Source organism: Maylandia zebra, linkage group LG11 (assembly GCF_041146795.1).
Source record: "Maylandia zebra isolate NMK-2024a linkage group LG11, Mzebra_GT3a, whole genome shotgun sequence".
Classification (NCBI taxonomy): Eukaryota; Metazoa; Chordata; class Actinopteri; order Cichliformes; family Cichlidae; genus Maylandia; species Maylandia zebra.
In genome coordinates this window covers 28,488,627-28,610,522 of record NC_135177.1, presented here as the reverse complement: position 1 = coordinate 28,610,522, position 121,896 = coordinate 28,488,627, and the positions used below count along the sequence as shown (strand labels likewise).

Below are 121,896 nucleotides of genomic sequence, written 5' to 3'. Positions count from 1 at the left end.
GTGATAGCAGCTCCGTTACCATAGCTGCGCAGAGGCATCAGGAAGGCTTGTCAATAATCCTTCCTGTTTACAGTGTTTTTCAGGCACTCACTTTTATCCTCATGAAATTCTCAGCCTGTTAGTGGGAACAGCATTTCAGAGCAAAGTTTATAAGTTTTGCTGTGCAGTGAAAGTGAAATTATCTTTATATACCCAGTAGGAACGCTGGTGCTTTTGCAGAGATGTAGCAATTTTACTTATTTTCATTTTGTGTTGGAATTCCTGTCATTGTTTACCAGTGTGTAGTTTTTCATTCCAGGGCAGATTGTTCATTTGGTATTAAATACAAAACCCTGACTGCTGCCCTTCTGCTAAAATACTGAAAATTTATGAGAAAAGGCAAAGAATTTGGCTTTTGTCAACACATTTAAAAAATTAACATATTTGGGGGGAAAGTTTTTTTAAAAATTCAATAAAAAGTTATTTTGGTCTGGAGACTGTGGCACTGACAGAGAAGAAAAACAAACTGGAGTGGCAGAGTTGGGGGTGCTATGAATTTCAATCATAGTGACCAGAATAGAAAAGATTAGAAATGAATAAAACAGCTCAGTAGACAAAGTTGGACAGGCAAGGTTGAGATGGTCTGAACATGTGCAGAGGAGGGATAGAGACTGTATCAGACAAAGGATTTTGAAGATGGTGCTGCAGATCAGGAGGAAACGAGGAAGACTATAGAGAAGATTCATGGATGTAGTGAAGGACTGGTGTGACAGGAGGAGGCTGTAAGGGGCACGGGGAGATGGAGGCAGATGATCTGCTGTAGCGACCACTAAAGGGAGCAGTGGGGAAAAGGGTGGTGGTGTGGTGTGTTCGTATTGTTACATATTCTACTTTGGTCAAACTAGAAGCAAAGATCTATGAATTTTTCAGTTACTCCACCATCTTATTCCCTCAGATGGTCATGAAAATTTTGTAACCCATATGCTGAGGGGAGGAAAAATGCTGATTCCCCCCCCCCTCAGAGTTTCACATTTTTGAATGGCAAAAAGATTTGCACTCTCATATTGGCCTCAAAGCTCTCCCAGAGGGAGAGGTGTGGTACAGCTGCTGCAGAGCAGGTTCAACCAGTGAAATAAAAAATGAGCTGGTCCCAAGCAAACTTGGCTGAGGGAGGGAGATTATATTCATCCTTCTCTATAAAATATAAAACAATATATAATGTGTAGGCTGTGAGGGACCTACACATTTCGACAGCAGCCCGGTGTTTTCTAAAGCACATGGTGGCAATATGTGATTTTTATTACCCACAGCATTTTCTGCAATTCCACTTATTACACATTTTTAAAAAAAAAAAAGTTTCCCCAGTGAGACGACCAAGATAAAGCAAAGCATTTTTATTGCAAGTATTAGTCAAAGATACACTTCAAACTGAAGCAAAGCAACACTAAAAAGGCCAACAACCTATAAGAGAGAAAGAGTAACAAAAGAAAGACAATTAAAACTGAAAGGAATACAGCTGTTGGTACAACACAGCTTTTTGCAAAAATACAGAGGCTGAGACATGGATGATCTGGTGGTGAAGGTTCAACGTACACGTCAGTTTGCTGGTGCCTCACTCAGAGGTATCAGAGCTCAAGATCTTTAGTTTGAAATAAGACTGACAGAAGAGTGACGATGCATCGGAACAATCAGAGTACCCAAAATGTTTGATATCCTTGGCCACTCTCAAATAATCTGTCTTCAAAACCATTAAGTGTATACAAGGTAAACGGCGTCAGGAGCCTAATCTCTTCAGCAGTTTTTGGTTTGAAGTCATTTTGGAATGCTAATGTAATGAAAACAGGTTCAACATCAGATAGCCATGGGAGTAAACATTACGGTAAACATTGAATAAACCAAAAGCCATTCGGTTTAAAAGGACAGAGGGCTTTTCTTGCTTTGGAAGATTGACAACACTCAAAAGGTCAATGTCTCTGATCCTCCGATGAGGTGAGGGACAACCAACAGATAATTAAAAGGAAAAAAAAAAAAATCATCACAACATCCTTGGTTCATTGTACAGGCACAGGTCTCTGTAATCCGGCACAGTGGGGAACCGCCTGGTTCTCGTGTAAGGCCTGCGTCAAACTGTTCTTTGGATCCTTCTTTGGATTTGCAATCAGCGACAATGAGCTGTGTCAACTGAGCAACGAGCTTACAAAATACAGGCAAGTGCATAAAATCTAACGAGCATACGTACATATCCAAACTGCCCTCGGGCTGTAGGCACTGCTCAACAGGTAACACCAAATACTGAAAAGGGTTTCCAAAGGCAGTTTGACCCAGACCTGGCTCCCGTTCTGACATCAGTACATATTAAACAGAGCAATGTTCATTCATCAGAGCGCTCTACGTTGTGTAGCAATGTTAGTGGTTTACATGCGAGAACAGATGAGTATGCCAGTTGGAGATATCAGGGCAGATCAAGTACGTAGGCTAGTTTTCTTGGTAGGCCACCCGACACAGCACAGGCATTGCAAAAGTCACACGGATTTCTATTACGTAAGGACGCACTTAAGGCTGAGGCATGTGTTTTCCTGTGGAATGAGACCTGGTCCTGCTGTAAAATATTCTGGCACAAGGAAAAACAAAACAAAACAAAATAGGAGACATTTAAAGAGGAAAGAAGCAACGCCTTTGCTAAAACATTTCACTGTAATTCAATGAATTTTGCCTTTCCAACATCCTTCCTTCTTTCCCCCCGTATTTTTCTTTAAACTTATTTTACACTCTACTACTTGCTCTGTACTGGCTCAGGGAATTTACATGGCTAACGTACCAATTTAGCAGCTTGGGATGAAAAGTCAGCTATTCGACACAAGTCAGTGTGGTTCAGAAATGGTTCCCTTCGTCAGAGATGAGCTGCAACATGTAGGGGGCTGGCGTCTGGCCTTCACGGGTGGTAAAAGAAGATGGGAGGGTTAAGAATATTTGGAAAAGGAAGGAGGAGGAAGTCGACCTGGAACAAGTCAAAATCCGCCGCCGCCGCCCTTTCCTCCACCCCGCACCCCCCTCCATATTGTTGTGCTTGCGTGTCTAGGAGAATAAGGCGTCAACATGGAAGGGGAGGGGCTCAAGGCTTCTCCCTCCTGGCTCCACCCCCGCCACGCTGCAAGATTGATGCGGACACTCCAGCCGCTCGAACGGACTCAATAAATACACCATAAAATATTCCGCATATATATATTTCATATATATATATTTAAAGAACAACACATTTAAATAGGACAACAAAATAAAAGTCGGCTCAAGAACAATATTTCAAAATTGGATAAGTGTTAAGACAAAACAGAATATCTTTTACAGTTATACTTATTTCGAATCTAAAATAGTTACCGTATAAGAATATCGCAATCAGGCATTACTCAAGCATTATATATCATAAAAGCAATTTGCAGTTTTCTTTCATGTAGTATAACATATGCAGCATACCAAGGTAAGTGAGGTGCAGTGTTTTTTGAGATTTCTTGTAATAGAAAGATTTCACCCCCTGGACTGAAAAGGTACCCACAGAACTACAGACCATACTCAGTTTTTCAGTCGAATCCCTACCGGCTCAAGACGAGGATACTGCTGGGCACGCATTCCCTCCGACAGGGACAAGACACATGGCAGGGCATTGCTCTAAGATGAAAGAACGCCATGGGGCTGCTACTAGGGCTGGGCATCTTGAGACAAGTCTCAATACTGACACTGGCTCTGTTCATTTCATTTCTGAACCACATGTTTAAAAAAAAAAATAAGACACCTTTCTGCCTCCTCACGCATGTTGCTTTCCCTCAGTGCAAAAAAAAAAGAAAAAAGAAAAAAGAAAAAGAAAGTTCTAGCCTGCTTCGAAACTCCGATTCCAAAAAACCAGGAGGTACTGATGAGTGACGTTTGTGACACCCAGCCCTAGCTGTAACAAAGTGTCAAAAGTGGCAGTCCTGACGAGAACACGCCACCTGAGAGCAGGCAGACTCTACTGAGCCATTAAAGTCACAAGAGCATGAGGCACACTTTTAATGACCGACTGCCTCGTTTGGTAACGCGCATCCCTTCGTCGTCTCCTCGTTTACGCTGAGGTCTGGATCCTCTCCTCCTCCTGGGCGGGAGGAAGAAGGGGACTGGAGGGACAGAGACTGTGGCAGTCTCTAAAGTGCTGTGCTATGTTTGCCATTCGTGGGCTGGGCTGTGTCACTCCCAACCACCTGGCTCCGCCAACCCACCCAAACACACATTCCACTGTACCAACAACACCATTGGTCCAAGACACTAAAAATGCACTAGAAAGCAAGAGCTCAACCACAACCATTTACTTGGCATAATGTCTTTTACTATGTAGGCTTAATCTTTAAATACATGAAAAACAACTCTGCATTGCCATCTCAAAAAAACAAAAAACAAAAACCATTTACTGTGAGTGTGTTTGTGTGTGTGAGAGAGAAATGCAGCAACTCCTGCATTGCAATGTGTGTTTCAAAAGGAGATTCTACGTCTTTGATTTTTACATTTCATCTTTCAATTTACAGCACCATCAAGAGGAAAGGCACTTTCTGTGGACTTTTTCTCGCTACCTTCCACTGCAAATATAGAGCAACCAAAATGAGGAATACCGATTGAAGCCTCGAGACAAAATACACCTTTACTTCGGTTAAAAATTGAGGCACCGGCCTTTTAAAGTTAATTTGTTACATTTTCTTCACCAGGCAGCTAAAGACGCCAATTCACGGCTCTCATAAACAGTCGTCGTAGCGACCCTAAGTGAGAGCTAAAAGGACACAGTCGTGAGATTAGTGTACCTTTAGTTTAAAGTCAAATATAACGAGTCATTTCTAGCAGAACTGGAAGGACAAACGAAACCTTCCCACTTTTGTGTAGCACGGCTGTGTGTTGAAGAAAAATCGGCTGCATGAATAACATCTTTGTATCCCATTAAGCATTCGCTTCCACAGGCCCCTAAAAGGTCTCGCTCATGTTAGGTCATTTCTCTGCTAGCTAATATTTGCAAAGCCGAGCTGATGACATTTCAAATGTAAGCGAGGCAAACACATTTGCTATGTAAACATGTGTTCAACTGCCCTCGAGGGTGTAGTTTATACACCACCTGAACATCTATTACAGACAGCAGAGATATAGTGAGTCAATCAGCCACCAAACACACACACACACGTCCAACTTCCATATAACCTGCCACACCAAGTTCTCACTGATGAGCTTTGATTCCTTCCCACACACACACACACACACACACACACACACACACACTATATCCCTCAGTATTGTCCTTCAGCTTTAACCTTCCTTACACCTTGCTGGGGGATTGGATGAGATTGTACGGCCGTGGAATGTAGACCGAGGGGAGTAAATGTTTGGAACAAAAAAGAAAGAGCGCTAAAATAAGATAACAGGCTTTGCCACGTCGCAGACTTACGTCTTTGTATCTGTGTGCACGTGAAGTGGCTCGAATAAGGAAACCAGTCTGAAGAAAGCAATGGTGGTTGTAATCCAATCTAAATCCCCCCCCAGGGTTCAAACACAAAGGAATGGAGAACTACTAAACCTTGTTTCTCTATTCTTTGATCACACGTGTCTTTGAAATGGATCACCAAGACTTAAAAGAAAACAACAACACATGCCCATTCCTTTTACTCTCCTCTCGATAAGGAGCAGGCATCAGCACCAGTTAAAAGAAACCCGAGAAAATTCAAGAGCAGGAGCTCAACATATCAATCGCCTTTTTTTTTTTCTTCCCCCTCCTAGTCTACTGTTTGTTGTTACAATAGGTTTGTAATTTCTCACAGCTTTTCTGAATTGCTAAGACATTAAATCCCGTTCTCTGAACCAAACGGTCCATGTTTTGCACCCGTTTAGTCACTCGAACGCACCGTGTTAGACGTCAATTTGGAGTTTCAGCTTTAAATAAGCAGGATCTGGGGCACCAGCATAGCTCACCTGGTTAAGCAGGTGACCCGTTTTTTCTGCGTTAAATATCAGCGCACTAAGATTTCTCCTCCCAATGTTTTGCGTCTCGAAAAAAGGAACTCCCAGAAATACACATGCAACAGGTTGAGTTGCAAAAATCTCTTTTTCACTCTGGCGCGACACAGCTGAACAGATCACATGTTCACTTTCAGTTACACTCACGCTGTACTGTTATGTGCTTGTTTCTTAGCCTTTTGACCTACTTTATCCACAGACACTGTGTAATCCTGTACTGCTTGTACTTACAGTGGGTAGTATTTAAACTCTATTCGAGTTATGCTTTTTATATGCATTTATTGGAATTTTTTCCTGGAGCTACACAGCCAGAACGCTGGATTTTTGGATGTAGCGTAATGAATGCTCAGCATTGTTTGACTGAGTCTATGATCTACAAACATTGTTTGGTTTACAGTTTGAGGTTATTGTTTGATACTTCCAGAGGAGTCAGAGGTTTTGTGAATGTTGTTCAGTCACAATATGAGAAAACAGGGGATCCTTTTAAGAAAAGAGTCTTAGCAATTGTGAAAAACTGCGATAACAAAGGCATTCGGGATATAGCATGTTAACACTTTGTCCTCTCTATGAAAAACTTTGTTTGATCATCTACAAAAGAAGAAGGAAAAAAAAAAGAAGCATTCAACATCTTGCAAGTTTTTTTTTTCCAAACATCAAAGCAAGAGGCGGTTAGAGTCCACATCCCTATCAATAACAGTATGACAGTCCAAACACACATAACTAGTTTCAACAACCCCAGCACTGTTCACACATACACTATACGTTATACAGTGACACAAGAACAAGTCAACAGTCTATTGCGATAATAAAACTTTGTTATACTTTCTTTTTTTTTTTAAACCATTACTTGTCATGATACATTTATTACTAAGATTAATAATTAGACTACATTTTTTTCTGTTAGCAAAAATAAGTGGTGTGCATTACATAATTTAAAATCTACAAATATACTTTCGATCTGGCTTTTTAAAAAGGCTTTCAGATACTAGTGAAATCATGAAGGCTCAAACCCACTGGCTTCCACACTGAAAGGCTAGCCTGTGAAAGGCAGTCGAATGCAACAGCAGAGGCAGGACCACACGTCTGCCGTTGTACCGCTTACAAGTTCTCAGAGTAGATCTATCCCGAATAAAATCATAAATCTATAACTCCCCTCAACAACCGCAGCAGTGGAGCCTTCTCGTCCTTCAGTGAGTGAGGTTTACAGTTTTTTTTTCCCCCCCCTCGCCTACATATCCCGCCTGCTCATTTAAAGTCTCGCATTGAGGTTCAGCTTCAAATTCTAATTCAGAGTAGCACCGCGCCTGTGTTCACTCCTGAAACACATGCTTCTGTTAGTGCAGATAACTTTTAAAAACACGTCCCGAGCAAACTTCAGGTCATCAGCATTAGAGCAGCTACGTGGTGACCCGTTACCCAGATACACGCTTCACACTAAAGGTCGTCCACTTGACTCCTCGGCTTTGTTCTGAAGCCAGTCCCAACTTTGGGCCGGTCGCGTGGGCAGGAATTAAACCCGAACTCAGATTTAGGGTTCTAATCAATCTAAAACAAAAAGAAAAACAGTTTGGGAGAAGGCCAACTCTGTGCCCACGAAGCCAGCCCAATCGCCTACAAACACACTGTAGCAGCTGGATCCATGTCTGGTGAATATTAGGCAAAAAGACAACTTGGCCTACTTTGCTTGAATGCTGCTCCAAAGCAAAGCCAACAGCTAACACTGCTGTACAGGCAAATACAATAAATATATTGATCTTAGGTTAATTTGAATGAGATATATAGAAAAGTCAGTAGACGGTTATTGAGAAGAATAAGAGGCATCGGGTGAAACTTTCTTGCTTCACGCTGTCTGGTTGGTGTACGCTCTTTGATCATTGTACCCCACTGAAACAACTCATACAGCTTCTGACGATTACACACTTAACTTCCAACAGGCACTTGAATACTACCTCTTTATGGCCTTTATACTCCACTTTGCTGCTGTCAAGTGAAAAGCTTTGTAATTCTTAGGAATTAAGAAAAATCAATCTCATTAGCAAGCTGACGATCAGGAATTCTAAAATCATGCCCACTGATCCAAAAGTATTCTCAAACCACGGAGACGCACAAAGTCCTTTAGTTCAAGTAAAAACACGAAAAATCACCAAAACTGCACCTTTTTTTTTTTTTCTCCTTTCTTTTTGCCCAACAGCGAGAGCAAACTCATACAACATGCAGGTCATTCAGCTCACAGAGGAGCGACACATGAAAGTGCCTTGCAAGTGGCAAACTTCTCTCCTTTCAAGGACACTCGCTTTCATATGAAATGTGAAAACTGTACTTTTGAGTCACTTAAGTCCCCTAAAAATCCTCTTCCCTTCGTTCGACTGATTATTGCACAAGAGGAAACCATCGACATCATCTGTATTTAGCCACCGTCTTAGGTACAAGGGGGGAAAGGCAAGATAAAGCACTGAGAGAAATGAATGCAGGGCGATTTAAAAACAAAAGCTAACACGATTAAATCTTCTCTTTTCTTTAAGAATTAGATTCTTAAAATGTTTCACATAATGTAGAAGAAATATAGCAACCAGACTCAAATAAACGTGTCAATAATACTTTAAATACAATCCATGGATGGCTGCAACTCAGCAAATTGATATATAATATAAACTGCCCTCCGTTTAAATGTGACAGCTAACCTTCAGGAATAAATCCGAAACTGATCTGAGACCACCAAAACGGCTCCTCTTTGTGACTTTTAAGGGGCAATATCCCTCTTTGCCAATAGGTGGCAGTGTGCTCAAAAGAACATGTAGCTCTGTACAAGCAACTGGTGGTGTCGTGCCCACACTAGTGAAAAGTGACAGAACAAGAAAGGAAACAAGAGGAAAAATAAAAGACCAAACTGGGAGGACCTCTGGTCAATGAATTGATGCTTCAAACTACATCAGACACCTCTTAATAACTCCAGAGTCTGAGTCCTTTTTTTTCTCTCTGCCCCTAAACTTAAGAAAAAGAAATAGGAGAAAAATCAAAGACAAATTACACAAAAACTGACAGAATGTAAAAGTGCTGCTGCTCAAACTGACTTGAGGTACTGAAGAAGGCAAAGAAGCAGATTTATCAAAGACTATGCCAAAGAAAAGGAAAAGAACAGCCACAAACTAGGCCACAAGTAAAGGAGACAAAACAGGGGATGAACACATAGGCGGGGTAGTGAAAACCGGAGGGGAGAGGGGGCCTAATAAGGGTGAAAATAAACTAGTTGGCTGGTTTAATATTGCATAATAGTGCTGAGATTCTCTCTTGTTTGTTTTTTTTTAAAGCAGCTTTTGCATCCTCAGTCCAGTGTGGGGGTGCCTCTTCCCCTCCCTCCTCCCTGCTTTCCTCTGCACAGTGTCAGGTCCGTTTTTGATTAGGCATGTTGGGGGGGGGGGCTGGGACTTGCACCTATGAGGATCCCTTGACTGGCATGCCAGGTGTGCATGGTTGTGTGCGTGTGTGTGTGTGTTAAGAGTGGCAATGGTTGGGGAGAGTTGGTGTAGCTCAGGCGAAGTACATGGTCCTCAGGGTGTCGTGGTGGATCTGAACAGCTTTGGCCAGCGCCTGGGGGTCCCGACCGTTACTCTGACCAGACACATGGCTGCCCTCAGCGCTTCAGAAAGAACAAGAAAGGACCCGTTAAGATGAGTGACAAAAAAAGGGCAATTCATCCAGCACATGTGAACTCTAGCAGCTTCACAGAGCAAGTTTAAATGGGGAGAACGCTCTCCTTACCTGTCATGTTCTTTGTCAACCAAATGATAGCGGGCACGAAAGGCCACCAGGTGGGCATAGTAGGCTGGCGCAGGGATGGAGACTGAGCGGGTACAGCGCACATAGGTGTGGCACAACTGGTAGGTGAGCAGCTGGAACTCGTCAGCGGTAAAACAGTTGTCGTCCCACAGTACATGGTAGTGGGAGGGCCGACTGGTGCCCTGAGAGGGAGGTAAGCATTAAGTAAGATTCAATACGGAACTGGGACACAGCTGACAGGAAATACAGCCCAGAAAACTCAGGAACATCACCTAACTGTGCTTAGCTATATGAGATATGTGTTTAAAAAAATAGATACATAAAACATTAATGCTGCAAGTATAAATCAGCTAACTCAAGCAGCTTCTGCGTCTACAGATCTGTAGTCTAATCTTCACGTTTTGAAATAAGGGACATATGGGATGGTTCCACGCCATCTTAAATATACAGACAGCAAATTTTAGGTACCAAAGCTGTTAATAACACATTTTCCTGGACAAAGCTTCAGCTGCTGCTCTTTTACATGATACTTTAGGTTAAATAATTGCACGATTTGCCATGCAAGGGGGGCTGATAAGCTACTGAGGTACTGGATTAGCAAACCCCTAAACTAAATAGCTCAAATATAGTCAAAACGTTTGAGAAGGAAAGTTTTATTTGCTTTAACTGTGTACTCTTTGTCCACCCATGTGCTTTGCTATGCTGAGGAGCTTCCACTGCACAAACCGCACAGCTATAAGCTTCATGTTAGTTTGTTGAAATTGCATCATAAACTTTAAAACCGCTTGTGTTTGGTTTATTCCTGAATCCTATTTATTACTTATCTACAAAAGTGCAGACGTTTATGTTTTTTTGAAGGAGAAGGAGATGAAATACTGTAGACAAACAGCAACATATGAGATGGAGAAGAGGTTGGACTGACCTGTATTCCAGCGTGACTGCAGAGGTAAAAATCGAACTCGTAGGGATGCGTGATGTCCGTATCCACAGTAGTACCAGCGGGAATGTTTCCACTACGTCCAACCTTGAAAAGCAAAATTAATTTCAGTTACCCTCAATACTAATGCTTTTTGACTTTCAACTTGTTTTCCCCCTTTTTCGCCATTTAAAAAAAAAAGCAGATATAGCAGGGCTTTTAATGCACTAAATGATGTCGGGAACTAAAATTTCTGATGATTGAAAAGAAGAACTAGCTGATGGAGAGACCCAGGCAAAGGTTCGCCAAGTGCTTTCGAAACAACCAATTAAAAGCCTAATGCCCCAGGGAGCCTAATGCTCTGTAAGAAGAGTGCGAGCGCTGAAAATAAGGTTGTTACTGGCTGGGTCTCACTCTCTGGGCCTTGAGTGCCACTCCAGAGCTCTTGGTTTGCACTGGGCCCTAATGCTTTAATCGAATGTAATTACAGCAGTCAGCAGGGTGAACAGCCGAAATGACAACAAAAAGGTAATTAAAGAGGCCCATTTTCAGTAGTTAATGTTCCAACATAGAACATAAAAAAAAATACAGATGAACACATGAACACACCATGTTGACTTTAAGCGGAAACGTCATACTAAAAGAGCAACAGCATGAGCTGGTGTGCGGTGAGGACTCACTCTCTCGTTGCGGTCGGCACAGAAGAGGCGTGTATGGTGGCGTTTTTGCACAACAATGTAGGTGATGCCTGGCTGGTACTCCTTCTCCAGGCTGATACAGGCCTCACGAATGGCCAGCAGCTCATAATACAGCACCTGAAGAAGAGGACAATTACAATAATATGAAAATATCATTTTTGGTTGTGTGTGCTGCCATATGACCCAACTTCAAAAAAAAGTTATACAACTAAGAAATTTGGGAATACTGTTACCGACTTTACTCATTTGTGATTAAAAGTATTTATGGAATACACAAACATGTTCTTTACCAGTATGCCTCAGCTACAAAGATTATAACGTACCCAAATTCAGTAAGAAGCCAATTAACGTCTTGAACAATAAAATGACATACTGCAGAATTCTACCTGGTTTAGTCTTTTTTTCACATCTTTAGTAAAACCCTGAGTTTAAGATTTAAAAAAAAAAAAAAGAAGAAAAAAAAAAAAGTGGGACTATACCTGTCTGAACTGGCCTTCTGAAACTCCATCCCTGTAGAAAATGATCCGTGTGGGCTTGTAGCGGGTTGACTTGTAGAACTGGATCAGCAGTTCCCGCACCATAGAGGCCAGGTCCTGGATGACCTCCTGCCTGGGCCTCTGGACTCGTACGGTGGCACAGTACCTGCTGGGGTGGGCGTCCATACTACCTACCACCTGACAAAGAGTTTGGAGCAGAGGAGCCATTATTAAAGGGGAATGGATTTTATGTGGAAGGGAAAGTGACACATTATTCATAGAAGTGTCAGCATTTCCTCCTCTCTTTGCGTTACTAACCCACTGAATGTTTTTCTGCATGCAGATCAGTACGTTTCAGCCCTGATCCAGGGTCAGTGCTTCCACTAGCCCTTTCTGCCGCCTCCCCAGTCCTGTCCCCTCACTGTACCTGTGCTTGACTTGTCACTTCTCCAATTGCACAAACTATTGTTTTGCACAGCTCAAAAGATCAGTTGAGTTGTAAGTCAGGGTGTCTGAAATTTAACGTCTTCTTATGCGTCTCTGAGTTTCTACAAAAGTGTGACCATTCATTTGCTAAATCTGTAACTTGATTCATGTCTTTATTACTTTTCTGTTTGCACTCAGCGGTGTTTACTATTGTATGTTTAGTTTTCTCTCCCAATAGGATTTCACCCCCAACATCACTCACACTTAGAGAATGTGTCTGCTTATTAACATTTGGGTTTAGGGCTACAGCAAGTCTTCTGTTAAATATTTATTCTGCACAGAGTGGGATCGAAGCCCAAAATAACTCTTAAGTGTTTGGATTTATTGTCTGTGAAGACTTTATTTGACTTTCTGAAAGATTATCACTCTTGCCTTCATCCATTACATCTTCTACTACTACTTTCACGTCGCCCCCTAGTGAGAGCTGGGGTTGTAACACCCATCAGAGAAGAGGAATATTATCAAAACAAAAACTACAATTTATATATTTAACTGCTGGAGTAGGGGGACATAAAGAAACTAACTGCTGCAATAGAAGGCTTCTTCCCATCTCCGGCTGGTGGATGTGTAACATCTGCTCCCAAGAAGATAACTGGCTGTTGAAACACTGATGGTCTGTGGATCGAGAGACAGAAAAAAGGATCAAAAACACTGAGGTAGTTAAATAACAATACACCAAGTGTCATGTCACCCTAACCCTTAACGTGAGACTTTATTTAATAAGACGTCTTAATATAGCATTATAACACTGCCATATAATAAGAGGGAGACCACAGCTCACCGTTGGTGAGGTACCAGGATGTTGTTGATCCCTCCCAGCTTCACATTGATCTTGAGGCAGAGGTTGGACAGAGTCTGTGGTGACGTCTTCACCACGTTCTTAACCTGAACACACTGAGTCGCCATGCCCAACAGAGTGTCTCCCACACGCTTCACCTCCGCTGTGAGTGATGCAAAAAACAGGAAGTCAGAGGCAGACGCACGCACACACCCCACGCAAAGATTTCAAATCTGTATTACAACTGAAAAATTGATAGACAAAGAAGAGGGCTCATAACTCCCACATCCAGTCACAGTATTACTAATATTAAGACCAACAAGTGTGGGTTCAGATCGTAGTTTACTGTTAAAATGTTATCTTGTTTCTTTTGTTGCCATTAAAAAGAAAAAAATTCCAAAGCAACACACTGACATTTTTATGCCTACTAGTATCAAATCGTACGGTTGCATCAGTGTGCACGTGTACCACAGCAAATAAGATTAGAGAGAACAGCCTTCACTTCCCAGAATTATTTGCATTACTTTGAATTTTTAGGGGAAAAGGAAAAAAACATCACAGTGAGATGCAAACTCTATAAACTTCGGTTGATAATAGGTGCCTGCCAAGCACAGCACACAAACGATGGATACACAGCTCTCTGATAGCAAGAGTGATGCTGGAGATAAAGACACGGCAATGGCCAGCCTCTACTTCGGTTAAGCTGTCAATTTCAGGAAGTGAAAGATCTTGTTACTGGAAAAGTAGCGGAGGAGATGAGACTAACGCTACCTCACTATGAAATGAGATAAAAGCAACACAATCAAAAGGTAGCTGGGCAGTAGGCAACACGTGCCCTGATCTATAAAGCTAACATCTGCAAGGAATTTAATTGCAGTGTTTATTTTGGGGAATGCAAAAGTAATCTTTTTATAAGTAGGCAAAACCTGTAACAAATGACTTTGTTTGTCGGTACCCAACACTGCTCTCGACTCAAATATAATGCCTCATTTTAAGCAGTTTTCTAACCGTAGACAGGAGTTTTTCCCGGCAGGATGACGATTATGAGCTGCAGTCCGGCATAGGTGTTCTTCAGGTGTCTGAACATGGGCTCCACGCTGTCTGCTCCCTGGGCGTATTTACAGAAACACGGCTGGCCTTGGATGGGCATCCCAGCATCCTTTGAGATTTTACGCAGCTGGTCTGTGAAACCCCTGACATGAAGAACGGAAGCAAGCAAAGAGTAAACAATGAAGACAACTGTTTTTGTAGAGCTCCAAGAATGTAGCATCTGAAGATGAGCTCAGGGGGAAAAAGAAAATAACAGTGCCAAGTTTTCTCTGCAAAACATGAATATTGTATTGAAGGCAGTTAGCTTAGTCATTATGTCTTAATGCCCAAAATCAAACTAATGTCTATTTATGTTGTTGTTCATCCTAAATTCGTGTCTCAAAACTGCATTTTGAAAGCCTGAACAAATCTGAGTACTTGAAACTCCAGCTGGAATGTTTCCACAAGCACTGTAATTTCTCAAGTAGGTGTTAAAATGCTTTTAGATAATAACAGGAATGGGATTTTAGTGTTGAGAGTTAAACACTGCTTCTGTCTAACAGAACATGCACTGTTCCACTAGTAAAAACAAAGACATCAAAAGGAAACATAAGGCCTCTTCTACAAACAACATGGCCATCCGCGTTCTGCTCAGATGATCTGATTCTTCTAGTTGGGTTTTATTTGAACCAGAAATTATGAATTGATTGTGCTCTGCAGTTTGGGAAGGCACCCGTAAACAAATTGGCTCATTTCTAACATCAAAGCAGCTCAAAGGTACTTTTTGTAATCACCCTCTTAAAATTTTAACTGAATTTTCTTTCACCACCAGGGGGCACTGTTTTGTCAGTTTGTGTGTTAAAAGGTGCTGCCGTTCTTTTAACTTTTGCTAGCTCATACACACATATATATATATATATATACACACACACACACACACACCAACAGAATCAGAAATTAGGGTGTATGTTTTAGTTAATTTTGGAAGATTTAAACCATTTTTCAAAACAAACTTAAGTATTTTAATGAGAAAGGCAAAAAAAGACATGATTTAGAAATGTTTATGATGACATATTATAAATATACTGCACGGTGATGTGATTGAGCGTCACCACCATATTCACAGTGAGACAAAAGAACCTACAAAGGAGACCACTGGGATGAGAAAAAAAAATATTAGCACAGGATCTCACTTGAGGATTTCTTCTCGACACTGCCTCTGTGTGGCGAAGCAGGCAATGGCCCACATCTTGATCTCTACCCCGGTGTGGAACTGCTTTCCCCTCATGTCCCACACGCCATGGCTGGGCGTGGCTACAGTGCGGTTCTGAAACAACACTACAATCTCAGGCGATGTATTTGCGATTATGCAGAAAAACACTCACATTCACGCTCCTCATACAGACTCAACAACCACATACAGGTAAACGCAGTTTCGGAAAATCCACACAGTCCAAACGCACCCATGACCCACACCAAACTTGTACATAAATTCACATTTTGACAAACACAGACTACATAAAAACAAGCTTTTTTGTAAAATGTAACTTTTAAAATCTTAACTTGAAATCTTACTGCAAAGCCATTTGCACTGTGTGCTGCAGACTGTAGCATTTAAGATGTAATTTACTGTGTGCATAACATTTAGTAAAGTGTGTATTTCTGTGTCAAAGGTTTCATTATTACATTACAGTTGGTGCTTTCCTCCAAGATAAACAGAAAGATGTTAATCAACATTGAGGTTCAAGCTCAATAAGCCGCTTCTACACTTTAGCATTAGCAATGTTGTTTGCTCCGTATCCAATGTACTTGAGGAGCGATCCAATCATGAATTGGGTGATCTTTTGGATTCAAAATAATCTTTGTTGCAAATGATTAAAAAGTTAAAATGTCCAATTGACCGCCTCAACATCGTGAACTTATTAAACGTTTCTAAAAATTGAAATAAAAGGCTGCACTACTGAGACTGAACCACAAAGACCAAAAACGGTGACATCATGGAGCACACACAGAAGCCAGTGGGTTAATTCCCCCATAGAGAAAGTGGAGTAAAGGCTGCAGAAGGGGAGAGCGTGTCAGACAAACAGAGAGAATGGGCGTGATTTAAAGGAAGGGTACCATAAAGTGCTCTGTGCTCACCCTGCCGCCGTACTGCAGCATGGGGGCGGGTAGCACTCGCCCCGTCACGTGGGCCATCTCGTCACGCACTTTGAACTGGAACTCCTGCACAAAAGGGTCTGCCTCATAGTTGGCACTGCGCACCTGGAAGCAAAGAGTAGTAAAATTAGGCAGGGTCAGGCTAAGGTAACTTTTGACAGCATGACTAAAAGCCACCGCAGTGCTGTGAGGGTGTGCTATAGAGACAATCATTCTCCCAAAGTTTCTGCTGCTGCTCGCACACTTATGGGGGGTTTTGCAAATTAAAAGTAACCTTTGAAAAATCTGCAATTAAAATGACATATTTTTCTCTCGCCTTTAAATGATTAACACATCACCACCACTCTGCCTGAAGATGACTGAAAACAAAGGGGATACACAGATCTGTGTGAAGTAACAAAATCTGATTGCCTTTAAAGCTCAGTGTTTAAACCTTATACTCAATGTGTTAATATAAAAACAAGTGTTAAACACACTAGGCTATCCACAACCAACCTCGAAGAGCTGGTTGTGAGGAAGAGCCGTAACAAAGTTAGTCTTAAAGTGCTCATATGACGCTGATGCAAAAGGAAAAAAAAGACTAAATGAAAATTACTGACATGCCACAAAATGTCAAATGTCAGCACTTCTGTCCAGAACAGGACCCATGACCACAATAACCAAAAGTATTACAGGATCCATTATGTAGTTCTGACAAACACAGATTATCTGCTTGTTTTGTGCTCCTGCAACATTCAATCTGTTATTCCAACCACCGTGTTCTTTCAGTTACGAGAAATGTTGCGTATAATGAAAATGCCGGCGCAGTGACATCGACAATAATTTCCTGTGGGCAAACGTGGCCATTTTGCTCCACAGTCAACAGATAGCAAGACAGGGTTTAATAAGGTGAGGGCAGGTATTACATGTGTGCTGCTGATCTGACCGTGGCCAGAGGGAGTCACTACATAGTTTGTCATCCTCTCTCTAAACAGCATGCCGCAGACACTATAGTAGCTCCACATTAAAGCTATTAAGATTACAACATTTTGTTGAGCCTGCAGTGACCAGATGTGATATAGAAACGTGTAGACCTGCCTCTGCTCACAATATAAAATGAGAATGTAGTCGAGGAGCTTATAAGACCCGTAATTTAACACAAAAAGTGAACGGTACAGCAACCAAGTATCAACAAGCCTAACAATGCACCCAGTCACCCCTGACCCCCAAAAGAGGCTCTTACTTTTGACCTCTACTCTAAACTCAACCACTGGGAATGCATTCTTGAAGCACTACAGAGGGATGAAATGCTCTGCTGGTTTAATTTTAACAGCAGTAAACATAAATACATCAGCAATACATGCAGCAGTATTACTAATAATATGCTACTGAATGAAATTTCAAGCTACCGTTGCCTGATAAACCGATACAAAATGTGTTAAATTATATCACTAAAATATATTAATATTATTATTTAATAATAATGTAGTGTGTGTTGGGTGGGGGGAGGGGGGGATAAACTGTAAGAATAAAACTAAAAATTCAAAATCTAGAACTTCCTTCACATTTTTCCAAGGTTGTCCAGTGGGCCAGATTGGAGCCTTTGCCAGGCCAATTCTGGCCCGTGGGCCTTATGTTTGACACCCCTCTTCTCTACTGAACAGACAATTCTTAAAACACAGCCCTTTATTGTAATTTCCTATATTCAAACCGTGTGCATGTAGAAGACAGGAGAGCCGTATTCAGAGGGCATTTCCAGAACTCACCAGCCTGCTGATCTCCTCCTGTCTGTCAGGTGCAGAGCGAGCTGTGGCTTTGATCATAGTGGAGGTCTGATTATCTGTCAGCTTCTTGATGCACCGTTGACCAGCTACAATATTACACACCTGCAAGGAAACAAAAGCAAATAAGAGGCTTTCCTTTTTTCTTCCCCCCCGGGCAAACCGGAGCTTTTTCCTTCAGCTGCTCTGGGAGCTGCCCACCAGACCATCATGCTTGATTTAATAGTTACTGTCGGACCCCCCCATAACTGAGTGGAAATGCAGCTTCTTTTCTCTCACCTCTAGGGGCAGGTAGGTGTGCTTTTGCTCCTGGCCCACCTGTAGACAGGGTAAATGTGGATATTTGAGCTGCAGGTTGTACTTCTCCCTGAAGTACTGGGCTACAGTACGCTCTACAGTCTGCCCATTCTCCAGCTGCAGAGGGAACCTGCAGAGAGGAGAGTTTTTGTCAAGAGCAATGCAAATGTTAATTGATGTGAGCTATGTCAAGCGCCCCGCGCATTATTTCGCTATTAATTTGCTTAATGTGCAAGTGACAGACAGAAGGTCATCCCTCTGCAAATGCAAAGCTATTCAACTGCTAAAAGTCTTAACATATTTTTTTTATTTGTTTTTAAATAGATATTTGGTTTATTGTCAGTTTCAGGATGAAAGAAATGGCTTAGGGAAGTAAGCAATAACTACCAAGCTTAGATCCACATGTGTTTTTGTCGGGCTTAAACTGACAAATCACTCTTTCTGAGATAATTTCCCTTTTAAAAAAAATAATCAAACTGTAGTCATGGCACAGAGAGCAGTTCAGTCCCGACACTGCAGCCACACAGCTGCCTCACGAAGGGATGACTAACATCGAGCGCATGGTTGTCGGATGAGTCAGCCATTATCTGGTTTCTTTGGTAGTGATTCGGTGAACACATCCTCTGGTTTCCCCTGCCTTCATCTCACTCGCACACTGTTCGCAGTGGCTCCTATTCCCTTGCCCGCCCCAGAGGCTGACTCACGTTTGATGGCTGGCAGGTCGACGGGTCACGTTGCAGACGCGGTACTTCCTCCGCATGGTTCCACAGTGCGTCACCTCCACCTTTAAACCTGGTGAATAATACAAAGTGTTACCATTAAGTATTTGCTTTTGTATGAAGAGCTGTGATTCGTGGAGTCCCAGTTTAATCCGATTTGAACTCAACTCGTCACCTTTGATTTCTTTGGTGAATTTGACCCTGTGCGAGTCTGTGAGAGGCCGAGGCTGCTCGTCGATGTTGTGAATATCCAGCACTTCACACATGAACTGGATCACTGGCTGGGCTTTGTAGAAGGCTGTGGCAGACACTGCAAAGGCAAAAAAAGCAAAACAACTAGTGTCATTTAGGAACAACAAAAAAAAAGAAAAAAAAAAAAATGAATATGACGCACTGCAAACAATATCTAACTGAAAGAGAGAGAAAGAGAAAAAAGTTATATCCAGTCAAAAATCATGTTTTGTTTATTACTGGACAGGAATCAACATCAGAAAAAATAAAAGGCTGTCCAATCAACAGAAAGAACATTTAGCATTACTTTCTTTTTCTTTGCCAATTTCCCTTTTCAAGTTCGTCTTCTGGTGCACCCATGGAAAACATCCAGTACAGCCACCATTTTTACAGCGATTTCGAAAGTTTCATGACGTCAAGAAAAGCTCATCATCTGCACCGAATTTCCTCTAAGGTGACAAAATGACACCAGCGTTCAAATTCACTTTCAATTTGATGAAGAGAAAGAAGTCACAGGAAACCAAATTTTGTGAGTAGAACAAGTGGTGACACTTCTGCCTTTTCAGTGCACAGTTAGCAGGCAGTGGAGGTATGTGCCAATGGGACACTCGCAGCACTTCCCAAAGAAATTGTTTTCAAGTAGAGATAAGAATAAAAAAATAAATAAAAGCTTAAGTCAAAACCTGACAGTAAAGGACCAAAATCACCATATAAAGACCAGCTGAGCTATAACAGCAAAGACTCCAAAAGGAACAAAGTGTATTCCTGATGTTCATTCAAAATGTGCATGGTAACCACACAGCGCAGGAAGCATGATTCATGCAGAAGGGGATGTGGAGGCTACCTTGCATTAGCACCTTGTGTATAAGCACATAAAAGTAGCTGTGAGATGAGAGAGAGGGGGAAACAAAAAAAGAACAGGTATGACAAAACTAAAAGCCAGATCAAAGGAAACCCAAAAATGGACACGGGGAGATGGAGAAGTGCAGCGGTGAGGATGAGAATCTTGAGAAGTAATCTAGTGATGCGTTGTCATCAACATCGTCTCTGAAAACACTAAAAACGCACATCTATGACGCTTAGCTTACCTTCCCACGCATTCTGTTTTCATTATCTATGCGCAGAAGTGTCTGAGTCACCGAAGTAAAAGAAAACTTTTAAAAAAATCTCACTGCTCTGCAATTAAAATAATTTCATTTACACTCACTGGCTACTTCATTAAATACACTTTGCTTGTATCGGGTTGGACCCTCTTTTTGCCTCAGAACTGACTTAATTCTTCACAGCACTGATTCAACAAGGTGCTGGAAACATTCATCAGTGATTGTGGTCCATTTTTACATGATGGCATCAAACAGTTGCTGCCGAGTCGTTGGTTCCACATCCATGATGCGAATCTCCTACTGCTCTATTGGATTGAGATATACGTGAACTCATCGTCATGTTCAAGAGACCAATTTGAGATGATCTGAGATTTGTGAGATGGCATGCTATTCTGCTGGAAGCAGCCATCAGAAGTATACTGTGGTGATTGACATGGTCAGCATCAATACTCCTGTAGTCCAAGAAAATATCCCCCACACGATTACATCACCTGCAGCAGCCTGAACCAAGGATTTATGGCAGGACAGATCCATTCCTTCATGTTGTTTTCACCAAATTCTGACCCTACCTCCATTCATGGGGTAGGGTCAAAATTCTGCTGCTGTAGCTCATCTACTTTAAGATTCTATGTGTTGTGTCTTCACAGGTGCTCTTCTGCATACAGAGTAGCTATTTGAGTCATTTGATTTGAAGCAGTTTGTAAATGCTCCATTGATGTCAGACTACACTCAAAGTTACTTAAATAACATTTGTTTCTTATTCTAATGCTCATTTTGAACCGCAGCAGGTCGTTCTGACCACGACTAAAGTAGTTGCTGACATGTATTTGGCCAATTAGATTTTTAACATTAAAGACCAATTGAATAGGTGTACTTAATGAAGTAGCTGTTGAGAGTACTTACACGCACAAAATGCAGACTGTGGGAGGTAGTGTTAGTTTCCTTCGTGCTTGGCTATTTAAGGCAGGCTTACTACTTTGCTTTACAAATATACAATGCAGCATGTGAATGGTTTGCAAAGAGTCGGAGTTCTAGTTTGCTGATGAAGAGCAGACAAGACACTTCAGGTGGCCAAGTGTTCTGTACAAGAGGCCAAAGAAGACAAAAAAAAAAAATCAGAGAGCAGCAGAGATGCTCCAAAAGAGACAGCGGCTTCAAGGACTTAGAACTAAACAAAAGCTGTCTCAAGGAAACGCTCCACACAGCTACCCTCCTGACCCCAGAAACACCCACTAGTCTCATATATGTAGGCACAACAGCACAAGCACACACATACATGCTTCTCTCCGTCTCCACAGCAACAAACTAGTCAGTTCCCATCCAGCCAAGAACCCACTTTCCTCCGTGTTCCTTAGGCGCTCTCTCGCTCACACTCACACACTCTCTTATCAGCAGCCCTGCCAGACACAATCTCCACAAGCCTCCTGCGGTGTGCATATGGCAGGACACATTCTCTGCCATCCCCTCTGCCACATATTTTTCCACAAATAACAACAGATTGAAATTGTAGTGCATTGTCTCGTGTTATGTTTCTCTACTGATAGGAAGCTCAAGCTAGAGCCAATTATTGATTTCGATTTTCAACAGTTCTACTCATTTCCAAACAACCCACATTTAGCCAACAGAATTAACTCGACGCTAACAAATCGAATCGGTTTTCCGGTGACTGAACATAAAACAGCAGGAGTTTCGAGGTTGGTTGCGTGACAACACAAGAGCAAAAAGCTCATCTTTAAGGCTATGTTCACACTGCAGGTCTTAATGCTCAAATCCGATGTTTTTGTCTGCTCGTTCACACTACAAATAAAATGTGACAGCAAACGCGCTCTAGTGTGAACCCTCAAAGCGGCCCGCATGCGCAAAAGAAGGCGTCACACACAACGCACTCTGTTTAGACCAGACCAAAAAATATTGTTTGACTGATGGCCCTTAATATAAAGACTTGTTCCTGACTTTACGTTTCCCAATTTTGCTTTAAGTTATAAAGTTATTTTGTTATTTACATATGGCCTAATAATGATCCTTATTGCAGTTTTAGAGAGGAGCGGTGCTTCAAAGGATAGTTGCAGATTTCTGTCAGAATCTGCAGATCATACAGTACAAATAAAATGTTAACGTTTCTCCAATGTTGTCTTCCCAACAGTTTCACTAACATCTACACTGGATGGCCAGGAAACATTCACGATGTCTTCTCCGGCGCTGATAATTGGCGTCTGTCTTGTGTCAGTGACGTAAAAGATGGATTTAATGCGACATGACCATTCAAACAGCAGTCGCTTTCTGAAACATCAGATATGTATCGGATTCAGTACCACATACTAAAGTGACTCAGATGGGATTTTAAAATATCAGATTTGTGCGGTTCACACGGTCATACCATGATCGGATATGGGTCGCATAGGGTCCAAAAAGTCGGATTTGATGCGCTTTCGCCTGCAGTGTGAACGTGGCCTAAGTTTCTCTTTAGACTACAGAAGGTATTCATGAAAACATTAGGCCCTCAGTACAGCATGAAGTGAGCCTGCCAGACCCCATCATTGCTATTGAAACAAATAAAGTTTGACATGCATCTATTAAGAAGCATGTCAAAGTTTTGTCCAATAAAGTCATTACATTTCTTCAAATAAAAAGTGGAAAGATCATGTGCAAAAACTCTATAAAAACTGTAACATGGAGACTTGATATTATAATCCAGCTTCCCCAGCTGCAAAAGTGAAACGGCAAAATTGATTTGTGACTGTAAACAACCAAAAACTGAATTACAAAGAAGAGGCTGTGGGTGTTGGGCATTTTTCAATATTTAGTAATATGAGGAATATGGACTTTACTCTTTTGTTTTTGAGTCAAGAATTAAAAAAAAAAAAAAAAAAAAAATGATGGCAAGGAAAACACTGGGTTTTTGTTCTTACCGTCAATGTTTAGCATCATCTTCCACATGGCAGGGCGCACAGATTGGTGGAAACCAAACCAAACTTCCCTCCCACCTCCCAGAGGATGGTCGTAGCCTTCTGGAGCAGAGAAGAAGGATCGGCCCACTGGAGTGTACCTAGATGCAGAAAACGGGGAATTATAAGTTTGATATTAAAGGGAACCCAATCATACTCATTTCCAGCTCCACAATTTTTTTCTGGGCTCTAGTAGAGTAGCTCTATATATGACTAACAGTATATAAATCTGCAGCTTGATGCAGACTGACCGTGTCTGTAAGGAGGTGTTTTAGCAATTCTCCCTTTAAGCCACCTGTTAATCAAGCCAGCTTTCTTCTGATTGGCTGACAGTTGCAAACAGAAGATTAGAAAAGTAAGTGACTGAGGCCAATGCTGTGTACCTGAGATAGCAATATTAAGATATCCCCTCTCAATTACATCATCAAGAGTCCTAAAGCAGAGCATTTAGAGCAGCCTGAATTTTTGGCTCATATGGATTAGCATACCATGATCTCACGGCTATGCCTGAAAAACAAAAGGTCAAATAGGAGCAAAAGAAATCTGTGTTGAAGATGAAGGAAAAAGTAAAATTAGCTTGAATTGAGAATGTAGGTTAATATGAATTTATGCGGAGTCACATTCAGCTGCTGTTCAATATGGCCTGAAAGTACATCAGCGAGATGAGAGGGTGGTAACATTGCCCGGACCCATTAACCTCCTATTACCCGTCCAAAAAGACTCATTATGTATTGTATATAGGTCTCATTTGTCTTTGCAAATCCTACATTTGCAATGTGTCAAAATGCCAATGTAATACCGGGCTGCCAGAACCTGTGAGCACAGCTAAATGAAAGGTGTCGATATTACCACTTTTTAATAATGCTTTGAAAAAGGTTTTCATTACAGCTCTGGCAATATTGTGTTCAACTGTGCTTTTGCTGAGCCTTAGGGAAGCGATACTGAATGAAAGGTGGTAAGGTGCTTGTGAGCGACCGTGTCAGCCGTGTTTGATTTCCGCTGGGATCGGAGTGCTGATATTAGTGCTACTAGGACAAAATAAATACATTGTATTTGCTATGAGTATCTCAGGGATTGGATTTTACAATGTCTGTGTTTGGTGACTGAAGATGAAGCTAAAGAAAGTACAGAAGGTAAAAGTAAATTAAGGATGAAAACGTTCCTAATTTAAGTTCATTCCATAACTTTATCTGCCAGTTATCTTACATGGTATTATAAGGAAATCATTCAAGAAAAAAACAAAAAACAAAACATGACAGCAATAAGCAGCTCACTTCATGGAGGGCAAGTTTCGCAGTACTACGTCCACTGCGTGTACAGGGTTGGTGCTGATAGGCTTGTCCAGCTCAAGGGGTTCAGGCATGCTGCGGCCAGTCAGCACCTCGTGGAGCATGTGCCAGCTGACGAGAGACACGAACTTAATGGAAACTTTGAAGGGCCGATCTTTCCCTCCCTCTCCTGGGAGAGTGACATCCAGGTCCACCTGTGGGCCAAAACAAAAGGAGTGCAGACAGATTGATGCTCTGAACATCGTCTACGTTCTTTAACAACCGCAGGGATGCATCGTTTCTCACTTAAGGTGATAATGAGCAGCTGAGATTGTGTGTCTGAGTACATTCAGTTTGCACTGAAGAAAAAGGAGCGTTTGTCTCCTTTGTGTCTGTGTCTTTTCTGCAGCTCACCCCCGTGGGTGCCACAGGCAGTGGGTTGGCTGTGTACAAACTCCTCTTTCCATCGTAGACTGGCCTGCGATCCCCAAAGATTGTCACCTTGAAGTGCTGCACCATAGAGTCAACCACCTCCCTGCACAAGATGAACACAAAGGATTTGCAGTTGTTCTGTCTCTTGTAAAAAGTGCATGCCGACAGAAGTAACAGGCACAACTTTACACTGTGTGCTGTGAGCTCTCCACTGGACAGAAGCGGCAGTTGGCAGCTATAAGCCAGGCTAAAAAAGCTAGCATTAGATTTTGCTTTCATCCCGTGCCCCTCCTGTACAACACAAACAATATCTTCTGTGTACAACAACTTCAGGTACGCTCTGGCAAGTGCTAGGTCACTTCAAGCTGCTCAATATTTCATGATGGATTAGAACGAGAAATGTAGCTAATGTAAATATTGCATGTGAGAGGTTTTCCAGAAAGCAGCCAGTGAATCAATCTTACCTGTTGACTCGCCGTGGGCACTTGTCAGGCTTGATGTCCACCTCGTAGAGGTAGACATCCATCTTGGGGATCTCCACCTGGAAGCAGTTGGCCAGCAGCTTGATTGGCTTCCCCATGGTGCCATAGCCAGGCCGCCGAGGCATGGAGAACAGGGACTGGGCCCCAACGGCTCCTGAGGGGGGGTAAATTAAAAGATGATGTGAGGTTGATACACATCCTGGAACTTTTAGCATTTTCAGACCTTTAGTTTATCTTCAGTAAAGTCTAAAAGGTGATTAGATTTAGCAATATACTCCTTAGAAGATATTACATTATTTGCTTGGAGTTTCATTTTTGACACAAGCAATTATTTATTCATTTAAAAAAGAAAGAAAGAAAGAAGATGCACGATGAATTAAAAGGTACTTTTATGTTTTTTAATAAACAAACATGCTACACTCAGTGAAACCACATCTAACACTTAGAACTTAATCCTGCATACAGAGGAAAGTCTAGAGATGATGCAGATACGCAGGGAAACATCTAGTAAAGAAATAGTAATGACTGTGTACTGAATACTGTCATACTTTAAAAAAAAAAAAAAGAGTGAGAAAAACCCACAGACATGTAAGCTCTTTGACATGTGCTTCATGACACATCGACTCACAATGAAACATGTGTCCGCCTCATTTTAACTATATACAGAATCTGAATGAGGAGGTGCATGAGTCACCAGATGAAATACTCTTGATGACCAACATATTCAATGATGCAAGACAACAGCTTCTATCATAAGAAATCTCTCATCCAAATAACAACAAACAACAGAAAGACCGCGAAGAAAAAGAAAATAAACAAACTCAATGTTGTGACTTCACATCCCTCCGACATGACTGTCGTCACATTTCAGATGACTTTTAACAGGATCTGCCAACTCAAGGAGGAGCAGGAAAAAACAATGATTCAACTTTCTCCTGGAACTACAACAGCACCGCGCAATATTAATGAAGGCTAGTTGTGTAGCACTAAGAGAACGAAAAACACGTGTCGGGCAGTTGACCTGTGTGCGACACAGATCACACATTTGGTCTTAAGAGAACATGCGCACACCAACACCAAGACCATGAGATGTCTTTGACATGAGTCACTTTGATCCAGAAACGGAGCGTTCTGTTCAACTTAATGCACCACGCTCATGTCAGGGCTATTTCTGGCTCTGCTGAGGCTTGCCTTCACACGGCCCAAACGATTATGCTGATGTGCCAATGCACTGTTTGGATTCAACTTATAATGCCACAGTTCACTAGGATATTGTTATACAAGAGACACTTTTACACAAAAACTCCAGAGAGACTCGCTTTATGCATGCCTCTTCACAACCACTTTTTTCAGTTTTCAATGCCTGGGGCTCTGCCCCCAATGTGTCACTGAAACATGAGTCATATTACGTTTGTGATTCATTGCACATTTCTGACATCTGTGGGTGATACTGGGGTTGAGGGCCCAGCTGAAGGGAAGTTCATAAAAACCTCTCCACAACAGAAACAGAAACCTTCTGTGACGAATCAGCAGACAACGTGAGCTTGTTTATTTACAGTCGGGCTTTGGAAGCTGGTGCTCTCTGCCCTGCTCAATTTTTCAGTTGCTCCCCTGGTGGGCTCTGGAGTGAAGGCTAACAGGGTTGATGGAGGGTAAAGGCCACTTGTTTGAAATCGCTGCTGGGGTAAAATGCTGAAAAAGAGAAGTCTGGAATTCCTGTCGTGGTCGTCTCTCCCACACAAAACTATGTGCACACGTACTTTGTAATGGTAATTCCCTTGGGCCCCTTAGTGAAACTTGTGAGGTAAGCCTGATTTGAGACACACAGGCGAAACAGAAAAGAGGAGGAAGACATGCTGATCAGTCTGAATGAAAGCAAGAAAAGGTGTGTGCCAATTCCACAAATTCCAGTCCTTGATACAAACTTCCAGAAGCTCTTCATTAATAAGAACGCTTCTTTTTTGTTACGGTCCCAGTGAGGTTGGGAAGTATTAGAGGGGTGGGCAGGGAGTGGTAGGATTATAGTAGGCAGAGTTGGCTTTTTCTAGCTTTCATCTACCTCTGACTTCCATTCAGTGTGAGTCACAGAGCCACCACAGGCACAGAAACACATACTTGAGCATCCTGTTCCTGGATTATGCAGTGAGTGAATTACAGGAGCAATGATGGGGTCTTGCAGTGAATAAAAGAAAAAAGAAAGAAAAAAGAAACGAAGAAACAAAAACAAAAAAAGGCATACCACAGAGCAACAAGCTGTGGCATTGCACACACAGACACACACCCCTACCACTTACTTTTGTTTCGATATGAAAACCACACACGGATGTACAGTAATTTGTAGCTGTGGTTTTGCACCGGCATGCTGAAAGAAGGGCCTTATATTTCCCACGTTACACAATTAGTTACCATTTCTGGCATTTCGCACAAATGTCACATCTTCCTGAAACAAACGTTTAGTTCTTTGAAGCTAAACGTCCCATCAACCTGCCTCCTGCAGTCATGCCGTCGTGGCATCGAAACAAGTTGTGCCGCTGTAATCAAAACACCGGTCCCATCACTGTGGTATTTGGCTAGACGGCCTCTGCATTCTTTAGCTTCCTGTGAATCGCGATTATGGGCGAGTCTGTCACTTTTGCAAATGTTTTGAGATCATGTAATGGTGCATGCAAAGTGAAAATCTCCACAGAAACAATTCAAAAAACTTAAGTTTCCTTAAGCCCCAAACTTCTTGTGCACAGCAAAAAGAAACCAAAAGATTTTTTCCTTTTATATAATCTACTTAGATTTCTGCAGATGAATAAAACCTGCCAAAGTATGCATTTGCAGCGATTACTGCTTGCTGTGAACATAGATGGGACCTCACAACATTACGCGCATGGCAGGCACCATGCTGTGATGCTGAAAATTTACCAAGCATGGCACACAGATGTGTTTTTACAGCATTTTCCAAATAGCCACCCTGACCCCGATCATTCAGCAACAGGCCAAGTATCTCTCCCTGCATCTTTCTCTCCTGAAAGCTGCATCTCAGTTCCCTCCACAGACAGACATAACAAACGGAGTTATCGACAAAAGCAGGAACAAGAAGGCCTGAGAGGAAAGTTTAACTGAAGATGGTGGTGGAGTGACCGTGAGAGCAGTACAAATCTCACGCTTTGTTATAAAAAAAAAATTTAAAAACCACAGTACCAGTATAAAAGATTTAGAGGTAACTCTCAGCAAGACGTTCATGACAACTAAGTACTGATATTTTTATACGATGACTCAGACCTTGACAATCAAACCTTGGGGACACTTGGGGCTTGCTAGGTGTGTGGGAAGCTGTACAACCCACAACACGCAAGCGTGATACACTAATTTACAGTAACATCTATAGAGGAAAAAAACACGAAATGATAATCAAAATATGCAGAGGGCATTAAAGTCTTCGACTGCTGGCGGAGCGCCTGTTACAGTTTGCCTTTACAAACAGTGAAATCTGAACCACAGACGTGTACATCAAAACGGTTACCAAGTCTTTGTAGACTCAGCATCTGTAAGCGTTCGAGGAAACCTCCGCAAGTTGAAAAATACCACGCTGCATGTGTATTTGTGCACTTTTAGGTAATTACAGGAAGGACGTCTTAAACAGAAGAGAGTAGATGTAATCTATAAGTATGTTTTCCCCCAGGCTGTAATGTGCAAAGTAAAAGAGGGCAAAAAGTCAAAAAGTCAAAAAAATAATAATAATAATCTACGTTCATTCGTGTATTTAATTTTTTTGGTTGAGAAAAAAAAAAAAAAAAAAGGAAAAAAAAAAAAAAAAGGTTTTTAAGCCCTGGGATCAGTTATTTGTTTTAATTTTAGGGCAGTTATTTAAGACAATGAGTGTGCTAAAGACTGGATTTATTTGTATTTTTTCTCGCTAACATGGCTTCGTCTGGGTAACAAACCTGGATTCAAATCAACTGGAGCCTTTGTGTGCAGAGTTTCGCCGTGCTTCTGCGAGGGTTCTCTGTGGGTACTATGGCTTCCTCCCACAGTCATGCATGTCAGGTTATTCTTAGCAACACTAAATTGGCTCTAGGTGTGAATGTGAGAGTGACAGATTATAACCTGGACAGGTCACCAATCTACCTCTTGCCCTATGACAGGCATAGGCTCCGGCCCAACTGCAACCCTGAATTAGACAAACAGAAGAAAATGGATGGACTGCCATTTAAGAGGTTCTAAAATGTTGCCAAATCTTACAAAGCTCCATAATACAATTTTATTTATGTAGCGGCAAATCACAATCGTTGCCTCAAGGCACTTATATCGTAAGGTAAAGACGTTACAATGATAAAGTGAAAACCCCAAGATGACCCCCTATGAGCAAGCACTTGGCGACAGTGGCAAGAAAAAAAAAAACAACAACTGCCTTTTAGCAGAGAGAAACCTCTGGCTGAACCAGGCTCACGGAGTAGCAGCCATTCGCTGCGACCTATTTGGGATGAGGGGCCAGAGACAGGGCTGAGATGTTAGGCATCTCCACATTTAAGAGAAATACTAGTGGCCACCAGTGCTACCTCTCAACATCCTAATAGATATACCCATAGTATCAATTTGAAACTGCCGCATCACCTTGTTCAAGTTATCACAGTCACAAACTTCAGTGGCTACGTCGCTTGCCCACCCAGCACAGTGACGCCAATACCCCATCAGCCTGCAACGGCTGGGAGAGTAAAAAGTAATACAAGGCTTTTCAAAGTGAAAACCAAACACCTAACAAATGACAGTCCGTCCCACATCGAAGTAGCATTTTCTGTTAGCAACAGGCTCAATGACAAATGACCATTTCCATTTTTTCTGTGCTTGAAAAATTCAGAACCTGAATTAATCTACCGTAATTTCACTGATAGCAGATTTCTTCAATGACATAAGTTTTTAAATATTGTTTTGAAAGATTAACATTAACAAATGTGTCATCCACAATTTACACCATGTTTAAATATAATAAGTTCCAAAGACAGCTGTGAATCTTGACAGTTTAAGCTTTCAGAGAACATTTGCTTTATTTTTCATTTCTTTGCACACCAGACATTCTGCAACACAATTCATCTCTTGCATGTAAAGCACGCTGCATTCAGACGTCTTTATCGTTTATCATTATCATGTTTTAAATAGTTTTAACAGTTTCTCATTCATACTTCTTTAACATCTTCACTTTAGCACTATGTGGCACTTGTAATGTGTAGTCACGTCGAACACTGAATCTTGGTCACAGTGACAATTTCCATGTTTGTTTTACATGAGAGTGAAGAAAACAGGACGATTGCTTAAACCGATTCTGCCAACATTATGTGGGGTTCATGTGTAAAATTGGCTTATGTGAAATGTTGCTACAACTTAAGCTAATCTTCCAATTAACACAGATCGACTAATCAAGATTAAACCTGGTTTTTTTGGTTCCATTTCCTCTGAATTTAGACCTATTTAAGAGCTTATTAAAGATTACAGTGAGCATTTCTCTGAACGTGTTTAATTTGTTCCCAACTCAGCTCACGCAAAAGCACTTCTGCCTCCTTTTACATCGTCACATCATGATGAAATAAATAAGAATCCACACGCAGTCATTGATATTAAATTAGATGCCTTAGTGGCTTCTTTGTATTACTAGAAAACCTTTGGCAAAGACAAGTGAAGATATTTGGTTTTATTAATTGTAAACAACCCTACTGAGCCATCAGTGCCACACTGCTCTGCAGTGGTGCACATGGAATAAGATACAAGTAAACATTATATCACAAACCAATAATTGAGATGCCTTTCTTAGAGTATGAATATTTTCAAGAAACATCTCAGCAATGTGAACTCATTTCACTCCGCTGCTTTGCAACACCACACAGTCACACTGTACACAGTGGGCTCAGAGCCAGAATAACTAGCTGGTGAGAAGCTCGGCTGACATCCAGTCCTTGCTAACTCCCTCAGCCACATCCCCCAGTACACAAACGTCCACGCTACTAACGAGTGCACATGTCCACACACCAACACACACACACACACACACACACACACACACACACACACACACACACACAATACAGCTGTTGTGTTTCTAATCCGGAGAGGCCAGCGCTGTGGGAACAGGGAGAGTGCTCCGTGGCCAGGCACAATGGCGTCAGTCCCAACACCCAGATCCTAGAAACACACACACACACACACACAAACACACACACTCAGACATACGCAGAAAGACTGACAGCAAGGATTGATGCACACCATTCACAGCCAGACTCCTCCCTTCTTCTTCCACCCTCATCAATCTCAAGAGTGTTGCATTTGGCACCCAAGGGAGTCGCTGCCACTCTCTACCACGGATAGACACCAACAAGATGCCACATACTGACAGGCTGACGAGTCCCTGATCAGACACGAGAACAAACTGAAGCAGAACGTGAGCTAAAGAGTGGATGTTAAAGTAATTTATTAATTAAAGTAATTATTACAAGAATGCAATGGATTTCAATCATTACTACCAACTTTTTTTTTTTTTTTTTTTTTTTTTTTAAAAATCACTCAATCCATCCATCTTCTTCTGCTTATCCAATTCAGGATCATTGGAGTGCTGGAGCCTATTCAAGCTGTCACAGGTGAAAGGCAAGGTACACCCTCGCATTCACAAATGCAGATTAAAATTCAAACTTGCAAAGAACAAACCATACACAAATATACTCCAGACACATCACTTCCTCTGCAAACAGTCAGTAATAAAATCTGAGGGTTTTTTTCTGGAAATCACGGACGCAAAATCTTCCAGGTAAAAGAGGAATGAGACCATCCAGTTCATTATCAGCGCACAGTTTACGAGCCTGACTGTGTGGAGGAATAAAATGAAGCGACTGGAGTTTATCCAGAGCTTTTCTAATCTGACCACTCAAAGCAGGTTACACTACAAGCCACATTTTGCCTTTTCGCAGAGATTCACACTGCACTTAAGTGCTCAATCCACCTTGCATTCAAGCTGACAACTAATTTAGAATAAGCTACCATGCATGTTTTGGAAGTCAGAGTAAAAGGCTAAATAGACCAGCACTTACATAGCACTTTTCTACTCCAAGCATTAAAGCCAATACATGTTATGTTCATCAATTCACACATAAATACAGTGCTCTTAAAAAATAAATAAATAAAAATAAAATGTAACCATCAAGAACGTGCTCACACTTCAGTGGATGCACTGGGCATTGCGTATCTTACCCAAGAACACTTTGAATTGCAAACTAGAAGGGCAAGTAAGCCAGGGATTGAACCACCAACTGCCTGATCAGTGAATGACCTGCTCTACCAGATCTCCAGGCATTTCTTTGTGGAGCCTGAATTTTCTCCCTGTGCCTGAAAGCTCAACAAAGAAAGACAAGGAGATCAGGAGGTTCACGTGGATAACTGTGAATTCACAATTAACGCTGAACAATGTACACCAACCAACCGCGTTTAAGCCACTTCCCTAACATAGTAACGGTTCCTCTTGTATCTTCAAAACAGCTTTGACCTCAAGAGATACTGTATTCTGTGGTGGCTGGGACATTGTTGGTGGATGTAGCTCAAGTTTGTTCAAGCTAAACTCAGGGAAACTCAATTAAATTGGGATCTCGAGAATTTGAAGGGAGAGTGGGTGCCAATGCCTTGTTGGTAAGAGTGTGCAACAGTGTTTAGTTGGGTGTTATGTGCCAAAGTAACGTCCACGTGAATGCCAAGACTGAAGGTTTCCCTCCAGAATATCAAGATGTACAGGTTTTAGGGTAACATATGCTGCCATCTACGTGACGCATTTTTTCCAAGAAAAATCAGCAAGAAAATACCAAACTACATAATTTGCATACCAAGTATGTGCAGAGAAAGAGTTTCCGTGCCAAACTGGCCTGGCTGGTGTTCAGAAAGGTCACAGACTGATAACATTCACCAACTATGAAACTGAAAGAGAGGGGGAAAACTAAAAAAAAATCAATACATAAACACGAAGGCCCAAAATTATTAAGCAACAATTAAAAATTTACCTTCAAAACTGTAACAACTGGTTTTGTTCCAAGAAGAGGTCAGGGTAAAGTACCCCTCACCCCTCAGGAATCATTTATTATGAGAAAATTCTTCTGACTCACTGGCATTAGGCCGTCTTACTGACTCAGCTTACGCATATTTTATACATACATTTATTCATATGTAGATAGATGTGTGTACTTACACACAAAAAGTCCTAGCTGTGTTAAAATGACCGGGAGAATTTATTCAGGCAGGCTAAATGGGGCTTTCCGTTTTACTAGTCCAGGCTGAGTGGAAAAGTGGATGGAGCAATCTAATAGCTTAACTACAACCGAAACAGAGCAACACTTGATGTTGTGTTAAAGTGTTAATAAGAACCGGCTTACATTAAAAGTTTGTTTTAAAACTGGACTTTAATAAATAATAGTTAATATAATTAGAGCTAAAGGTTTTGAATTATTTACACAGTTAACACCTTGATACAACCGAGACAAATGAAATAAGCATCAACGTATCGTTTAGCCTCTGGCCATGTACGCTTTTCCTTTAGTCTAATTTCCCACATTTATACAAAGAGAGTTCAAAATGGCTGTTTAAAGTCTTCAGCTTAACGTTTTAGATCTACTAAATACATGTCTGAGGCCAAAGGCCAACAATCAGAAATGACTGACTTCTGATCGTACTGAAAAATTGATGTAGTCCTCTAACATATCAGCAGAAGGTAGAAATGAAGGGAATCACTGGCCTCTTAAATGACTCCCTCTGGTTCTGCTGAATTATTCTGTCATTACATCACCTGAGAAGCATTTAAATCAACCTCCTCTTTTCCAAACAAATGCACCTCTACCTTATGTGACTGCCTATTGACAGCTCTCTTGTCAATGCCGAATGGAATAATAATGAAGATAGTCTGCTGGAACTGATTAACCAATATACTTCTGTTTTTTCTCCAGTGAGCTCAAAAACAAAGCACACAGACACATTTCCCTATCTCAGTCACCACCCGCCCCCTTCTTCCTCTCCATATCACCCCCCCAAAGAAAAATGAGACCCTTAGAGCTCCCCCCAAAAACAGATCTCAGGAAGGGGGGGGGGGGGGGGAGGGGGAAGGTGGAGGTGGAAAAGAGGGCAAGGTGACACATCACAGACCTCTAGCTTTTCACAAAATGCACACCCACTAGCTGCAAGCCCAAAACATGTGTCATACAGAGTTGCCGCCCAGTATACTACTGCAACACATGACTAACACTTTTTCAATGAAAATAAGAGGACCACAGCATTTAAGGGATGATGTTAAAATGGTTCTGATAGCTTATTTATCAGATTTTATTTTGGGAAACGCAACAATAAAAGGCAAGAGTACAGCAACCTTTATTCTCCTCAGTTGAGGAATGAACAGACCAAAAACAGACCTAGCTTCCGGGTTGCAAAAATGAAGCAGAAGTGCCTTAAACCAGTGTTTTATCTGAATGCCACCAGATGGAAACAGCTATGGCTACAAAAAGACCTTCTGTCCTGTAGAAGCACATGGAAAAAAAGTCATTTGCATTGACCTCTAAACATTTTCCTCCTGAGTTTATGGTCTCAGTCAAATTAAACCTATTTTATAAATCTTTTAACAGTCAGATCTAAGCCTCCTCGTCGCATCTATTTTCTGTAACCAAGACAGCAGCGGTGGCGACGCTCAACTCCGTTAAAATGTTCCAACAACAGCCAACACTTACCATTTCCATATTACATTAAGAGATTATATTCTGTTTAAAATAAAGAAAGATGTTTTTAGGAAGCTTTGGTCAATAAAACAACAACAACAGAAAAAAAAAAAAATCCCTACAAAACAACTAAAAAGCAATGCTAAATTGCATTCTCCATAGAAACCAGCAACAATATACCAATGTTAACATTATGGGTGGCTGGGGTTTTAGACGGGGACTGCCTATTGTCAGCAGGCTGCTTGAATGAACTGAGCATTATGAGGAGAGACTGCAAATCAAGTACTAAGCCCTCCCTCAAAGCCGACCCCACTGTCTGCTGAAAATCCACAGAGAATCAACGTACAAGGAGAATGACAGGGAAGGCAGAGTTTCCCACTGGGGCACAGAGAAGGATACAGAAGCAGTAACCCGGGAGGGAATGGGGGTGGTAACTGTGTGAACTTAAAGAAAAAAAGAAAAGAAAAAGAGCGGGAAACGAACGCACGAGTGTGAGAAAAACAAGTGGGGAACGAAACGAAGAGAACAAAAGCAAGACGGTGGTGCGACAAACAAACACTCATTTTCCAGAGTCGTTCTTCATTAAACTAGTTCATGTCCCATTAATGTGTTAATGGACAGTAAAACCCACTTCCAAGGATGCCTTTCATGTGAAGCTGACTCATCTCCAGCCAGCTCAAATCCCACCTGCTTACTCGGTGTAGTGTGTCAGCTGGAAGGTGGGGGAGCCCCCCCTGCTGTACTGTACGTGCCGTCTCATTGTCTTCCAGTAAATCTTTCAATATGCCCAGTATGTTTATATATACAGTTGTTTCCACTAAAGCTGTTCAAGGAATCAATCTTTAATTTCAAACTCTACTTTTGCAGTTATTAAAGCGAGAAAACCAAGATAAACCCATTACCATGCTCTATTTTGCAGGGCAGTAACTCTCTTGATTTCCTATTCAGCACATCTTCCCCCCCCTGTAGTTTTGACCTTTTCATAAAGACTATCTATTTTTGTGGCAGGATTACTTCAGTCCACGAAGATCTATTTCTTTAGTTTTTCACTTGACTTAAAGGTAATTCATTTCATTGAACGCAAGTTTCTTCTTGAGATAATTTCCCCCCATAAGCGAGCAGCCCTATGAGCAACAAGTCTTTAGGATTTTCAGAATGACAGACTTAATCATTTTGCTCTCCTCGAGCTGTAACACCTTCATATGAGGGGTTTTCCTGAATGGGCGTCGTTAATGCACTCCGCTGAGCCTGATCAGCCCCTACACAATAAAGGCCATTACTTTTATAATAATACAAAGGTTAGAAAGATTCAGAGTTTTCTGCATTTCCTCATAAAATGTTTTACAGTCAGAAGCAGGTTATGTTTATTTGCAAACAAATGTTTTAATCTCACAGAGAAACTAACGTAGGCTTTGGAGATCTATTTGAGAGCGTCAACATTTCCAAGTTTATAGCCAGAGAGTTGCTTTTTAAATTTCTGATGCAGCTGGCACCGAATTCCACAAATTGATGAGTTTACTGTGCAAATTCTGGCATGTAGCTCAGGAGGTCGAGAAGTCATCCACTAATTGGAAGGTTGGTGGTTCAATCCCTGGCTGCTCCAGTCTGCGTGCCTAAGTATCCTTGGACAAGATACTGACCTGATCCCGAGTGTGAATGGGTGAATGAGGTATGTTGTTCTGAGTGCTCCAGTAGAAAAAAAAGAAAAAAGGGCTATATAACAACCGGTCCATGTACTTCATAAGATTAATTAATATTTCTTTCTCTAGAGAAGGGTCAGAATAAATCTGGGGAACCGTCAAGTTGGATCACACTGGCTAATGCAGGTAAACAGACCAAACAGCTGGACAGCCTTTTTCTCAGCTGTTCCCTTTACGGGACACCAGAGCGGATCATCTGCCTACATCTCCCCCTCACCCTCTTTCACCACATGAGCTGTCGTTGTGGTCTTCCTCTTTTCATCTTGACTTTCACCTCACTCTTCCACACCCTTTTTCCTTCTTTCAGCATCCCTCCTGACTAGGATACTACTACACACTACATAATGTTGTTAAAAATCAGCAACACAGTGGAAATTACTGAGATCAGGTTAATGCTACCTTCATAGAAGTTGATCTAGCATTAAGCATGAGAAGAAAGATGACGGCTGGAAGTGACAGGTGTCATATTTGCGGATTTTGTTGTTGTTTTTTTAATATATTAATCCCATTTGAAGCAGACTGAACTGCTATTTTCAATTTGCTGCGAGCAAAATTTAGGTGCAAAGCAATGTGTTTGATGTGATTATTTCCTTCTGTGCCAACAGTTACGTGAGAGATTGGTGACTGGAGAACAAACAAGAGGGTGCACAACAAATCACAGCACTAAAGCAACGTATTTCCCAAAATACCCACCGCTTATTTAAAGGCTCTCTTGTATAGCGCCACACAAGAAAAACCTCCATCATACTGATGCATTTTAAATATAATCTGTGAAACATCTGAGCTAGGTATTAACAGCTCCACATGGATATCATAGTACGGGAAGATGTTGGTGTTGCGGTTTGATGTCTCGGTTTCAGATGTGTCACACCCCCAGTGCCACTGAAACCTTCAAATCTCTGCGTTCTGCGTGTCAAAAGAATACAGATTACTTTAAATACGAGTCCTATATAACTGTGCCCGTGATTTGAACATTATCACTAGTTCTGGCTTAAAAACTCAGCCATAAAGTAATATTACTTCAATAACAAGTGAGAAAGTGTTTGGGGACACGCTGTGGAGTTAACACATCAAAATGGATTTGATTTATTTAAAACTTAAAAGCCTTCTACTCATTACACCCTTGGTGCTAAGCTCTCCAGAGCCATGATTTCCTTACCACATAAGCTGCTGCTCAGACCAGTTCTGGAGAGAAGAGTCGCTATCAGTTTCTAATTCAGCAGGCAATCCATTCGCATTTTCACACCACTCTCCAAGCCACTGACTAACTGACTGACGGAAGACCCTCTTTCAATTATTCACCCAGACAGAGCTGACTGCAGCCGTCAGTGATATGGGATTGTGAACCAGTATGAAGACCAATAATATTAATACCCTGAAGCCTCAAACCTGCACATTAAAACTACCTCTGTTTATTTGTTTGTATTAATGCATTAATGCTTTCCAAAGTGAAAGCATGAAGCACGCTCTTTAATGCACTTAATGTTAGGCTGGCTAGCAGTATGCTCTGCATGAAATTGCAAATCGGCTAACTTTTCTTCTTTTGGGGAAGAGGCAGATTAAACATCCTGTTTAACTGGGAGATAACAAGCTAGTCATTTGGCCTGTGAGAACACGCCAAGTTTATTCTAGTTCAAAGGGCACACTGTGCATACACGTTTTACTCTACTGTAGGTGCTCGGTTACTAGGAAAACACCTTGTGGTCCCTTCTACTAGCAATGCTGGGAAGTGTCCCACCTGAGAGGAGCTGAGATGATAATGAGACATTAGGCAGCAGAGAGGGATCTCCTCTGAAGAGGAGGAGGTGGGCAGTGAACCAACTGCTGTATCATGTGTCAGTGGCTGATCAAGAGTACCTAGCATTCAGTTTATGGTCACATAAGTGGAAAGCTTCCGTTACAGATGAGACAAAGGCCAGGTGGTTCAGACAGTTTAACTGCCACTAAGACCAAGAGAAAGAGCCTGGATGCAGCCAGGTGACAGCATGCATCTCCGGCGACATTCAAAAGTGTGCAATGTTACATAAGGTCACAGATAAAAATGTGTTATAACACAGTTTTCTAGTCTTTAAGGCCAATTTAAAACAATTATCTCTGGCTCAACAGCCATAACTGAAGTTTGGCAACTCCCTCATTAGGAAAGGTTAAAAATGTTTTAGTATACACAAATATGGGGCATGACAAAGCACATCTTTTAGATCGTAGATGCAGGAAGAGGATGCCGCTCCTAAAATATGCCGAGGTCAGTTTGGGGTCAGTTGTTGACCAAGACCGGGGGGTGGAAGGCCAGGCCAGAGTTCACCCTCTGCCACAAGCCACACTGGATTTGAAGTCTTCTATAATGCAGAGACTCATCTTCAGCAGCTGTCCCCACATCTGACTGATGAGTTTGCGCTGAGATCTCTCCTCATCACCCGGCAGAGCTGTGTTATGGACAGGTCAGTATTTAACCTGTGAATACAGCCTGGTATGACTGGCGATTTTCAATGAAACCATTTCAACTGTGACGCATGTTTAGGCAAATTAACTGCAGGGCGGACAAAAAGAAAAACTCCCTGGTTACGGTTAAACGCCTTCGGCTGAAGAAAGCCCCACATCCCGATGTTTCATTTCACCGACGCTAGCTAATAATATTACGTTTCTCAGGAAACGCGACTCCTACGACTACCGTGAAGCACCAAACGAATCAGTAAGGACAGAATAAATTACCTGTAGTTCCGATTTCCATTCATGAGGTCAATGCCCGGTTCACTTCCCGGATCACAGTTGTCAAACGTTTGGGACTCTTCCTCCGTTCAATCCGGTGTCTCCTTCGGCTGTGCACCGCCTCTGCAGCGCTGAGTGGCCGAGGGTCCTGGTCTCTCTGTGTCCTGTCAAAGGAGAGGGGGGGGGGGCTCCGGCACGGTCACTTCGCCGGCCGAGGGTCTTCAGAGTCTCCACAAACCGCCGTTTGCACTCGGTCAACGTATCCAATCGGATTTCACTGCCACGGCGAAAGCTGCTGGCTGCTCAACGCGGCGCTGTGGCAGTGAAAACCTGCTAGTTAGCCAAGTTAACTCACTAGCCAGGCTCGAGTGGGGGGGGGGGACAGTGGTTTGAGGAGCTGTCAGGATATCATCACAGCGGGGTCACGGAGTCCAAATGAATCCCTACCGATATCTGATCATTAAAAGAGACGTCATAAATTCGTATCTACAGCAAAGCTAATGTCGGGAAAGCAACCCTAATTAGCTAGCTGACTAGCTAGGCTGTCGGAGAGTTGGAATTCTGTCAGACGACGGCTACTTTTCCTGCGTTAAAAACAGCTGCTGATACGGGCCCTTCTCCCGAGGGCCGTACACCCACGACGTCGTCCTCCGTAGTACGCGTTCAGCTGTCAACAGCGCGATGTATGCGCCGATAAGTGTCACGATCTCCAGTCTGGTTGACAGATCAACTCTGCAAGGCTTCGGCAAGCCAGCTAAATATGGTGAAGTTGCCTTTCTGACACCGACAGGAAGAGGTGGGCCCGTGTCACCAGACGTCAGACCGCCAGCTCCGCCCTCACCCAAAGGTAACCCCACCTTTTGAATGAATTACAGTTTGAGACTTAGGAGGTGCATTTTTTTCTTCATCCACCCATGCATTAATATCTAAGAATCATTAGTTAAGGTGGATTTCAGGATGCTATGAGAGTAAGCCTTGATAAATCCCATGACTTACTTTTCAGACAAAGCTGTATTAAACGCACACTAAAATCAAACAAAAAACGCAACAAGAGTAATAAAAAACAATTTTATTTTCTTTAAAAAATAACCCTCCCCAACAGAGTTCCCATACTATCACATACAGAGCCAAAATAATATGCTTCCACGTCCTTTCATTCAAATCTATTGGGAAGTGCTATGACAAGGACTGTTCTTGATCAGTGGCTTCAATATTGCTTAGTCAGACCGTGAGGCTGCGTGGAGGGGGAACGGACTCTCCCGTGTCCACATGATACATTTCCAGGGTGACTGCCATTTCGTCTCCCCCCTTTGCAAGGTGCTTTGTGGCTTCAGTGAGTGAAGAACTGCATCTGGTTTCAGTGGTGTTGGGGAAATGCCCCCAGGTTGATATTTTTCCTTTCTTTCTTTCTTTCTTTTTTTTTTTAAAACGCAGAATGAGGGGCAGAAGACTGGCCCCGACTGTGAAAAGCCCCTCAACTGCTGGGCCAAAATACATAACAGGTTAATATTATATATTCATATATACAAATCACTGTGGACACAATGAAGGATCAGTAAAACGGTGTACAAAGGCATTTTGATTATGCAAGTTCATAAACATGATTTAAAAATCAAACTCATCTGATCTCTTATCTTTTGATCCCTTTCGACTCAAAAGGGGGTCTGACCATCAGACAAGATTTGAGGCGCTTAAAGGGCAACTGAGGTGGAATTTTGGGACCGTCTCCACAGTGCCCTCTTGAGGATACACTCTGACACTAGTCACAATATTCATAATAATAATGACAAAGGAAAAAAGCAGTCTTTATAACCATTACACAATCGAGGCAAAACGACTGACAGGCAGTGGTGAGCGCGAGGCTCCTACCTCTAAGAAAACCAAAGTAAGGTGGCTCAGAATATCCAGTCATAAAAAATAATTACATGCATTTTTCTTCCATAAATCCAGAAAGTGACTAGATGTAAAGGCAGGGCATGTTAAATAGTCGTGATAGAGGCCCACCCTGTCAAATGTAGCAATCCCCTAACTGTGCTGCCCACGCACACAGAGCACCAATAGGGATTGGCTAACACAACATAGGGGATTGGGGCAGGGGATGCTGCAGGTGTGTTATGCGACGAGTGAGAACAGACGGCAAGGATAAAAGGTGATGGCGGAAAGGTTGATGAGTTTGGCTTAACGTGGGAATGGGGGGAACAAGTGCATTTGATCAGCTATGTCTCTGCATGCTGAGAAGGAGACTGAGAGCGCAGGCATGTGTGTGCTTCTGTTGTAAATGCCTGCAGAGGGGAAGAGCTCTGTGTAAAAGCGGGACAGGCGCAGGATAGGTTGGTACAGTTAGGCAAAGAAAAGCACGGGTGGATGCGTGGAGCGCGCCGCTTGGCGCCATTTCCACTGATACACGTTGGAATGTGCAGACGGATCGGAGCAAGGTCAGTTGCTGAAGGCGACTTCAGCTTTGCAGCACTTAAGTGATCATAGACTATATTTGCCTGCTTTTAACTCTACAGAATAGTGTTGACCTTGCCTATTGCCTTTGTTCTGAAAGCTACGAAAGTGTGGGTGTGAAACGTTCAAATGTAGAGTGTAAAGTCTCGCCAAAGGCTAGTTTCACCATTTTGAAGTAAAATAAAATAAAAGTAAAGTTTAAAAAGTGCCTCGTAAATTCTAAAAGAGCGATGTATAGAGAAATAAAAGATTATCTTCCTGTTTGAGTGCCCCCTTTCCATAGGGTGGCATCACTTTTGGCTGGTTAACAATGCTGGTTTAGGTGCATGGGGTGCAAGTATATTAGATACACACTATGCAAATGGTCCCTCTACTGTTACGCTAAACTTGCCTCTAAAGGCGAAATCTCTAAGGGACTGGCCAACCAGGACAGAGTGTGTGGCAGGACTCCTGTCCTGGATCTACAATATGCTACACCTGCTCTTTCTTTGTCTGCTATAATATAAAGACCAGAGGGCTAGCCTCGCATGTACTAACAAACTCTTTATGTGCAGGACTGGTGGCACCTACATGCTAACACTAAGTGCTAATGTACCATACCCCGGACTCCTCAAGGCTGTTTAAAAAAAACAGTTTTCAAAAACATTAAAAAACATGAATGTAGTTCATGATAACATTAAAATGATACATGTAAGTGTGCGTGCCCAGTACCACCTCTAATGAGGATCCCATCTAACAAGGGGCTTGCAATACTGGCATCCGGCATTTGGATGGGTAGAGGCAGCATCGTGGTGGCAGTTAAAAAAGTTTTTAGGATTTCTTTTCTCCTTTTTATCGCCTAGTTTTCTATTTTTCTCCCATCCGTATTGCATACTTACATACATAGGAGTGTGAAGGTAGCATACAATACAATTACATAATACCCATGATTTAAAAATTCAACTTAAAAAGATCAATAGTCCCGGTAAAGTAAAAATAACAGTAATATTCATAACCTTTTGAGTGCATGAGGCTGCAGAGTCTACCTGTGTTTTACAGGAGAGGGGATTTGTGTTTCTTGGATTTGAGTGACTGATTGCTGTGAAGTATGTGTAGTGGGCAATTGTAGGGAGTAAGGGATGGGGATGAGGTGGTGCCGGTGGGCCGTTTGCCCACTCAGGTAGAAATGAGGTGGGAGGGAACGATGGCGGCGATGGTTGGTGACGCTCAGGCGAAGTACATGGTCCTCAGAGTGTCATGATGAATCTGAACAGCCTTAGCCAACGCCTGGGGATCCCGACCGTTACTCTGACCGGACACATGGCTGCCCTCTCCACTGCAGAGAGACAAGAGGGTGATGAGAGAGCGAGCAAAGATGAGTTACACATTTCATGTCTTGATAAGAATAAAATTGGCAGCAGCAGCAGACCAACAGCCCCACTTGCTGCTGGTCGTAGGAGTTGTCAGTGACAAACTGTAGACAGTATAAAAGATGTATGTAAAAACTGTGATGTCAATCACTGGTTAGCGAAGTCCTGTTATCTTGGTGTTTTGAAACTGAGCATGACTAGGGAGGGATGGACTTGACTGTGAATGACTTGTGATTGACAAATCATTAGCCAGTGCACACACCCTGGATAATCGTTAATTCTGCCTCTAAGAATGGCCATAATTTACAAAATTAACTTCAGTTTGACCTGAAACTACCAACTGTGAAAGTCAAGAAAGTGCTTACTGAGGCCACAGAGGGAGCAAGCTTACCAACCCCCCAACAAACATCAACCAACCAAGAATAAAGACATGCGTAGTCTATCTTTCGTAGCCACACTGACCTGTCATGTTCTTTGTCTACCAGATGGTAGCGGGCACGGAAGGCCACGAGACGAGCATAGTAGGCTGGGGCAGGGATGGAGACTGAGCGGGTACAGCGCACGTAAGTGTGGCACAACTGGTAGGTTAGAATCTGCAACTCATCAGCTGTGAAGCGATTGTCGTCCCATAAGACGTAATAATGAGACGGCCGGCTGGTACCCTGAGGACCGAGGAGAAAAGGGCAATTAAAATAACAATAATTTTTTTGTGTAAGATAACTGCAAGGTTAAAAGAAGTCAAACAGATTTGTTCTTATTATATTATAATAGAGATTTCTATGGAACAATAAAATATCTATTATAAATACCTGTATTCCTGCATGACTACACAGGTAGAAGTCAAACTCGAAGGGATGAGTGATGCTGGTGTCCACTGTAGTCCCTGCAGGAATGTTCCCACTCTTCCCAATCTGTCCAAAGATAACACAAGGAAAAAAACAGGTAAGCAAGTATGAAAACTTAGTCGGAAACAGAAAAACTGAAGGGAAAACAAAGAAAGTTTACCCTTTCAGATTTATCAGCACAGAAGAGGCGTGTGTGGTGACGTTTCTGCACCACGATGTAGGTGATACCAGGCTGATAGTCCTTTTCCAACTTTATGCACGCATCTCTGATGGCCAGCAGCTCGTAGTGGAGAATCTGTGTGTAACAGTTAGCACTCAGATTAAAACATGTTAAAATGGATTTTGGTGGCATTGTGTCATTAAGATCGCAACGTCCCACCTACCTGAGGCAACTGTCCCTCAGGAACACCGTCTCTGTAGAAAATGATCCTGGTGGGCTTGAAGCGGGTCGACTTGTAGAACTGAATCAGCAGTTCGCGCACCATGTAAGATAAATCTTCAATGATTTCCTGCCTGGGTCTCTGGACGCGCACTGTGGCACAGTATCTGCTGGGATGGGCATCCATACTGCCTACCACCTATTAGAGGGAGCAGGAAACATTGAAAAAGGAATTTAACATGATACTGTGTGGATCACTGATTTCACTCTTAATATGACTTGCAACAAACGAGCATTAGGTTATTGAGCCCCTTGACTAAAGTCATCTCTCAAATAAATACACCTTTTGTCACTGAACATTCTTCATGACTTTTTACTTTATGAAAATCTGTGCAGTAGTTGAAGTATTGATTCACAGACATGAGTCATTTTTTGTCGTGTGCATATTTGAGCATTAGCATCCCCTAAAGGCTGCAGCTGGGAAGTGTGCGAGGCTCAACGTCAACCTTTTATTTTCCTTCCCTCAAATCCTTACACGATACCACAATGACCATTTCTCACCAGTTTTCTTCTCAGCTCGTACTGTTAACGCAGACCTGCTTTCCTCTCCTGTCCTCGTGACTCAATTATTCGTCATAATTGCTAGGCAACAACACAGCCAACCATAGGCGAGCTGAGGTCAAGGGCGGACGAGAGCTGACGTCATTTCCTTTTGAATGTGAGTCAGTGATGAGCCATTTGTTTCCCTTTATACCTCACTAATTCCTCTCGCACTCCTCCTTTTTTCTCTTCACTCGGCCTCGTGTGCTGTGCGTCAAAGTCCAAACAAAGCGTCATATCGGCGCTATGTGCTTTTGATGAAATGGGCTGTGCATACAGGTGGAGTTTGAAGCAAACGGTACTATGAGAGAACCATTGAATGAAACCCTGCATCACCATAGCCCTATCAAACAGCCAAAACATAACTGAATAAGCCTGTTTGTGTCACAGCCATCTCAAAGTGTTCATCTGTTAAAGATCAAAAACAGCAGTCGGCTGAAATCCAGAAAATAAAAAATGAAATTTGAGAACAGAGCATGTGCACGCTTATTTCATTACACCACTTTATAGCACTCACATCGCTCATTATAGAAAAATAGGGTTACTTTAAACACCTAGTTTTGTTACCTAAGCATTGCACCTATGGCAGCTGATGCACCATCTGGACTTCCTTTTTTAACATTGCAATTCCCCGCTGACTGAGTTACACTTCTGACACATCGAGCAAACATGAGAAAAAGTACCTCGAAGCCCGCTGCTGTTGCATATTGTTTCAATAAAAACTTTTTTTCAACCCACAAACCGTGAGAACATGTGCCTGAAAAGACTTGACTTTACTAAAGCCACAAAACAAACCTCAGAAGGGCTCCTCAAATTAAATTACAATATAGTGAAATGTTATTACAGATTTTCTTTTGTCCAATGATGTAAAAACTAGTTAGCTTTAAGCTCTTCTATTCTGAACCTACTACCTAATGTTGAGGTATTCTTCTCTTACCAGCATTAATGAGCACAGTGGCCATCGAGTCCCACTGTCACCAAGCAACCACAAACGTGCGGTTTTTTTTTTCCCTGTGGCATCTCGGGGTCATTTGCATTATTTACATGCCCTTGCTATTTTTGATTTGCCTAAAAAAAAGGAGTGTCGAAGCCAACAAAGCAGCTGGATTGCCATCACATCCCAGAGAAACATTTTTACATTTTTTTATGACTTTTAGCTACTAGAGTACTTAGCAACTACTGTACAGTCAATATATATGGTACAAGGTAACCAGTGGCTTTAAGAATAATAAAGACCAAGTATAAATCCATTTGTTATCTAAAGGTCTTTGTCCTTAAATGCAGGTATATAGTGTTAATTAATGCCAATTAATTCTGTGTATGACTTTGACTTGTTGCTACATCTACACCAAATGACAACCAATGCTATAGTTTAAACCTAGAACATTTCTTATCGGCTTAATTAGAAAGTCTATTTTTTCTCCAAACAAAAACTAGTGCTTCATTATACTTATTCACATTTTTAAATAACTCAAATGTCTTTTCATCAAGTAAGCAACTTTAGCCAGTAACAATGAAAAAGGCTGTTCACAAGTTACCAGAGCCAAAAGCACACCAGTATTGCCCACCCATGGGTTTAACCTGCACGCCTAGATTTGAAAAGTGGCCAGGCTTTGTGACACACCGTGGTTGCACATTCCCTTCCTTTTCCTGAGATTGTATTTAAAATCATCTAGTGTCGTTTATGAAGGCGTAATCTCCGAGACTTACAGCAGTAATGGAGGGCTTCTTGCCATCTCCAGCCGGGGGGTGTGTGACATCTGCTCCCAGGAAGATAACCGGCTGCTGAAACACTGCTGACCTGAGACAGCAAATGGAGGAGGTGATGCAAATTACACAGACTCATAAAGGCAGTGAAGGGCTGCTGTTGGTGAGTCATATTACTGAAACGTATTCAAACGATCACCATGTCATCCAGCAGGATTTTGATAGAAAACTCAAGTCTACTACCACTGTCAGCGCTTTACACCTATGTGTCAGCATCACTCATCACCTAACTCAAGATACTATAAATATGTGCAACTAATTAAAAACGGGTCAAACAGAAGCTCACCGTTGGTGAGGCACCAGGATATTGTTGATCCCTCCCAGCTTCACATTGATTTTGAGGCAGAGGTTGGACAGAGTCTGCGGCGACGTCTTCACCACATTCTTAACCTGGACACATTGCGTGGCCATGCCGAGGAGGGTGTCACCCACACGCTTTACCTCCGCTAAAGGAAAAAGTTTGGAAATTACTCACACGACAAAACAAAAACAAAACATGATTCTAGTTTATTGGGAGCTTTTTAATACTCCCATTTGACCAAATGCTTCAGGAGTTTTTTGACTACTTTGAGCAACAGTATTTCATTTGTTTTGAGAAAATTATGGCAAACCACATGTATCAAATACAAGTTACCATAGACAGGAGTTTTTCCTGGCAGGATGACGATGATGAGCTGAAGTCCAGAGTATGTGTTTTTCAGGTGTCTGAACATGGGCTCCACGCTGTCCGCTCCCTGGGCATATTTACAGAAGCATGGCTGGCCCTGAATTGGCATCCCAGCATCCTTTGAGATTTTACGAAGCTGGTCTGTGAAGTTCCTGAAATGAACAAACAGATGAGCGTATAAAGCATCTCCGAGATAACGTTTTTAACTTATTATTTTCTGTCTTTGGGATATTACATATAGGAGGAATAAACAACATAAGAGAAGGATTGTTTTTCTTCTGTGCAAAAGCTCATTTAAAAATAACTAACCTTATGAAAGAAACAGCCATGAGCAGAAATTATTTAATCCCCCTCCCCTTCGACAAAATCATCTGCTTGTGCTCATTAGTACTTACTTGAGCACCTCTTCTCTGCACTGTTTCTGGGGGGCAAAGCAGGCAATAGCCCACACTTTGATCTCAATGCCATTATAAAACTGCTTCCCTCTCATGTCCCACACTCCCTGGTTGGGTGTAGCTATGGCACGGTTCTGTAAAAAAGAAAGGACCGGGAGAGACAGTTTAAGCCAAATCAGGTCACATTTATAGCAAAAGTACAGAGAGATGACAAATTAAAGCAAAAACAGAGTTTCCAAGGTCAAGAGCTTAGTGTGTCTACTAACAAACTAACAGTCAGTTACAGAAATTCACTCATTTTCCTCAGTCTGTGATCGACATGTCAAAACGAGTCTCTTCCTGTGTGAGCGCCACTTGAAGCATGACTGGAGATAAAGGATACTATTCTTCCAAAAGTGGAAAGCCCTGTCTCAGAAATTCTCAAAATCCTGCATCGGTATTCAGTTGGGAAATGGGATATGATCCACATAGACTAATAAACATCAAATAATTCAATCACTCCTTGTGCTCTACCCATCTACCCTATAATCATCAAAGAGATCACTCTAATCTGCGCCTCTTTATAGGATAAAAGCGATCACTCTTTGTATTGATTTGCAGTAAACCCTTCATCCAAACCATATAAGCAAATCACACAGAGATCACAAAAGAGCCACCACATGCCCTCACCAAAGGAGTCAAGCTTTCAAACTTGTCTTTTAATCTGTCAACACTCTGCTCTGTGTGAAACACACACAACTAAATGGCTGCATTCTTGACAACATAAAAGTCGATATGTTCAGGTTGACGAATGAACCGTGCCTTACCCGTCCTCCGTACTGCAGAATAGGGGCTGGCAATACTCTGCCCATCACCTCGGCCATGTCATCCTTCACCTTGATCCCAAACTCCTGAATGTACGGGTCCAGGTTGAAGTTGGCATTCTTCATCTGTAGAGAGTAAAGGACTTGTATTATATCTCACCGTCTCCACCTTGTACTATAAATCAGTCATTTCAAAATGATGCACGGCCTCCATCAAACACTTCCCTCTGCAACTCACCAGTCTGCTGATCTCTTCTTGCCTGTCCGGTGCGGAGCGAGCTGTGGCTTTAATCATAGTTGAGGTCTGATTATCTGTCAGTTTCTTGATGCATCGTTGACCGGCTACAATATTACACACCTGGAATGAATACATTCAGTCATTAATGTGTAAACATTGGCTGTCCCAATGAAAGAAGGTTTTTAGTCTGTGTGCATGGTTGTGTTATCTTTTAATACCCTCTATGTCGATATATATATCGATACACCTCAGACGGCCAAGCTATTTAAGGGCCTAAAATGATAGGCCATTTAACGTAATGTGAAAGCTTTACATTTTATACAGTAACACTTTTTTATGTCTCCAGTTGCGTTTATGATCCATCTACTGTTTTCTTTATCGAAGACAGATACCATTGTTATACAAAAAGGAGCTCGTGTCCATTAATGACCCATGACCTGTTTGCCTTGCTACTCTGGGCATTAAGTAAATGCCTCAAGGCCTCTGCAGCAGTAAATCTTACTACTTCAGCAGAACTAGCCGTGGTCTATTGCCAAATGTGACATTTTATTGATTAGAAGTGCAAAATTACAATAAAATCAAGCCCACATTAATAGTAAAAAACACACATCTATTTCAAGACTCAAAGATGATCCCACTCAGTCACTTGAAGGTTAAATGAAGGTATGTCGGCAGATTTTTGAGTACATAAAAATAACATGTATTCTGATATTGATGTATTTGCCAATATTCTTTACATATGTACACGTGGGCAGTTTGTTGGGATTCTATTAAAAACCCCAATAAAAAAGTTTTAGAGGAATACCAGTTATTAATACACACAAATACAGACAGAGACATGATGAGCTAGTGTTGATAAACCGATATTCTGGTCATCCTCTACTTTAAATGGTAAACTTTTGGCATCATAGTTGAAACATCACTGAACACTTCCTCACCTCCAGAGGCAGGTAGGTGTGTTTCTGCTCCTGCCCCACCTGTAGACAGGGTAGGTGGGGGTATTTGAGCTGCAAGTTGTACTTCTGCTTGAAGTACTGAGCCACTGTACATTCTACTGTCTGCCCGCTTTCAAGCTGAAGGGGAAACCTGGTACAGAAAAAATGAGAACATGAGCATCATGTCAGTGTCATCACCCGATCGCTCTTCATTTGCAGGTTTTGTCTGTTTCTGTCTGTTATTTCTGACCAAACCTGAAAAGGTGCACTCACTGTCAAAAACAGTAAGAGATTTCCCATTTAAGCTACTTGATTACGTTCATAATAAACAGAGGAAAGAATAACAGGTTTTTCTTATTCTAAAGAAAAACACTCCTCTTTCAAACATGATTAAAAATCATTATTTCAGCATTAAAAAAATGTTTCAACGAAATACTAGAAATACATGTTTATGCATAAGGAGGGACTTTTTTACCATTATCATAGAGCATTTCTACAATAGGAACTTTACAGATGAACAAGAACCTTCTGTAAACCTGGAAGGAACATTTACCTACATTTAAGCTAAAGAACTAAGATTAATTTAGTTCCTCTAGAACCGTTTTAATTGCTTTCCAAACAAGCAAGGACAAATTTTGGTGATTGGTCCAACATGTGATTGCTGCATTTGTACAACTTCAGCAAAATTAAGCAAAAGTACTTTCTTCCAGTGACATCAATATAAGGATGAATACCTAATATTTTCTAATGTATTACTCTAATAGGATAAAATAAAATAGCAAGACGCTGTCAAGTTGGGAAATAAATTTGTGTATTTTTTATGCCAAAAACAAAAGCAAAGTCTTACGTTTGGTGGCTGGCAGGACGTCTGGTAACATTGCATACACGATACTTTCTTTTCATTTGGCCACAATGGGTCACCTCCACCTTCAGGCCTGCCGACAGTAAGCGGGGCAACACAAATATTAAATAAAAGTGTCGGAAAGGAAGAGCTTAATGTGTGACCTGCTGTGATGAATTGCTTGGAGATGGTGGCACTGCCAACAAAGATAGGAGGCCGAGCCGAAGGTGGCAGATGTTAAGATTTTATCTGGGAGTGACCAGGAATGATAGAATTACAAATGAGTACATCAGAAGGACAGCTCATGTTAAGCAGTTTGATGAAAAAAGGCTGAGAGGAAAGACTGAGATGGCTTGGACATGTGCAGAAGAGGGATGGATTTACTGAGACAAGAGTGTTGAAGATGGAGCTGCAGGGAAGGAGGACATTCAGAGGGTTGGTGAGATGGAGGTTGGAAGAAGAAGAGGAAGACAACCAAGATACACAGAAGAGCATCTTTGAATGTCAAAGCATGAAGCAGATGGCCTGTAATGGGCTGATATAGTAGATGGGCCTGGTTTCTTGTTCTTAGCTACTCCTGTCAGTTAAGAACAGGAAAACGAGGCGACAGTTCATACAGGGTCACCAACATTGGACAGACAATAGAAGACTGCAAAAACATTGCCTCGTCTAATGAGCTTTAACAACATTGTCAGCAACATTTAGATAGATGTCAAATTCTGATTTGACATAAACAACATGTAAACATGGATCTATCCTGCCTTTATCAACGATTCAGGCTAGTGTAATGGTGTGGGGAATATTTTAGCACAATTTGGTCCTTTAGTACTAAATTGTGCTAAATTTAGTCTCCTTGAACATTTTACTGACCATGTCCATCTCTGTATGACCACAGTGTACCCATCTGCTTGTGTGTATTCAGCAAGTCTATACTTCAAATGCATAGAAGTATCAAAGTACTTTCTAGAGTGTGAATGTGTGTGTGAATGTGTGTGTGAATGGGTGGGTGACTGGATGTGTAAAGCGCTTTGGGGTCTTTAGGGACTAGTAAAAGCGCTATTCAAATACAGGCCATTTACCATTTACTTTCATTATTTCTTCGGAAGGTACTTCCACACTTTTCAGTAGCCCACCTTTAATTTCCTTGGTGAAGCGGACCCTTTGTGAGTCAGTGAGGGTTTTGGGTTGCTCATCAATGTTGCGAATGTCCAAAACCTCACACATGAACTCAATTACAGGCTGGGCTTTGTAGAAAGCCGTGGCAGACACTAGAGGGAGACAGAGAGCAGAAATAAGTCAGAAGAAAGTACCAAAAAACAGGTTCTTATTAAAATCTGTAACTTTCAGAAGACTGCCACTTTTTCTTCACAGCTAAATGAGTGTTACAAACAGCCATAGAAACAAAAGCAGCAGTGTAAATTTATAACTTAACTTTTGTAAGATACTCATGGCTCATCTTTTCTCACAGAACAAGTTTTTCTTTTCAAAATACCCCCCCACCCCCCCACCCTCCATGTTTCTGCCTAGTCACACAATGTCGGTAAAACCCACTGAGATCACTGGCTGACTACACACTCTGGTGAGCCTGTGTTCAGTGACTCACCATCAATGTTAAGCATCATCTTCCACATGGCGGGACGCACTGATTGGTGGAAGCCAAACCAAACTTCCCTTCCCCCACCAAGTGGGTGGTAGTATCCTTCAGGTGGGGAGAAAAATGATCGGCCCACTGGTGTGTACCTAATCAGAAGGGGTGAAGAGGTGGAAATCAATGTTCTGATTCAGGGCACGACCGCAGCATGAGTTCATGTCTAGTGATGTGGATGTTTCAGAACAGGTCACCTCAAGAAAAGCAGAAAACTTGCAACACCCAAACAAGAGGTTTAAGGAAAAAGGCTATTTTTCTTTGGATACTATATCTCTGATCTAATATCTGTGGCTTCATGACTTCCTTTTGAGCACTTTCAGGTTAAGTCTTCAAGCCAGTTATCATTATTACTTTGCTTAGCATTGTTCAGTGGACACTTTCACACAGGTGTCAACTAACACATGTCTTTTATTTAGTAATTCTGATGCCTGGAGCGATGATGATCTGATGCTTGTGGAGGGAAGGACTCAGTAAGCACCGCTAAGCTGTAAAGTTAGAATATCACAAAAAAATTATGTGAAAAAAACCCCTGTAATTTTACTAAATGTTTTCAGGATGCACAAAACTCTTAGAAATAGCTGATTATCTGTGTGAACAGACTGTTTGACAGACTGTAAATACTGGTGTGTGTTGTTATGAACCTATAAGAGAAACTTTGATATACTCGACCTCATAGAGGCCAGGTGACGCATGGCCACATCCAGGGCTTGAACTGAGTCAAGGGGGACCTGCAGTCGGCCACTGACTAGAGTCTCCTGCAGCAGGCGCCATGACACCTTGGCCAGCCAACGGATGGACACCTTGAAGATTCGATCCTTTCCCTCGCCAGGAATCGTCACCTCAAAATCTACCTGAGAGAGAGAGAGAGAGCAAAAGGTAAAGAACAAATGAAATAAAGACACACCTGTAGCAACAAAATGAAATCCTCAAGCTCTGCAGTAAACTGTAGCCCTTTTCAGGTACTGCAGAATATATTATTGGAAGCTGACATTTCACTAACCCTGCGCTTGTATGGTTTACATTTCTTTGCATAGTTTTTGCATGTCTCCATACCTGTAGGTGTGACTGTATGTTGTATGTTGTATGTAAGTTTACTTTCTAGGCAATAGCTGGAGACACAATTCCTCACACCTGTATGGAAAGTATAAAAATATACAAAGCAGTTTGGTAGCTGGGCTGTCTGTATCCAGAAGTGCAAAATCCTAAATTTCTCTAAATAACACATTACAGTGTTAAAAAGTGAGTGAAAAAAATGCTGGACTATGTTTGGGGAAGGAGCAGTGACTTCCTGTCTTATTACCACAGACGAGATCCAGAGATGCTTTTGGAAAGATGTTTTTCTAATTGCCCGTCAGGGGCAGTCAGGTGATCTGACCCTATTCTTTACACATCAGATATCTTCTAATTCATTTACTTAAGGCAACCAAGCACATTTCCTAATCAAATAGATCCTTTAAGTATAGAAAATAACATGACTAATTACAACAAATACACACATATTAAATGCTTTGCTGTTTTATAGAAACTTTTAACCTCTCAGGTAATCAAGCCAGGGTCATGCCCACGGACAGATGAGGAGGAATCGAACCACTAACCCTGCTATTAGTGGACAACCTATCCTGCTTTACCACGGCATCTTTTTACCGTCATTCAAATATTTGCTTTCCTGTTAAAAAACTCAATATATCACAGCTGAACAGGGCTTAGGAGAGACTTCACTGAGTGACTGTGTAACACAAAAAAACACTCCAAACATTTACCTTCTCACTCCCAATAGGAAGTGCTAGCACTGTGTAGATGTTCTTCTTGCCATCGTACACCGGCTTCCTGTCACCAAAGAGCTGGGGCTTGAAGTGCTGCACCATGTACTCCACCACCTCTCTGTAAGCAGCAACACATGCAAACATGACATGAGATTAATGTGCAATAAAGCCAGAGCAAATCCCCCTCTGCCAGTTAAACCTCTTCCCTCATCAGGATGCTGCTTTTGTCACGAGGAGGTGCAGTTATTGAGATATTGATATAGAGTAGGCAGGATACAGCTGGTGAGTTCAATATCTGGTGGTCACAGGGGGAGAAGCAAGGACAAAGAGCATGGGTGCAGGTGGTGGTGGTGGGGCTATCTTTGAATGCATGGTGCCTTGACCTTCACTCAAGTGTGGGGGATGAGGAGGTCTTTCTAAAAGGAAAGGTCGAAGGGCTTGACCCTTGCATGCCTTCTTGGACCCTTTGTGTTTGAGCTCCATTTCCTTCTGATTCTAAAAGATCCTCTCTTAATATCAGAGATGGTACTAGAACACTCAGTGCTCAGGGATCCTCATTTAGAGTTTGGATTTTCTGAGGATCTACCACTAATAAAAAAAAATACCAATTTGCTTCATTTATTTCTGTTTATGGCCATGACCTTGTTAAATTGAAGGACAACAAAGCTCAAGGGCTCTCTTTCCGGGTTCCGCAGACGGCCTGTGCTGAGGATTTTAACAAAATTTCATTTGTGTAATCAAACATTTTATGAGGGTACTATTATGTTTTAGCAGACAGAAGTAAAAACTATCAATGTATTTTAGGTTTGAGATCACCAAAGTTCCTATTAGGAGACATACAAAATTAATTCATATGTATGAGACTGTACTTAGGTGAACCTTTGATGCTTTTTCTTATTTTTCTGTCATATGTATTGTTAGTGTAGTGGCTGATCATATTAATCGTGGCTAAAGTTTCAAATAATACATTTGGTGTATGTAATTATGAGTCAAAAGCAAAGATTTGAGGCTGCTCTAAATATTCAATTCAGTGGGGTTTTTTTCTAGTCTGGGCACCGTGTGACATCAGTGAGAGGGGATATCTTAATATGGTCATGTCCGGCACACAGCTGTGGCTGTGATCAAAGAAGCCCCACCCACCTGCTGCAAGGGGCCTGCCAATCAAAAGAAAGGTGGCTTAAAGGGATGGAGGCCTTAAAAGGAGAGTTGCAAAAATATCTTTTTCTCAGTCAGATAGATGGAGGCTTATTATGAGGAAAACATGGTGACTCAGTGGTTAGTGTTACCCTGCAGAGGCATTTAGCTTCACAACCCAGGAAAGACTCCTGCATGTGGAGTGTTTCCAGTCTGACAACATAAGTAAGTCACCGCTAAATAGTGAACTTCATAAACTGAGTTAGTACCAAATAACTCAAACCTTTACCAAAATCATTTTCTTTTATTTTGTAGTTGCTGGGATCTGTGCAGTGGCTCGCTGAGACCCATGGGTAACACCTGGGTTGATTGCTCACCTGTGTACGTTTATCGCCCTGACAAGTCAACCACCCTTCCTTATCCGGGTCATTAATTTTTTTTGGTCAACTTAGAAGGCTACATATTTAACTATTTGTTCTTATGTATATTTATTTTTTGTGTAGGTCATATCTCCTCTCTTTGAGGAACAAGGTAAAGACCTAGCAGAAGACGGCTGCAGAGTTTATAGAGAATCACAATTCTCTTAGGAGCCAAAAATTGGATTGGACAGGGGTTTTTTTTCCCCCATCATATACCTGCTGACTGGTAATGCTAGAGGTGCCAGTTTTCATATAAATGTTGATGATTCATCTGACTATAAAAAGTGGAAGAACAGCTCTATCTGATTGGAGATGGGAACAATTGGTTTATCCCTGTAGCTTCTGCTTATCTGCCAGTCCTCCCATGATTTCTTGAAACTACTACAAAGCTTTATTGTTGCTGTGAAAGGTGCTAGTTACATGTACAAATGGGCATTTTCAAGCTCTCTGTACCTTGCATTTCTGTAATGCAGACTTGCATGCACAACCCAGGAAGTCTAGTAATCCATGTATTCATCATTGGTAGGAGAAAGTGAAAGTCCTTTTTATGAAGCTTCTAGCACTGAACTTTACTCCCTTTTCCTGTCTTTATGTTGCTGAAATGCTTCACTCAAACTTCTCCTAATTCTATCATTCATTTTAAATGCTAACAGTGATCATAAAGCACTATACTAACTAGACAAGATGAAAGGCACGAGTGTAGAGATGACTTGGTGAAGTCTGCCACACAACCATTCTAGTTCAAAGTTCAACACACCTCTGAAAACAACAACAACAACAATGCTGTCACAGTTTAACACAGAAAACCTTTTATAGAGTGGGTGTGTGATGGCTGCATGTGAAGCCACATGAATTCACGCACCAGTACTTGGACAACATATTTTACATGTGATATGCATTGAAATACAAACAGATAAATGATGACACAATCTTTGACTTTGCATAACTTCTGTTTATTTAGACTTTGTTGAAGCTATGTTGATTTCCCCTTTGGGGTTATGGTAGGAAAGGCACCTGGTGTTAAATCAAACATACCTGTGACTTCAGCACTCCTAAATACAGGAAGTGCAACCTGGAACGTGCAATGTCCCAACGTCCCTGTTCTCTAAGCTGGTATAATCAGTCAGCATACAAGTTTCCCTTTGTCAAGTCAGTGCAGTTGGGCTTTGCTTTTATTTAGTTGGTTTGATGTTATGTTTGTTACTTTCTGATCACAAGTAGCTTAGTACTCCACAGGTGACCTCTTTAGAGGCTGATGTAACAATGGAGTGAATTTGTTTTTCAGTCTAGAAATTGTTGGCATTTACAGCCATATATTTGATTGAGGCTTTAAACCAGCCCCTGATGTATGACTCCACATATAAGACAACTGTGGAAAGTGAAGGTCAATCCCATCTTGTTGACAGCCAGCACAAAGTCAGACAGATGACACCATCTGAGGATGGTATAAAAAGCAGAGATCGCTATGCAACGTGAACCCCCCCCCCCCAAAAAAACAGGCCTTTGTGAAAAGAATGAAGTCACCTGGATCAAACATAATGAAACATATGTATACTGTGACATTTTTCTTTGCAGAGACAAGACAGACCGTTCACAGGAAGCAGCTCTTTGCTGAGCCATGGAAAGTTTGCAAGGTAGAAAGAGCACACTTCTCTCCTCAACTTTGAAATATATATATTTTTTATGTACACTTTATTTCTTGGATTAAAGTAATGAATGTGACAAATCACATTAGTTTTGTTATAACTAAAAACAGGGCCAGTAAAAACATGGACAGGGACTACAGGTTTCATGAAAAATACTAAAGCATACAAATACTTTGTAAGTAAACTAAGTTACTCCAATTTAAATAGGTGTTATACAGGTGATATTCTTCCAATGTTTGCATCAATCATTTGGCTTTAAGCTGCATCAGGAGGCACAACATTCAGCTCAAGCAAGTTGGTTTCAGTTTTGATTCAACCATCTGTCCAGTCACCAGCAGGTAAAGAAGGTAAAGCTACTGCAGGAAGGAAAATTGTCTTCTGCCTAATATAAAACTGAAACCCATCCAGGGAAGACGGTAAATTATATATTTTACTCAGTTTTACACAGATGCATTACTTTTTGTGCTCTTCATGTTCCTCAGAGTTGTAGTTAAAATGACTTACATAGCAGCACAACCTCCTGTTAATGTATGTGCTGTCAGTTATATAAATATCTGACACATGCAAACAGGTACAATTTTTTTTAACTTGATATCTATTTATATGCACCACAACTCCATACTGATTTTTCTCACATAAGGTGATGTTAAAATTAAAAGAGCGTTGCTTTGGCAACACTTTATTATTTTTCCAATACAAGAACCCCAAATTAATCATCGTAAATAGATGTTGCAAAGAAATACATTTTTCATGCTTCAAGTAGCTGTTATCGCTGCCTCTTCAAAGACAACACACACATTACTGGTTGGTGGCTGTTGGGCTTTCATTATCCAATTACCACACAGGAGGCAATTCAGCTACTTGATGACTTCTTCAATGCAAACCCACTGTTACAAATTAGTAACTTTGTTATTTGCTTATAACAAATGAGAACTGACAAGTGCTGATCTTTTCCATTAATGTGAGACATCAAAGAAAAGAAATGCAGAGAAATATTGTGACTGAAATATGTTACCTGTTGACTCGTCGTGGGCACTTGTCAGGCTTAATGTCCACCTCATAGTGATAGACATCCATCTTTGGGATCTCCACTTCGAAGTAGTTGGCCAGCAGCCTGATGGGCTTGCCCACGGTACCCATGCCTGGCCGGCGAGGGGCATGGAACACCTGCTGCAGGGGTGGGGGGAAGACCCCCATGGGCACTGGACAGATACAACATAGGCAGCCACAGACAAAGACAGGTAACAGGGAAAAATGTGGTTCAGAGCAAAAAGGGTTTGAAGTTGGAAAAGTGCACAAATACAAAGCAACACACAGGAAAAAACCAAAGGTAAAGCAAAGAATCAACGGTTGTGAGGGGGTGGCAAAGGAAGCAGTGGTGAACAGCAGAGGACAGGGCAAGGAGGGCATGAGCCAGGAAGGAAGCGTAGGCAGGGGAAAGGAGAACACCACAAGAGTCACTCGCAGGGACAGGAAGGCCGGTAGAGGGAAGATAGTTAAAAAAAATAAACAAGGAAGATATTAAAAGGCAGATTGTGCATTTGGGGGCAGCAAAGAAAGAGACACAGAAGTATGTACAGCAAGGTGTGATCGAACATTAACAACAGTAAGAGCAGCCACATGAGGTCATATATGGGGTGTGGGTGGGGGGGGGTTAAGAGAAAAGGGAATAGGGAGAAAGGGAGAAAAACATGAATAAATTAGTAAATATTTCCTTAAGTAAAAGAAAATATGATTAATTTTAATTTAATTTTGCTGTTCACCAGTTATCACGAAATCACGTTGTCTGATCACATGGTTACCATGCAAATTATGAACTATGATAATCAATTAGATGGATCAGAGTCATCCAGCTTCTTTATGTTTAAGATTTTTTTTAGCTGAATTCTGTATTGTAAAAATCTGTATTTTGGGGGTTTGGGTTAGTCTAAATTTTTCAGAAGCATCCCTGTGAACTAGGGCTGCCACGATTTGTCGACTAGTCACGATTACGTCGACTATCAAAATCGTCGACGACTGATTTAATAGTCGACGCGTCGTTTGAAGCTTTGTAAGATCCCAAAAGACGCAGGAATAAGTAGCAGGATTTAAGAGTGTAATAACGGACTGAAACAGAAGATGGCAGCACCATGTACAAGGATGCCAGCTGCCGTTAAACCCCGAAGAAGAAGAAGAAGAAGAAGAAGAAGAAGCTGTGTCCCAGAATTCATAGCGCGGCCCAGCTCAGTTTCCAACAATGGCGGCAGCTAGTTAGTTTTAATATTACTCTTATTATTCTTTCTGGGTCACAAAATAAACGTTTAACATATTTTCAGCCGAGAATGTAGCTGTGTAAACCTCAAATATCGGCTCAGTTTATCAGGACACCACATATTTTCAAAAGCGCTCCGACGTTTTCGGAGACGTGTTACCCACTAGCTCGATAGCTAGCCGGGGGCTAGGTCACTAGCGCGGTGAGAACACCGGACTCCCGGCAAATTGTTTTCAAACCCACCGCCGTCTTTCGCTACTCAGGTTAAATATATATGAGTCACTTAGATAAATTAAAAATGTTGTTGTTTGGCTTTTTTTTTTTTTTTTTAGTATTTTATTTGTTCCTGAGTAAATCGGTTTGTCTGAGATTAAAGTTATAGTTTTTACACAGCTGAATAAACGTCAAGCAGACAGCTGATTATCAGAAGTGTGAGATGCTGGAGAATATACTCCGTTGTCCTGTTATATTTTAGATAGCAAGGAGTTTATTAAACTTCACCGAAACAATCTGCAAATTTCATTAAAATTGAATAAACTATCATCTTGTCTTTATTTTTAGTTAGCACCTTAAAAGCTTAAAGCTGTAAGCTAATGATAGTTATATAAGAGCGGATGCTGCTGGTGCAATAAGCTGTAGTTTTACGTCCAGTGGATGATGATCTGATTAGTCGACTAATCGCATAAATAATCGGTGACTAGTCGACTATCAAAATAATCGTTTGTGGCAGCCCTACTGTGAACACACATTTGATGCTATATGCATATCATTTAATAAAAGTACTAAATTGGGGGGAAAAGAGATTAATTATGTGACTAAAATGATTAGTGTAGCAAGGGGGAAATAAACAGCAGCTATTTTGAGAATCAATGATTTTATACATTCTGCAAGAAAAAAAAATAGTGAAAAATGTCAATTATTCTTAGCTTCCAGTTTTCTATTTGCATATTTTATCTGCTTCTTCTTCTATAATAAGAGAATAAAAGAAATTTCTATAAGCATGTCTGTCTGTTCTTCACTCACTACATCTACTACACACATAGATCACATTTATTAACATCAGTTACACACTACCCAGGAGGGCACTGCACTTATAGTAAGATTTGAACCAATACACCCAGCATCTTAATGGTCGTGGGTTTTACTTTCAAAATAAAACTACTGCCTGTGTGCAAGAGACACTTCACATGTCCAGTTTCCTTTCGAGTTGGTTAAGTTTAGCTCCAGCTTGTATATTCTAGGCCTGAAGCAGTCTTTTTAACAGTATACATTATGCCCATACTAGTTTCAAAGTTAAAGTCTCATCAAGTCAGGAGGTCTAACATAGAGGGGGTCCTAAACTGGGTGCTTGCTGTGACTCCTGCCTGAGAGGGGCCCACTGCCTTAACCTCTGGGTCCCCAGAGAACAGCCCTCCTTCACCAAAACAAAGACCCCAGCTGCCCTGCGCCTCCATCTCGCAGACACAAATTCACGGGTGTACGACAGAGGGAGCGCCCTTGCTACGAAGAACACACTCATACACACAAACACAGGGGGCCCCCCTGTACATTCCCAGCCTCACCATGGAGACACCAAGGCAACACAGTATTGTCATGGATATCAGGGGACCCGTGTATGTGTATGGCTGTTGGAGGAGATGAGAAGAGGCAGGGTGCTGCTGTGGTCATGCTGAAGAGACCTTGGCCTTTGTGGTCCTGAACTGTTCCCACATCATGGCAAGGCGTCGGCATCCTCAACTGGAAAAGCTCTGCTTTAAATAGCCACTCCATCACATGTTCACTATTCAGAACATGCTAAACGAATCGGAAGAGTAATGGCCATAAAACACTGTTTTCTCTTCTTAGCGGGTATATGACAGATTAAAGTAAAAATCATTGTATCTTAGACCATCAGAACTTTTATACATCACTGGATTGGTTTAACAAGATTAGTGAAGGGATTAGACGTCTTTCATTCAAAATATATTCCCTTTAATGATTGTGGTGGAGCAATGTCTAACACTTCAAACACAGGTCTGACGTAGGTGTTCAATTTGGGGTTCAGTGAGATCTGGTGACTGCAAGTAAAAATCTCAGGATATGATTCACATCAGTTTTACACTAAACTATCCAGTGAGCCCTTGTGCTCTACGGAAGGTAGGTACTGTCATCCTGGAAGAGATCACTGTCGTCAAGACAGTGATTAACAGATTAAGATGATATCTTAGAAGAAATCAATATTGATTTTCAATGTCTCACAAACCATGCCAGCAGCACAACTGTACCACGTAATATCCTCAGTGTAGGGGGTCAAGTATTCTGGTTTTTCCTTTAATCTGTCACCTATCCGTGTGTGTGTGTGTGTGTGTGTGTGTGTGTGTGTGTGTGTGTGTGTGTGTGTTCATATGAATATCAAAGTGTAGAATCACAAGTCCCTAAAACACATCTGACAAGCACTGTAAACACAGACACCAGACATGTGGTGCCCGCACGTACTTTATGTGCAAGAAAGCATGTACGCGTGTGAATGCGTGAGTGTCTATACCATGTTTTGATTGTTGCGCACGCACACACAATGACACACACTTCGCCCTCGTGCCAGTGAAGGCAGATGGTGAGAAGCGGAGCCAGCCCTCTCACATATCCCAACACAATAGCAGTCTTTCCCGGGCGGTAAGACTTAAAGCGGAGCTTTGGCGCTGCATCACAACATGAAGACACTCGCTACTTGAATCCTTTACAATGACGTAATACGCAATAACATCAAGTCACATGGGAATGACTATTTTAAAGTCATACCTGGGATAACACGTTGTTGTTGTGTGTTTCGTTTTGGCTTCCTTTGCGGGACAACAAATAAAACAAATAAAGGATCTCAATATGAACTTTTTAAACAACTCCACATTAAGTTTGCTGGTAATGGCAAAGATGTGTGGCTGGTGATGCTATACAAATACACACAAAAAAAGTTAAAAAACTAGAGAACAATTAGGCTCCAAAAATACAAGATACTGGCTTATAAGCTAAATTATAAGCCAAGTACACAAATTACAAGAAAGATTCATTTAGGCATCACTTGTGTTGGCCAAATCAGTTGTGTGTCTCCAAGTATTTGGCTGTTGACAGTGAGCCAAATGTAACCAGAAAAATCTTTCAAAATAGAAAACTGAATCATCACACTTGAAACACAAAAGGAGACGTTGAAATAAGGGGCCTCTAGAGAGCCCCCCCGCATCCTAAGAAATTAAAACAGGCCTATTCAACTAATTTCAAGGTTCAGGATCTGAAATGATGACGTGATTTTACCATCAGGGCCTGCTTTGCATAAACACAAGCCTGAAGATATCCAAAGAGGATTCAGGGATCGTTAACGAGTTCATGTCAAAACATTTTGCATCAATTAAAAATACAAGTCTTTATAAAAGCCATGCCTTCAACAAATTTAAGACATTCATGGCATGGTTGCATTATTAATGCCGGGCACTCAAGACGTTCCACAGTAAACAGACTTTAGACCTGGGCATAAAGTCAAGTCCAGTGAGTGCTTTAATTGCAGGTCTCCACACCTCAGTATCAAACAAGAAAACTACCAAATGAAGCCCATCTCTGATCTGACTGGCACTGTCTGCAGATACAGAATCAAACCGCAACACATAAATATAATGCTCTGCATGCTTCTCTCAGTCTAAACGCAGATTATGTCATCTCGAACAGGAAGAGGAGATAAGCCTTTTTCCCTCCTCCTTATTTCACATAGATAAATAATTCAGTTATCGCTGCAGATGGTAGGCCCGAGGTTGTCGTTAATGTGTGCATTTAAGGACACTGTGCTAAACTCTCTCTTGACAACCTTAACTATATTAGCAAACGTAACCTGTCAGTGAAAGGGAGGCTGGTCTGTTCCGTGGGGCGTGCGGGTGCAGCCAGCTGCTGCTGCTGCTTGAAGGCGGGCTTCACCTCGTCCCTCCTCACCAAGATTCCCACGACCTCCCTGCCCCCGCGCATGGCTGAGGATATTGTCAGACTCCAAAAAGGCTCATTTGCAGCTATAAATCTGGACAAATAATAACGCTTTATATGGAGTGCAGTGCATGCAGACAGCAAGACAGCTCCTCTCCATCTCACACCCTCTCTTCTCTAAACGTTCGATGCAACAGAGAGGCTTGACACCAAGCATCCTCGTACATCCCCCCCCCGATGCTAAGGCCAAGCTACAGTGTCTAGTTTTATCAGCTGCAGTTTGGCCCGCAGTATAGACCCGGATTGGTTGCATTTAAAACCACTTAAGTAAAAATAAACCTACCAGCGCCAGACGGTCCCGGCTCCATCCCATTCACTTAGCCGCGCGGGTACAAGCTAGCTAGTCCGGGGGGTGCTGTGGCCAAACCGCCGGCCCCCTTCAGGCTGGAAGCGTCTCAGACTTCCAGCCCCCTCCTCTCGGCGTGCAGTCTTCTCCTTTCTCGGTGTACCCCCGCCCCCTGCCCCTACCAGACACCCCCCCAGACCCGCAGAGGAGTTAAGGCTAACGCCGATAGCTGCCAGTTGCTCGTCTGCCCGTTGACCCTATAGCCAGTAACGGCGCAGCTGCAGGGCGATGCCGTCCTATTTCAAACCACTCTTCCTCGGCGGCGCAGCGGGATCCTTCCCGGTGCTCTGATTTAGTCGATGGTCCGCAGCGCTGTAATTTCTTGCCGTTCTGTTGTGCTCCTGCTCACCGTTCAAGCAGGACTCTCCAGCGGAACAAAAAAGGCCAGCCCCTCGCCCCCCTCAAAAAATCTGAAACTTCTTCTTTGCCATTGGAAAGTGTGAAGGAAGTGTTGACGAACTTGCTGTCACACCCCAGAGGTCGAAGGTGGAACTACACTGCAGATATGCAAATACAGCCAAATTATGTTTCACGTGTCAGAGACTGTGTGCTCAACGCTGAGGTTTAAAACTAATGATCACTCGTCTTAAAAAATACAGCCAACATATTCTGAGTACATTTTAAAGGTGCTACATCAGGGGTTTGATCAGTTTAATCTCAAAGGGGGAAGATCAGTAAAATTATCTATAATAACAACCTAGAGCATAATAACCTATATATCTGCTGGTGTAAAGAAGTTAAAGAACATTGTGAAACACATTTATTCTAACATTCTTTTATGAAACAGATGATTGAAAGTCAAAGAGTTCTCAACTTCAAGACCTTTCCATCACATGCATCAACCAAAGCAGAAAGTGGACCATTTGGCTTCGTCATGTTCACATTAACAGCTATTGCAGTTGTGCCATTAGCAATCTTGAAATATAACATTTAACCTTAATTGATAAACTTGTCAACCTACATGCTTGATATGTGAACACCAAGTCTTTCACTTGTCTTTTTTCATCCTCTTTTAGAAATTGTCGCAGATCAGTATTGCCAACTATACATTTGTCTTGGTTTATGTTTATTTTAGTAAAGGAAAGGGCTTAATGATTAATTTATTGATCTGTAATTACAAATTTTATTGCTGTTACATATTTGCTTTTTGAGGCATTAATAACCATATTTTAATCTAAGTCTTTAATCCAATATTTATATCTAAGTCTTTAATGCTTTCATGGCTTGCCTTTGTAAAAAAAAAAAAAAAGAAAGAAGAAGAAGTAAAAGCACGAGAAAGAATACTTTATTTTTTAATAAATTACCATGGAGTTTTTATTCTTTCAGTCCTACATTGATTATTTTGTACAGGAAAAAAGAACAAATGTGCACATTTCCAATAAACTTTAGGGGCTAGAAATAAAGGAATGAATGAAAGGAATTGAACATTTGAATTCTTACAATACAATATTACAATAAGGGTTGATATATTTATGAGAATATCTAAAGAATTAAATGGGACAATGGATATTTATTATATTTTTTTTATTTTATTTTTTATTTTTTTTATTATATTATTTTATTTTTATATATTTTTATATATATTATATTATAAAATATAATGGAAAACTGTTAAAAAAAACTGTTAAAAAAAAAACCATTATATTTTTTCTCATGTCCCACACGTAGTTGGTTAGGTATGAAAATCACTTAGGGTAGTTGAAATTCAACATGCTGACATTTCAAATATATATTTTTTCCACTAATGACGTAAAACCTTGTTTTTAACTTGATCAATATAATAATGTAGCTGTATTATTATATCTGTAATATTGTATGAAAGTCTTGAATCACCACTCAATTTGTATGTTTTTCTATGAAAATGTGAAATAAGTGCAACAATTTATTGAAATGTGCACACACGCATGGAAATCCAGCCCTTTAGGCAATGGAAGAGTTTGTACAGGTTTATGAGCCTGATAGTTATAATTGGGTAGGACCACCTTTATTTTCCAACACAGCCTGAACTCTGTTAGGCAAATATTCATGTAATTTCTTTAGTAGACTTCAGGAATAGTTCTCCAAGCTTCTTAAAGGACATTTTGAAGCTCTTCTTAAGATGTTGGCTGCTTTTTGTTCTGTTCTCTGTCAAAATATTCCCACACTGCATGGTGGCTCAAAAGTAGAGAGTACTTTTCTGCATTCATAATTGCATCAATTTTGACAAGATCCCCAACACCACTGGTTGCAATGCAGCCTAAAACTATAGCCTGCACCAGCAGATAGCTGCAGACTGTTGTACTGCTCTCACGACCTCCTCAGTACTGACAGTAATTTGAACCAAACATTTTATAATTGGATTCATCGCTCCATAACATCTGTTTCCATCGATTTTCAGTCCACTTCTTATATAATATGGCACACCTCCGCCTTTTCTCACTGTTTCCATTCGTTAAGAATGGCTTCTTGACAGCCACCCTTCCACTGACACGATTGCTGATGAGGTCTCAGTGAACAGTAAATGGATCAGCTGAAGGGCAAGGTGCATCTCTCAGGTCCAGTGTCAGGTGTTTGTTGGATTTTTTCCTATTTATTATTGGATTATTATATTACAACCCCCCCCCCCCCAACACACACACACACACACACACACACTCTCAAACCCCATTGATGTCTTTGGCTTTTTATGTTCGATTTAATATTTTTTTAAAAAGACATTAAAAAGATATTAAAAATAATAGATTTTAATTTACTTGTCATCCCTTAGTTCATATTGTGGTGTTTTTACTTCAGTAAACGTTGAGAAGACCACTTCCCTTTAGTTAAGGAAATCACAGTCAGTCCTTTGATTGAAGCGTAGCGTGCGTCCATCCGCATGATTCAAAAATCTACTAACTGCTGACAGGAAGTCGTCAGCACGCTCATACGTCACTTCACTCCAATACGGAAGAGGTCGTCATCGTTAAGGCTGTGAGTTGGAAGGTATGTGAAATGTGATAAACGATCGCAGTTTGTGAGTAGAACAGCTCGTGCTTCAGTAGTTTGAATGAATGAAGCACTGTATGTGTTTCCTGGGCAACGAGGGCGCCCGTCAGTCCTTTTCCAGTCTCGCGGCGGTTTAGTTCCCTGCAGGTCTCGTGAGCCGGGCTTGCAGTTAACGGTGAAATCCATAAGTGGCTGCAAATGTAATGCAATATCTTCTAAAAATGGGACGTTAATGTGGGAACCAGATGCCTTCCCTTTCGTGAAAGCTAAAACTTGGTGAAGTTTTTTTTTTTTCTTCTGGAAGAGGGAGTGTGTGCGGTAGGAGTGCTCATTGAATTCCCCCCCCCCCCCCCAACCACCTTTTTATAAATAAACCTTTCTGTCTTTCGGCAGCACGGATATGTCGTGGATAAAAGAAGGCGAGTTGTCCCTGCTTGAAAAGATTTCTGCCAATATACTAAAGGTAAGCTGTACGTTATAAGTTGGCTGTCTTTTCCAGCCTCGCTTTTGTCGGTCTTCTGCCTTTCTGTGACTCAAATCAAATCACTTTTATTGTCACATCACATGTGCTGGTACACTGGTACAGCGCATACGAGTGAAATTCTTGTGTGCAGGCTTCACAAGCAACAGAGGTGTGCAATATATAAGAAAGGGAATCTGAGAATTATACGAATGCATATATGTATACCAAATATGTGTGCCTTGACAAAAATATCAAGTATGTCATTTCAGAGTATCTGGATAGAAAATAGAGTGACAAACTGAGCCATTTAGAAAACATCAAACTATTTATTTATTTGTTTGACAAGGTTAAGATTCAGAAAATACCATAAAGAAAAGCTTACAAATAATAATAATAATAATAATAATAATAGTTCTTAATTAAATATCTAGGGGCATGAGCTGGTGCTATTGTCTGTAACCCCTGAGGGGGCCACAGGGAATGACTTATTAGTTATCGTTCAAAATGCAAACATATTAGTTGATGGTGATGAGGGGGGTTTTTTTTAATCTGGAAATTGCTATTTTATTTAAATTTGAAATGTTTCGAAAAAAAGTTGTACGTGACATTTTTGTGATAAGATATCAGCAGATATCTACATAGCATTAGACAGTGTTGGTCTTTTATGGATTACCGTAGATTGCATTAATGCTTTTTCTTCTGCATTTCTTTGGACTCTTTTGACTGTTGTCTTTCAGGCAGGACCCATGCCTAAACATGTGGCCTTCATCATGGATGGTAATCGACGTTTTGCACGTAAGAAAAACATGGAACGGCAGGAAGGACACATGCAGGGCTTCAACAAGCTGGCAGAGGTGAGTTTGGGGGTTTCGGCTATAGGAAATGCATGTCACATGGGCAGAAACAAATTGATGATGTGTGTCAAAATGCTTCGTCTTCTCCACACCAGACACTACGTTGGTGCAAGCATCTGAACATCCCAGAGGTGACGGTGTATGCCTTCAGCATTGAGAACTTCAAGCGCACCGAAGATGAGGTGGATGGTTTGATGGAGCTCGCCAGGCAGAAGTTTGAAAGGCTGCTGGAGGAACAGTGAGTTTCGAGCTGAGTTTTCCACTTTGCTTGTGGTCACAGTTTGTACATCATATGATTCATTGCTTCCTTAAAGTAAAGTTTAGAAAGAGTGACTTGCAGCGCTCAAGCATAAATCTGAAGTTAAAGTAAATGAGGGTCTGTACATGAGAAAACAATTTTAAACCAGTTTTGACGACCTGTTTCCAGCAGAGGCACGAGATCCTTGGAGTTCACCTTTAGGGTGGGCTTGGATGGAAATCTGTTGTTATTTGTTTGTTTGTTACTTTTGGTTCAGACAGACACAACAACAGTGTTGACACAGAAACATTTACTAATGCAATGCATCAGACACTGAGTCAGATGCAGTGTGCTAATGGTGGGATGGCCAAGAGGAAGCAAGGGAGTCTGTTATTTCCACTGGTCTCTTCAATAGTGCTTACTTTTTCACTGTAGTGCAGTATGTCAAGCTCAGACTAGTCAACTAACGTGGATTCTCTTTTCATTTTACTCTGTGGTCATTGTGGTGCATGTACTATTTATTTATTAAGCAGCTGATGACTGCTGCAGATACATTTTCAAGCTAAGGTGGAGGCCTGTTAGTCTGCAAGCCATTTCTCTCTGTTTCCACACAAGTATGAAATATTTTACAGCTGACTTATTTCTTCACTTTGGAGAAATAAAACAAAGAGCTTGCTGACTAATCCATTGCTTAATATTGCCCTTTAGTCTGTATTTGTTGCACACAAGACTGTGGTATAAGTAGCTCACTTGTTCAAATGCCATGTTTTGCTCCTTTTTTTTTTTAATCTGAGTAACCTGTCTAAAGAATTTAACACTGTAAAAAAAAAAAAAAAAATCCCCTTCTATTGGATGTTGTATTATGTCTATCAAAATTTGGACAAATTTGTTTATGAGGCTGCTGGCTGTTTATGATACAAGGTTATTATTTTTCGAACGATTGACATCCTTATGACAAACCACTTTTGCACAGTGCTGGACAGCAGACTCTTTCAAGTCCACTGTACACACTGAGTACTCAAAATTCTCCGGAGTCTCCTTTGTGTTTTTCTGGGTAGAAAATGCAGACAGACAAGTTTCAGGATCCTGAGTAGTCTTTCTGTATATCCTGTTCATCTTCATGCTTTTCCTATAAATGTCTTTCGGCTTTGTTTTGCAGTGAAAATCTAGAGAAACATGGCGTTTGTATCCGAGTGCTGGGCGACTTGAATATGCTGCCACTTGACCTTCAACAGCTTATTGCCAAAGCCGTGTTCACAACCAGGAATCACAATAAGTATGCTTAGTAGCTTGTGTTTTTCATTGTGCATGATATCCTGTACATTAGAAGTGACCACAGCACCACAAATTCTTGTTTTGTAGGTGTTTTGTCAATGTGTGTTTTGCCTACACATCAAGATATGAAATCACCAATGCAGTCAGGGAAATGGCATGGGGAGTAGAGCAAGGCCTGATCAAAGGAAGGTAAACGAAACAGCAATGAGTTCATCTTGTCATCCTTTGTTAAATACTCTGTAGAAAGGTGTCCTGGAGAGCCATTGTGTTAACAAGCTGTTTGTGTTTCTGTGATGTGTAGTGATGTGTCGGAGGCATTGCTAAGTGAGTGTCTGTACAGCAATAACTCGCCAAATCCTGATTTGCTCATCCGCACCTCTGGAGAGGTGCGCCTCAGCGACTTCCTTCTTTGGCAGGTGAGAGTGAGATGGGTGTCATCAACAGCTAATAAAGTTCACCATACACGGTCCCAATCAAAAGTTTAATACCACTTGAAAAATGGCAAAAAATCATGTTTTGCATGGTTAGTTCTTAACAAGGTTTCAAGTAGAGCTTCAATATGCAACAAGAAGAAATGGGAGTGAGACACAACATTTTTTTTTGAGCATGCAAATGATTGAAAACAACGCTTAAAATGAAACAGGCTGTTTTACAGTTGATCAAAAGTTTAGGACCACATGCCTTTAAAAGGCCAAATCTGTGCAAAAATGAGGATTCATTGTCATTTTCTGTGAGGTAGTCACACTGTCGTCACGTTCTGATGGCAAAGGCAAAAAGAACCCTTTCCCTTTTTGAACGTGGTCAAGTTGTTGAACTGCATAAGCAGGGTCTCTCACAGTGCGCCATCGCTGCTAAGGTGGGATGCAGTAAGACAGTCATTTGGAATTTCTTAAACGATCCTGAGGGTTATGAAACGCAAAGGTCAAGTGGAAGATGATCCCGATGGTTTCCAACATTACTGCCGTGACAAGAGGTGTTTTGGATGAAAACGCTTGCATCAAGCATACCGCAACAAATTTTTGCATTAATCAATAATAACGGTGAAGCTACTCATTGCTGAGTTCATATTTGGAACTTTGATTTCTGTTTTGAGGTAGTTTATGTTTTTTGGTTGTGTGGTTTTTGTTTTTTTTTTGAAGGTGTGGTCCTAAACTTGTGATCAGCTGTAAAACAGCCTGTTTCAGTTTAATCGCTGTTTTCAATTAGTTGCATGCTTAAAAAAAATGTTTTGTCTCACTCCCATTTCTTCTCGTTGTATGTTGAAGCTCTACTTGGAACCTTGTTAAGATCCAACCATGCAAAATATGATATTTTAGCCATTTTTCAAATGGTCTTAAACTTTTGATTGGGACCGCATTTCCCACAAACCTCATCTTCATTTAGACTGATTCTCTCCTATTGATCTCTAAGCAACTCTAACACTTACATCATATAAACTATCCAATCTTCCCTCAGCTCTTCAGTGAGGTGTTGTTGTTATAATTCATTTTAAAATTTTTAAATATGATCAATTTATTTGGCTCCATACCACAGGGCTCTAAGGTGACTGCAGTTACTTACTACCTGTAAAGCATTCACTTAATCCAAATGTTTTAGCCACTTACAGGCCATCCTGGCCTTTATTTCAAATGCTCAAGAGTTCTTACAAATTAGTCATTTGCAATAATTTGCATAGGAATTGTTTGTTTGAACAATTCCAGTCAGGATGTCCCCAATTTGAGAATGTTGCAATATAAAGCCCATTGAAATGACTGTTGTTGCCAGCTGGTGCTGCATATATAAACTTGAATTGATTTACCCCTGAAGATGGGGCTGTTTTTCTATGAAACTATGAAAACAGCAAAGTAGGATTTCGATTTATGCTTGGTTGAGTCTTTAGGGATCATGATGATTTAGGAGCAGGGTTTTTCCTGGCTCCAAACGAAAATCTGAATACTGCTCAAGTATTGAGATGTACTACTTTATTTAATTTCTGGCCTTTTAATAAACATGTGTGTTTTATTCCAACCCCTTTTATCGCAGGAAAGGGCTTGATGAGTAATGTTTTTTTGTGAATTAAGAACAGAGTAACACTGGTGGTTGGACTTGTTTTGCAGGATGTATTGGTCATTCATGATGTTAACCTTCAAAGCTGTCTGTGAAAATAATCCAGCAAAACTGTCTGATGCCAAAAGAAACCAATCTGTGATGAGTGTTTCATTGTATGAGTACAGTTACAGTTTATATTTAATTCACTATCAGTGTTTTTATCTAGTGACCATCAGGGATGGTAAGTACTTGGGTTTTACAAGAAAAAAATAGTCTTGAACAGCTGAAACAGACTCCGAGAGAATTCTTTGTATCTCCTCTGACTTATCTTTCTATATATATCTTTAGTGATTTATTTGCACGTAAGATTTTCTTTCTACATTCCTTAAAGCCTGTGACAAGTCTCCCTTCCAGTTTGGGGGTGCAATCACTGAAAGACAGTATTAACCTAATGACTGGGTTACAGCACAAATTGTAAAAGCTTTATTTTGTTCTTCCAGTTTTTTCTCAGATACCCTGTAAACTTGTATTGGTTTTCGTGTGTGCTCTTTCTGCAGACCTCTCACTCCTGCCTAGTATTTCAGTCCGTTCTGTGGCCAGAGTACTCATTCTGGAACCTGTGTGAAGCCATTCTGCAGTATCAATTAAATCACAAATCCATCCAGGTAAGGATAATACTGAGACAGAATTAGGGTTTACTCACACTGTGTGAGCCACGCGGTGTGTCCGAGCGCATTTGACAAGAGTCATCACTCATGTTAGGTTAAGTAACTAGTTCAGGTTCACTCATGGAATTTCAGTCTTTTCCCAATTAAAGCTATCTCCATGAAAATCTGCATTTAGTGATGAATCTATAATGTGAGGGAACCCTGAGTCACAGCTTCCAAGAACTGCCCCAGTTAAACAAATGTGCTCTCCCAGAGTGATTTTCAAAAGCATGTGTGCACGTAAGAAAGAGGGAACGAACATGAGAAAGGAGTTTATTTGTTTAGACCAGGGATGTCAAACTCATTTTACATTGTGGGCCACATACAGCCCACTTTGATCCGAAGTAGGCTAGATCAGTGAAACTCACTATAAGAAAAAAGAAGTGCAGTCTCAACAGTATGTGTCAGTTTTTCGTGTTTAGTTTGAATACTCCATAGCTTTTTGTCCCCAGAGTTGGAAGGGCTGTGTAGAGTGAGGCAGTCGAAGAATACGGTGTGTTTTTGGGGTCATCATGTTTGTTATTTTTGGCCTCCTTTATTTCCTTGCTGGGAAGGATCTAAATGTGACTAAAGGTCCTGTATAACTAGAATAATATTATTTAGAAGCAGCACAAAAATGTACTTTCAGATGTCTAATATAACTGAACCATACCGCTCTTTTGGTTTTGAACCTAATTGGACTTAGCTGTTTGGGTATTACTGTAGTTATGACCCCTGTCACCCACTGTCGGCCATGCTCTGCTTTTCATTAATGTGATGGCAGCTGACTGTGTCAGCTCCATGTTGCACCCTGGTCGCTGTTATGACTGACTCAAAGGCCGCAGCAAAGAAGAATAAAGAGAACAAATATTTATTTAACTTAATAGGAATAAATGTGTCAGTATCAGTGGCTTAAAGAGGTGTATGGACTTGTTGGCAAATATGTTCAAGTATAAGTGCAAACACAGGGAAGCAAGTGAGACACGGGGCATGGATACGGTGCATGTCTTCCCTGCATTTTTGTGAGTTCTTTGGAACAGAACTTCCAGCTGCTCCACCCACCCCAAAGGGATCACTACAATGGAAAGATCCCCATGTTTGATTTGGCACAGAGGTTGCAATTTTTCTGATGAAACCCTCCATTTATCAGAGCTTTTGGACAAGCACTATGAGTATACTAGATTGTGACACGCTGGCACTTGGTTAGTTGTTTTGGAGAATCATAAGCAGCAATAAGCAGCTGTGTTATGCATCCCATATCTGAAAAGGGCTTATGTTTTGGCTGTGTGAGTTGCAGGTTCATCACTTGTTAACCGTAGCAATTAATGTAGATCAGTGTTACTTTGTGAAACAGTGTTGTTAAACAGGCAGAGAAAGATTAAAGTAACTCCTGTATCTATGTATATATTTAAATGTATGTCTAATTTGGTGTGTTTGTTATTACAGAAAGCTAGAGACCTCCATCGAGAGCATCAGGCTCTGCAGCAGCTAGAAGCAGATCGTGCTTGTGTAGCAGAGCTCTTGCAGCATCACAGCAATGGAAAGCCCGTCGATAGCCAGAGAAGACAAGAGGCGCTACTACACTACACTTCCTGCCGGGAAGAACGAGTTCGAGACTTCCTAGAAGCACTGAAGCACAAAAGAGACTCTTTCTTTTCTGACTTATGCAGTGAATCCTTGTTGGCCTAAGAATACATAGAAGAACAAATCTTCTGAAGCGGGGACGAAGCCTCTCCTATGTCCTCTTCCCAAAAGGGCTTCTGTGGAAAAGGGAAGAGCAAGCAGTAACTGGGAGCGGTTTTATTTTGTTGCTGATTCATATAAGAGGGCAGTTTTACCCCTATGGGGCTGTAGAATAATCCTGCTATTTATGATTGTAGATTTAAAAACTCTAATAGGTGGAAATGACTGGTCAAGATGTAGTTAAATCATCGTATAAACTGTCAGTTAAATGCATGCCGTTGAACGGAAGGTCATTTTATGTGAGTGAAAGCCACGGATCCTGTGTTTCGGTTCCAAAACATTCGTCCACAGAACTTTTAAATTGTTGTTGAAGCATAAAGTGTTGTTTGTTGACTGTGATTTTGATTACATAACTATATTTTGACCAGCTTTCTGGAACAAAATAAAATGATTACTGTATGTCAGATATGATTAAATGATGTGAAATTCTCTGTTTTGTACTTACATACTACAAGTCTAAGCTTTTGTCTCCATTTGGCTTCCAAAATATGGTTATCTATTGTCTTAACTTGTGCAGCAAAAAATATGTGTGTGGTCCATGCTGCTGATATATATGGACTCTCAGGGGGAAAACTGGTGATGGTGTTTTATTGGATTAACGAGTCGTTTTTGCAAGTAGATGACTTTCAGCACATAAAACTGTACCGATATAATTTCTGCTGCTACCTGTTGGAAGTATTGAGCCTTAAAGCTTATCAACTACTAATACGCTATGTATTGCAAAAATTTAAATAACTGCTTGTAATTGCTATTCTGCATCTCAGTTGGTGGTATAACACAAGCAAAGAACCACTTTTACTTTTTCCAGCTGGATGTTTGTTGGGTTTTGTTTATTTGGGAAAAAATTGAAGAAAAAATGTCCCAATTTTATCCAAGAAGTCCTCAGTCTTTAAATCACAAACTCAAATGCAAGACATCTCTTCATAAAATCATCATATTTGGATCTTGTCCCTCCAGAGGAAACACTTCTAGGAACCAATTTTATTTAACTTGCATCATCTATACACTGACAGAAGAATTGATAAACTTTGGTAGAACTAGAAACACCATACTATAAACATACTGCCCCACAAAAATATGCTTATATACACATACATAGGTATAAGCATGAATTTATACTCATCAGGCATACAGTCCTGGAATATTCTGGAATATTACTACTAATGCACAGACATGTGAACAGTATTTTAGTGTTGAATAGGTATCCTACTTTTAGCTATTTAATATATAGTCAGATAGCTTAAAATCCACTAAACATCTACCAGTTACAAATTGTATATGTCTGTATTAGTATTTCTTCACACAACGCTTGGTTTGACCCTCAATCCCTCAGGTAATAATAATAATGACTAAATGTTGATTTTTGGTTTTACACAGGGCTAAAATTACAGTCTTACATGCCCAAGCCAAATAGACATTCATCCACCACAAGCTGACAGAAAGCACCATAGTCTAATCTTCACCCGCGACCGTATTTTGCCTCAAAGCTATGACATCAAACAACGTGATTGGTCAGTTGCAACGCGGGGATATTAGATACACCATAAAATTTGGTTCTGGCGGACTTTGTGAGCAAAAATTGTTCAGTTTATCCGATAGACGGTGAGAAAAGGTGCAACGACTTTGACGCGCCATTATCTGCGTATTTATTTTTTCGGTACAGCAGAACGAATCAGTCGTTCATACAGCGCCACCCCGCGACTATAATCCGTATTCCTTCAAGTTGCCGTCTGCCTTTTTAACAAATGGGAGGCGCCTCCAACCCACGTGACGCCTTTCTATCCAATGGCGAGATTCGAAACACAAAACTGGTTCAAACCGGTTTCGTTCTTATATTTCAGTGTATAAACTACAAGAACATTCGTTTGCATTATACATTCGCCATTTTCCGCTGTGCGCGCTTGGTTGGCGTCTGTTATCGCTTCGAAAAAAGCCATTTTCGCAGCTGTATTTTCCTGACGTTTTTCTTCGTTTCCCGCTGAGAACATGGGCAAAGCAAAGGTAAAAAAAAAACATGAATTTAAATTTAATTTAAGTCTGTGCACTGGAATCGTTTTCGTAGCATTAAGTTAACACAAGACTGCGCCTGATATTTCTGCTTAAGAAGAACGTCATCATCCCTAACAAGCGTTTTAGCAATGGCGGTCTGACAGTGGAGAGGAGCGCAAGCATCCTCCCACTCGTCGAAAACAAAAGTTGAAATTTTTGCTCATGGTTTTAAATTATTCTTATGAGTTAAACGCGCACAGTTGCGTGTATTTTTGTAAATTTTTTGTCTTCCAGCGCCAAACTCTGGTTAGTCCAGCCGTTGACATTGCGTTGTGCAAAATTTCTGACACCATCTTTTTTCCCCCCCTCTCTTTGGCAGTAGGCAGGGCACAAATCTTGCTGTTGTAAACGCAGTAACAAACTTTCGATATGGACAATGACTGTTTTTCTTTATTCTTTTTCTCAACCTGCGCGTCGATGCTTGAATGCATAACTTGGGATCCGAATTAATGAAGATAAATATGAACTGCGCCGTTATCAAGCAATCAAAATAAGCTCGAACGCAGGCTGCAAATTTGAGGAAGGAGTTGGGGGAGGGGAGGTGGCGATTATTATTTTTTTCCGCTCAGGTTTTGAATAATATGTGCCAGCCTGGTTCTTGCATCGTCGTTTGAAATGGGTTTGTTAACAGTAGTAAATATTTATTAAAAACGTCAAACGCGATTGGATTGCAGTTTGCAAGTGCGCAGCAGGAAAAAACGTATAAATACAAAAATAAGAATTTTTTTTTTTGCACATTTGTGTGCGTTTTATCGTATTTTCAACACATTAATTTAAGGTGCAGTGAGTGGCCATACTATTAAAAAAATGCATATTTAACGATTTAAAATTAAATTATCACAACAGGATTGTTTGGGGTGTTTTTCGATGAAAATCTCAGTCTCATCCGTGATTTTTTTTTTTTTTTTTTTTTTTTTGTCTTCCTTGAAACCTCTCCAGGCATTCGTTGAGCTCCATTTGTCGTAGGTACAGATTAGTAAAGTAGTAATCTTATCAGTTTCCCAACAGCTGTCTGTAGGCGCGCACTGATACAAAACAAAGGAAGCTGTCAGGGCGCCAAGGCGGTGTCATGGTGACAGGACTGCCCAAATTTGAATTCAAATATGCGCGGGAAAGCTCTTTGTGAACTTGAAAAATCAAGAGCAGTGTTAAAAAAATGTAACATATATATTAGATCTTCTGTGAACATTTTTATATTAAAACAATGTAAAATAGTGCACACAGAAAATAAAAAAAAGTTTTGTGCTATTTAAATCTGTATTTATTATTATTATTATGTAGTTTTACTTTTCAGTTTGTAATGTTTTCCCCTTCCTTGTCTTACAGGCACCTGCTTCCTCTGAGGTTTGTCTAAAATGAATATATTTTTATATTGTGTTGATGCAGCAGTTGCATTTAGAATTTGTGGATAAATGCTTGTTTTTGATGTATCGTTTGTATGTTTTTTGCCACTGATATAATATATTTTGTGCCCTTATTTAGGATGATGAGTGTTGTACTTAGTTAATATATTTATTCAAACTCTACTCCCATTTTCATCTCTTTTTTTTGCTTTTGTTTTAACTTACTTTTTGCAATTGCATACTCTTTAAAGGTCATGTATAAACAAAGCTATTAATATTGATGCAAAATAAGACACTGTTTGTTTTAACTTTCACTTCCTTGTGGCTCTACAGCCTAAGAGAACCTCTGCACGGCTGGCATTAGTAAGTTCTTTTTAAACACAATTAAGCATTTTTAGATGTACTCTGTATATTTAATGTGCATTATCCTGTCGTTTTTGTTAAATGTTCACTATTTTTTGTAAGAAGCAACCACTTGAAATTGAAGTAGTCTATCATGTGTGTATTAAATTTAAATTTTACATTTTTTAAGAATATATTAAAGGTTCTCTTACACTCTTACCTAATGTGACATGAGGATGTAGCCCATGATCAAGAAGTTTATTAACTTGTAATAAGCTTTTATTACCTAGGATTTCACGGATCTATATTCTGTTATCTCAAACTGATTTAAATATCTTCTTTCTTGTCTTGTAGAAACCGAAACCTGCGGCAGTGGAGGCTAAGAAAAAGGCTGTTGCAAAGGTATTGAACCAAAATCTTGCACGCTTACTATGGGGGAACAGCTCTGTAAGATGTTTGCCACATGTTTGCTTGATTCATTTCTGTGATTAATTTGTTACTATCATTTTATTTTCTAGAGGGCACCCAAAACAAAGAAAGCCAAACCCGCTGAGAATGGGAGCACCAAGGCTGAGGTTTGTTTCTGTTACACTGCAAATTAATAAATGTTACATCAAACAGATGTTCTTATATTTTCCAGGTCGTTTCTCCTTTTTTATGTTATCTTAACTTATTTGCTTTAATTGTTCATGAGTTTAAAGATTAAATGAGTAAAAAAAGAACTAGATATTAAAAAAATGATGTGTGTGAGTTCTGGAAACCTGTGAGGCAGTTACTGTTTTATTTGTTCTCATAATGGATAAGTGTTGCAAGGACTCCTTTTAATATAATCAATAAAATTAAGAATAAGTTGTCATGTGACTAAAACAATGCAGTTGACATTGCTGTTGGCGTGTTTTTTGTTTTTCTGTCCGCAGGAGCCCAAGGCTGAAGCCACTGAAGCCAAATGAATAGTGGTTGATGTGCTCACTCTGTGTACTTGGTGATTGTACAGTTTTAAATAAGTATTTTTTACCAAGTTTTATATTACAAATGTCATTTATAGTTTTGTTTTTGGCTTGCACTTGATGTAACAAAATTTTGTTTTCACATTCATATCCATTTTATATCAATTTTAAAAACGGATACCGTCCATATCCTGTAGTCGTGGCATTTTTTTAGTTTGTCTAATCCAGATTTGTTTTAAACTTCTAAACAACAGATGTAACAGCTTTTCCAACAAGTTGGATTTTGAATCTAATTGTAAACATAAGGCAGCTAAAGCATAAAATCTTGCAGGAGAATATGAATTTGCCGCTTATCTCCTTGTAGTTTAATGTTGAACTAATAAAATTATTGCTTTCCAAATGTTTTAAAAACATTGTATGTTGATGTAAAATGCCACAGACAAAAAAAAGAATACTGTTATTAGGTCAAAAAAAATGTTTAAGTTTGATGCGTCCCAAAAAAATGGCTGATGTGAACCCAGTCATCTGATAAAAACTTCTGTTAAGTTATGTTTCTGTTTTCTGCTTTTCTGACTCCAATGGTTGATCTTAATGTTCTTGAATAAAAATTTTCAAAATGTCCTTTTTGGGGTCACTGTTGAAATGGAAATCCTCGATGAAGGAGCAGAAAAATGGAAATGCTGCGACACGACGTTTGAAAAGGTGATGCAGCGACCTTGAAAAGGTTTCATCATAAACAAACTGCAGGCTCCACCATTTTGGCAGGACATCCATTTTAGTTTACATCCATGGGGTCTCGTCCCTACTTGTGACTGCTTGGGTATTGCTGTTAGGCTTGGCTTTCTATTTTCAACAGGCTAGTTAATTTTCACACTTCTCTATGTGGAAATGTTACTGGTATAATTTGTAATTTAATATAAATTGTTACTAAATTATCACCCAAGGACTGGCACTTAAAGGCTTTAAATATTTATTTAAGGTTGTCATGTAAATGAAATTTTAAGCAGCTGCTAGTGTTTTTTTTGTACCTGTTTTGGGTATATTTAAACTTGTTAGCACTATAATGAGAGAAAAAATAAACCTTAAGACAAGGTGATCTCATTGCATTAACCATTAAAATACGCAAAGTGTGACGTGTAAATGTTTATTGGTAACTTGAGCAATCATTAATGTAGAGCGCTAGAAAAATATTTTATTCAAGTGGAAGTTATCTCACAAAAGCCTGCAACGCCTTAAAGCTATACACTAAATGCCACATTTGATCACCACCTTAAACACAACTATATTACTGTCACCTAAAAACTACATAAACTTAAAGAATACAAAATTTGCCACTTAAGTCCAATAAACAAAAATAATCAGTGTATAGTCACAGATTCATTTATGAAATTATTCCATTTACCTTCAACCTTAAAAGTACCTTTTAATTTTGTTTGTTTTTAGCTTGTTCTTTGCTCTTCCACATTTTGTATTGGAGTGAGTTTTAATTTTCACTTCAATTGGAATATTTTACATAACATAACTACTGGATGTTGATGCTTCAGGGGTTTACACCTCTGGATATCCTCATCACTGTCTTTGCTCCATAGCACCAGCAGGAGTCAGTGCCACATCACCACAGAGAGATGAGGTGCATATCGTTGTTCCTGCGGGGGTCTCCCTCTCCTTTGGCCTATACAGCTCCTGAAACTCGGTCAAACATGACGCATTATTGAGGGTGCTGACGTATCTCTGAGGATGTCATCCCTTTTTTTAGGCTAGTGTATTAGTGCTTCTATACAGACAAAGCAGCAAATGATAATAATATTCAGATATGGTGCAGGTTTAATCTTTCTTTCTTTTTCTTTCTTTCATTCTCAACAAGCAATATAGAGCAAGGCAAAAGTACAGTTGATTTTATTAGTTTCAATTATTACAAAAATATTTGTAACAGGATTACCACACTTTTCAGAGTAATGCTCAGTATTCATTGTTGAATACAAATCTGTACAAAATACTGGCTTTTGATCTGAGAGACAGATGTTTTCATGGAAAATGGAAGGCTGCTCATCTACATCCTATGCGGTGTATTAATGTTTATGCCATGCATCTTCTCTAAAGAGATATGCTGTGTTACAGTGACTTGCAAAAGTATTTGGCCCCCTTGAACTTTCCCACATTTTGTCACATTTCAGCCACAAACATGAATCAATTTCATTGGAATTGGAATTCCACGTGAAAGACCAATACAAAGTGGTGCACATGTGAGAAGTGGAACGAAAATCATACATGATTCCAAACATTTTTTACAAATATATAACTGCAAAGTGGGGTGTGCGTAATTATTCAGCCCCCTTTGGTCTGAGTGCAGTCAGTTGCCCATAGACATTGCCTGATGAGTGCTAATGACTAAATAGAGTGCACCTGTGTGTAATCTAATGTCAGTACAAATACAGCTGCTCTGTGACGGCCTCAGAGGTTGTCTAAGAGAATATTGGGAGCAACACCACCATGAAGGCCAAAGAACACACCAGACAGGTCAGGGATTAAGTTATTGAGAAATTTAAAGCAGGCTTAGGCTACAAAAAGATTTCCCAAGCCTTGAACATCCCACGGAGCACTGTTCAAGCGATCATTCATAAATGGAAGGAGTATAGCACAACTGTAAACCTACCAAGACAAGGCCGTCCACCTAAACTCACAGGCCGAACAAGGAGAGTGCTGATCAGAAATGCAGGCAAGAGGCCCATGGTGACTCTGGACGAGCTGCAGAGATCTACAGCTCAGGTGGGGGAATCTGTCCATAGGACAACTATTAGTCGTGCACTGCACAAAGTTGGCCTTTATGGAAGACTGGCAAGAAGAAAGCCATTGTTAACAGAAAACCATAAGAAGTCCCGTTTGCAGTTTGCCACAAGCCATGTGGGGGACACAGCAAACATGTGGAAGAAGGTGCTCTGGTCAGATGAGACCAAAATGGAACTTTTTGGCCAAAATGCAAAACGCTATGTTTGGCAGAAAACTAACACTGCACATCACTCTGAACACACTATCCCCACTGTCAAATATGGTGGTGGCAGCATCTCTTCAGCAGGTGCTTCTCTTCAGCAGGGACAGGGAAGCTGGTCAGAGTTGATGGGAAGATGGATGGAGCCAAATACAGGGCGATCTTGGAAGAAAACCTCTTGGAGTCTGCAAAAGACTTGAGACTGGGGCGGAGGTTCACCTTCCAGCAGGACAATGACCCTAAACATAAAGCCAGGGCAACAATGGAGTGGTTTAAAACAAAACATATCCATGTGTTAGACTGGCCCAGTCAAAGTCCAGATCTAAATCTAATCGAGAATCTGTGGCAAGATCTGAAAACTGCTGTTCACAAACGCTGTCCACCTCATCTGATTATTATTATTATTATTATTATTATTATTATTATTATTGACTCAGGGGGCTGAGTAATTACGCACACCCCACTTTGCAGTTATTTATTTGTAAAAAATGTTTGGAATCATGTATGATTTTTGTTCTACTTCTCACGTGTACACCTCTTTCACGAGGAATTCCAATAAAATTGATTCATGTTTGTGGCTGTTCAGAATACTTTTGCAAGCCACTGTAGGTTAGATACCACAAAACGACAGTGTGCACTGTAAACCACATGGATCTGCAGGAAGCCGGGCCAACAATAAGAAGTCCATTAGTTATCTCTTAATTACGTCTCCTTTGGTAGTTTGCTTGTTTATCACCAAATATACAAAATTGTTTTCAGCAGATAAAATACAATGAATGTGTTAATGCAGGGAAAAACCCTCCATCTGCTTGTTGGGATCATATGTGGTCATATATATAATGGCCTCCCTACACTGTTAGGTAACCACATATGTCACATCACTTAACTGTTATGTCACTCCTGTGTTAATGCCTGGACGATGCCTTGAAAACTATGTCAGTGGGCAGCAACAAATCACCTAAGATAAGGGGTTAGACAAGAGGGCGACACTTATTAAACTGCAACTGAAGATGATTAATAACACAATGGAAACCACAGGTATATTTAACCATGCCGCAGCATTTTAAAGTTATAAATCAAATTTAATGAGATAAGCACACAATTTTTCTGCTCCAGAGCACATATGACACAAAAAGATGGAGAATGAAGTTTTCCTGCAGCTGAAGTAAATTAATAGCTTACTGATTTAAATTACATGGTAACTCGACGTGTGCTTTCTCTCCCAGGTAGGGAATGCTCGTGACCCCAGCCACCTCGCACAGGAGGTCATTTATTCAAATCACTGGTTCAAATCCAAATGCAACTGAATCCTTCTTAACTTTATCACCTTCTACACTGCAAACACTAACATAACAGAAAGAAAGTTACAGTTTAATTATGTCCAATAATGTGAAATAATGACATTATTGTAAAATAATGTAACATAAAAAAATATACGACTGTGTTAACCAAAATGACTCAGTGATTAACTACAGTCAGTAAAAGACAGGCTTTCATGTTAAAGCTGATTTAGTTCTGAACTAATTATCTCATCAGACTTATTTCCCTTCTCTACCTCAGTGGTTTTCAAAGGTTTTCCTGTATGTCCCACTTCAAACACAGAAAAGCATTCAGTCCCCAAACCCCCAAATTTCCATCCATCATTAATGCAAAAAAAAAGAAAGAAAGAATAAATCTGTCTGCACAGCAACATCAGCACCCCTCCACCTTTTTTGGTAAAAGTTTCTTCAAAAGTCATATTCATTTGACTTCATATCACTCCATATAAAACCTACAGCGGCTCTGTAGGGCCTGCTCTATAGTTTGAGAAACACTGAGTACCAGATGAAGACAAATCAAGACAACTTATCTCTAAAATGTTTCCAACATTCTTCTAAGGGTTATGCATATTTCATGTGACAAGATATAAGGCCATCAAAATTAGATATGATGACTCTCCTGAATGCCCTCATTTGTAGTGTTTTAGGTCATTTTTCACCCATAATGTCAACAAAAGCACCTACATTTTCAGTCCACCTACATGGCAAAAAGTACCCAGTTTAGAGATCTTTTAAGTGTTTGACCTGATATCAATGTGATTGTTCAGAGTCAAAAAGAAACTTTTAATCCAAACTTGTTCAGATTCTCACTGCCAAAAAAGCAAATTTCACACTGGTCACAAAAGCTGAAGTAGATGTTTTAATCTGACAAAAACATGCAATGAAACCAGCATGTAGTGAAGATGACTGTCATTAAACAATCAAAACAACTTTATGTCAGTCTGATTTCTAAACATTTTGCAAATGTCATATACGGTATGGACAACAAACACTTAAAAAATCTACAAAGTCATATTTTTTGTTCTTTCAAAAATAATTTAAATATGAGGGATGTTGAGCATATAGACATTTTTATGCTTTACTTCACAAATTTAATACCAGCCAGCCTATATATTACTACAGCCTCTCCGTTTGTTTAGTGTTCAAACCTAAAAATACCCCGAAGCGTATGCTACACATGGCATGTCCGGGTACCTACAGTCTGTTTTGCTGTTACATAAAACAAATCCATAAATCGCAAAGACAAAATGTTCCAGCGCTAAATACGAGCGCACATATAGCGGACGAGCCCATTCCTCCTAAACGTGGGGCTCTGTGCATTTCACGTGCACATTGGCATGTCTGTCTCACAGTGCCCCACCCCCTTCCATACCGACCACGTCCCGGCTTCCTATAGACTTTATAAAATGCCCACAGTGCGCAATTTATAAAAACACATGCAGGCTGACTCTCCCCGTACTGCGCAAACCCCCCGCACAGCTGCAGGTGAGCACGCCGATCTTCAGTCCATACTTTTAAAAGAGGAAAAAGGTAAAGACATGAGCGCTGATGATGAACAAGCGTCCACGACGATCACTTTGTGACATAACAACTGGAATCGCCGCGCTGTGTCGGTAAAGCTGTTTGTCACTTTTAATTCGCGCAAACTTAATTCAGATACGTTTAGGGTTGCCAACTCCCTGAAAAATAAATAAGGGACACCTCGTGGCCAGGGCCGGGCGACCCAGTTGTCTTCACCCTTCCCAGTGTGGTGAATTTTCTAGCTCTTTTTTTGTGTGTGAAATTATTTTTTTTAACCCTTTGACTTGAATTTGATTTAAGTAGATGTGTATTCTTTGTGATATGAACACATGTGAAACAAATGATCATTTAGCCATTTATTTTTAGCTCAAAATGACAACATTAACACATAAAACAGGTCTCTTTCTTAAACAGAAGCCTGTCATGCTTAACTTTTGAGAATATAAGTAAATCTTTCTTTAAAAGAACTCTGTCCTGCTTAACTTAAAATAATAGAAAACAATAGAAAGAAAAATATTCTTGTAACAGTGCACATTTAGTGCATTTAGTACAATTGGCTTCAGCTGAGGTATTATTTCAGCTTTTCTAATGCTAATCAGCTGCTCCCGTTTGAAAACCCGCTTGTTCCCATGATTACGCACCTTAACTCATCATCATTATTCATCTGTGTATTACTTTTATGTATTAGTCATCTATTTGTTGTAATCATCTATCCTTGCAGTCGTTTATTACACAAAATAAATTATATTATCACACTTCTGGCCACATAGCGCTGATATTCACTGCACATGCCCATATTAACTTTTTCCAGCCAGGTGTTTTCCTTTTCCCATTCTTCCCTTTCTCTGAGGGGAACAAACATTGCTGCTCTAACGCTGGGCTCACACTGTGCGGTTTTAGGCCCATTTTGAGCCGATTTTTGAGTGATCGGACCGATTTTGGCCTTCATCGTGTAGTATACGTGGGGTAACGAGAAGTGATTAACACCTCACGACCAGCTCCCAATCATCAATCGCTCGTGAGCCGCTCACACTGCTCGCGCGCAAACACGTAAACGCCGTGAAAAAGACGGAGCAGCACGGCTGTGCAGCGTGTGATCTGGACACAAGCGATGGAGGTACAACTTGTAGAACTTTGAAAAGCTCATCCGAGCCTTTTCCATGTGGCCTCACAAAATTATCACGACCACAACAACCGTGAAAATAGTTGGATCTACATCGCTGCTAAATCACAGCTGCCTGATCATGTTTTTCATTAGCAATTTAGCAAAGTTGATGGTGGTGGTGTGTCTGTGTGAGTGAGAGACAGGGAGAGCGAGCGACAGATTTTCTGTTATAACCTTAATTTTATGGACGCACAGTGTGAGCACTCAGGTCGCATCAGAGCATCGGGCGGTATAGTGTGAGACCTGCATCGTGACCTACCAACTTCTAACCCCTGCGAGTCAATCGTGCAGTTTGAGCAGGAGCTGAATAACGCGACTGAAAAAATCGCACAGTGTCTGCCCAGCTTTAGGTGTACTGTCATCCGAGACGTGCACCGCAGTGTCGGCGTTTGTTCCCCTGTTGGCCATGCTTCTTGTTGTGGTCATCTGTTGTCTTCCGGTATTTTCTCCGTAAGCGACCTTTCCTCGACCAATGAGATGAGCGGTAATCTGAATTGTCATACTCGAATTGTCATAAGTGTGCTGTCAGCTCATTGGTCACAAAGCAGGAGAGGGGCCGAGTGTTTTCAAACAAAGCGTTAATTCCATAAACATTTATAGACTACTTTTGATTCTCACTGTATTACGGGACAAAGTGCGTCCCTTATTAGCTCAATACGGGACGTGTACTTTTGTTTCTAAATACGGGACGATTCCGTATTTTAAGGGACGGTTGGCAACCCTAGATACGTTTTTGACTTTTCACCACGTGTTCACAAACACGGAGCGAAGAAACATCTCCAAAGCAAACAGCTGATTATTACCTGAGATAGTGGGCTAATTAACATTGTCTGAAGTTAGAAAGTTGACTGAGTTTGTTGTGGCACCTTATTGCAGATGATTTTTTTTTTTCCAAAAAAGAAAAACAAAAAAAGTTGTCAGCGTCTTATGAAAACAAAAACTTGCTCATGAAGCAGCGCCTGATGAGCAGTGTGACATTTAAAACGCCTAGAAGGACAGTTTTGTATCTAACAAACTCATGAGCATGAATAAGGGTGAAGACTTTGGATAAAAATGTTACAAAAGAAATTGTAATCTAAACTGGGGGGGTAATTTAAATTCAATTCACTGTACAGTGTGGGTTTTTTTTATGCTGTTCTTTTTATGCTGTCAGTTTGTGTGCAGGGCCAGCAGAGACTAACAGAGGGCCCGGTGGCGCCAGTGTCCGGCAGCCTCGCCTCTGTTAGTGCGCCCCAGGGTGGCTGTGGCTACATTGTAGCTTGCCATCACCAGTGTGTGAATGTGTGCGTGAATGGGTGGATGACAGGTTGTGTAAAGCGCTTTGGGGTCCTTAGGGACTAGAAAAGCGCTATACAAATACAGGCCATTTACCATTTAACATCTTTGTTGAGTCCTGGTCTTGCTGGAGTCCTGGCATGTGTATATTGTGTACATTTTGTACCTGGACAGTATAGAAGCTCGAAAATCCACTCACCCTTCCCTTTTACACTATTTTCCTGGTGTTTCTTTGAAAGGGACATTCACTTTTAGATTTAAACAAAGGATTTTTTTATTTTTTGTGAATAACACACAAAACCAAAAATCCTTTTTTTTTTTTTTTTTTTTTTTTTTTTTTTGTAATTAAACATTTGTGAAAGCTTTAAGTTTCTTTTAGATGTTTCCAGTTGTTCCATCACACAGGATCTTGTTCAGCAAATCCACACAGGCATGTCAACAATATACTCATGCCATAGTGATGAATGTAGTGGATGACCAGACAATAGTGGTTCAACTGCTTGATCACAGTCGCGTTGAGCATTCAGTCCTGAGCTGCTGTTGCATGTCAGGAGATTTTGACTTGGTCGACAGTTGTGCCACACATCTACCTCCGTCCCTTTCATATGTTTTGCTCACTCACAGTAGATCCCCTGCTGCTGGGGGGGGGGGGGGATTGAGCTCCAGTGGGCAGTAAATTGTGACATGAGGCGGGACCAAGACGGGAAGAAAGGAGAGTCTACGGGATTTCATTGGCTGTTTAGAATAAAGTACACAGTGTACCCAGCAAATGTTTGCTGGTCCTGGTGAATGTGTGACACTAATCCAGACTGACACCGTTCAGGTTTTAGTACCGATATTTGTGGGAAGCATGAAACGATGGAGTCAACCTCTTCACGTTTTTTTCCCCCCCCAGCTTTTACTGTTCGAAAGGGGAGATTTCTTTTGTGCATTGTATTGCATTTTTTGGGTCTACTAATTAGACTGAGGCCAATAGGGAACACATCAAGATAGGATGTCCATGAATGCACTAAATACTCGCGTGTCAACATGCCTCAAAGTCACTATCTGATTCTGTTTGGTATTTTTGAAACGTGGTCAGAAGTGACATGAAACCGGGAAACACCCTATTATTAACCATTAAGACTTCAAACAAACATGAATACTTCACAGATGAAGTGCATGTAGCAAACCACTCCTAAACTCTGACTCAGCTGCTTATCTACGCTGGGAAGCTCCTTGTGTCTTAAGATTCTTTCCCATGTACAAGCAATACGTGTGTGTGTGTGTGTGTCTGTGAATGACAAGATGCAAACATTTGAGTTCCTGGGAATTAATGGAAATTCAGCAGAATATCCTCATCGGATCAGCAATTGAAATTGCAGCAGTGATTGAAATTAGTCATTAAGAAAGGTGTTAAAGTAAAGGTTAATTAATACTGGAAATTTAAACCCTTAAAATTAATGTCGTGTACTCTCATGTCAGAGGCTACATGATTGTAAACAACTGTTCTTGGTGAAATGAGAAAATTATGTAACGCAAACAGTCACAGCAGGAAATTAAAACACACTTAAATTAACAAACGTTAATAAGAGGAAATTATGTCCCAAGTTTCCAACCTGCACTGCTAGGAGCTTCTTGATGGGCCTTCCGGAGGTCTATGACATTTAATATTTGCCCTAATTGGAGATTAAATATCCACAGCAAGCTGGTTATTTAACAAACTAAACTTTAACATGTGACCTCTGAGATGGAACTGTTTTGCTGTCTTTCAATTTGCTACTATTCTCTTTACGTTTTGTTGACTAAGTGAGCTAATCCTGTCCGGCAGTTCTTGTTTTGGAAAGGCTGTGGAAGGGGTGTGTGAGGGTTTTTTGGGGGAAAGCAACCCACTGAGAGTAATGCGGTGTGACAGCGGTGAGTCTGTGTTGGAAAGGGGGCGTGTGCTCGTAGGCGAGCCTGAAGATCTGGTTGGGCAGGGGCTGTATAAAAAGGCGGAGCGCGGTGCAGAAGCTCTCTATAGTTCAAGTTCATCACGGTTTGGCATCTGTTATGGGTTTTTAAGCTGAGAAGTAGAAGGTCCCGCTGGCCAGTTGGAGTGAGATTCTCGACGTTGTTTTTTGGAAAGGTGAGAACCCCCCTCCAAAGGGGTTTTTATAAGACACAAGGACCAACTCTTAAAGCTTGGATTATATTTTCCTTTTTTCCTTTCCCAAGGGGTGTAACTCCAACCAGGTTGGCGCATTAATCCTTCACATACTGAATGTCTTACCTTCTCCACAATCCCTTTCCTTAAAATTCCCACAGCCTGCAGCGCAGATGCATCTCAGAGAAAAGTCACTTTGCTGTTTCTTTATGAAGCAAACACTTGTTGGTTTGCTTGTTGTAAGTCGAACCTTTTTGTGCATCATTATGCTGAGGTGGGATTTTTTTTATTTTTTTTTTAGATGACCTAATGTCTAACCGTCTCATATCCTTACACCTTACTCCACTTTGTAGAGTCTTTTCCCTTTCTGGTGTATTTTATTTTTATTTCTCAAGCTACGTTTTTTTTTATTTTTTATTTTTTTTAATTTATTTTTTTAAATGTTTTTGTTCGACTATTAGTATCCAGTTTGTTTTAAACCAGCCCTTGCATCTGTCACATATGGGATTATCCATATGTGAATGAACGAGACTGTCTTTCTCTTTGTTGCGTCTGTTTCTGATGCAGCTTGAATAGAGGCTCTGTTGCTCTGGTCCAAACATCATAATTTAATAAAGAGGTGGTGCTGAGGGGCATTCCTGGTAGAAAGCAAAATATGAAAAAAATCTGTGCAAAAAAAAGAAGGGCAAATCAAAAAGGATTCCAGATGTGAAACGATGGATTTAAGCACAAAGAAAGTGCTTCTCTGTACACATGAACGTTTTTTGTACCGTGGCTTCAGACAGGGGATGTACCTTCCTCACGCATGGATCAGATGCTTTAGCTTTTTTCGCAAGCCAATCTTCTACTCTCCATCTTTTGGCAGCTACATCTCATTTTGAAATTCAGATCTTTGGTTATCTCGTGCTTTTCTAAAAGTCGATTAATCCCAGACTCTCAAAACACAAATGGAAATCCTGTTCTTGTTGTTTTTTATGTATTAATATTTCAAATTTACTTCTCCGTAGGTCTTGAACCAGCCCAGCTCTTGCATCAGCTTTAAACCACCTCACACCCAGTTAGCAGACATGATCATCAGACTGGGCAGGCTGACACCTGGATACTTCCGTCTCCTCCAGGTATGAACTTTATGTTCTGTCACTTTATTAATGAACATATTATTGATAGATGCTTTCACACTGATCTCCATCCACTGAGCCATCTGCAGGAGTAATGTGGCTTTTTAAATCCTTTCAAAAACCCTCTTGTGCAAGCTTAATGGGACTTCACCTTTATCCTCCCTTTGGTCACCCAGTATTCATATCGTCTTTATTTCATGCTTACATAAGCATTTACATTCGCTTTAGACGAGGGGCTCAGTGACCCACAATCTGCTTTCAACACAAACGTAATTAGGGGTGACACTAATCATTGTGATACCATATACTCTCGGCTCCTTTTGTTCCACCCGCGGTCGGCATAATCCACGCGTCACTTGTGTCAGTTCGTACGTCTCGTTAGCTGTGGACATTTTGTGTTTGCTTATGTGCGCCAATTTGGAAACAAAGCCTTGTTTCTATATCAGAAATGATAATGACTATGAACTGCTAAAAAGTTACAGCTAGCTCTGAAAACAAATGCTATTTGTGGGCTTTGTCCTCTTACTGGAGGCCACATCTTGCCACGTATATTCTTTTTAACGAGTGAGGGAATTTTAAATTTCCAAAGCCGTATAGGAATTCAAATGATCTTGGAGGTGGCTGTACATTCAGAAGCTGTTTACAGTACACACCATCCAATGTAGGCATCACTTCCTAGTATTTTCATTCCTGGTATAGTTCCTTTTTACTTCTTGTTCCTCTTTGACTAAAATCTCTTAGTCTTGTAAATTTTTAATCGCCGTTTCTGAACATTGGGTCACATGGCACAGAGCTGTGGAACTGAAGTTGCAGATGTTGGGCTTTTTTTTTTTTTTTTAAAGTATGAAGTTTTTTTGTCCACTGCTCTCTGACCCTTTTCCCCTTCTCTGCAGAGGCAAGTAGCAGGTCAGGTGCAGGCGCAGCCACAAGACCGTACTGTCAACCAGATAGCCATGATGCTGGCCATCATGGGCCTGAGTTTGTCTTACTACAGTGCCAAACAGATGACGGAGAAGGTGAATGCCCAGCCTGCACCCTGAAGAGGCTCGACTGCCGGTGCCATTCGTCGAAATAATGGATGAACCAATGACAAGTGATGGCGGTGGAGCGAGGAAGTAGAAGTCGAGACACAGCAGTGTTTCTGGGGACCGAACTTTTCTCACCTCACAGTCATAATCACACTTTGAATTTCTGGGATCCCTCACTTACCACGTGCAAAACTTTCTGACCGGGCACTGAGTGTTTTCTACTCTTTCTGTTGCCAGGACTTTCAGGATTTATCGGGATGGGTCACTCTGGGTCATGTTTGGACTCTTTTCTGTAGACCGGTTTGGGTGGGTGATCAAAACCTTGACAGCTAATTGTATCTGACTATTAGTTATTACCAGGTTAGATGCTTGCAGAATGCTGTCAGTGCTGTTCTGAGCTATAAAAAGCAGAGAAACCTAAACTGTGAAACAAGCTTGTTCAAAAGGAATTTAATGATATGAACAGTAATGCCTTTTTAAGGGAACGCTAACTGCAAGTGAAGTTTACCTGGTAATGAAGGGAAGACAGGCTCAGAATGTGGAAAAAGGGTTTAAAAATGTAGCTTTAAAATTTTTTTTTTTTTCCTTTGACCCAAAGAACCTTGCATAGCCCTGTTCACAGGGCTATGTCTATACACAGATGTCTATACACCAATTGGCCACAACATTTTAAAGTTTTGTAGGTAGGTTCTCCTCATGTTGCTGAAACCACAGTGGCTGGATGTGGATTCTGTGACTGATGCTCGTTCCACCTTGTGTTCGTTAAGTTGTCCCCAAGAGTTTTTGCGGCACGTCGGAGCACATCGCTCTGCTGGGGGGAGTCTGCTGCTGTGGGGGGGTGCCATTAATATGAGGTAGCGCGTTTGGCCTTCAACAATGTTATTAAAACTAGGAGCCAAGTCAGAACGTAACACTGTAAACATATGATCGAAATGATGTTAATCCTTTCACCTGCCAGTGGTTTGAATGTTGTGGCTGATCTGTGTTTATAAAATTGTATCTGCCAGGTGTCTGAGATTAAGTGAATATTTGCACAGAACTAAAGAAACATGTACATGTTACAGTGGATATGCAAAGGGACTAAACTCTACTTTTTTTTTCTGGTTGTGATTTCACTGTTTTAACAATACTTTGTGAAGTCCTGTGTGCAACTACCTTGATTAGCACCCTGGCTAAGAACCCTCCTTCTGGGATGTACTAATTTTAGTGCAGACTTTACTGAAATGCATGGTTGTGCAGAACTTTAATCCAAACAAATCTCACGAGTCCCTTTTGTTTTTATGAATGTATCACTTTATTTTCGTATTGACTTAATAAAGCTGTGAATATTTTAACATGTAGAAAAATCAATTGTTCTTGGCACAGTTTCTTCTGAAATTAAAATGGTGGCGGCAGCGTACAAACCGCTGTGAGGTTGGCACAGGGAGCTGCACAGCTACAGCATTTCCTGCAACACAGACTCGTGTCATCTGCACGCAACAGGATGTGGTCACTCATATGTAATGTCTCCCTTTTCAAATGAGGCAGCTATATATTTTTTTTCTTTGTCTGCCAGTGCAATCTAATACTTGTGGTTTTGTAGATTAGCACGCTAGTCAGTTGGAAATCTATGCAATACATGCATCTGCATGTTGAAAAATGCAGAACGTATGCTGGAAACAACCAAGTCTTTGAGCTCCAGTTTTCTGTTGTCCTTTATACTGAATCTTGGATGATGGTCAAAACAAAACCTTATAAACCAAAATCTTCATTATAACATGGTGGAATTGTTCAAGTTCCTCAGCAGCGGTGTGCTGGCCATCGGTCAAGTACAGCAAAACGTGACAGGTTAGTCACACAAAACCGATCCCTCAGTGTCTTGGTGCTCGATTCGTGCCATGCTACATACAACAACAAATGTGAGTGCGCTACATTTGCAATTGCTTTTCTGCACGTTCTCCCTTTCTCTTGCAGGGTGTGGAGGGTATAAAGTGCGCATGCCTGCTCACAGGCTGATGTGATTCCCTGTGACAGGCTGAGAACTCGTTGGGCGCCACGTGCACCCTCTGCTCCCGCCATTAGCTCCTCCTCCCCACGTTACTGGGGAAAATTTTCACTGATGCTAGCATCAGGACACGGCCCTTAATGAAGAGCGCCTATTGGTTGACCGTTGATGCGTCATCAAAATCTGTTCTGAACCACAGAGACAAAAGAATGGGGATAGGGTCATCGGTAGCGAATGTGGATTGGAGGATGATTATTTGGGATGGAGGTTGGGGGTGGGGGCGCGTTCTCAACTAACAAATCTTAATTAAAGGCACTTTGGATTACGCTCAGATAAATGACCCCAATATTCAAAACCAAGTGAAGTTATTTAGAAGAAATAGCTTTGCAGACATTTGTTTTAGGGCAGAAATATATTCAGGAGTTGGTGACATTCAAAGCAGTAGTGCAGGAAATTTAAATGAACTGTGAGTCTCATCCTCAGATAAAAATAAACTTTTATTATGAGTTCAAAATCTCTCAGAAAGATGAACTCCACTTATAGGTGCATGATATTTCAGTCCTGAGCTCATCAAGTATATATTCATTCTCTCATATTGCTAGTGTTTTTTATGGGTTTCACTCTTGAGATCACAGGCAGTGTGTTTAATTTCACTACATTTTTAACACAATATGCAAAGAAGCTAAAGTGTGTTGTTCCTTTAAAAAAAACAACTAAACCTCTTGTTCGAGGCTTCCTTTAAGACTAGATCTTGTTATGAGTATAAAGCTAAAGTGTAATTTTGTTGTATCTTAGGCTAAGGGCCTTTGAAGACCCCCTGTTCGGTTATTTTTAAATAAACAGATAACAAACATGAGTTTATGGTAACTAAGCTACTAATGCTAGAAGGAAATAGTCTACTAAATATTTCATGAGAAAGACCTACTGACACGAGTAGGTGTGTCTTGTGAATTTCTAGTTAGACACTCTCAGGTTAGGAAACTGCAAAAAAGAATCTGAAGCCACAATTCCAGCTAACAGTTTCAACCCCAAAAAGCAGTATTGTAACTATATTTCCAGGCCTCATTATCTTATTTAGCTTATACACTGTATATAAAAATAAATATAGCCAATGTAACTTTACACTGATGTCTCAACAAATATATTTGGACTTTTTTTGGTGTCATTTTAGGAGAGCAAATGGTGAAATGCTAAGTTATCAGCTAATGCTAGCAAGCACGGTTAGAAAACTGCACCCATAGACTGTATGGGTGGATAGCACAGACAGAGATACCTGCTAATTTGTGCTAAGTGACAAATAACATACTAGAATTTCAGTCATGAAAACAAAGTCTTGCTGTAAAAGGCGCCAGCACCAAAACCCAGCTCTCAGGTCCAATTTCACAGCAATGAAGCCTAGCAAACAGCTGCTGGCTACAGCTGCTTGTGCCAGCACTCACCTGTCAGTCAAAGCAGCCACTCCTCCAAGTTTAAGTAATCAAGTTCAAATGGGTGAGGTATACCCTGGTGACATTTATCAAGAAGTGGTAAATGAGCTGTAGAGACCCAAACTGGTCTCTGGAGATGGCTGTAAACATGTTTCTCTGCTGTAAATGAACATTTTCACATGGGAGTCACCAGGGTCTTTTTTTCTGGTTGCTCCGTGATTGGTGATTGTCTTCAAGACTTGAAACATCACAACAGAAATGAAATGCTGAATGCAGAAGTGTTGCATCATTAAATAAATCTTAAATTAAAAAATGAAGCATTATGATTAAAAACCTATAATTTAAAGGTTGCAACAAGTTGGATGTCTGGGTGTAGCTGGTGCAGAAATGTAAAGAAATGCTTGTAATTAAACTATATTATAGTCATTATAGGCTGTGTTGCACCATAAACCTCTTTTGTGCTCAGATATTCCTTGCAGATTTATTAGACGTGTGAAAACGTGTAAACACAAAGCTCATCACAGTGCAGGGAATGTGCGCAGACCACGTCAGGTCACATCTATGGCAAAGTCAGGCTGGGGAGACGGCAGCATGCACGTGCCTGGCTGGAGCATGTGCTGGATTGGGGGTTCACTGTGGGGTGGCCTCTGGCCGGGGAGCCACTGTTTTGACTCCAACGTGCAGACTGCAGAGAACAGCGTGTCTCTCACATGCCACACACTCCCATCCTGCAGCACATCATCAGCATCCATTTTTATCTGGTGCCCCACTGAAGCCTTCAGTCTAACTATTTATTTTTGGGTCACCATAAAATTTTGTCTTCTTTTTAAATTAAAAAAAAAGGTTTATATTTATAAAAAGGGGCTTTTCATTTTTTAAATAAAAAGACCTGTTTAAAAATGTAAAGTGATTAGTAGAAAACTCACCTATTTTGATAGGTGACAATAGAAGTTAATGTCTCTCTATCTCAGCCCTTTAACCTTCCTGGTCAGTGATGTAGGACGTCATGTTCTGTCTCTTAATCGCTCTCTGCTTTTTTTTCCCCCTGTGGATCACATTTGGTTGGGATTTACTGCAAAGCTGCTTAACGCTCAATTTGAGGGCTGTTTGTTTTTCTGTTTCTGGGTTCAGATGTTTTGTGTTTTTTACCCACAGGGTTTATCATCTTTGTGCTTTTATCACCTTTATGCGATGCCACTCCTTATAGAGAACTATATAAAGAAACACGGGTCTCGACATCTGCCAAACCTGTTTTTAGTGAATCAGTTTCACACCAGTGGGTTTTTTACATGCAACCCAAAGTAACAAAGCACATAATGCATAAGAATAAAGGAATTGAAAGCAACTAATATCACATCTCAATCAAAATTAACAAATTTATTTATGAATGGCAGGTCAGAAATCAGTTTACTACTGCTGGTGAAAATCAGAAAAAACTATGGTGAGCTGTAAAATTGTCCTTTGGGTAGCAAAAGGAAGGGTCTACCTTTGACAGGGGTGATAGGTTAAGTCAAGGAATCAGGACAGTTACCCACCATGTGTTATAGCCTGCATATACATGCTTATCAGGACAGTCTGAGATCTGTAACAGTCCAAAGTGTTGACTTGTCAGAGCAGGAATCGTAGGGATCAAAGCATTTTTTAAATATCAGATCTGGCTGGTGATACTGTAAATGCAGTGTTTATTAGATTAGATAGAACTTTATTAATCCCTCGGGTGAGTTCCTCTGGGAAATTCGATTTCCAAAAAGCACAGCACCGACGGAAGTTTCAGAGTTACAGAATATTATATATATATATATATATATATATATATATATATATATATATATACACACACACACACACACACACACACTTCAATGAGCACTAAAATTGAAGTTAATCTTACTATGATGATCATAGTGTGAGTTTGTATGTAGCCTATCTCCTTGGTGGGTCAGTGTGAATGAAACACAAATCCAATTCTTTGGATTTTCATCTATATTATGTTCATTTCATCATTCAAAATTTGTATTCAAGATGGAATTTTGTTTGAGTCACGATAAAACGAAAAATATAAAATGAAGAATACAAAAAACTACCACAGGCTTGTTTAGATAACTGCCTAAATAAGTATCAGAGGTTGTTAGACTTGCTTCTAGGAAAGCTTTGATTGCAAGTTAGATTTTACTGGCAGAGGAGAGACTCCAAGCGTGTTGCGAAAAAGCAACACTGATTAGTCAGATCTGTTTAGTTGGATCTGAAAAATCATTTTGGTTTGGAAAAAATAATACAATAAAGAGTAAATTATGCTGTTGGTGTGAACAGTTGCATTAACAGTAGGTGAGTCGCAAGTGAATAATCAGATTGGACCAATCAGCACCAGTACTGAATAAAAAAAAATCATGCAAAGATCATAAAATCGACTCTTTTGACATCTTGACATAGCTACGTATGAAATTGGCCGTGATACAACTTGATTGAAATTCTCCCAGCTGCTGTGTGCTCGTGAGATTTGATGAACCCAAGTTTGCATCAGAAAAATTCAGAATTTCGTGTCTTTTTTTTTCACAAGATGTTTCACGTCTTAAGGCCTCGATAGTGGTGCATTTGCTTGTACACAGGAAGTGTTGTTCATGTCTTGTTTCTTGGGGACACTCACATGGAATCACAGTTCTTTTTGAAATCATAGGATTAAGCTGTGAACACAGAGATATGATTTTTATTGCTGACAAAAGTTGCATAGTTTTGATTCTAATTTTATTAAAACAATGTTTATTTTTTTAATCTAGAAAAAAACTCTTTTTTTTTTTCTTTTTTTTTTTACACAGGCTAAATCTCACCAATCGCAATCCTTTCCTGATATAAGAATACGATTCAGTTTAGTTTCAAAACTTTTCAGATGTTTCACAACAGAGCACATGGGAATGTGACGTGCCACGGAGTGTGCCATGCAGACCCTGCTGCGAAACTCAGACGGAAATAACTGAATGTGGAACCAGAAACTTGTTACACCACAACTTTTTCACACTGTCACACAAGTTCGTGCCTGCACTGTCACAGAAAGATAGCATTTAACAATCCAGGGTCTCTGTATAATTTTGCTGCAGAGCTGTAAACAGCTTCATCATTAAGTTATTATAGATGTGTAGTAAAATGGTACAAATCTGAGTCTGGAAATGTAAAGTGACAACTTCCAACCTGATTTGTTGTGAACGTTTTAGTCGTTTAGAATATCACTGATTTATTTTAAATAATTATTTTAAAGATTTATTTTTTATTAAACCGAGTTCAGACTATTTCTTTTGTTGATCAAATCCACAGCCAGAGATTGTTGTTTTAACCCCAACATGGTTTGATGCGCACAGTTTGTGTATGAGGGCAGCAGAGCCACAGAGCTGCTGATTTCCTGACTGTATTGCTGGGGAATGTTTGTGAGAATACCACAGAGCCAGAGCTGGAAATAGGCCGCGGTTTGGGAATTACACTCTCGCTCGCTCTCTTAAACGCTGCATACTCTCATTATTGTCTCCCTCTGAGAGGTTTTTTTTGTCATGTGAGGTTTCACAGATTATTACTGTGGAGATAAAAGGCGCTTTCATAGATTTTCTTTTATGAAAACTGCCTATTTGTGAGCTTTATGTGTTGCTTTTAATCGATTTATAAGTGCAAATGTTTCTGTAAGTCTATTTTCTTGTAGATTATTATTTACTTTGCCTACTTTATCTTATTTTTCTTATATAGTAAGTAAGTAAGTAAAGTTTATTTATATAGCACCTTTCACAGGCATGTGTCACAAAGCGCTTTACAAGTTAAAAACACAATACTGAGAAATGTAGACATGTTTTTCTTCTCTGTTTTAGAGTTATAGCTAAGGTGAGCCAAATGTTTTACAGTCTCAGAGCTAAGCTCATGTTTCCCAGCTATATGTTAGCAATTGATATATATGATCCTGAGGGCATGCCTTTGGGCCTTGTTATCTTCTTTTCAAAGTTATGACATGACACATGACAACTCCACTCTTGTTTTACCATTTTTAACTTCTCTTGAAAATACACAGTTGATTTAAAGCTCGAATTTATCTGCAACTGATTTGAAGAATACACAAATGTATAAATGAAGTAGAGCGTTTTGGCAGAAAAGCTACTTAATGGTAATGTGATGATTATCTTGGTATATATTTACACATGTAATTACCAGACTGTGTGGCCTTAGACATTTCGATTCGTTATAAACAAACACAGCAAGAACTGGCAGTGTGCCGGTTATTTATGCAGTGAGTTTGGGTTAGATGTCTTTGCTCGGTCATATTTGGGCATTTATTACTCATTTGTTCTCAGTCTGTGTCCAGACTTTCATGATAGGCTGAGGATTTTTGGTCCAGAAACATACTTTACACGAAGACATACTGTGATCTTGTTTATATTAGAGGACAAAATGCTTTAGCTTAAAGTTTGACATGTTTTCCTGTTCAGAGACTTTCCCAGTGCCATACAATGGGAGAAATAATTATTTGATCCCCTGCTGAATTTTTCTCACTTAAGTTTGCTTGCTTACCAAGAAATGAAAAGTCTCTAATTTTATAGTATTTCCATTTTAATCGAGAGAGACAGAATATTTACCAGACGTCTGGAAGTTAAACATTTTCACACAATTTTATTTTAAATTGATCTACATGTCACTGAGTGAAAAAAGTATTTGTTCCCCATGCAAAAAACCGAGTTAATACTTGGTGGAGAAACCCTTGTTGGCAAGCACAGTGCTATGATGCTTGTTGTAGTTGGTCTCCAGGTTTCCACTCAGCTTAGAAGGGATTTTGGTCCACTCATCTTTACCAAGTTTCTTGGTTGCTGCTTCGTAACTCAAAGATTTTCTATAGGATTGAGGTCTGGACACTCCACTGGCGTGCACAGATAGAGACGAGGTGGTGCTGAAGCACTTGCCTTTTTGCCCTCAGTCCAAAAAAGTGCCCTTTTGAAAGACGTGATTTTTTTTTTTTTAAAGCTGCGCGATTTAAAAAGGTGTGAAAATAATGGCTTGATTTGTGCCCCTTCTTCAAAGACACCCGAACCCTGTCGCTTTTTCACTGTCACCGTGTCACGTGAACACGCTTGCAGTTCATTTGTTGTGAGGCGTGTAGCAGCGGCATGACACAGGACTACTTGGAGTAGGCATAGTAGGCTAACTATAGCGACTGGGAGCCACGGCGGACAACACGGCAGCTCTTTCCCTTCCCAACCAGTCGGGTAACCCATGAATCGAGTGAAATTATTCTGTTTGCCCTCTAAGACCAACCTGCAATTGTTTTGTTGTGAAGTAGCCTGTCAGAAACTGCACATGACAAACTTTGCCAGCTTACCCCTCCATCCATCCATATGGATAAACAAAAAAACGACACATTTAAAATGTAACCTAAACCATTTAGGCAACCCCACTCTCCATCAATTCCGACCTTTTTGCATACACTATTGAAAATATCACGTTATGCTATAGGCTAAGGCTACATGCCGTTAGGCAGAGGGCTCTTTTGAGCCCATTTTTCGTTACAAATTTTAGGATGATCTCACGGAAATCTGTGAATAAATACAAAGTTTTCAAACTGAAGTCAGTGACGGGAAGACATCACACTTTTTAGAGATGGAACTGCAGAAAAACCTAAAACCTTGACATGATTATGAATAATAGAATTATGGACGTTTCTCCGTTTTTGTGGATTAGCCTTTCCATAACTAACGTCAACTACTGTCCTACTTTGGTAAGATTGAAATTAATGTCTTTGACTGTCTTTAGTAGGTGTCTCCTGTGAGAAAGTTAGAACACCGTCCAACTGTCTAAAGATGCAGTCTTTAGCCTAACTGGTTGTTACTGACTCAGCGATGCTCGCAGACATTTACGCACTGTGTTGTGACCTGATTGTGACAGAACAGTGACGTTGTTATTGGTAGTTTGAAGGGTACGGTGTTGGGGGTGGTGCATGTTAAAAGTTTTGAGAAGCACTGGTTAGACATGTTAATTTTTTTTGGTGTAACATATTGGCAACATTAACACATTAATTTGCTAAAGGAAAAATAGGCAGTTCCCAATTGCCTGTGAAAACGACCATTCTGCCCTGTTCTTGTAATGACCACAGTCAGTCTTATTCGTTCTCATACATTTTGGTCTATTTATTTACTAATTTCAGCAAGCATAATGCCTAGGAAAGAGAGGCTGAGAAAGGAGAAAATAAAAGTCAAATTGCATTTAACCTGTGCGATTTTTTTATTATACAAAGAAAAGGTTTTCCACATATGCAAAAAGTGCCCTTTTTTCCCCCTGGAGCACTTGCCCCCCAAAATGTCTGTGCACGCCACTGGGACACTCCATGACCATATTGTGGTTCCTTCTTTAACCACAACTGCCACTCTGCCTAGACTTCTTGCCTCTCAATTTCAACCATATACAAAATTTTCTAGATCTACCACTTGTTTTTAGTCATTGTCTCGCTGGAGGACTGATCCTATCTATTCTGACTGATAAAGGAGAGTCTTGTCCAAAATGTTATGGCAGTTGGCACCATCCATCGGCCGCTCAAGGCAGTGGTCATCATGTATGCTTAGCAGAAAAAGAATCCCAAACCTTAATGTTTCAATCTCCATGCTTGACAGTAGCGATGGCATTTTTGGGTCATATCCAGCTTCTCTTTTTCCTCAAAAAACAGTGGATCGAGTTCATGCCAAAGAGTTCAGTTTTGATGTAATCTAACCACAGCAATTTCTCCCGAAACCTCTCTGAATCATTTATATTGACTGACAAACTTAAGACAGGCCTGTACTTGTGCCTTCTTAACAGGAGGACCCTGCGGGCACAGCAAGATTTCAGTCCATTACGGTGTTACCGATTGTGTTTTCAGTGACTGTGGTTCCAGCTGCCTTCAGATAATTAAAAAGCTCCCTCTGTTTGGTTTTGGGCTGACCCACCAGCAGACTTTGTATGGAGCTCCAGGCCAAGAGCGATTGATAGTCATTTTTATATTTCTTCCATTTCATTGCACCAACAATTGTCAACTTCTCATCAAGCTTGGTCTAGTAGCCCACTGAAGCCTTGTGAAATTCTGCTGTCTTGTCCTTGACGTCCTTTGACAACTCTTTGGTCTTGCCCATGGTGGTGGAGAGGCTGGAATGGGGGTGTGCTTTATGCACCTAGTGAGTTGAGATCAGGGGTATCTGTAACTGGTTGATTCTAATTCTGGCTGGGTTGTAGGGGATCAAATACTTATTTCCCTCAATGACGTGCAAATAAGTGTATAACTGTTATGTTATGTGTATTTTCTGGGTTTTTGGTTGATATCCTGCCTCGCTCCATTAAAATAAAACTACCATTAAAACAGAGACTGCTCAAATAATTTTTCCCCCCGTTATTTCTACCTGCTGAATCAGGGTAAAATTTAAGTTCTACAATGACTTCTGTGAATTAATAACAATGTCCAATCAATTTTCACTGTGTCAGCTGTTTATACCTGCATCTTTATGGACTTTAATCTATGCGCTTGCATGCTGGAGTGTACTGTACATAACAAAGCTGTAGTCAAGAACAGCTTTGTAACTTGGCTTACATTAAATGTCTTGTTTTCCCTGCCACACAAGTCGATCATGTCCAAACGAAAGACACGCTCCTCTGTTATCTCCCCGGCCCCTTCCCCATTTCCTTTTCTGTCACTGCTATATCACACAGCACCTGATTTAGTTCCAGATACACCAGTAGCTGTTCCAGAGCTCCACGCCCAACACTGCTATAAAGAGAATTCAGTGTTGAATGATAGATGTTACGTCCCAATCCCCTCATCTCATTCCCCTGATCCCCTGATCTTTCCATCTAATCTTCCAATGGGAGCAGCCCCCCTCTTCACCTCTTCACAGATACTATTAACAGGCTATCGCAGGTTAATTTTGGAGGCAACATTTAAAGACAGGTGTGCATGGATATCTGAGAGACGGGTGTTGCAAGAGGCGCTGCAGAGGCATGTGGTGCTCCGTACGAATGTCGATTGTAAACTGCGAAGTTACATCTACTTGAAACCGCGAGGACACCCAGCACCAGAAAATTTACTGCCAGTGCTCGCTTGTGAACTTTTCTGGATCCGAGTGGCGCCTCGACACCCCAAAGAGCTGTCAGATAATTAGTTTGGCAAGGGTGAGCGAAAGAAGTTGTTTGAGCTCCATCATATGAGGTCATTTGGCTCGATTGCATGACATGATTCACAGCTCTGTACACTGGTCATTTATTTATGCTTGCAAACATGCTGCCATATAACCCCTCGCAACAAGCATATTTATATATGATCACATCTGCTCACACACACAAGTATGTGTTATTGTATATAAAAGAAGCCAGACCTTTTCCTATATTACTTTTTAGTGCAGCTACAACCAATTTCATGATCTGTGTGCATCTATATTTCTATCAGAGGTTTACATCTGCTTTAAATCTTTGAATGAATCTTTTGACTCTTCATGTATGACTGTGAATGTTTTTCTTCCTGGCCAATAACTTCAAGCCAGCTGCAGGAAAACTACCTTCATCCATGCATTCAAAATCTGGATTAGCCGCTTCACAGCCGGTTTGAACAGGTTATATCTAGTAAAAAAGTATAAGCGGGCATGCGTCCACATATACAATTAGACAAAAGGGTTGGACTTTCTCACCGATGTCCTCAGGGGATTTTGTCAGTGTGTAAATAACAAACTGTTGCACGTACTGTACAATCAGACATAAATATATGAGCATAGACGTGACTACGAATATATTACTGAAGTAACTATCAAGCTTCATAGAGATTCAGTATATCTGAAATACATTAGGTTAAAAGTCTTGATTGTGATTTTCATGGTTGTCATGGTTATGATTCTGGGATCCTGGTGCAAGGAAAAACCTGTGTGGATTTAACTGCAAGAGAACCACTTTTCTAGGAAACACCACTGTCTTTCAACACTGAGTCATATTTCAAAGGTGTTTCCCAGCTGTCATTTCACAATGCGCCAAACCTTTTAAAAAGTTAATGAACTGAAGTTTCGAATCTGAACTCTTTCTATGTGGAAGTGTGGTTTCTGCTTTGCCTTGCTTAAATAACTGAGGTTTTTTTTAAAAAAAAGATATCATCTGGATGGTAGTACACAGTGTATCAGTATATTGTTTAACACCTTTGCAGATGTGGAAGTTGGCCGTGTGCACCAAGAGCCATACCAAAACAGTTTGCAGCTTTGGAATCTTACGTTATTTAGTCTTTTTGATAAAATAGGTTACTTGGGATTAGAGCTGGGTTCATTTCCACAGGTACTCGTACACACTGGACTGGTCACCAATCAATATTAGGGCCAAAACAACACACATCCACTTACTCTCACATCCACCCCTAAAACTAGTTTCAAATCTCAAATGAACCTAACAGGCATGTCTCTGGACTGTGGGCATAATTCCCTGTGCAATTCACAGGGAACACATTCAAGCTGCAAACAGAAAGGCCCAATCTGAGCAGGATGTTGTGGTAGATGACAGTGCTAAATTCTGCACTACTGTGCTGCACCTCTTCACTGTCTCCACACTTCCTCATTTGTGGAATATGATTAGACTGCAAACTGTGTGCTTTTTCAAATGCTATGCCCTTTGCAATCACTGCATGTACTGCTAACTGTGAAATCTACCTCCAGCATTGCACAAGTAATGAGAAAGTTAGAGGTGTACTTTCTTCAGAAGTGTCCTTTTGTATGCATTTTTGCTAAGTTGTTAAAAAAAAGTGCTACAAATAACCTTGAGAGTTCTTATGTAAACCAGGAGCTTGATGCCAAAATGACGATCATGGAAACATAACGACAATACGAACTTGTTTTGGAAGGTAAGAAGAGCTTTGAAAGGGCATTTTATTGTGTGTTACACAACTGCTGGCACGACAGGAAGCAACTGCACTGAAACTCGCACGCCTGCAGATCCTTGTAAAAGAAACATGCAATATAGAATACAGAAAAACACGCGGATGCACAACTTTATTGTTTAAGCTTATGCAACTCACCACGCCTTACTAAGAACCCGTGTGATATATTACATTTACATTTAGCCATGTTTTCATTTGCATAAACAAAGCGTGCATTTTGACCCAACTCATTTTAGGAGGTTAGAATGTTTTATAAGACAATTATAAATTATTCGGGTCCTTTCAACAAGAAACGTGTAGTTTCTTTCTTATAAACATCCACTAATTTACTCAAACAGTGTTTAATTTTTCATGATTTTTTTCATGTATTTTGGGAAGATAAGCTGTTTTGATTTTTTAGGAACCTTTCCTCAATATTCTGTAAAAAAAATCTTTTACATATTCAAGCATTTAAGAGTTAATCAGATGAAAGTAAGAGACTTTGAGGGAAGTCAGTTGCTGACTGAATTATGTACGGCTACCTCTGGCAGAGACAGTTAGCTTAGCTGTAATGAGTGGAGATGGAGCTACCTAAAAAAATCAGTTGGTAAGTTGATTAATTGACAGGGAATATTTAATTTACTATTTCCTGCAAAAAAAAGAGGACAGTTTTACACACATGTCTTATGTTTTGGCCAAGCAGCAACTTCATTTCTAAAAAAATGAAGCTAATGGGATGAAAGTTGAATGTTTACTTGAGGCTCCAAAAGTGAGTCAACCCCCACAGAATGAACATATTTACTGTTATCCTCTGGGCTTTTTGACCTGGGGTTTTTAGTTTCCAGAAATTGAAGTCTTGTTTATTTTTAAGTATCTTTTGTTTACTTCTTAGTTTTTTATTTTTTATTGTTTTTATTTTTTTTTACATTTAGCTTTTGATTCTTGGCAATTTCTTAGTATGGCAAACCTTTACTCCTTGTTATCATTTATATTTTCCCCCTCTGTCTCATCTCCCTTGTGTCTTCCCCTTTGTCCAGTCACGGCCTGTGTGTCCTTGTTTCAGTGTGGTTGTTATTCACTTCTTATTTTGCCTCCTGTTTCTTTATCACAATTCCTTTAACTGCATGACTGTCCTCACCTGTGTCCCGTTACCCTCCTGTGTCCTATATCCTGATTACCTTGTGTGTGTGTGTAAATAGGCCTGTTCTTCACCACAGTTTGTGTTTCAGTGTCTCTTTGAGGTTTATTCTTGGCATTGACTGAATTTTTCGGGTTCTTGTCACTTGTTCTGTTTATTTCAGTCTGTCTCAGTGTCATGTGTTTGGGCCCTTTTCTTCTGCAAACATGGCAGTTAACAGTGTGGTACAAAAATAATAATATGGGGTATTTTTAATAATTTTGATAACCTCCTTAAATGAAAATCTTGCATTTGTACGTCTGTGATGGGTGACCTTTTTGTTTAGTGCTTTTCTCTTGGTTGTCCTGAAAGACAACCAGTGTCTTGTAGCAAGTTGCACCTCAACCAGATGCTTTTGGCAGCCATCAGTAAAGTTAATTCTGGCTGGATATTTGGCAGCTCTTACATTGGGCTTGACTATTTTCTTAAGTCTTGCTAAGTCCAATGAGTGCTGTAAAACAAACCCCGTTGTATGGCGGCAAAAAGAAACTACCATTTGTAGTCAATAACGATCAATGAGATGTTAATAGGCTTTGGCCTTTTCAAGTATCACAGATTTAAGAGAGTGTGTGCTTATGTTTGAGTCTCTATGTATACTTTTGACCCTGTGTGGATTAGAGAACATCTCAAATAATTCAAACATATGCACCTAACTCACAGATGTATGCTGTGAATCATTCCATGCTGGAAAAACAACAGCTGAAAGAAATCATTACAATCCCAAAATGACCATGACATTCACGCCTGTGATGAGTGGATGTAAACTGTGGACCAGAACTGTACGTTTTCGTGTGGTCATTTCCAGGCCATCATTGTAATTTCCCTTTTTTCAATATGACAGGCTGATTTCTGCTGATGCCTCTTGTTCACCTCGTATTAAAAAAGCCATTAGACGTATTTTTCAAAATGTCAGGTCTTTCAGTTAATGTGCTGAACTGCATGAGCAAGAGGGCATAGAGCGCTCGTGCAGTCTGACCTACTGACCTGCACACGGAGATTTCGCTGCAGCAGTGAACATCAGCAAATCACTCTTAGACTTTAAAACTGAATGTCAGATCCTTTTAGTCTAAAATTCTCAGCTCTGTTTGCCTTGATCTTCAACACTGCAGTTTATGACTCAGGTTTTTCAGACACTGCACAGAATAAATATAGCAAAGAGCCTCTAGGTTCATGCTCTCTTAGAGTGACCAGACATCTTTGTTTTCCCAGGACGTTCTTGATGCTTGTCACCAGCTGAAGCCGTTCAACCACATGTCACCATTTTTAAACAGAATCAGAATCAGAATCAGAATACTTTATTGATCCCTGGGGGAAATTATTTTTTGTTACAGTGCTCCATTTTAAACCAACATTAAGACAAGACAGACAATACGCTAACTAAGAATAGTACAATATATACATATATATACATACATACATACATACATACATAAGTCACTTATAAATAAATATTTGGAAAAGAAACATGTGTAGTTGTAGCAGCAAACAGTGTGTTAAGTGGATGCGTTGTACAGGGAGATGGCCACAGGCAGGAATGATTTCCTGTGTCGTTCAGTGGTGCTTTTCGGTAATCTCAGTCTCTCACTGAACGAGCTCCTGTGACTGACCAACATGTCATGGAGTGGGTGGGAGGTGTTATCCAACATTGTCTTTATCTTGGACAGCATCCGCCTCTCCGACACCACCTTGAGGGAGTCCAGCTCCATCCCCACAACATTGCTGGCCTTACGGATCAGTTTATTAAGTCTGTTGGCATCTGCGACCCTCAGCCTGCTCCCCCAGCATGCAACAGCATAGAGGATCGCACTGGCCACAACAGACTCATAGAAAATCCTCAGCATTTTCTGGCAGATGTTGAAGGACCTCAGTCGCCTCAAAAAATAGAGACAACTCTGGCCCTTCCTGTAAAGTGCTGTGGTGTTTTTAGCCCAGTCCAGTTTATTGTCAATGTGTACTCCAAGGTATTTATAGTCCTCCACAATGTCAACACTGACCCCCTGGATTGAAACAGGGGTCAAGTGTTTCCTGGTCTTCCTGAAGTCCACGATCAGTTCCTTGGTCTTTGCCACGTTGAGCTGCAGATGATTCTGCTCACACCACGTGACAAAGGAGTCGACCACAGCCCGGTACTCTGTCTCATCATCCCTGCTGATGCATCCAACCACCGCAGAGTCATCAGAAAACTTCTGAAGATGGCAGGTCTCTGTGCAGTGGCTGAAGTCTGTGGTGTAGAGGGTGAAGAGGAAGGGGGAGAGGACAGTCCCCTGTGGTGCCCCTGTGTTGCTAATCACCTTGTCAGACACACACTGTGGGAGACGTACATATTGTGGTCTTCCTGTCAGGTAATCAACAATCCAGGACACCAGAGAAGCATCCACCTGCATCGCTGCTAACTTATCACCCAGGAGGGTCGGCCTGATGGTGTTGTAGCTGTAACAGCTGTAAACAGCTGTAAAATGAAATAACATTTTATTTAGGAAGAAACAGTCACTAGTGCATTAATCTGCCTTTACACTTAGATCTCCTTTGGTGTAGAAACATTTTGTCCGGTGTGCATTTACACATGCATCAGCGCTATAGCTCGCAGATCTGTGCACACAGAAGTGGAATTTGACTTTTCCCTTCCAAGTCGCTGCAGGAGGCTGAACAACAAACTCTTAAATAGACTCATGGCAGTGAATATGAGTATCTTGTCTTGTGACAAGATACTGTAGCTGGGGAGGTTAGAAGAAGGGAGAGCGCAGATGTGTGTCAATGTCTGCAGTGAAGGGCATTAACTCCAAAGTAGTTATGAATGTATTTTTTAAAGCAGGTCAACCGGTTCACCTGCACTGACTTGTGGGTGTTTTTCCTGAACAGCACATGTTCAATACACATGATGGTTTAAGGGTATTTTTTTACACCTGTATTGAGAGCAACAATACGCTGCAGTGCAACGTCTGGACTTAGATTTACGATACTAATTTAGTGCATCTTTTTCTTTGAAAATATTTTTATATAAAATCATTAAGCCTACGAGATAACAAAATGATGCCTTATTATACATTGATGTAACAGGCCAGTGTCAATAAGTGAAGTGTTCTTTGAAATGTTCTTTGCACAGGCTCTACAATGAAGTTACTCCGGGACGTTTTGCATAAATATACACAAATATTTTGTCATTTAACTTTGGTTAAGGACAATTAATAAAATACACAATAAATAATATACTACGTACCTACAGTATGAATGGAGGTTAATTAAATGCGTTGGGTTATAAAGTAAGAACATCTTAGCATTAAGATGCAAACTTCTTTAATATCACTACAGTTAAATTCCTGTATGATAAAATGAAAAGGGGATTATGATATCAGCTTTACAACAATGAGAAGCTTGACAGAGGAAACCAGCTTTAAGCTTAGTCACTGAAATGAATGACATTCCTGTGTGGTGGGATGTCTGCTCAGACAATAGAGCTTCAGCATATCCAGAGCCTTTTGTTTAGCTTACATATATCAAAATCTTACTAATTTCAGTTGGCTGTGATTTCAGGCATTGCAAAGGAAAATGTAGCATCATGCACAGAAAACTTAATGTGGTGAAGCATCTCCTGTGCAGCTCCATTTAGATTATTAACGATGCTGCACATCACTTGTTAATATCTCTGATTTTTGAGAGGCTTGCATGTTAACACTGTAGCATGCATGCAGAGGCAGTATATGGATGACATTCAGTACACTGTGTTCTGTACTTTGTGTTCCTAATCTCTCAAATGACCCACTGAAGCAGGAAATTATTTCATATGTCGCCCCCCAGTGGTCAAAAGTGATATGATACGCATGTGGATGAACTCAGGGACCTCCTGCAGACCACACAGTGTTCGCAAGAACCGAAAGGAGGCAGTATTTATCTAGCTCCACATAGGTAAACCTTCTTTGGTATCATGAAATCAAGAATAGTAGATTTATTTTCATGTTTTTGTCTTGCTAGCTATTCATGAGAGTCACATAGGTAAACTACTATGAGCACTCAAAGTATCAAAACCGGCTTTAGTCCATTTTTATCGGTTTTATGCTTTGATGGTGGAAAAGACCAGTTCCTGTCTTTGGGTAGCCACCCTCTGTTAAGGAGGACACGCTGAAATGCAAATATACTTCTCTCTGAAATTCAAATGCAAACTAAACTGCTCTGAGACAAAGACCTGTGGCCTAAATTTAGGTAGAAAGCTTTTCTGGATTGTGTGTATATATATACACAATACAAAAAGTTGGTTCTCTGTCAGAAGTCGATACAAATACAATGGGCCTAACAGAAATTGGAATTAACTTAAACGAACAGCGTCAAGAAAATGAAATCAACCACCAGAACCCTGACTTCAGCCTTTACCTGTACTGAGTTTATTTGCAATGCAAATAGGGTGATTAGTAAAGCAACCAAATCCTTTTGTTCCCGCTTTCAATAACAAAAAACTATTTGATGCAATCACACTCCCTACTAGTAGGTATTCTCTTTATATTGCATTGTATTCTTATTTATTCCGTATTTTTGTGCCTGTGTGGGATAAAATCACGGCCTTAATCATTAGGCATTTGAAAAAAGGAAATGAGTGCGACTTCAAGATTCTCTGAAACGGATGTCCACCATTGTTGAGGATTCTTGAGCCACCTAGTGGTGATCTGAGGCTGTCTGTGTTTAATGTGATAAAGGAGGTAATAAACGTATTAAAATATATAATTAAAATGAATTTGTAGTTCTATTTTTCTTCTTTCGGCTGCTCCCACTGCAGATCACCTGCCTCCAACTCACCCTACCCTCTCCGTGTCCTTTCCCCATAAACCTCCTCTGTGAGCTTTCTCTTTTCCTCTTACCTCACAGTTCCATATTCAACATCCTTTTTTCATTATATCCACTATCCCTGCTCTACTCATCTCGACTTTGCCTCTCTAACTTTAGAATTCTTGATATTCAATGGAAAAGCCTCCATGTATCTATTTTATAAACCACTTATCCAGTTCATGATGAGGGCTGGAGCTGACTCAGGGCCAGATGCAGAGTATACACTGTGCAAGTTGCCAGTCCTTCACAGGGCTGGAAAGCCCCAGTTAGTGCTTTGTTTTTAAATAGTCTAAAACAAGGTTAGGCAATTAATTTTCCTGTGGACCACATGGAAAACTGGGACTGTTGTGGAAGGCCGGACACCAGTAAGCTGAACTCAGTTCTGATCAGTTTTAATTTATTTATGAAAATTTATCTTGTGAGATAGAAATGATAACTGAGCCAAGCACCTGTGGTCTAAAAGCTTAGGGGTATTATCAGTGCAAGGATCTGCAGCTATACGTGTCTATTTTCTTTTACAAACAAACTGAATTGAAATGTAAGGGGTTAGAAATGTCAAATATCACAAAAACGTTCTAATATTTCAAGCTTTTATTGAAGTACTCAGGTAGATGGATTTGTGCTCGTATTTCTCCTCTGACAAGTTTATTTCAGAAAAATATGTCTGATGTAAACGTCTCAAAACTGTAGTTTGAGGAGTGATATGCACTTTAAATCCGGATAGAGTTTATCAGCGACACCCAGATTAATTTGATCTATTTTAATATCCCGACACATACTGGTTACAATACTCTCCAGCTTCCTTTGTAATGCTTCAAAAGATATGTAGGTCATAACATGTCAGTCATACATAATAATCTACTGGCTGTGTGTGCTGCGGTAACTGATAAATCCCTGGGTGTGACCTTTCCCATCTGAAACCTGAGCTCCTCAAGCTGCCCAAACTGGCTGCTGTTCAAATGACCAAATTCCACCCGTCTTTATGTGTAGATGTGTCGTCCATAGACTTGCATTCATAATTCACGCCGATCGTATGGATCTACCCGACCTTACAGCTTCATTACTGTGGAAGTCTGTATGGTAATCAAAACCAGGATCAGGAGGGCAACAGAACAGCATAGGTCAAATTTCTCTGCTGATAATCAAGATCATTATCAATCCTTCCCTGCAGCGATCGTTTATAGCGATCAGTTATGCTGCTGATGTTTGAGTTTATCACCACAGTTACAATTCTGTCAGTTTGAGCCAGGTGAGCAAAACACGGCTGTAGTCTGTAGTCGGCTGTTTGTGTTGTGGCTGGTGAAATCCAATCTGTCATCAGAGCTTTATACTTCTCTCTTTATCTACATGAAACTAGCCCGCTTGGGTTGCCAGGCGACCAGTCACAAAAAACACAAAAAAACCTTGCATGGCGCCTGAATTTGATTGGTGTTCGTCTCATCTGTCACGGCAGCCAATAGCAGCGGCAGAGAGGAGGACAGCGAGGAAGTGGCCAGGTGACAGTGAAAGAGGAGTTACTTGTTAATACGGATGGTATAAAGATGAATTGCCATAAATAAAGAAGACATGAGCACCTGTGTGTAGCGTTAATTCAAATGCAGTTCAGATTACAAGCGACTGTTGCACGTTTTTACACAACACCCCTCCAGCTCGCTACTTGAATAAGACGGGACGTGGAAGGAGGGGGAGGATGTTATCAGAACATGAATTTCTCAAAGCTCTGTGCTCATGTACACAGAATAGATCAAGGTGGAAATGTACAACCTTTTACATTTGAATAGCACTGACAACCTGCACACCCTGTGTTCAGGGAAACATTTGCAATTATGTTTGCACATGTAAACTGCAAAGATCATAAAGACATTTTAGATTTCTTTTTCACTTTTGAACATTTATTAAGCGGTCTTTGGTCTAATTTAATTAAATACTTGTGGAATTTATATTATTTTATTTACCTTTTAGACAGTAGTTCCAACTTTCTGAAAAACTAGTTTGTATTGGTGTGTTTGTGTGGCAAGGTTATAGGAGCCATCCTACCAGCACAGGATGACAATGGACCTCTGGCTCTGCAAAAGAAACCCTCTGAAATATGAATGAGGAAATCCACACCTGTTTCCAGGTAACCAAGGCAGTACCGTGACGCTGACAATTAGTGTGTGTGTGTGTGTATACCTGCGTAGGCGGATGCACAAGCAGCGCAACTTCCTAGCTTTACCTGTTCAGACACTCTGTGGGGATGAAAGCAGCTGTCAGCCCTGCTGGCTTAATGAGACAGACATAATCTGACCAGGAGAAGCAGCATGACAAAGTTTGGGCCTCAGCTCTGAACAAGTTCCCTGCATTTATAATCTGCTGAGAACGTTACGCATGGAAACAGGCCAAAGTCGGCCCAACTGAGCTGAAGGTGGACGTGGAGACTCGGTGGAGGGTGGAGCGCAGAGGCATCTTCACAGGTCTTGCCCTCAAGTGTTGAGCATCTATTTCTGCAAGTATGAATCCAATGTGGAAGGTTTATAAAAGCAAAGTGCTGAAGACTATTAATCCCGAATATGAGGAGGACACTGCCGAGGAGGTACAGAATATACATACATGTTTCTCCACATTTGCTCATGTTACTCATTAATTTGTTTGTCAGAAACACTTTAAACTCTTAAGCCCCAACGCCCCCTGATGCGGGGGAAAAAGCAGGAGATGACTTAGGCTTGGGGCTTAAGAGGTTAAAGTACAAGAAAGCTGACATAATTGTTGGCACAGAAGTCAGAAAGTCAGCTGGTTTTGTTTTGCTGATCATTTCTTATTCATCACAGCGTTAGATGAGCTTGCAGGGCTGATTTGTTTTCCATGCAATGGGAACTTTAAGACAGATGTTCGGCCCGGGAACAGCAATGCTGGCCTTAATGCACGCTGGCAAGTCGACTCTGATGAAACTGTGTTTACTAACATGTGCATACAAATATACATGCATCAAATCTACTTTTTTATTAGTTGCTGTTAGACAAATGTGGACTTAAAATGAAATCCAGATACATAAGAGCAATCACAGCAATAATTAAACAGCTTTTAACCAAAATACAGGCAACACTGCAAGCAATATGGGATGTTTTCAGCAGTCATCGAATGCCCTTTTGCTTGGTATCTTCTTACATAAAATCATTATTGAATCTTGGTCTGTAGTCATATTTCAGATGCCTGTGGTGACTTAAGTAAACATAAAAACATTTTATCGCAGAGAAAGGACTAATAGACGATTACACTCATGTGAAGCAGAACTTTCTTCGTTTTCTTTTCTACCTTTTTAAAGCTCTCAGAACGTCTTGGAGTTACGCGGTGACCTTTTCCAAGGGTCAGACATCGACTTTCTTTTTAGTGGTTTTTGTTGGATTGGATTTTTCCCACTGCTCATGTTCACGGCAACACCTGCACTCGATGCAGGACTTGGTTCTCGTGAAACAGTGTTGCGTTGACCCAGATCTCCAGAGAGCTGAGAAATTCGATCCTGCACAGGAGCTGAACAAACGGATTAGTTGGCATTCCAGTGAATGACGGGCTGACAGGCGGACGAGACAGATAGCCAGGTTCCTCACTGGCATATTCAGATCTGCCAGCTGACTGCTTCACATTGTGGCCTCTTGAGCTGCCCGGGCATTTGCAAGGACGACAGGGAATCCGGAGAGATAGTTTCCATCTAGATAGATATGCAGAGATGTCATCACTGCTATTTGAGTTGCCATTGCTTCACACGTTCTAGTGAAATTAGAGACTGCTAAAGCGTTTGACTATCAGTCTTCCTTATGTCAAAACATCCACTGATGTGGAAATACTACTGTTAAGTAATTAGTAAGTTGGTCAAGAGAAAAAACAAGCAATTAAAACACAATGTGCAAAATGTTAAAGTTAGTTTTAATAAAGAAATATTAAACATTTTTCTGTGGTGGCAATTTATTTTTAGTCTCCAGTAGTTCATATAATAGTGTCATGTGTGTTTAAGCTAGGTCTGCCTCAGCTTGCAGTACCCACAATACGCACCAGATGGCGACTGCTGTGCACAGATTCTGTGTTGTGCATTAAACTTAGACAGTTTGTTGTGACCAGACTGTGTGTGGACAGGTTAATGAAATATTGTTCTGTTTACTGGTGTTGCAGGTCACAGAGGTGGAGAACGATATGAGTCCAGTGCAGGAGGAGGAGGGGCCCAATGCTGTCTCCCAGCTGGCCAGGAAAGTATGTGAACCCTGGCAGTGCTTGTAAATCTTGTAGGGTATTTTCTGTCCGTTTACTAATCACGCAGGCTTCACAAATACTTTATAAAATGGTCACAGATGCAGTGAGTATAGTGAGAATATCCATGCAAAGGTTCATGCTAAGCATATGTCTAAAGATATGACAGAGGAGCGTTAGTCAAGTGATATTTGACAGCACTAAATCCCTACTTTAACCTCTGACCTTGTCAAGATGCAGGGGGCAGGAGCTAAAAGCTGGAATCGGCTATCAGCGATCTTCAACAAAGATGATGAACACCAGCTCCTAGAGGAGACTGAGTGCCCCCCTGTCGCTGACCAGTGAGTTTTTAATCGTCTATCTTCTCACATGCATTCATGAACATTGATGTTGCTGGTGAAACAGAGCTTTACACTTTCCAACTGAGATCACACCTTTATCAGATTTTGTAACTCATAAGGTTGAAGTTTTACTTTCGTTGCACTGACCCAAAGAAATGTTTTGGCCAAAATTGGTGTACAGACTGAACTGAGAGGGGGAAAGGAGGTTTAATAGAAAAACAAATAGAAATGAAGATAATTACTGGAAGACATAAATTCTTATTTTCTGAAAATCTAGGATACTTACTGGCCAAAATCTGTCTTTTTTGTCTATTTCATAAAGTAATGATTGTTGGATTAATCACTATTGAAGCCTTTCTTATAAAGTCTTTGTGTTTACATGTAATTTTAAAACTTAAGTTATTTAAAATCTAAAATCTTCGTCAGTTGTTTCATAATTTAAAGCACCTACTGCTTTGTCTAAATTCTCAGTCCGCTTGCAGCAAAGCCCGAGGAGCCTCCGCGACCCACCAGGCGCACGGGATTCTGGGATAGCTTTGCGTCTAACTGGGCAGCCAAGAAACAGGCCGAAGCTGCCGCCGCTGCTGCTGAGAACGAGGCAGCAACAGGGGAAGGTGAGGAAGGGGTGATAGAGGCTGGAGGGGTGGAAAGTCAGCAGGATGGGCAGGTCACTGAGGGAGAGCAGAGTGAAGGGGGAGGAAGGAGCAACAATAGCTTCTCCAAGTACGTCTCGCTGGGAGGAGGCAACGAGGATGCTTCTTTCAAATGGAACTTTGTTACCAGCAAGCTGGCAGAGCTGAAGACCAAGACCAATTAGAAACATGGTGGAGGAGAAAGTAAAAGAAAATAAACAACATGAGGAGGGTGGTAGGTGTAGAAGGAAGGTAAATTTTGCAAAGGATATCCTGTAACTAAACTGGCGCCTCTTGAAGTCCCTCTGTATTGTCAGCTATTATACGCTCCAGAAAACGTGTGTTCACAGCCACATTACTACCAATGGCCTGATTGCTGGTTGAGACATAAAAAGAAAATCAGTGTTCTTGTTTATTTATTTTTTTGTAATCTTTGGTTCCCCATTACTTAAAGGTCAGTCTATTTATGTAAGAGTAAAGAGGACGTGTAGGTCATAGGCGACACTTAACAAAGAGAGCTTCCATTTCTCTGCCTGCACAGAGCCAGAGGTAGTGTTCATATCCCGGACCAGTGATTGAACTTCAACCACTACTACTTGTGAAAAAAACTTTTAAAGTTGCTTGTATTAAAAGTCACTATGCTAATTTATGAAATTCTGAATTATTTCTGGGAGATGAGGTGGGCACCCAGACCTGAGTTGTCTCTTTACCATCTAACCGCAGCACAGAGAATGCAGTAAGGCAGAATTTTGGTGACGACCACACTGGTTTAGGCAGCACACGGCAGTGTTTTGTTTTTGCAGTTGTATGACTACACTTACTTCCCTAAAGTGCTTCTTTCACCACGAACATGTGCCTCCACACCTGTCAGCAAACTTGATCTAATCTGTAGTTTAACAAAAACCGGATTAAGAGATTAAAGGCAGTGATAGCAGGATTAGACAGGGATTATCTCACTTAACCTGTTCAGAGGCCAGCGGATTATAGAAAGGTAATTTGGCAGTGTGATGTAGATACTACATAATCTTCCGAGTTTCTCTTAAACTTCAGGAATGCAAAATGTGGAGCACATTTATTTGACACGTATGTACGCCTGGTGAGATAAAGCCGGTAAAACCGATGACTTGGATTTTGTGATTGTGACTGAGACTGAAATGTGTGAGTTTTTTGACTTTTAAAATGTTGTGATTTAAAAAAAAAATTGACTTATTATGGTATTATTTCTGTTCTTTTGTGATTTATGCCTTATTCCATGTTTTATTCTGTTTTATTCTGCTGTTTTCGGTATATAATAATAAAGACTATTGCACTGAAGTTCTTGTAAGGTATGAACACGTGACTGAAAAATGTTAACTTTTGAGCAATATTGGAAAAAAAATTCATTCATTTGCTGATCTCTGTGATGGTTGTTTTTAGAAGCTTTGACTCGAACCTTTTTTAAAAATCTAGAACACGAAATTCTGCCTCTGGCCAGCAGGGGGTTCTCTTCACCTCTTAAATTTAGTATAGCATATATTCAACTGTCCTTTTTTTCTGCCTTCATGTCCTTCACATTTACATCAAATCAGTCTTTTATAAACATGACAACAGCCTGATCAGATACCCTGTCAAAAATAGCCCATTTTCCTCCTCATATCCCACTTCCTTCATCTCTTTCGTGTCCTGTTTTTCACACCCATTTCCTCTCTCTTACTGTGTCATGTTTCCTCAGATAGAACAGAGCTTCCTTTTTAAATTTAGGAGTCTTTCTTGGGATTTCTATATGAATTTGGCAACACACAATAATGATGCGAAAATGATGCAAGCGAGCGTAGCCCGATCTCAACCCCATGGTTTCGTGCCATTTCTATGTGTTTATACTGTCAGTCAGATTTTATCCTGTCATAATGGGACATGGGAAATCAGTTTCACTAGCTGTGTACAGACTTTCACATCAGCCGTCTCTGTTTGAGTCAGAAGAGATCTTTCCCTACTCGCAGCTCAGTGACAAACTCGTGTTTCTTGCATATTTCAAACAAACTCAGACTGAACATTTATTCCAAAAGGGCTGATTTTTGGGCTGATTGGCGGGGACTACTGTCTTGATGTTTTGAGGTCCATATTTTAGTTTCATGACATCAAGTCAGCAATGCTCGGTGGAAATGAGGTTTGTAGAGCATGAAAGCATCAGAAGGCGAGCAGGCAGGGCTGGCAGTTTACGCGGGGGGAGACGAGGGAGAGTGCACAGAGGCACAACTGGGTACCTGAGGGGTCTGTGACGTCTGGTAGTTTTGTTTAAAATGCATCTCGGGGAGCTCAGAAATAATGAGCTGCTTATCGGTGCTCGAAACCATTTTTGCTGAGATCACAAGCTGAAGGGAAAAAAACAACACACAAGTACTGCATGTACTGCAGTTTTCATGAGTTCTGACTTTATTTATGTGGATATCTTCAAGAGGAAAAGGCTAAAGTGGCGTAGGTTAAAGATTTTCAGTCGCTTTGGCAGTAGATTAAGTTACCAAATCTCTTCCCAGACAAAAGCTGAAAGGCTATCATTATTTAAGGTTAGCTTTGTGGTCTCTGTTGACTCCTCCTTGGAGACTGGTTTATCAGAGCTTTCTTTCTTTAAATGTAACAACTACACACAGTAAAGCTGTCACAAAACTGATGAACAGTGAGACCAAAGAGCACTACTGATTTTACTCAAAGATGTCTGTTTAAAGGTCTTAGCGATAAGGCTACTTTAATCCATACAAGCTGTTTGGTAATGCAATTTTGTCAGCCTCTGTTAGCTCTGAAAACCCAGAGTTAAAAAATATAGAAGTCTGTGCATGTTGAGTTAGAAAGAACAGATGTGCTCTTGTAAGACTCGAGGTTCAAGGCTACATTGTTGCTACTTGCTAATACACATGAATCACCCACTGGGGACACAATAAGCAACATCTGGGGTGAAAAGGTAGCCAACACAGTTCCTCAAATGACCACTTCAGGCTGACTCAAAAAGTGGGTCAGTCCCTGGAGGTTGCAGTGACATAATGCTTAACTTTACAGCACATATTTACAGCCTTCAGCCAAAAATGGTTTTGGACTCCATTGACAGTTTTTCCTTTCAACGCAGTGCCATAGTGGATTTATTTTGAGTATCTCATAAGTTTTAAGTGCATTAAGGCTTAAAATGCTTAAACAATAAAAATGAAAACACATTAAAAACAAGAACAAGTGGGTAAAGTCACGGTGACAGAGTCCTTTTCTGAAAGTCAAAGCATGGGAATGTCTGTGGGGATGTTGGATTTCAGGTAGAGTCGGTACCAGTTTTTTTTAAATATGATTTTTCCCTCATGTGATCATGGTTCATGTTTTTTATATGCACTTAAGACCCTCAGTAGACTCTCACAGGTGTTTTCTCTTAGTCTGCCTGATAAGATCTCATCTCAGGACCAGTGTGGTTTTGGGCAAGACCTTCCTCAGCAAGCAGGCATTCACTTGTCAAAGCAGGAAAAGCACAAGCAAATTAATAATGGAGTCACTCCACTTTGAGTATATCCTGCCTTTGTGGACGCTGGTTCGCTGCCACGGCTTCTCGTTAACCTGCTGTAATTTCAGTTCTGCGAGAAGTTTAAACAAAATAATCTGACGGATGCCAAAACAACTTGCTTTCATGCAGTGCGCCCATATACACAGAGCAGGAGCACTTTCAGCTCTGGGGACTCGACCGTTAATCCAAGTCACTCATGCACACATGCTCATACTGGTCCCATAGCGTAAAACTCTTTTATCACTTGTGGTCCTGTCAGACAGGTGTGTGACCGCCACACTCTCAAAGTCCCGTAAGCCTTTGCCATTTGGTTCACTTTTGGCTCACAGTGCAACACAAATATCTCACCATCCCCCTCATCCACAGAGACAAAACACAGACAAGAACACACTATTTTCTTGTTTCTTCACTCTTCTTCATTGCTTGCCTTGGGCTCTGTGCCACACACTGCAATTACTTAAGAGAAAAGCAACCCCACAAAGATCTGTGAGCCTGCCTTAATTATATAACAAAAGCCCAAACCTGAGAGAAGATGAGTTAATTGTGTTTATATCCAAGATCTCTTTTTGTAGAGGGGGTTACCTTTGTAACCATGATGGTGTATAGCAATAATGGTGGTAATTAAGGACCCAGGTTAATGTTACAAAGGTTTACATACTCTGAGTAGGACTCTAGAAGGTTAGGCAATCTAAAATACAAAAAGATTAAATTTGTATTATATATATAGAGATGCTTTCTCAATCCGCAGAGGCAAATCTGGTTATCCACAAACTATTTTCTTTATGGATTTGCTAACAGACTTAAAACAGCAGCACATGAGGTCAGTGGAACAAGTTTTAATACGTAGCACAGTCTGATGACTTTGGAACAAACTACCATGTGATTATGTTGTAAGCTGTTGCGTTTCCATCGTCCGTCCCTTTGTGACCTCGCTTGGCCAACACCAGTCCATAAATCAGCCGGCCAAAGTGACCGGACTGTGCCAGAGCCTAAGAAGTTTGTCTTCAAGATTACAGCTCAAGGTCTCAAATGTTATACTGAGATTATGAAATGAGGTTAATCAGTAAAAGAAACATGGGCCAAAAAAAATCTAAGATCAGACGCAGGGGGGGAAGAGAAGATTTATCAGCAAAATTATGAAAAGGGTTGTAAAAGCAAAATAGACATAGCGCTTATGAAAGCCCTCACAGGCAGACAGAAATGTCTGGTAGCGCTCAGGTATGACGCTGTTGTGTCGAGTGTCTCAACAAACGAGGTGAGTCACACGCGGCACAGCGGGCACATCTGGAAGTCGAACTACGGGACCAAAGATGTTCTCGCAAAAACACTGACTGGTCTCTTTCAGCAGCTTACCACAGCACACCTGCTTGAGGCAAAATTGTGGCTTATGTGAGGGAGGCACATGAACACTTACTGTATATACAGTGTAGTCTAGGGGAGATTTTTCCTTCTCCATTGTTTTATGAAAAAGGGATACACACCATCCATTTTGGTGTGAGTAAATGCGACAATCATTTTCTTCTTTACAAAACCACTTCTAAATTAACTGTGCAATAGTTCTTTTCTCTTTTTTGATTTGTAAAAGTTTAGCGTTTCTAAAGCACTGCTCATTTATTCCTGTCGATTTAACATGAAATCGCAGCCAGCAGCGGTCACAATATAAAACGTCCTCCAAGGCTGCTTATCTGCTCCCTAATGGCCCTTCTTGTTTACAGAAATTACACTAATGCCCCAAAGTAATGGCCATTAGTATATTTAAGTAAGTGGACATTTCAGAATCACTGCAGAGAGGTCATTTTCAGGGAGAGAACTTTGACAGATTAGCTGCAACTTTGCACCAGACATCACCCTGATAGGTTTATCAGCTAAAAGGAGGAGATCCACCAAACAAACAGGCAGACAAAGCAGTTTTCAGGGTTAATCTCCACTGTTTGCAGTGTGTCTGCATAGATAAGGTGGCGACTTGACTTTTTTGAAGTTAGACTCAGCTCTCTGCAGGGTTGTTATGACCTCTGTTTCAGTGGCCTTGTTAATCCTCAAGTGATAATGTGTGGATGTCTGCGTGTTTTAAAAAAGCTGACCTGCCTAAACTGTTAGTGTGGAGCGACTCGTGTCATTCAGAAACAATCAATCAGTCTTTATTTATAAAGCACTTTTCATACAAAAAAATGTAGCACAAAGTGCTTTACATAGTTAAAAGCAGCCCACCCCACACTCTCATTAACATAAATGATGTGAATATACACATATCCCCCCCCCCCCCCCCCCCCCCCACACACACACACACACACATGCACACACGCACACT

General features: G+C 40.7%; 4 protein-coding genes and 1 long non-coding RNA gene across 7 annotated transcripts; 3 read left to right on the top strand and 2 right to left on the bottom strand.

The window, feature by feature from the left end:
- Positions 1-1,358: 1,358 nt before the first annotated feature.
- On the bottom strand, positions 1,359-40,436 carry ago3a (argonaute RISC catalytic component 3a). 2 transcript variants are annotated; one of them, XM_004551030.5, is made up of 19 exons: positions 39,674-40,436; positions 25,534-25,705; positions 25,052-25,172; positions 24,644-24,852; positions 23,334-23,470; positions 19,266-19,400; positions 19,076-19,163; positions 18,354-18,501; positions 18,060-18,179; positions 16,276-16,419; positions 15,351-15,484; positions 14,137-14,321; positions 13,132-13,291; positions 12,875-12,965; positions 11,868-12,062; positions 11,371-11,505; positions 10,697-10,798; positions 9,757-9,956; positions 1,359-9,634 (listed from the first exon to the last, which is right to left on the bottom strand). In XM_004551030.5, exons 1-19 carry the CDS (start codon positions 39,690-39,692, stop codon positions 9,526-9,528), a joined length of 2,604 nt encoding a protein of 867 aa, XP_004551087.1. In that variant the 5' UTR covers positions 39,693-40,436; the 3' UTR covers positions 1,359-9,525. The 2 variants fall into 2 exon arrangements, with proteins under 2 accessions (XP_004551087.1, XP_004551088.1); XM_004551031.5 differs by having other exon boundaries at positions 16,297-16,419.
- A 288-nt stretch (positions 40,437-40,724) lies between these two features.
- Positions 40,725-64,569, bottom strand: ago1 (argonaute RISC component 1). The gene is made up of 19 exons (XM_004551029.3): positions 64,084-64,569; positions 58,566-58,752; positions 54,349-54,469; positions 53,258-53,439; positions 52,544-52,680; positions 52,074-52,208; positions 50,947-51,034; positions 50,103-50,250; positions 49,165-49,284; positions 48,930-49,052; positions 48,124-48,257; positions 47,696-47,880; positions 47,348-47,507; positions 47,005-47,095; positions 44,699-44,893; positions 44,476-44,610; positions 44,280-44,381; positions 43,933-44,132; positions 40,725-43,436 (listed from the first exon to the last, which is right to left on the bottom strand). Exons 1-19 carry the CDS (start codon positions 64,106-64,108, stop codon positions 43,328-43,330), a joined length of 2,577 nt encoding a protein of 858 aa, XP_004551086.1. The 5' UTR covers positions 64,109-64,569; the 3' UTR covers positions 40,725-43,327.
- A 2,414-nt stretch (positions 64,570-66,983) lies between these two features.
- dhdds (dehydrodolichyl diphosphate synthase) lies at positions 66,984-74,826 on the top strand. Of its 2 annotated transcripts, none has more exons than XM_014408221.2 (9): positions 66,984-67,107; positions 67,504-67,573; positions 68,311-68,427; positions 68,523-68,665; positions 69,825-69,941; positions 70,028-70,129; positions 70,242-70,356; positions 72,526-72,633; positions 74,101-74,826. In XM_014408221.2, exons 2-9 carry the CDS (start codon positions 67,511-67,513, stop codon positions 74,341-74,343), a joined length of 1,008 nt encoding a protein of 335 aa, XP_014263707.1. In that variant the 5' UTR covers positions 66,984-67,107; positions 67,504-67,510; the 3' UTR covers positions 74,344-74,826. The 2 variants fall into 2 exon arrangements, with proteins under 2 accessions (XP_014263707.1, XP_076746256.1); XM_076890141.1 differs by lacking the exon at positions 66,984-67,107 and adding an exon at positions 67,152-67,428.
- A 1,378-nt stretch (positions 74,827-76,204) lies between these two features.
- LOC101465546 (uncharacterized) lies at positions 76,205-79,699 on the top strand. The gene is made up of 6 exons (XR_001341664.3): positions 76,205-76,398; positions 77,773-77,790; positions 78,123-78,152; positions 78,486-78,533; positions 78,650-78,706; positions 79,049-79,699. It is a non-coding gene; the product is annotated as an uncharacterized LOC101465546 (long non-coding RNA).
- A 33,428-nt stretch (positions 79,700-113,127) lies between these two features.
- On the top strand, positions 113,128-117,322 carry LOC101466534 (uncharacterized protein C1orf232). The gene is made up of 4 exons (XM_004551113.3): positions 113,128-113,455; positions 115,027-115,104; positions 115,336-115,442; positions 115,914-117,322. Exons 1-4 carry the CDS (start codon positions 113,375-113,377, stop codon positions 116,257-116,259), a joined length of 612 nt encoding a protein of 203 aa, XP_004551170.3. The 5' UTR covers positions 113,128-113,374; the 3' UTR covers positions 116,260-117,322.
- Positions 117,323-121,896: the final 4,574 nt, after the last annotated feature.

Excerpts from the sequence above, each read along its gene's own strand:
- dhdds (XM_014408221.2), top strand. The coding sequence starts at position 67,511 with ATGTCGTGGATAAAAGAAGGCGAGTTGTCCCTGCTTGAAAAGATTTCT. Across the intron at positions 68,428-68,522 it reads GCTTCAACAAGCTGGCAGAG|ACACTACGTTGGTGCAAGCA; the intron begins GTGAGTTTGGGG and ends TCTCCACACCAG. Across the intron at positions 72,634-74,100 it reads TAAATCACAAATCCATCCAG|AAAGCTAGAGACCTCCATCG; the intron begins GTAAGGATAATA and ends TTGTTATTACAG.
- ago3a (XM_004551030.5), bottom strand. Across the intron at positions 12,063-12,874 it reads AGAAGCCTTCTATTGCAGCA|GTGGTAGGTAGTATGGACGC; the intron begins GTTAGTTTCTTT and ends ACTCTTTGTCAG. Across the intron at positions 9,957-10,696 it reads GCAGTCACGCTGGAATACAG|GGCACCAGTCGGCCCTCCCA; the intron begins GTCAGTCCAACC and ends CCTCCCTCTCAG.
- ago1 (XM_004551029.3), bottom strand. The coding sequence starts at position 64,108 with ATGGAGCCGGGACCGTCTGGCGCTG. Across the intron at positions 51,035-52,073 it reads CTTCACCAAGGAAATTAAAG|GCCTGAAGGTGGAGGTGACC; the intron begins GTGGGCTACTGA and ends TACTGTCGGCAG. Across the intron at positions 47,881-48,123 it reads TGCAGAGAAGAGGTGCTCAA|GAACTTCACAGACCAGCTTC; the intron begins GTAAGTACTAAT and ends TGTTCATTTCAG.
- LOC101466534 (XM_004551113.3), top strand. The coding sequence starts at position 113,375 with ATGAATCCAATGTGGAAGGTTTATAAAAGCAAAGTGCTGAAGACTATT. Across the intron at positions 115,105-115,335 it reads TCTCCCAGCTGGCCAGGAAA|ATGCAGGGGGCAGGAGCTAA; the intron begins GTATGTGAACCC and ends GACCTTGTCAAG. Across the intron at positions 115,443-115,913 it reads TGCCCCCCTGTCGCTGACCA|TCCGCTTGCAGCAAAGCCCG; the intron begins GTGAGTTTTTAA and ends CTAAATTCTCAG.